This window comes from Neopsephotus bourkii, unplaced genomic scaffold (assembly GCF_033783945.1).
Source record: "Neopsephotus bourkii isolate Nb327-2 ecotype Australia unplaced genomic scaffold, CSIRO-AGI_Nbou_v1 NB_1204, whole genome shotgun sequence".
NCBI lineage: Eukaryota > Metazoa > Chordata > Aves > Psittaciformes > Psittacidae > Neopsephotus > Neopsephotus bourkii.
Window position 1 is genome coordinate 18,224 of NW_026901689.1, and position 142,397 is coordinate 160,620.

The following is a 142,397-nucleotide window of genomic DNA, read 5'->3' on the forward strand; positions in this document are numbered from 1 at the left end:
AACTCTGTCTGGGGACAGGTGAGCAGTCAACAGGGAGTTTGTGGGTTAGGGTTAAAGGGAAAACAGTGATGGAAGACATTACTGTAGGGATCTGTTATAAACCGCCTGGTCAAGAGGAATCTGCGGATGAATCACTCTATACACAGATAGGAAAAGCCTCACACTTGCAGTCCCTTGTTCTCATGGGGGACTTCAACCACCCTGACATCTGTTGGAATGACAGTACGACCCAACACAAGCAATGCAGGAGTTTCCTCGATTGTGTGGAAGACAACTTCCTTCTGCAAGTAATAGAGGAGCCGACAAGGAGAGGTGCCATGCTTGACCTTGTGCTCACCAACAGGGAAGGGCTGGTTGGAAATGTGGCGCTCCAGGGCAGCCTTGGATGCAGCGACCACGAGATGGTTGAATTTGAGATCCTCAGGACAGTGAGAAGAGCGTGCAGCAAGCTCACTGCCCTGGACTTCAAGAGAGCAGACTTTGGCCTCTTCAGGAACCTGCTTAGTAAGGTTCCATGGGATATAGCCCTAGAGGGCAGGGGGGCCCAAGACTCTTGGTTGATATTCAAGGATCACCTGCTACAAGCTCAGGAGTGTTGCATCCCAACTAGAAGGAAGTGCAGCAGGAGGGCCAGGAGACCTCCTTGGATGGATAAGGAGCTGCTGAGGAAAATTCAAATGAAAAAAGAGTCTTATAGAAAGTGGAAGCAAGGACAGGCGGCCTGGGAAGAGTACAGGGATGTTGTCCGGGAAGCTAGGGACCAGGTTAGGAAAGCTAAGGCCCAGTTAGAATTAAACTTGGCTAGGGATGTTAAGGATAACAGGAAGGGATTCTACAGGTACATAGCAAATAAAAAACAGATTAGGGAGAACGTAGGCCCCCTCAGGAAGCTCTCAGGTGAACTAGCTACACAGGATTTGGAGAAGGCTGAGGTTCTGAATGACTTCTTTGCCTCGGTCTTCTCTAGCAAAGGCTCTGACCGCACCACCCAAGTCTTGGAAGGCAGATGCAGGGACTGTGAGAATGAAGACCTTGGGCCCACTGTAGGAGAGGAACTGGTTCGAGACCATCTTAAAAATCTGAACGTGCACAAGTCCATGGGTCCTGATGAAATCCATCCGCGGGTCCTGAAGGAGCTGGCAAATGAAGTTGCTAAGCCGCTGGCCATCATATTTGAAAAATCATGGCAGTCAGGTGAAGTTCCCGACAACTGGAAAAAGGGAAATATAACCCCCATTTTCAAGAAGGGGAAAATGGATGACCCGGGGAATTACAGACCAGTCAGTCTCACCTCTGTGCCTGGCAAAATCTTGGAGCAGATTCTCCTGGAAGGCATGCTAAGGCACATGAAAAACAACAAGGTGCTTGGTGACAGCCAGCGTGGCTTCACTAAGGGGAAATCCTGCCTGAACAATTTGGTGGCCTTCTATGATGGGGCTATGGAACTGATGAACAGGGGTAGAGCAGTTGATGTCATCTACCTGGACTTGTGCAAAGCATTCGACACTGTCCCACACAACATCCTTGTCTCTAAAATGAAGAGGCATCAATTTGATAGGTGGACCACTCGGTGGATAAAGAACTGGCTGGATGGCCGCATACAAAGTGTTGTGGTCAATGGCTCAATGTCCGGCTGGAGACCAGTAACAAGTGGTGTCCCTCAGGGACTGGTGTTGGGACCGGTCTTGCTCAATGTCTTCACCACTGACATGGACACTGGGATTGAGACATTCAGAGCAGCCCTGCGGAGAAGGACTTCGGGGTGTTGGTCAATGAGAAAATGAACATGAGCCAGCAGTGTATGCTTGCAGCCCAGAAAGCCAACCGTATCCTGGGCTGCATCAAAAGGAGCGTGACCAGCAGGTCAAAGGAGGTGATCCTGCCCCTTTGCTCTCGTGAGACCTCACTTGGAGTATTGTGTGAAGTTCTGCAGTCCTCAACCTAAAAAGGACATGGAACTGTTGGAGCAAGTCCCGAGGAGGCCACGAGAATGATCAGGAACTGGAGCACCTCCTGTATGAAGACAGGCTGAGAAAGTTGGAGCTGTTCAGCCTGGAGAAGAGAAGGCTGTGTGGAGACCTCATTGCAGCCTTCCAGTATCTGAAGGGGGCCTATAGGGATGCTGGGGATGGACTCTTCATTAGGGACTGTAGTGATAGAACAAGGGGTAATGGGTTCAAACTTAAACAGGGGAAGTTTAGATGGGATATAAGGAAGAAGTTCTTTACTGTGGGGTGGTGAGGCACTGGAATGGGTTGCCCAGGGAATTTATGAATGCTCTATCCCTGGCAGTGTTCAAGGCCAGGTGGGACAGAGCCTTGGGTGAGATGCTTTAGTGTGAGGTGTCCCTGCCCATGGCACGGGGTTTGTAACTAGATGATCTTAAGGTCCTTTCCAACCCTAACTATTCTGTGATTTTATGATTCTATGAAATTTACATTATCAAGTACTAAAAGCTTTCAATTGAAACAGATCATACACCTGCTGTATATCTATGTATTTTCAGTTGAAGTACATTCTTATTATTTTGCACCCACTGTTATTATTTGGAAATGATATTATCATTACTTTAAAGAGGAAGTAATTTAATACAAAACCAGAAAATACAGTTGTAGCAAATATTATTCTTACAGATGCATAGGAATTTTAAACCATTTTTGCGTTTTGTTTGGTTTAACTAAGACTGTGCCATCTCTGATGTGCTACAGGTTTTAGACCTACTAGATCCCTAACTAGCTCTCATTTATCCCAACGTGGTGGATTTATTTTTTTACCTACTAGACATCAGTTATTAGTACTAGTTATTAATGCTGGGGAAGGGCCATGGAGTGGAGGTCTGGGCAACTCTGGGCACCATGCTGGAGGCATGGGGCAGTGACAGAAAGCTCCCAGGGAAGGGGTGCCTGGGATAGAGTAGGAGCTGAAGTGGGGTTGCTCACAGGTGTGCCACAGTGCACCTCTCCAGTGCACCACCTTCCCCTTTTCAGGGCCATCCCTCACCCCAGCGCAGCTCCCCCTGTCCCAGCATGCTGTCTGCTCCACTGTTTGTTTCACAGTGCCTACAACATTCCCAGTTGCAGGGACACAGAGTCCCAACTCACCTTCTCTGTGGTTGTGGTCACAGTTCTAATCTCAGGGCAATCCCTTCACTGTCCCAAATAAGGCCCAGCACAGCTATCACAAGCTGCACCTCCCCTGCTTAACTACACCATATTGGATGTAAAAGGACCATTGCCACCAACCCCACTAGCTGCACCAGGGGCTTTCTGTCCCCAGCCTCCCAACACACAGCAGTGGTCCAATGGTCAGGAACAGGAACATGGCAATGTTCATCCCATGGTCAGGAAAAAGAGCCATCACTACCAGCCCCTTCAGGGACAGTGGGCCCTGGCTCCTGAGAACAGCTTGCCAAAGAAAAACAGAGAAGCCCTGGGGTACACAAAAAGGAAAAAGGATTAGTTTTAAGAGGAAAAGAGCAAAATGAGAATTGTGGTTTATAATGAAAATGAAAACACTAGAGGATGATTACGGCAAACTGATGACTTTTTGAGGCACAACCAAAAGCAGAAAGCCCAGGGGTGTGCAGCATCCTTATCTCTCAGCGCCACCAACATAGGCCCCAGCCCTCTGCCCCCAACACACTAGAGGCATGTCAGGGTGCTGTAGGCAAAGTAGGGAGCAGCCTCATTTGGAGCTGGCAAGGCCTGGCTGCCCCTAGGATAATGAAAAATGCCACCAACAGCCCTGGGAGTCCATAAAGCCCCAGCAGCTCTGTGAACAGCGCTACTATAAACCATAAACTCTAGCTGAAAAACTGAAAATATCAGAACCCACATGGTTGTTGGGGCTTTACAACTTATGGATAAGATTAGATTTTAAAAAACCTCTGCCCTGAGTGGTAAATGTGTAAACTGAAAATCCTGACTGATAAATACTGAATCCCACAAAATTAAAAAGAAAATCACAACACCTGAGTGAAAAAAAACCCAGCAAGAAATTCTAAATAAAAAAACTGCAGAAGAAAACCTCCACACCCAGTTTTACACAGGAAAAATGAAATCATGTGCAAGCAGGAAAACCATTAAAGAGAAGCCAAGGTTTTACTGCCTTACAGCTTAAGACATTTCCCCTTCATTTCTGAGTGCAGCAGAACTGTAAGACATATCACAAACACTTTACAGTTGCTGTTTATAAGTTTGGTTTTAGCCACAATTCAAGAGTGACAATATGCAAGAAGCAATACATAGGACTGCGCTAAGCTGTCCTTCCACCGAGCTTGGCCGCCGCACCGTGAGCAGCTAACTGCTGTGCAGTTATGAGCAACCGTTATGCGTTACCCCGGCTATCCAGCAGGTGGTGCAGAGCGTCCAGAGTGAGGATAAAATACTGCGGATGGGGAAATATTTATGGTGTAAACTAGACACGTTTTTAGCCCATTAACCACATTTCTAGTCCAGAGCATTTTTCGTTCAAGCTATACCTAATCACCCTGCTGTCTTCAGCCTTTAGCAGATGGTGCTCCTCAGGAAAACTGCAGCACAGTTACAACACTGCAATGTTACAAACGGCACGAAGAACACCTAACATAGAAGGGGGCAACAAGCAGTCCTCCCACCTTGCCATTTTCTCATTCGACACAGGCAGGAGAAGGAAAGCTAAGGCTTCTCAGACTCCCAAGGCACAATCCACCACCACGCCCAAGAGCACTGCCTACCCAGCATGCTGCCACCAGGAGCATCCTGCTCACTGACCCGAGAGCAAGGAAGCCAGCCCACACTCCAGCCCTTGACTCCCACATCCCACCTATGCTTCTCCACTTAGCACTGCCCCAGCTCTTGTCCCACAGACCAGGCATACAACACCCACGACACCCAAATTTTTGGTCTCCAGGCCATTCAGAAAACAGCCTCTAAAATGCCAAGTACGAGAGAGACTAAACTAATGGGAAACAGACTGTAGCAGGATAACAAGAAAAGCCAGGTTTTGCTTCAATTCCATAGACTGCCTAATGCACACAAGTAGCTCAAATTGAACAGACCCTGCTAGAAGGCCCTCTGGTTCAACTGTGTGCCTGAAAGGCTGAGTCAGGTGCAAGCTACTGCTGCAGAGGTGCAAGAGGAGCAGAAAGAGGCTGATGCAAGGAAGACACCTCTTTACATAAACACATATCCAACAGGAAACTGGGCTATGTGCTGGCATCGCGTTCATGAGTCAAGCTGCGCCTCGTGTCAGCCCCATCTGGACACAGGCAAGCAAAAGGCATGACAGCCTATGCAGAGGACAGCCTGCACACTAATGTGGGGCAGATGGTAACAGCAACTCCCAGGCTAACCTACTGTGGGCACCTGCCCTAACACCCAAATACTAGGAGACTGATCTCTCTCTTCCTGACACCTCCCCCACAAGCCTCTTCACTATCAATCATACTGCCCACATAGCATCTTGGCTCAGTGGTGCTTTCCCAGAGCACATCCACAGCCCTGTGACCCAGCAACAAAAATCTCTGGAAAACTGTTACACATATCTGAACAAAGCAGATCATTCTTCCATTCACTGGTGATCAACATCACTGAGCACCCACCAGGCCCTGCTGAAGACCTGACAAAACAAAGGAGAGCCAAACCTTCAGATGAGAGAACGGGAATACAGAAAGGAGATAGGGAGGAGAAGAAAAGAGGGATAGGAAGACAGAGGAATTAAAAGAGACTTAACCTGTCTTTGAGGAGTGCTTGAGGTCAGGAGAAGCTTTCAGGAAGGGTTTGGCAGCGTTTGAGGGCTGCTGGCAGCTTTAAGGCACCACCTGATGGGTCTGGGACAGGCTTTAGGGATATCTGCAATCTCTAAGGCCATTGCAGATCCATTGCAAGTAGCAGCAAAAACAACAGTACAGTGTGAGGTCTGTCCCAGTCATCATCGGTATCCAGCAATGCTGATGGCTGCAGTCTCTGTTGTGGCATAGCTTCATCAGCCAGAGCTTTCAGGAGGAGGTACAGTAAAGTCCATCATGCCCACAGGACCTGTAACACTGACAGCCAGGCACAGCAGCAGAGGTACTGGCACCCATGTGCACAAAGCACACCAACAAGGGCAGCCCCTCACCAACTCTAGCCCCCTCTTCCCTGCTTCACTCCCCCCTGCAAGGCTTTTTAAGACACCCTCTCAAACTCTCCCTTCAAAATCCCCTAATCACTCAACCCTGCCCCAGTGTGAACACTGAGCCTTAAATGCCATGGTACTTGCAAAATTATCAGCTCCTCTTCTTCATGAGCACTGAGACTGGAGTAAAGCAGCAGGCACTCTGGATACCCTCGAGGCCTGGGGCAAGTTTCTCATGTCTGTGGTAGCTAGGGGCCCTGGCTGTGACAGTAGCAGCTCCAGAATCACAGAAGGGCTGAGGTGGCAGGTGACCTCTGGATGTCATCTGATCCAACCCCTGCCTGCTCAAGCAGTGCCACCTACAGCCAGCTGCCCAAGACCATATCCAGATGGCTCTGGAGTACCAACATGGTGGCACACTCTACAACTTTCCTGGCCAACCAACCCATGCCAGTGATCCATCATCCACACAGTGAAAAGTGTTTCCTGATGCTTCAGTTCATGCCCATCACCTTGTCCTGTCACTAGGCAGCACTGGAAAATGTCTGGCTCCATTTTCTTCACACCCTCCTTTGAAGTGTTTATAGACATTGATAAGATATTCTCCCTACCTTCTTCTCTCCAGGCTGAACAGTCCCAGCACTCTCAGGCCTTTATGCAAGAGATACTTAATCCCTTCAGCACTTTAGTGGCCCTTCACTGGACTCCCTCCAGTATGGTTGTGCCTGTCTTGCACTGGGAAGCCCAAAAGACCTCCTGCACTACCAACAAGAGCCCAGATACCCTTCCCAGCACAAAGCTCCAGATTCCCTGAAAGAGGATAAAAGCCCCAGATAACCTGACTTAGCAAATGGCCCCCAAAGAACTGAAGAATGCATCAGAGATGCCAATATAGTCTCATAGTCCTTGGAAAGGCCACCAAGACAAAAAAATATGGCTCTACAGATCCCAGTAGTGGCCCTGAAGTGCTTACCCTAAATGAGCTATAGTACTGTATTCATCAAGTAGCCCTAACAGGATTATCTTGTATTGATCAAACAGGTACTGTCCATCCTGTGATGTTTCTGACACCTGATTGTTCCAAGATCTGTAAATAAAAGCTGGCAAACCTGACTTCACTATTTTCATGGTAATTTGCAAATCATAGGTTTAAAACCTATAGCTGGAAACATTGGTGGTGTTTTTTTTCATAGAAAGAAACCAAGAAATGGCATAGGGTGAGAGAGAATACAGAGCTAAAAACACTGGGTGGAGTTCAGACTAAGTAATAAAGGGAAGGAGAGTCAGTTTGTAGTGGAAACAAATCCTGCAGGGAAATGCTGCAGGTATTCCCTGGTGTGACACTGGTAATTCTGTGCATCATCTGCAGCCTTCCACTTTTCTTAGGAAAAAAATACTCCAATTTTGATACAGACTGCACATGTCACACTAACCAACTGAGGCTATTGGTCCTTCTCCAGCACTTTTTCTCTTCTCCTGGTATTTATAAAGCTTTTATGAAAGCTTTAGAGATAATCTGTAACATTCTACAAATAAATATGAAGTGGTCCCTGAGAAGAGAGCAAAAGCCACAGGGTATCATCTAAAAATTATCAGAATTTTTTACTCTCCCAGGCAAATGGGTGACTGGGAAACACTGAATTTGTGACAGCTCTTACAACAGCCCAGGTCTACACTCTGTCCTGTTTCTGTTGGTGCACATGTGCAAAGAACCAGCACACCCCACAGAGCTACTGACAGTTTTGATATCAAATAACATCTTTGCTTATAATTCTCTTCATAAATAGCATCCTTTGCCTCACATAACCACAACAGTTCACTTACCCTTTCTTTTTTTTTTTTTTTTTTCCACACCTCCTTCTACTCCTTTCAAAATACAGTTAAAACACAGCTGTGTTTAAGGCAGGACCCACTGTACTGCCTTAGACCTGAGACACCATCTTGCTCCTCTGCATCAGCAGCATGTTTTCAAGAAAGGGGAGCAGTGTCTTCTCAAAGTCAGGGCAGCACTGCTTTTATTTAAAAGAGGTAACTCCTCAGGCCATTACCAGAGCAGTTACACATATCCATTCACCAGTTACAAGTCCCAGAACCATACACAGACATGTTTTTTAACTAACAAAAAGTTCTGGTCACCTTATCATTCCTGCTGCAGTCACTGACACCTTCACACTGAAGGTCACACTACCGCGCACACTACAATTTCCTCCATTAATCTCCCTTCATTTTGCTGTGACCTTAAGTGATGAAAGTACAAGCTTCAACAATCCACAAGCTCTCCTTTCAGGCTCCAACAGCCTATGCACCACATGAAGTTGAAAGCAGCATCAACAGGATAGAAGATCCCCTGTCATCAGTAGCAACTATATCAGGGCAGTCTCCTGCACCACCACAGCCTCTTTGACAACACCAAAATTCTAAACAAGCTCTTTCAATATGAAAAGCACCTGAGCACTTTGAAAGATTAACCCTTATCAGCCGTGTCTCCTAGCCCAGCTGTACTGCCTTTTTGCGCCCAAGGTGAGCTTGTTAGCATACAGGGGCTTGCTGAGCAAAACATGTTAGTTGACCTATAAAACAAATGCTCACCTTCATTCATCCCTTTAGACAAACAAAAACTGGATTTACAGCGCTTACAACATTCACCAGACCACGATTCTACATACCAGGTCAAATTATTTGTTGTCAATGGACAATTCCATGGAATTTCACAGTGGTTTGACCTATCTCTGTCTCAGGCTCACCTTCCTTAATTCTGTCATTCCTATGGTAACTAACTTCAACCCCGACTCACCTTCCTTACAGCCTGTGATGAAAATGTATTCTTTTGGTAAGGCAAAAATCTCCCCCAGTGTCCTGGTTTAATTAAATTAGTGAGCAAATGTGAAAGAGGGAGGATCAAGCATCCACTGCTGCTGAGAAGAGCCGTTACACCTGGTAAATACAAACCTCCTGGGCTGCAGAACAAACAGTACCTGATGCTTTACCTGCAGATGGGTTTTGACATCTAGCTCTGCACACTGCCTGTTGGACTGGAATTATAGAGAACTACGGAGAAGCCAGCAACACTTAATACTGAATTAAGAGCTCTCCGCTGTTTTCTATTAGTGTATTAGTCAGATGAGGTACAGTACCTTACAACCATTAAGAGAAGAGAAAAAAAATATCGAGTATACAGTTGTCTAACATAACATAACTGACAGCTTTGAACCAGGATGCTGAGGGAAAAGGCACAACCTAAACTTTACTGCCTATCCTGCCTCACTCCCCAGCCTATTTTTAGGCTGTTACCTTTTTTCATTCCACTAGGAACTATTCCCATAGCACGTAACTATTGCCAAACAACACTGATTTAAAACATTTTCAGAAGCTTTCAGGTGCTGACCAGTCTTCTAACAGCCACCATGTTCTGTAGGCAACTGAACAGCATGTTAAAAGATGTGGTACAGGCCTGATAATAGAAATTTCATCCTAGTGTATTAGTTAAGAAATTCAGCCTTATTTCTTTCAGCTGTCAGAATGAGCTCCTAGCCTCATGACAACCATGCGTATTTTTGACTGAGATACTAATCTTAACATATATAAAAAAAATAGAACATTAATAATAATATTCATATAATAGTTTCTGGGAAGTACAATGTTACCAGAAATGCCAAAGGACTTTGGCTTGACCTCATGAATTTTAAGTCAATAACCAAAGTTGAATATAAATGCTGAAGTCCTCATATGCATGTTAAAGGCAAAAGTTAAGACTTGAAAGACAAACCTTCAACCCTGACTGGTCCATGAGTCAGGGTTTCTCAGCTGAGCCTCATGGCTCCAGAGCCCGAGGCTTGCAACAAAACATTTAGGGATACACTTGTGGTGTATCTGAGTACAACTGCCAAGGCAGACCTCCGAATACCAGCTCCTTGGCCATCCTCTAGTGTGCACACAGTATCAGCCTTAAAATGGGCTACACTTACTAGCACTGTTATTCTGGGAGGGAAGGAAAAATAGGATTATGCACTTCTCATAAATGTTAAAATAATCCCATAAATTTGAATAAAATGATTTTGTGTGTGTGTGTGAAATTGTCTGCAACACTCTGCCATGCATATTCTTTCTCTAAAGGATTATTTCAAAATTATGGACTCAGAAATGTTCAGCTGGATAGTTCTTGGGTGGTTGAGGTGCTCACTGAAGAATTTAAATGATGTAATAGCTATTGAACACCCCATTATATGGCTGCCTAATTAATGTGAATGATAGTTATGTCTCACTCACGGAGGATTATTTTACACGGAGGAAAATCTACTCAGTGCCACAGTAGCCATTTCGATAGTTTTTATAGGAGCGGTTGCATTATGGCTTCATTGAGTAGAAGGTAAGTAGCCGTCCTAAATAATGAAGATTGAAGATTTAATAGTCCCAGTAAAGAATCCTGCAGGTTTTTTATTTCAAAAATTAGAGTTTGATTGCAAGCCTATGATAATGAGATGGAAAAGAGCGTTAGCACGTGGAATCCTTCTGCAGCCCAAGCTCCTTGGGAACTTCCATTTCTTCTGTAATATATATTTCTTTCTGAAATATAGAAGAATAAGGATAGGAAAAAGAAAGAATAAATAAGCTTTTCTTTACTTTCCATGACAGTGTGTCCAAGCCCAAGCCTCTCCCTGTGGCAACATTTCAGTGGATAAGGATATACTGCATTGTGCCTGTTACATTTAGAAAGCTGATACTGCTGGAACAACCTCATATCGTTGATCACATACAAATACCCTCAAATAATGTGAAGAGCCCAGCTTAGGCCCACTGATGATATGCAGACATAAGGCAGCCTTACAAACTTATCACAGAGTTGTAGCTTATTGCAGCAGCTCTCTTTTGGGAGGCAACAGTCAAAGGACTCAGCACTTCTGTTACAAGACCCTGTTTGCAAGGTTATATATCAGAGATTATAACAGCTATAAAAATTCAAATGAGATTTAAAACTTGGCATGAACACTCTCACTTGGGATCTAGTATTTTATAAGCTAATCTTTGTAGGAAAAGCCAGGAGTTTACTTGTTCCACTTGTTATTTTAGGTCTCTATTGCTACATAATTCTCAATCTAGATTCTTATGTGCTCCCCATCACAGTACCCAAGTAATCTCTTCCCACAGCTGCATTTTCAGAATGGCAGTTCAGAGCTAGGACAATTGATTTGACATTTGTTTCTCCAAACAGCAAACTTCCAAGAAGGGTTTTAAAAGAACTTCTGTTCCTAAGCAGGCACTTTTTTTTTTTTTAGCAATAAAGTACCACGTGTTTTAGCAAGTAAAAAGTGGCAACAACATTAACCTGAATTATGGTAACAATGACTACAAAACAGACTGGCTGGAAGCACATTTGATTTGCAAACAGAATCTCCAGATGTCTGTGCAAAAGATCTGATTTATCAAGCACAATCCAGGCAGGATTTGTTGTGGGTTGTACTTCCTTAAAGAGGTCTGTAGTGTTTATTTACTGTTAGAGTTGTCACCTTGTGACATCTTTCAGAAAGGTGAGTATATCCGTTTAGAATAATCCACAGGATACAGAGAAAGCCACAGACCCTAGAAATTAAAGCTTAAAATCACCAATGAAATGGAACAGGATGAAACCGAATGTTAAATGGGGGGGGGGGGGGGGGAAAGGTCATAGGAACACGGGACAGCCTCAAAAGGAAACTTCAGGTAGCACCAAGGGGAAGCCCAATGCACTCCACCTGCAGGGACAATTTAGAATGGATAAATGCAAGCCGTAGAGGATATAAACCTATTATATCAGCACAGCCTGTGGCCATTTAAAATGCTTCCCTCTGAGGGGGGCTTGAAAGTACCCCACTGAAGGAATAAAGGCTAGTTCTATCTTTAATTTCCACAGCATTGCTCTTATTAGGGGTGATTTCTGTGTTATGACTCCCTGCCATACAAGAGCTGGGCTGACATGAACCCACTCTTTCCAAGCAGGTCTCCACACAACCCTCACCATGAATAACTGATGCATGCAAATAACTCACCACTCATGTTAGTGGAAGAGTGGCACAAGTACAGGCAGAAGCAGTGGGACCATTAAATTTATGTTCCCACACCCTCATTCTCACAGGTCTGCCATACAGGAGTTTGGACTAAGAACTAATAATTCATACAGACAGTCCCTTATAACCTAGGCTCAATATCTAGGGTGACAAAAAGAAACCAAAAACCATACTTACATATGTCCACTGAAGTAAGTTAAATAAGTTACACACATGGTCCATGTTTTAAATTTCGCATTTACAGTGCAATATCTCCTCTTTGCAATGACTTGCAACCAACAGTTTCAACACAGCACAGCATCAAAGTAATCACCTTTGTTTCTGGTTTGTTGTGCTGTTTAAGAGGTTTTTCTTAAGCAACAAAGTTGGGGCAATTATTTAGGATTACTTAGAAAACCCAAGGCTTACCCAGAGAACAATAACATCTTCTAGTTTTGAACAATGACTTACTTCTGTTTAAAATGAGTTACTAATTTGAACAGATTGAGTAATCAAGCTCACTTAAGAACGTGCAGTATGCACTGTAACAACATTCACTGTTTGTTGAAGTAATTAACCAGCTTTATTTTCTTTTAACTTCTGGCAGTCTTCCTCATAGAACCGTTCATTCCTGCTTCTACCCAGATAGCATTTCCATGGTGTATCATGAATTTTAGCTACTTTGCCAAATACATTGTTGGGGAGGGGAAAAACAAAGAAAAACATCCTACAGCTACAAGCAGGAGGCAATATTAGCACCTACACAGGCACCAGGCTTTGCTGGTACAGTCCATGCTCTGATCAAACACTGGTTTTGTAAAGGAAGACAAGGCAATTTTTGGGCTACACACTTAAGAAAATGTTTCAAATTACAGTTTTCTTCCCATGTAGCTTCAGGAAAACTACATTAATAACTTGTGGCTTGGATCTGCGGCAATTATTATTATAATAATATTTTTTTATTATTGTTGTTGCTACTGTTTTTGTTGCAGCTAAAGTAAGAATACTATAGAAATCTCCTCACCTCCTTCTATGCCCAGGTCAATGCGTTTTGCTCTGGTACCAGAAGATGGAGCCACATGCTCACAGTTTTAAAGTGATTTCCGCACGGGGGGGGGGCCCCCCCCCCGTTGTCAGTGAAAAACCACCCATGGAGTAAACGGTGCCTAGAAACTGCTCCTTTACCTTACATGAACTTGCCTTTTCTACCGTGTCTATCTGTACTGCTAATCTGGTGCATGTCTTATCCTATGTCAGCTGCCTGTCTCAGATGTTTCCATAACAACTGTGTTTTCTTTACTGTAAATATATTTTCTAAATTGCCTACTGTGCCAAAATGAAATAAAAAAATCCAGAATCAAACTAAACCAGGCACTTCCAATTACTAAAATATCACACTTTCCATTTCCTTCATACATTTCATACATGTCCCAGAACCATCAACTTAAGATTCTCTACTCTCATCTTGTTAAAGGCCAGATAAATGCAGATATATGACACCTACTGTGTCCTGATGGCAAAAAAGTAAGTGCTCAGATGAGAGAATAGGCTAGATTTGTACTCTGTAAACCCTTCAATGTTGCTGCAGGCACGCAGCAAACTGCAGGTTTGATGCAGCTGAGGCATGCCTTCGCCTGCTCCAGCAGTCCACAGCTGTCCAGTGTGTCTGGGTGCCGCAAGGTAGGGCGTGATTGTTTCTTCTTGCTCTGTTCAAGGCTAATAAACCCCCTGTTCTGCTTCAAAACCCACTTGCAAAAAAAAACCTCTAAACACAAAGAACCCCAGACAAAATCAAACCAAACACTACCAGAGCTGCTCTGCCCAGGCCCTGCTCTGGGGCAGCTCTCATGCGCTGCCCTGCAAATGCATGCAGGCTGTATCAGTGCCAGTGGCGGCTGCTTTACAGGCAGGGCCGGTAAGGAGCATTGCTGAGCCTCCCGCAGCTCCACGCTGAGGGCCAGTCAAGTCTGACAGCGAGCCTGCTAAACCCTGCCCCTTAGCCAGCAGTGTGTGCTTGTCCTACCGCATACAGCCATCTGCGTGATGCATTAAGATGAAAAGAGCCTTTGTAAAATATCATATATCTAAGGGGGAAGAGAAACTCTTCGTTAAAGGTACTAAAGCCTAAGGTCTTTCCTTTGTTGGCTACTTGCTCTGTCAGCCATACACCCAGCCAGTCCCAGAGTGTTGGATCAAAGGAAGATAATGGCATTCCTAATAAAAGCAGCAGAGACCTTTCAGGTAAAAATGTTTATTGTTCAAGAACTCTGACAGGTCTTTTCATGTCCTTTCTTGCCAATGTCCTGCCAATGTACAGAACTGGTTAATTATTCTTTTTGCCATGCTTTCAGCCTGACCTCAGGCAGGTGACTAGATTTACTCTCATTCATTTCCTTAGTACAGTGTTGTAACTTCTTTGTACCAAACCACAACACTAAACGTCTCTCTAAAGGGACATTTAAAATGAAGACAGCAAAACATTCTGGCAAAGTGTTTCACCAAATAAACCATTTATTTTTTACAAAATCTAAATATGGGACAAAGCATGCTGCCTCTATGACCCTGAATGCTGCAATGTGCTACCAACAGTAGATATTCATACATGGCCTCAGCTCCCACCAGTCCTTGGACAACCATGATTTGATAGGGAAAACCAGAAGGCTGTATGTAACAGAGTGGAGGCCACAGTGGGTGAGATTGACACAAGTGTATCTTTTATGCAGAGCCTGTAGGCACCGCTGGAAGGCTTTGGCATGTGAAACAACTAGAGTAATAGTTACTACTAATTCTCATATTTAAAAACATGTACTTGCAGGCTTATCTCCATCAATTACTTAAAGGCACCCTGAGTGCCAAATCTGAAGAAAATGTCATGCCAACCATTTCCCCTTCCCCTCCGCATTTATTGCTGTGGCCAAAAGCCCAGGTACAGCTTTGGCTAGCAGCAATTTGAAGCATTGTCTCTAGCACTTCCTGTATGATTTTTGGACAACCACTTAAAACCTTGGATTTGCTTTCTTTGCTTGTAACATATCAACAGTGTTCAAAGTCCTCAGGGGAGCACTACATCTGGGGCTATGAAAGTACTCTGCAAAGGTCTAAGGGAGCTGTGGGTTGGGATGCTGACGCATGCCTCAGTATTAAAAAGGACATTCATACTCTCTCCGTCCACACTCTGGGTCCTCTGCAGAGCAGCCACAGCTGTAGCAGTGGTCCCAGTCAAACTGCAGGAGATGGAGACGTCTGAGCCATGCAACCAGTGCAGGCAGAAGTCAGCTGTACACCAATCATGCTTAATTTGAACCAGACTACAAAATCCACAAAGGACACCTGTACACCACTTGTAAGCTAGATGTATCCCAGATACATCACCTGCACTGCTCATGCTCTCTCTGCTCAGAGGAATTAAATTCCAGGCAGAAATACAGGATTCCTATTGTAGATCTGCACTGAAATGACAGCATACTAGGGAAACCTCCAGGAGGAAGCAGAAAAGGCCACACTGTTGATTGACTATTAGGTCTGCAAGATGGATGAGAATTTGAACTCCTTTGTAAGGAGACCAAACATATCACTTAATAAAAACAAGGCATCCTACGATGAACCTCTCTTTCCCATATTTATTCCTCTCTAAACACAGCAGTGCACAGATTATAGGAAATGGTTTTACATTTAACTTCAACCCCAAGTGGTAAAGAAACGGATTGTATCTCACAATGTAAATTTGCATGTACCATCATTTAATAGATGTTTTATACATGCTATGTACTACTGTGTTTTTATGGAAAGGCAAAAAAATTACTTGGGAATTTGTTTTTAATTAAGCAATAAGGCTCAATGGGGTACTGCTATCATGCAATAAAACCACTCCTGGGGTGTTGCGAGGCATTTGGTCCAGATGAGTGCTCCAAATCACCCCCAGATTGTGATTAGATGATTACTCCCTGGAGTTAATATTAGATGGTTCTCTCTAGAGTTGTCTTATTGCTATTATAAAAAGTCTTCAATACGGGGAAACTAAGTAGCTTTTGTGCTTGAAGAAGATGAAGTTTGCAGTTTCAACAGTTGAGTGGCTGGCTAAGCGGTGTGGGTCCCATAGATCACTTATTTAGCATGCGTGAAAGATCATCTCAGTGCATTTCTTTGACCCAAACAGTTTTACAATTAAGCAGCTTTCTTTTTTCTAGGAGATGGAAGGATATAAAGAGTAAACAGCTCCAAAATAAAGCAATCCCAAGACAAGGCACTGAGGAATTTGGTACTGAGATATGTATTACTGGCTTTATCTTTTTGTAGGGAATAATGAATTATTATGCTAATTGTACTAATGAAGGCTAATGCATGCAGTAATGGTAAGAGATTCTCCCAAGTTGGGTGCATGAGGAGGTACACAGCCTGAGGCATTCGTGAGGGCTCCCAAGCTAATGAATTCAAACAGCCCAACTGATACAGAGCCAAACTGCAGTGCTTTCCCCTGCCACCCCCCAGCTGCTCTTCAGGGTTGAGGTTGGAGATGAAATAGTTCATTCTGAGAAAACACAAAAAAGGAAAAATACAAAACAATCAGAAGACAAAACCCAAGGCTTTTTTGCCTATTTCAGTACACCTGCAAGAGAAACCTGAGGAAAACGTTAACTCTTGCAGGTCCCTTCCACTCCCCCCCAAAAAAATAGGACGGTAGGGCATGCACGTGGACAATTTTTGCTCAGCTTAAGCTGAAGTATAGAGCAAAATCATAGAATCATAGAACAGCTAGGGTTGGAATGGACCTTAAGATCATCCAGTTCCAACCCCCTGCCATGGGCAGGGACACCTCACACTAAACCACGTCACCCAAGGCTCTGTCCAACCTGGCCTTGAACACTGCCAGGGATGAAGCATTCACAGCTTCCTTCCTCAACTTCTCCTTCAGATGTCCCTCAACAGTCCTCCACACACCTCCTATTACATAAAATCTCTCCAGTTTTTCAAGCAGACAACAATTTTCACACTTCACAACTGAAGGTGTGATCCTTCACACATCCTCCACCCTAGCCTATGTCACATCTCACACCCTGGACAACCCAGGCAGCAATACACTCTCTAAAAGCCAATCAACCTTTTCCACCTGATAAGAAATACCCATGACTCCTTCTTCAGCTCAGCACCCCTCCATTTAAAGATCCAGCATGGCAATGGGTGAGGATCTCAGCCAAGCTGAGATCTGCTCTCTTGTTTCCAGGAGATCAGCAGAACACCTTGAAAAAACCACAGCACCTTTCTATTTCTCGTGTACTTGAAGAACACAAAAGGAAACAAGGATTTCCTTTTTTATTTTTTTTCCCCTTTCCCAGAGCTCTCTGCAATATGCACTTGATGCATAAAATTTCCCCAGGCAATCACAGCAGATGCCTTCCTGCACAAAAGGCATTGATGTGGGGTGAGGCGCGGGCCCCTTACAAAGAGATGATTTTTGCTTTCGGAGCAACACACACACGCTCAGCTTGGGTTCCAAAAGAAAAGAGACCAAAGCATGTTCTTCACATAAATAGAAGCTATATCCATGGGCAAAGCAGGACTTATGAATGAAATCCTTTCATGTGTCTTTGACTAATCAGTCAATCATAGGTGAACACATTTACATCTTTTCAAATTGACTAATGATTATCACACTCTTGTTCCTGGTGCTTTTCCCCCACTTTAATATTTGAAATGCCTAATCTACCTTAGTTTAGTGTTTGAAATAGCTAATTGCTCACCATGATTTATCTTGTGCAATAAAAGCACATTCTGAATATGAGATCACTGTTTAAACAGGATAGCAATAATAGGAAAAGAGTTCAGACGAAGAACATGCACAGAATGATGTTACTCTGGAAGGAAGGCTAAGCCCACAAGATGCAGTACTCTCTTCACATCATGCTGCAAAATGCTTTCAGCAGCTTTTCTTAGGCACACCTCTCTTTTCCACATTAATTTCACGTGTTTTTCCTTTAATATTATACTCCTCTCTGCACATAATACCTGCACCTTCTCACAGTTTTGGCATTTCATCTTTTTACTCCACATCTTTCTCTCTTTTCCCTTTCATATTTCGACTAGAATCTGCTCCCATTACTGGGAAACATTGCTCAGAAATAATGGATTGGCAGCATGCCAATCCTACTGTTTGTTTGTCAGTACCTATTCACCTCTCCTGCTCCTCTGAAGGAAACAAAATCCTGAGTTTTCTCTGCAGTATGTCCCTGTACTGGGCAGTCCTTGGGTGCTACCTGGAGACTCACGGAGACAGACCCACTTGATCAATCCATTCAGAAAATGAAGACAAAAACTGTTAAGGGTGAAAGAAAGCGTGAGTTAGTGACATAAGCTGAAAAAAACTGAGACTAAGTAACTTGGCACAGGGTGTGGTGCTCCAGAAGGCAGGAGAAAGGCTGCCAGTATAGGAAGTGGGGGATGTGGGGGGGTGTTCAGCACCACAAGGCAGTAGCATCTTCCCAGGCCTAGCACCAGAGGTCCAGCATGCCCTCCTGACACCCACCACATTCCAGCACACTCTCTGCTTGATGCCACAGCTGGTTTGCTCATGGTTTTAAGTTTCAAGTTTTAGCACATCTCCCACTGACAGTGTACTGCCACACAGAACAGAGAACACTGATGACATCATATGTAAAGAACATTTCAGTGATGAAATACCCTGAGTATTTTATAGTTAAGAAGGGGGATATAAATTGAACTACATATTACATGCTGATCCAAAACATAAATTAGAACTCATACTAAGCTTTGGATCAGATCTTCTAAACTGTCCTGTGATTACAGTTACAGACCACTACGAATAGAACAAGCTATCGAAAACCAAAATAGGCTTAGCAGGGAAACGCCTAACATTCCTCTTTCACCACTTTCACTGCTATTTTTTGAATTTTGAAACTTAAGGACAGCACTGAGATCCACAAACAGCTGCTTAACACAAACACCAGTATACAGCCTATAATAACATTGATTTCAAGCCCTTCTCATGGTGCAGATAACCACATCTTTTTTACTGGGGACAATATCTCTCCTTCTTTCTTTTTTTGTAGAAGCCAGCCTACAGCAAATACTTATTACATATGTATACACAGCATTTAAATTTAGCCTCTGTTGTTTACCTGCTTGGTTATTATTGGCTGTTCAAGACTTCAGTTCCAACTGTACCTGAAGTCCATGCACAGCACTGCACATATGTGACCTGCAGATCAGGGCTAAAGGTCTGGGCACAGAATGCAAGGCACAGCAGAGCAAAGGCTCTTATGAAACACACTTGTAACTTTAGAGTCTGCAAGTGTGAGTGGCTTTGTGCTCCTTGCACATGACAGCTTTTGTAATGAACACTGAGGATTCCAAGCTGGGGCATGACCCTGTGGTGGGGCACACAGGGACATGAGTCAGGAGCTCTGGGGGATGTTCCTCAGCCTTCCAAGTGATTCACTCTGCACAAGAGCCCGTTGCTGCAGAAAACAAGAGCGAATAACTCACTATTTCTATTTCAGTGATCAAGCTGCATGTGACCATATGTAACTCTCCAAGTTTCAGTTTTATTCTCTGTGAGAAGGGCAGAAACCCTAACACTGTTATTAGAATTCCTGCTGCACTTTGGGATCCTCAGAATAAAGTGCTGCACACATGCAAAGCACAACAATGCTGTTGTAAGTACAAAAGCACATCGACTGCATACTCCGTCCTTACACAAAAGGCAGAAGAAAAGTGGGCCTCAAGTTTGCTTCCACTAATAGTTTCATCACTCTGACAACCACGTTGAAGCCAGACTCCCAGGAACAGCTCAAGAAATGGGTAACTGCCTGTACATGGGCTGAGGACACAACTATCCTCTGAAATGGGCTTGCCTGGCAGCCATTCTAAGGCATGGGAATCAGTGCTATTTTGGAAGCTGACAGTCTGAAGTTGCAGTCTGTACTGAAAGAGCCAAGCAGGGCTCCGATTTCTGCACCATCAGATTTGGAAGCACCTAATTCCTAAAGCACGCAAATGATGCTGGTAGGGCTTCAGAGACACAAATCGATTGTGGCAATTCTTGTATTTCTAAAATAGGCTGATGAGCTGAAACCCCCAGAAGCCAGATCTGACAGACACTCATCCCTTCATGCACACTGTGCTCTCACAGCGCACAGGACAGAGGTTACTCCTCCTTACAAGTAACCCACATAATGAAACACGTTGACTTATTCGCTCATTAAGTAATGAGTATTCCAAGCTCAGTTCAATAAAATCTCTATAGCTAAAAGCTGTCTTGTCCACTGATGAAATGCCCCATGTAGTCAATTAGTTAAAACAGTTGTCTATCCTAAGATCACAGTAGGCACCTGACATCACAAACTGAATCTCAATATTGAGTTTTATTCAAAATAATTTTATCAAATGCCTGTTTGTTTTGCCTTTTTTTTTTTTTTAACATGCACTGAGCTCAGAATTTAACAGATGTTTTTGTAACTAGTATAAACTAATCTTTTCCTGCAGGCTATTGTAGTAACTTTGCCACTAGAAGATCATAAAAAGCCATTTTCTCCCCTGCAGAGCTTACCTTTGGCTGACTCAGATGAGCAGCTGCAGTTTCTTTTACTTGCTTTGAAATTATTGCATCCCAGTTGGGCAAGATGTTTCTGCTACTGAGAAACAAGTGGGTTTGGAGAAAATGCCAGAAGCAACAGATCAGATAAAGCCTCTTTACCTTGCTCTAGCTGGATTAAAAAGCTGATAATTTTGGCTGCAGCTTTTTCAAGTGATCCCCCAAATGTTTCACTTTTACAGTCAGGAAAAAAGAGCTCCTGACTGTACCTAATTGAATAGCTTTTAAGACTACTGGTTAAACTCTAAGACTGTATCTCAATAAGGCATTCAAACAAGGATGTGATGGCTTCCAAAACAGGCAAATAAAAGATCACAGAAAGTTAGGTCTCCAGTGCAACTGCTTAACACTGACCACATGCAGAGCATGTACCTTGAGACTTCCCTCACCTCATGCAACCACTGCCCGAACACACCTCTGCTTCTGACTGAAGAGGGAAAAAGTAGAAACAACCTTCAAATCCCAGGCTGTTTTGCTAGCCCAACGCTATGTTTGGCCAACATGTACTGATTAGTGACCAGGTGAGCATACTGAGAAACAACAACAAGAATAACTCAACTACACCTCAGTGGTAAAACTATGATTAGGATCACGGGAGAGCAAATGCACAATAATTTTAGCACATAGACAGAAAAAACAATTTAAAACTAATAATCTGTGGCTGGTTATATCAGAGTTATTCTGGCAGCTAAGACAAACTGTTTAGTTCAGTGCTTTGTATATTTACAGTTAGCTTTATGTATGTTGAGGATTCACTCCTAAGCTGGCCAGATGTCCCCAGAGCCAGAAGACTGCTTAGGAGGCTGCCAGGACGGGGACGGCTGGTGTCCAGGCTCAACACAAAACAGCTCCCAGTTGTGAGAGCTGGTCTGCAAAGGCTGCGCCCCCACTTCCCACACTAAAGCACTACCAATAACCTGGAACTCCCAGCTCCACCAGCAGCCTGCCCTCGGTGGTTTTACTGAGCTCTGCTGACAGCCCTCTCTGTAACCCTCACCATAAGCTGCCACAGGGCTACACACTGCAATTAGCTCAGTCCATGTCCTCGTTTACTTGCTCATCTGACACGAACATAAAGTATTAAGAAATAAGGTCTTGTGGAAGCTCTCATGACTGCCCAAGCACTTCAGCGCTGAAGCGCACCATGAGCTTCTCAGCCCACATTATTATTACCAAAGAAAATGAAAACTTGGAGAAAAAGACTCACACATATTAAACACCTTGACAAGTCCATCAGTTCCCATTAAAAATAGAAAACCCATTACAGAGAGCGTGCAAGCACCTGAATTATATACATCAGCACGGGCCCTGGGAACGGGAGGTGTTTAACAAAGCCAGGGGGCAGCCGCAGCGGGTGCCGAGGGACGCGGCCTCCGCTCACCTGCCCGGCTTCTCTCCGGACAGCAACGCACCGAAGGGGCGGTCGGCGGCCCGTGGCACACGCAGCCACCTCAAGAGATGCCCCTGGAGCGGCTCCGGGTGGGCGCCAGCCCAGGCGTCGACTAACAAGAGGCGGCCGGAAAGGGCCCACTGTAGGTGGGGAGCAGCAGCCACAGGCACCCGTAAGCAGGCACCAGGCAACGGCTCCCAACGCGAGAAGCCGCGGCTCTGCGTACGAACCCAAAGCCCAACCACCCCCACGCCACAGAGAAGAAATAGCTCTTGGGCGCTCCCCTCGCGGCACCCCAGCAGCCCCTCGCCGCCTAGTCCCGATCCGCCATTTGCACTGGCCGTGGGAAGGGGCGTGGCTCCCCGAGGCACGCCAAGCCTAGCGGCGCCCATTGGCTGTTGGGGGCAGAGGTGGGTGGGGCTGTGTAGCGGAGCGGCGGGAGCGGGGGTTGGGCTTCGCGGAGCGGAGTCGGTTGGGGCTGAACGGCCGGAGGTTGGTCGCCGGAGACCCCCAAGGCACTTCCACGGAGGTACGAGGACAGCGGCGGGGCTTGGGGTTCGGCTCGGCGCTCGGCTCGGCTCGGCACGGCGGCAGGGAGGGTAGCTGGTGCAGAGAAGGAGAGTTGTGGAGGAACTTAGGCTTTACGGCGCAGGGCTGGTGCGCCGGGAGGTGCCAGCCGGAGAGCAGCGAGCTGGCTCCTCTGCTCCGCCCGCTGTGGGGGACAGCGGTGGGGGAGGCCGTGTTCGCCGCCGGAGGGCCCGGCCCGCCTGCGTGTCTCTGTCTTGAGTGCGGTGCTCTGCTCGCGGGGCAGCCGCTCTGCGGCACCCCGATGTCTGTGCGTGGCCTGAGTGCCAGGTAGAGCGCGGATTTACTGGGCTTTTAGAAGGAACTCTTATAAGTTACCGAGTCTGACCACGTAGCAAAGCCGCAGGGGTGATCTCCTCTGTGAGAGGAATCCCCACCTTTGGCCACACATCCCTTCTGAAAGGCTCGTGGGCTCTCAGGTGCTGGGAGAGACAGAATTCATCTCTCCCTTCGGTGGCACTTACCAGCGAGCCTACGTATGTAATTTGTTAAGAGCCCGTGCCCAGCCTGAGGATGTAACGGGTGGCCTCGCTACATGCTCCTACGTGAGTCCCATCAGCTCCAGAGCTCCCAACGGATGTCTCTTCTTGTGGTCACTTTCTACGTTGATGCTGAGGAGCGGCAGTGTGGAGGAGGAAGTGCAGGTGGAGCAGCGCAGTGCTGCACTGTTTGAGAACTGGTGAATGGACAGAGAGCAGGGCAGAAGGAAGGGGTGAGGCTCTCCCCTGAGTTTCAGGTTTTCCTTCCTTTTGCACAAGGCTGATGGACACCTCCGAGTCTGCACAAGAGCCACAACAGAGCTCAGGCTGCTGGTTTGGGTAGCATCAGTCTGAGCTCCTCAAATGCCACCGCTCAGCTGTGCCCTCGCTGTGGCCCTATGTGACACAAGTTCTGGGTGTGCTGAGCAACAGTGGCAATAAGCCCAGTAGCTCTGTTTGTCCATATCCCCCTGGGACTGGTGGCATTTCTTAATCAAAGGCCTAATGTGACAGTCACAAAACATACATGTACTGAAATGTGTTCCTCATGAGCATGGCTGGAAGAGGGTTGCCAGAGCCTGCACCCAGCAGCCCTGCAATTACAGCATGCCAGGAAGGAGGGAGAGGCAAGCTGAAATCCCTTATGTCAGCAGAAGGACAGGAACTATGGTTTTGTTGCTCTAAATGCCTGCTGTTGTTATAAGGTGGCTTCATCCTGCTTACTCTGCTTGGTGAGGAAGAACTTATACCAACCTTAACTCTAGGGGAGAGTTCTCAGCTGGGCAAAGCAAAAGGAGGAAGTAAGGAAGAGCTGCAGAGAGCTGAGGTGCAGGGCATTTTCTGCTGGCAGACCTTGGCAGTCAGATCTCAGCACATGTCATTACGCCTGGACTGTCCCTTGATTATGGTATGCATTAGGTATGCAGTGGATACCAAGACTGTCAGTTCTGTGTGACAGCAAGCACAGAAGAATCAGGTAGAACAGCTCACTACATTGCTATGCCCAAGCCTTAGATACATACCGACCTGAAAACATACCCCAGACTCCCTGACCCAGGAGTTTCAGTTGAAATGCTTTGCCTGGCATGCATCAACATGGCTGCTTAGAATCACAGGTGAACAAGAGCTCATTGTTTTAAGACATGGCTTGCTTACTTCTGGTGGACTGCCAAATAGTATTCTTTTTCCTTTGAATATTAGTAGTATTCACAGAGTTATATATTCACTGCATAATACTTGATCACATTGCAGAACCAACAGATCTTGACGAGAAAAACAAACCCCAAACTTGCCATGCCAAAAACTCCTGTGAAAGGTAGCACATTTGTAAAGTACATCTTCACACCCTCATGTTAGCTCTGTACGCTTCTGCTGCATGTGACACATGTGCATATGTATTCCTTGGTAATAAGCACTGTGACCCTGCTTACCTGAGAGTGCAAACTTGAACAAACAGGAAAAGAAAAGAGATTAAAATTTGTATTCTTATTTTTACATCTTACCACTGCTGTTCCACTGCTAGCACTTCTCTTTGAAAATAAGCTCATGTTTCCTGGCTTTTTTGCAGGCACAATCTTTATATCTGACAAAAAGTTTTCAGATACAGGAGGATCCCTAGAAACAGTCATATCAAGCATTGTACATGCTTGAGGGGTTGGACCATGCTTCTAAAATATATAAAGTAAAAGAAGCAGGCTAAGAGCTGATGCTCCATAACCCAGAAATATGAGGAAGTGAGACTGGTGGGAACAGGATTAACTGCTTTGGTTTATCCCACTTGGTGTTGCTGCTGCCAGAAATTCTTGACAGTATTTTGTTGTATTCACAGTCTTTCCACACCAAACTTCCCAAGCTGTAATTTCAGTTTTTCTTTTTCCTTTATTATTTATGTGCTCATCTTGGTCTTTCGCTCAGCAGCTCTTCATCCATGGATTTGTTTATCAGAAACCTCCCAAAAACACATTCCAGGATAGATGTGACTCTGGGTATTCACAGTCAGAGAGTTTGGTGTTCAGTTGTAGAGCAGTTTGCCCTGCCTGTTTGTTCTTCAGCCTTATTTGTTCATTTAAGAGGGAGAGAAAAAAAAAACAAAACACATGGTGCATTGTTGTAATTCAGAATGGATTTGGATGGATGTCCTGCAGCAGAGCAGCTCCCTTCCATGCTCAGGTCCACTTGGGCTGACACATCAAGGAGAACAGAGCCTTTCTTCTAACAGCAGTGATAAATCCCTTTGCACAACTTCTGCATGTCCATACTGAGATCGCAGGTTGTTTGAGGCATTTCTTCAGCTGCTGCTGTTGAGCGTGTCAGGCACCCAGATTCCCTCCGTCCGAGCATTTCAGTTCATTGTACATTGCCCTTCACACTGAAGCATACCTATATGAGTGGATATGCCTAATGCTGTCCAACTCCATCAAGTCCATTTCTGGTACATCCTTTCCAGAAGGAAGCTGGAGGCCTTGGGGTCCTCCTGTTGCTTCAAGGGAGTCCCCAAAGAAGCCAGCTTTTCAGGAGCACTGGCCACTCTGTATTTCTCTAGGGTTTTCGATTTCTGCAGGGAAGGTCACTTCATTTAGGTCTCCCCAGGCTAAACCTGCATCTTAACTTTGTGCCTTTGTACCCTGGCCTGCTCTAGAGAAGGAAATTCTGGGAACTCAGAGGAATTAACAGGTCTGTCTGCCAGCTAGCTCAGGTGAGCGGTAAATGGCATGTGGCACCCTTGAGCAACAGCTCTGTGGTTTCCCTTCTAGCATACCAAAAGGATGATTTGGGGTGAAGGGCAAGGGAAGAATGCAAATCATCATTGTTCCAAACATACAGGGTCAGTTGTGTTGTTCTCCTCTCCTTCCCTTTCCCCTCCAACCCCCATGGCTTCAGGGACTCTGGACAAGGAGAACAGGGAAAACCGTGGGGAGCAGCTCTGCATCAGTGATTCAATGAACTGCTAACAGGAGCCAGGGCGACACACATCCCTGTGACCTCGGAGCTGCCTCGTGTTGGCTGAGCTACCTCGCTGGAGGAGGAAATGACTCAGGTTCCCGTGGCCAGCCGGCCTCAGGGCAGGAGGGACTAGGTGCAACAAAACCAGCAAGGAGCGCTTTCCTCACTGCAAACTACTGATAGCAAGCATCTGCTTTCACTGCAGAGGTACACCTATCTAGGGTTTTCTGTTAAAAAAGCCCCAGAAGACTACTGACACCTGAGACTGTATAAGAAGGAGGGTGCAGAGGTGTGGGACACATAAACATGCTTCAGCAGAGATCAGGCTATTTTAAGAATAACATGTCTTTCAAGTGGAAGCACCGGCAGCCCCCGATGTAACTGTGGGAAGGGAGGAAGGGCTTGGCTTGTGTGGGTTCATTCCCAGAGTGGGTGCTTCTTCCTTTTATTTTTTTTTTCCCTTTTTGTCATGCAGGGAGGACCAGAAGGAACAAGTGATCCTGCACTGGTTTGTTCCTGCCTCAGCTGTGGCCCCAAACAGCATTGTGGGGTTTGTGTGCTTTAACTAATCCTTGAGAAAGTGGGTGTGCAGTCAGAAATGGGAGGCTTGTTCCTAAGACCATGGATCTCCTCCCTGAGCCTGCATCCAGCACAGCATCAGTTAGCTCCCAGCACCAAGAGGGATAAAAGCAGGGGGTCCTGGTACCCTTCATCTTACATAGTACAGTAAGTACTTATGCCTGCATAAGAGCAGATTCAGACCAAACAACTTTCTTTATTTTTCTGTCTTTATTTTACTAGCACAGTTATGCTAGTAAAAAGCATAGCTGTGATGGAAAAGCTGGCTCTGCCTTTCAGGGGCTTCCACTGCTGCAAACTGAACTATCCCAGTATAGATCAGGCTGTTGCAAAGTGGTGCCATAAAGTCTGAAAATTTAACTTGTAAAGGTAACAAACTAGTGAGGATTGGTAAGGAGATTATCGTAACCTCAGGTTGCTTTAGAAGCGTCTCATCTACGAATGCATTCGCCTTAGCCTCACCGTGGTGCAAATGTTTGCAGGCTCACCGCTTCCCTCTTTACTTTCCTCTCCTCAGAGCAAGCTGGAGATGGTGGACCATCTTGCAAACACTGAGATCAACAGCCAGCGCATTGCTGCTGTGGAAAACTGCTTTGGGGCTTCTGGACAGCCTTTAGCTGTGCCAGGAAGGGTCCTTCTAGGAGAAGGGATTTTAACCAAAGAATGCCGCAAGAAACCAAAACCTCGGATATTCTTCCTCTTCAATGACATCCTTGTCTACGGCAGCATAGTCATCAACAAAAGGAAGTACAATTCCCAGCACATCATTCCCCTTGAAGATGTCACTTTGGAGACGCTGCCAGACACTCTACAGATGAAGAACCGCTGGATGATTAAAACCTCCAAGAAGTCCTTTGTGGTTTCTGCAGCCTCCCTGACGGAGAGGAAGGAGTGGATCAGCCATCTGGAGGAGTGCATCAGGCACCTGCTGACAAAGACGGGCCGGCAGCCCTCCACGGAGCATGCGGCTCCCTGGATTCCAGACAAGGCAACGGATATCTGCATGCGCTGCACACAGACCAAATTCTCCACGCTCACACGAAGGCACCACTGCCGCAAGTGTGGCTTTGTTGTCTGTGCAGACTGCTCCAGGCAGAGGTTCCTGATGCCCCGGCTGTCCCCCAAACCCCTGAGGGTTTGCAACCTGTGCTACAGGCAGCTGCTGGCAGAAAAGAAGAAGGAGGCGGAGGCAGACTGCAGGCAGCAGGAGCCAATCTGCTCTGCCGTCCCAGGCTATGAACCCTCCAGTGGTGATGACAGCGACAAGTCTGATGATGACAAAGCTGACCAGTGGCCAGCAGACACTGAGTTCTATACCTCAGACGTATCCTGGTCATCTTTCCATAGCTGACCTCCTAGGGTCACCTCCTAGGTGGCATTTAGGCATTGTGAAACCAACTTTTGGCCTCCAATGCACATCCTTCTTGATGTTTTCCCTGGAAGCTGTGCCTAGGATGGTGGATCTTAGCCCCTGTGTGGGGTGCCTGTATGGGGAGCAATAATGGGATTACCCCTCTGAGAATGTGTCTCATATGACACGAGTGAAGAGAGCAACAGCTCAGTGAAGAACACAGACTTGGGCAGAGACCTGCAGATCAGGCTTGGCCAAGTGAGCTCAACCTTTGGTGCCTTAGTCTTCCTGTCTCTAAATACAGAGCAATACTGACTTCTTTTCTTAAATGCTTTGAGATTGGCTCTTGGGAGAGAAAGGGGCAAGAAATCATAAACACTTGCCTGCTAGCAGTGTGTTGCTCTATCATGGCAAGGTGTGTTCCAACTCCTGTTCCACATGAGCATTGCATGTACATCAGAGATGCTCAGTGCAAGCCTGCCAGCCTGAGGGGATAGTTGCTCATCATGGTAAGGTTGCACAGGCTTCCACTTCTACAAGTGGGTCTCTCAACTTGGAAACACTAAGGGAATAGTGCTCCAAATGCAGGGAGCTCATGCAAGGCTCAGTGTGAGCCACCTTAGTAAAGCACTGGATCATTCAGCAATCTCACATGGAAGGAGGCCATTTTGATGGTACCAGGACAGGAGGCAGAAAGGAAAGGGGAAGGGGATGGGTAAAATTATGCAGAGGAGTGAGTTGAGGAGGGGAGAGACTTACTGCACTTTACTCAACTAAGTGCCCAGCCCTAGATCTCAAAAATGGGCTGTTAATCTACAATTACCAGCAACTTAATGAACTCAAGCCTATCAGGTAAAAGGGTAGCGCAGGGAAGACTTGTTTAATCTTGAAAAATCCAGGAAAATGCCCCAAGTTAAGATCCTGTGAAGTACTGCACTTCCACTTCTCTCCTGAGCAGGAGCCCAAGGCATTGCATGAGACTCACCTGTGGGCTCACCTAATGTCTCACAAACCCAGAGTTAAGATCCTTTATGTAGTTCCAGGATTGGAGCCCAAGACTTTACAGTTCACTTGAATTCAACTTTAAAGTTCAAATTAAGTTAGAAATAAACCATGTTTATTCAAGTATTTTATCATACTGTAGCATGGGAGTAAAAAAAAATCAGACAACAGCAATTGTTTTGCAGCAGATTTTCTACAAACTCATTATTACTTTGATTACATTTTTTGTATTGTGTATTTTATGCTCTGGAAAAGGAACATGGCTGGGAGTACATTGCCAGTGTAATAAACTGTTTCCTTACCATGACCTGTTCCAAACAGTGCGTCGCCTGCCAGATGGCCAGACTTAGGCTTTTTTAGATTTTGATTCAAAGTAATCACTTTTACTGTCTTTTGTAAACTGCCACTGTTTTGATGAACTTGTATGGGTAGACTGTGTGCAAATAAAGATACGGCCAACAGGAAGAAATCAGAACAAATATGACAATAAATGTGTTGTTATTTAATAAGAGCCTTAAAGAGGAGCTGGGATTCAGGCCTGGCTGGCTAGCCCTTAGCTGTGAGGTGAGTCCAGTAGGTTTCTATTTACTGCTCCTGAGGTAAGCATGAGTGAAAAAAAAGAAAGCCAAATCTGATGCTTCCTTTCTATTTATACCATGTTATCATTTAACCTACTTTTCCCAAGTCTTTTGCAATCCCCTGCAGTAGTCTGTGTTAACTAAAATGGTATTTTTCCGGTGGGGCCGCATCTTGGAGTGGGTCAACAAACCTTATGACCTAAGCAGATGTTTTTAGGTTTTAAAGCAGTAAGTACAGTGAGTTCTGTTTTTACCATCCCTCTCCAAGCTTAGTTTATAGCTCTGCACAGCAGTGATTGTTTTTATAATGCCTCCCACCCACCAGAAGGGTGTACATGCTATGCAAACAGAAAATGACCTTAAAATAAACAGCCATTAGAATGGTTCACAGGTCAAAAATAGCCCAGCTGCTGAATCCACATCCAAAGCCAGCATTCCAGTTCCCTGCTCCTGGGGTAAAACTCCCAATTCCTTCCTAGTAACTGGCTCCAGAAATATATTCCAGTTTTGAGCTACTTAGTTTTCTTACAGATCAGCTTTTCTTTATCTTACATGTCCAAAGATCTTACTATTATCAGCGCCAAAAGAGCTATAAACTGTTTTTATCTACTAATGAAGGCCAGGCACACCTCTAGCAAATGCTTTCTTGTTGAGTAAGAGCTTTTCTTAATCACAGCAGGGAAGAAAACCCCAAAAAAACCAACCGACAACCAAACTCTACCAAAACCAATCAGTTCTGAGTTTTTACTGTGCATGCTGTAGTAGATGGCCTTATGGGAAACACACACACACACACACACACACACACACACACACACACACATACATCCCTCTTCCAGCAAGTGGCACGTCCTCATTCCATGCAGGCAGTGATGAGGTATTGTACTGCAGCTGAGCAGGGAGACCCACAGAGGCTGCCGTGGGTCAGAGAAGACATCTTACTTGGGAACTCCAAGTAACAAAGTGCCTTTGAAACTGTTAATGCATATGGTAAAAGGAGCCTGCCCAGGAAAGCATGGGGAAATTTAAACAAAGCCTCCCCCCCACCAGCTTTAATAAACTTTGTAGTTTATTTGCCAAGCTGGATAGCTCAGCCCTGGGATCAGAGCCTGGGGCTCCTGGCTTCTGGCCTGCTGAACACATGGGTTTTGCATCACGGGCTCTGCTGTTAAAGCCCAGCCTGGAGTTTCCCAGCTTGATTCTATCTCCAGTGCATTAATGGGGCATTTCCTGATGGTTTGGGTTTTTTCTTTTTTGAGCTAAACGCCTTACCAGGGATTTGTTACAGTTTGCAAACCCATGTGGCTAGGAAGACCGATAGCTTGAATGCTTACTTCGGAAAAACATCTGCAGGCTAGGGATTTTGTAGGGTCGCATCCTCCTCCGGAAAGGCTCCCAAACATCGTGTGTGGGGATCAGCTGCCAGAAAGGGCTCCTTGCTCAGCCCCTGCTTGAAGGTGTCACAGCCTAAAGGGCACTGCACTGTGCAGCATCCCACCATGCACACCAGCCTTGGCACTGCCCAACCCTGGCAGTGAAAAATACTCCTGCTCCCTTGAGCCAAAATAGGAGCCCAGGCACTTCTAGAAAAGTAACTCCTTTTGAGCTGGGCACAGAGAGCCATGGGACAGTCACTGCAGCTGTCAGGAACAAGAAAGGCACTAGTGCACAGAACATGGAAAGCAAAACTTGAATGTTAGCATCAGATCTGCTGCAGCTGCTGGGGACTCTCCAGCAAAGAAAGAGGGAAATAGAGCTAGGGCTCATGCAATGAGGCAGTCCTCTTCTGCTTGCCAAAGTTGGTAGGAAGGTGAAGCAGACGATGGCAGTGTTGTAGCAGCCAGTCACAAGAGCCAAAGGAAAGGTAATGGGAGATTTGTTCTGTGAATGAACCATACAGAAAGGATCAAAGAGGTTCAATGGGACATGTGTGCTCCACCATCCCAAGGTGCAGCCAAGGCACACCATCTCTTTCAGAGCACGGCACTGACTCAGCACTTCACAGGCTTTTGGAGGCAGCCGGGTGAACTGAGCCAGCTTCTCAGTCAAGGTCTTGCTCCCAGTTACTCAAACACTCAGGTTCTATCCAAGCAGAAGTTCTGGCTCTGCCAAAGCCCATGGCCTCTCCTGACTCACTACTGCTGCAGGGTAGTTTCCCATTTTCCTCAGCCTGGAATTTTTGGTTAGCAGGAGGAACTGAGGACCACAGATGGTCCCATCTACTGCTGAGCTTTAAAGCGCTGCGTCTCCAACAGAAAATACAGGCTTCTGTTTCTGACTCTGCTCCAGGCCATGGATCTTTAAGAAAGATGTTTGCAGGAGTAAAATGTTGCACAACTGTCACTGTCAAGGTGGGCACAATTTAGGAAAACAGGTCTGAGGAACCCTTGCCCAAGACTCAAGTGCTGAAGATGCTCTGCAGACCTGCTGGGGAGGAGCGAGGTACTCCAGGGAAGCATAGGGGCAACACATGGCCAGGCCTGCTTTATGCTGCATATCCCAGGTAGGAGAATCCCCCCTGGTACCATGCACACAGATGGGAAGGAGCCTCTCCTGCACATGCAGTTCATAAAACCTCCAAACCGACACAGCAGCTGGTGCTGCAGTCCCAAGACAGCAGCTGGAGCAGATGGGGCAGGCAAGGAGGTGGTGTCAAGTGCTGGCAAACACTGCCATTTGACTTAAATTCCAGTATGGCCTGGACGTGCGAATAAACCATAAGCACGTTTTCAGTAAACCTCCTATGGAGCAGTTCATGGCCATAGCAAGTTACACAGCTGCCCGGCTAGCTGTCATAAGAAGAGCGGAGAAAAAGACAGAGGGAAGCCAGATAAGGTTTGCTTTAGCAGAGCACTCCTGTGCAGCACCCTCTCTTACCTGGTCAAACCACCCTAGGGCAGAGCTGCTGGCAGCAATCCTGCTGCCAGGATACTGCTGCCCCAGGCAATAAGAGAATGCTTCTCCCTGTGTGAGCTTTGTCTAGCCTCTCCTTTTTTGTCTTAAATAAGATCTGTTTTGGTGAGAAACTTAGCTTAAAAAAACAAACTAGATTTGAGAAGGAAAATCATTAACATAAGAAGCTGTGGCTGCCGCATCCCTGGCAGTGTTCAAGGCCAGGTTGGACGGGGCTTGGAGCAACCTGGTCTAGTGGAAGGTGTCTGTGCCCATGGCAGAGGGTTGGAACTGGATGATGTCCCTTCCAACACAAACCAGTTTGTTATTCTATGATTCTGTGAACTCAGGGCCACACAGGTCTCTTTTCCTCTAACAGAGGAGTAGTTAAAAAGTCGCACATTTTTATCAGAGGAGCTACACACAAGGTAATACCAAACCCTTGATGATTTCACAAACAAAGCATCTTCAAGAGACACCAAGTCTTCTCCGTGGATTTGCTCCCTTTCCTGTTGAAGCCCACAGGGGGAGCCGTGTCTCCTGATGCGCATCACATCCCCACGTAGTCATCAGCCTGTGATGACCACCTTACAGAGTACAGCCCTGCTGTGACAAGGCAGCCTGGACAAGTATGTGTGCTGAGGTCCCCCTTGGCAGCCCTCCTGAGCTGCATGTGCCCCACTGTGTGAACAGCAGCTCTCCACTGTGCCAGAGCTGCAGATCCAGCCCTGTGCCTGGGAGTGCAAGCAGGAGAGCAGCACTTGTGGGAACAACCCTTCCAGTTGTCCTCAAATAGCTTCAATGGCTCTGATACTATGGTGCGAGCCAGCTAACCAACCCACAAACCAGAGCCACCATCACCCAGGTCACAGACAACTAGTTTCTGTCAGAGTCTCTGGCTTGATGAGTGTTTGCAGCAAGTTTCAGGCAAACCAACCTCTAGCTCTTTCCAAAAAATGGTCTCGAGCACACTTGTGACCAGCCTGTGAGATCTGAGGTGAGGCATCTCCCCTGCATGAACCCAGGCAGCCCTGCAAAGCTTCACTGTGTGTGGCTTTTGTAGTCCAAAGGTCTTTCATACACTACCTTAAGACTCTGCATGCCCTTTGCAGCCCAGCCCTGCTCCCCAGCGCACCCTGAGAAAGCACCCAGGCCCAGCCCCTGTGGCTGGGGACAGAGGAACATGGGAACTGCCCCAGCATCTTCTTACCAGGGAGCCTGGCACCCCTCACAGGGGCATCTCCTCTGTGAGGAGAGGCTGTTTCTCACTGCCTTGGCAGGACCCAGCTGCTCTCCTGACACGCTCCTCACACAGCTGACTTTACTGAATCACCCCATCTAGCAGAGGGAGGAGGGATGCTGTGCATTAACCCTGAGAGAGCCTCTGCAGCAGAGCCTTCTGCTGCGGTTCATGCAAGGGAGATGCCTTACCCCCCAAACCTCAACAGAGACAGGCTAGTGTCAGTCACAATGTGGCTGGGGGGGGGCGGGAGGGGGAACGGGACGGGGACGACTTGTCTCACAGGGTTTCAGGCTGCAGCCACATCTATTCATTCTACTAGGGCCACTTTCAAGGCAGATCCAACACCCACAGCCAGCAGGCCGAGCAAAGCCCTGTGTCTGTGCTTTGTCCCAGCAGGCACTTGGGGCAGCACACTCTTCAGCCACCTGCTTGCAAGTAAATCGCCTTCACAATGAGATGTTCTACAGGATCAGTGATGAACTGCTATGGTGTTCATCTGGGGAGGAGGACAAGAGGTGACTGTCACACTTGGCTATTTCAGGACTTCAGCAGTACCACTGCTGTCACTATAATACAGCAGCTAGAGCTATGTTACTTTCATAGAAACAGGGTCTGCAATGCAGCTGGTGTAGCCCTCAAGCAAGGGCAGTCCCTCTTAGCATGTCCCAGAGCCCAAAGCACTGCGAACACCTTGGCAGTCACCAAGAAGGGACCATTCACAACAGCTGATGCTCTGTCTCCTCAGGGACATGCCATAGTGAAAGTGCAGAACATGGCTGTGTCATAGAAGGGACTAAAGAATGCATTTGTTGGTTTAGACCTTACAACTTAAGAGAGAGACTGATGAAAATAGGGTTACTCCTTCACATATGTTCCCTGTTTCAGCACCCTCACCACTCAGGAGAGCCATTTGGGCAGTGTATGGTGCTCGGGGTGGAGCCCCCAGCATTGCAGCTCCTCGGCCCTTTGGGAGATGGAGAAAGGCCCTATGTTGGAAGCGGGCTGAAGAGCTGATCCTCGCCCTAGCACCAGCAATGCAGCTCCCTAGACACAAGCTGCCATAGGCAGCTCCAGAACCAGACATGTGGGGAGCACAGGGGGCTGATCACCTCAACTACAGCTCTGCCTCCCACGCAGCACCAGCTGAACTTTCTCTTCCGTGCCTACCCTCCACCAGAATGGGTCTCTCATGTCTTGCAGGCTGAGTTTTCCTGGAGCCAGCCACACCAGTAGGGTGCAATGCTGAGACATCCCTCCAGGCTGAGGGAACCTTGCACCACAGTCATCTCTGCAGCTGCAGGCTTGCTGGCTGCAGGATTGGGAAGAACAGCAGGAGAGGGGAAGAGAAGAAGGTCTCTTCTTTTATTTATTTTTTTTTAATTAGTTCTGTGAGAACACTTAAAACATTCAAAAAGAAAACAGGAGGAACTTTTCAATCAGACCCACGTCATCTTTCTATGTAAAACAACTTACCATTCTGCAGAACAAAGCAATAGCATGACTACATCTTAATACAACTTCCACTGTATGTGGGTGTGAATAAAGGAGACTTCCTTCTTTAAAAATACTGCATAGTGATTTGGGTTCTGGTAGCATGGAGGCATTTTCTGATTGGCACAAGTAATAAAGACATTTGGTTTAGTTTTTAAGTTGATATTGCGGTTCTGAGGACATGAAGTAACTGATTGCAGCTGATGGACTGCGAGAGGTTTGGGTTTCTTACCTTTGCTTAATCAATTGCTTGTACATTGGAAAGCACCCAGAGAGGAAGGGTCCACTCCTGAGCAGGATGAAAGGCACTAAGGCAAACAGGCAGCTCTTCCTGTGTCACAGGAAAACCCTTCTGCACAACACAAAGCGTGCCGTGCTGTTCTCAGAATGCAATTCCTTTAGCAGCACATATGTCCTATTTTACTTGTGGTAGCACCCATGTTAGCACAACAGTGCAGAAACTTGTGTGCTGCACGTGTTTGGGGGAACATGAAAGCAGTCTTACAAACCAGAGCCAGAGGTCACCTACCCCAGAATCACAAGGGACTGCATGCAAGAGGCACTCACAGGGTACCCACTTCCACTGCTTTAGTCTGTGTCAGCCCATCGTGAGAAACTTCTCAAGGCCAGGCTTGACTCTGGACCAGTGTGTTTGATAGTGTTTGCTGCCATCAATCTAAGTAATCACTTTCTGAGCACACTTCTGGTTTGGTACTGAGGGCATCCTGTGTCGACAAGCTCCTCAATTCCCTGTTGCACCTTGTGAACAAGCACTTTCCTGAACCTCTGCCTGTTTCATTGGTGCACCCTGCCTTTGATACTATGGTACTGCTCCTCTATAAACCTCTGTGCTGTTCACAGCCACCAGCAGAGCTCTTCCTGTAAGTGCTTTTTCCAGGTTGAAGTTTTAAAGCAGCCCATCTCTCTTTACACAGATGCCTTCCCATACATTGTTATCCTTCTCTGTATTCTTCATAGCTTTATAACTTCTTTTCAGTTCCAAAAGGACTAATCAGAGGGGATGGAGCAGGCTGTACAGGCTATTCAATACGTGGCTATTCAATTCAGTGACCTAACAACGTTTAGTGCTGCCTTCTTGGTTTTCTTCCTCACCCGACCTAACCTTCTCACTGCCTTCTGAGCTGCTGCTGAGCACTGAACTTGTATTGCCAGAAATCTGTCCACAGTGACCTCTAGCTCTTCCCAGATAGGAAACAGGTCACACAGAGACCAGCACTGTGACCATCTGATCAGGGTTATCTTTCTTCTGGTGGCATTTACCTGACACCTACCCTTCTGCTGACCGCTGGCTCACATTGATGCTAGGAGCTGATGGCAGGCACTGCAGTGCTGCAGGCCAGGGCTTCACTGCCTAGAAGGGCTTTAAAACCTTGCAGTTAAACTAGAGCACCCACTTTGCTCCTTGACACATCAGCACCGCACAGTATTACCCTGTTCCCCTTTGCCACCAGTGCATATCAGTACGATACCGTAATCACAACACAGCACCAGCAGCACAGAAACTGGGGCTCTTCATTTAAGCACAGCAGTGCCTGGGTTTAACTCAGCTGTACTGGGACTGCATCCTCCAGGTAGGGTTAAGGGACGGTGAAGATCACATGCATGATGGAAACTGCACAAGAGCCATATCTGAGGTTCCCAAAGATGTGCCAAGGCTAACCAAAAGACATGGGGCAGCTTTGAAGCAGGCTCAGTTGTTGGGGTGTGAGCAGCCAGCAGCTGGTTGATTTCCTGATTGCTATCTGAAGACATCACCCAATTTTGGCTTATTGCATAACGAGACAGTACAGTTAAATTATGCACAGTAGAAACACATACCTTTGTCACAAGGCTACGGGTAGCCTTAATTAGTTAGTATCAGCAGAGCATTTGGAAGACATAAAGCACTACAAGAGTACTCCTTATGTACTCCTTATTATCCTTGTTGCTCCTTATTATTAGTGGCACAATGTGAAGGCTGATCTTCATGCTGTACTCACAGGGTTGTGCTGCCACTGTTGTCAGCGACTTTACTCCTATAGGGCTGGGCTGGGGATATGAAAGCCCAAAAGTAGGATTAGGCTCAGCACAGGCTCCCGCAGAGTTAAACTTCAGAGACAGCAGAAAGCCTCAACTATGCAGGCGGCTGCCAGGCAAAGGGAGGCTGTTCACTGTGGTTATGGAACAAATATTTTTATACACAGTTTCCTGGAGAGAATGGCTGGGAAAAAAAAGAAAGCAAGCCCCTTTTTATGGAAACCAACCAAATCAGAACCAAAAGCTTGCCTCGCCAGCACACTATTTAGCCTTTTATTACTGACTTTGTTCCTTCATAAGCAACTAATAAACTACAGTTTGTCAAAAGTCTGCTGCGTGAACTTCAGTTCACAGACAGGCACAGAGCAGGCTGCTGATTCCTGCTGATACTCCAGCAAGTCTTGCACTATACCACAGTATTTGCTGAACTGCTTTGTCTTGTCCCCTGCTTTCTTGAGGCACTTGCTCTTGCACTACTTCTCCCTCAAGCCCAAATATTACATTCAGCTATTATGTCTTTTGAATCCTTCACCGCACTAAAAGGGAGAAAGTCCTTAATTTAGGATTTTGAAAATCTGGTTATGTAGGGCTTAAAATTAACCTGGAAGGGCAAGAAGGAAAAGTCAGATGGCCCCTTCATTTTGGGCTGAAAACCCTAAGAGAACTTTGAGTAAATGCAGATGGCAATCAGAAGTCAGAGCTGCCTTGGCCTCCTTTCTGCTTGCAGAAGATTTCCATTAGTATCAATCAGAATTGCCTGCTGGGGAGAGGAAAGAAATCCACAGGAACTATCAACCGGCAGTTTGCTGAGTTAACCCAAAAACTCACATTCATACAAATATCAGGAGAAGGAGCTTACCTACAGCTCTGGACCACTTCAACCCCTGGCTCACCCACTTCAGCAGGAGACATGGATCCTCCCCAGCTGGGAGGGAATGCTGTTGCCTAGAAAGGAATAGCCAAGGCTAAACACACACTGGCCCCAGCTCCAGGATGTCTTTCACTGGGAGCCCTCCTCACTCCATAAGTGTTCAGGGGCTGATTCTGCCTCAGATGTGAGATTCTCCAGTTATTTTGTTGTAACATCTCAACACAAGTTGTCACTCAGGATGCTGCAGTGGGGCAAAGGGAAAACAAGACCTTTGAAGCTTTTGTTTTGTCAGATCAGTTTTGATCCCATATTACAAAGACTATTCATCACATCTTATTGACTGATACAGCAATAACAAACCCTTCCTGCTGTCTTCAGATTACATGTACTAGGGAATATCTGAGAGTACTCTACTCCAAAGCAACATGTCAGAGCACAGGAAAGATTTAATTTCACCCTAAATCACTCCTTCCCACTCAGCCTGAGTCTGAGCAGGAAATAAGGAATGCAAACTATTTGCATCCCTGTCAGATACTTCTATGTGAGGTCTAATTAGTTAAGGTCAAACACCAGTGTTGATCTTTCGTTCCCCTGCAGCAAAGCGAATAACTACATTCACAATTTAGCAGTTTCTTCAACCCAGTGCTGCTAACCTCGACTAACATTTACGACGTTCATCCTCCTTCAACGCTCATGTCCTGACTGCGGGGTCAGAGAGTGGTTAGCTGCTGTGTAACAGCGATAGCACACTTCTGTAACACACCATGTTCTACTGACAGATTACAAAGTGTTTAATGAAAAGTGCATCCAGGATGGAGATGGGACGTTACTGAAGTCACTCGGCAAACAAGTAGGTGATACCTCTTCTGAGGCCCACCATGCTGACAGCTGAAGGGTTGTCTTTGCTGAAAGATTAGCAGGGACACCAGATGAAACCAGACTGGTTTAGGGAATGGCAAAGGTACAGATGTCTTTACCAAACGTTGAAAGCTGTAATGTTCACGTTTCTCTAAATCCTTCCTGCTGAACACTCATCCAAAGAAATGAATGCCTTCATTTTTGCAGACTTCAGAATAATTTTATATATTTATCTCTTTGGCTCTTCTGAAATTCATAAATCACACTTAATGAGTCGTATTAGCACACACTTACTGCAATTACGTGATGAATGTTTGATTTTTGGCTTAAAGCCTGAAAAATACACAGATTTCTGTGATCTCTACAAAGGTAAAGATGAAACCTCATGTTTTAATTAGGGGCTAATAGCTTTAGTTCACTGCAATGCAAAGGCCTTTGGGTTTTTAAAAGCTTTCCAACCCAGCTGAAAGTCTGCTATTCAATTAGTCTGGAGTTATACATCAGCTGGTCAAGCAATGACAGCCTTTCTAAGAAGCTATTGCTTTCTCTATGAGAGCTTTTACTCTGGGGAAAAATGTATTGCTTTTACATCCTCTGGCTGCAGTGGTGCTGCTAAACTGCTGGTGGACTCAGCAGGTCCTACCACTGCAGCCAGGCAGGGTTAAACCCTTGAGTCTACCTGTATTTCACTAGTGAACACTACTGGAGCTGCTGCAAGGAAAACATGGGAAGAAATTAATTTCCACATGAATCTGCATAGATTGTAACAGAAATATTAAGATTGGGAAAAATGACATATGACTGGAATTATGTGTATGTGAAAGCACCAGAATAAGTAAAAGAGGCCTATATAGCAAAGGATGTTGTTTCATCAATGGATGAATGTGCTGCTGTGCTCAAGCCCCAGAGGCCCTACACTGGTGAGACCACAGGACGCAGCTCCTGGACAGAAGACCCTGCACCGATGGCGGGACAGTGGTGCAGGTTGCAGCAATCATATATGCCAATCCTCCTTCTTATAGCCATGGCAGGGGGGTTGGAACTAGGTGATCGTAAGGTCCTTTCCAACCCAAACCATTCTATGATTCTGTGATATCCTAAGGGATATAAAAGATTTGTCCAAAAAGTCAGTTCATCATTGACAACCAAGAATTGTTGGCTTGCCAATTTGACTGTGGTCCATCAGTCTTTGCAAACTGGCTGCTGATCAGCTCACAGAACCCACTTTTCCTTCAGTAATCATCACCCTTCCCATTCACTCCCCTATCCCGATGCAGGGGCAGCAAGCGATTGACTACTGGGGCTGGGCTGACAGCTGGGGGCAGCAGGAATGTGTACAAACTCCAGTCGTCTGTAGCTGGGCTGTTATTTATAATCTAATAAAAATTCATTGAAGACAGAAATTGAAAATAGTAAGAGCAAAGAAAGTAGTTCACCCTGCTTTTCATGGAAAAGGATAACTGTGTTTTATCTATAGCGAGGCAGCCTTTATAGGCTAAATTTGAGAAATTATCTACTTGCCACTAGATGGCACATCTCAATTGCTGATCTGTGGTTGAATTCAGGGTTGCTTTTTTTAATTAAGAAAAAAAAAAAGATACTCCCTCTCTTTGCTAACATCACACCGTATAATCGTGCTTGCTTTCTATCTTCAAATCAGACAGCTTAAAAAAAAACAACACAGAGGAAAAAAAAAAGGAATTTTAAACTAAAAATAAACCATCTGCCAGTGCAAACATAGCTTGATTCTGCCACATCTACAACCAAACTAGATTAATAACCAGCATCACAGATGGTTTCTCTATATAAATATGTACACCTCCCCATAGTGGCTCTTTCAGCAGCCTCCTGAAGCTGCTGGTGCCACAGTACCTGGGTTACTTGGTGATCACTGTGCCTTGCACACTCAGCTGGAGAGGTCTCAGAAGATGCCACCGCTGCCTGTGGCCTTTTCCAACACCAAGAAGGAATGCAGCAGTGGACAGCTGTGTCTGTACCAAAGAACATCAACAGACAGGTATTATTATATATTCTCATGCAGCCTGTCCAGGTATTATTACATTCTCATGCAGTCTGTCTTCTCCTCACATGACCAGATCTGCTGAAGGGTTCTTTCAACTTGCCCAAACACCCACAGAAGGCTACATACCAAATACCACAGTGACCTCCATATGGTAGCTCTGTAGTCAGAGCCACAGAGGTGGAATTTGATCTTTCTGCAACATTCAACAGTACAAACTGTCATAAATTACATGCAAACCACAAAACCATTGTGTGGTGCCATGCTCATTCTCCCTCAGTAGTTATGTATCAGAAGTGGTTATTTCCCAGTTCTTCTTATCCAGGCTCTCTTGAGCTGGATTCTGTTGTTCTTCTCTTACCAGCAGTGAAATGTGTTTCAGACCAAACCCAAACCTATTGCTACTACTTTGAAAATACATACCTGTCACCTTCCAGGAAGTTTCATGAGCATCAAACCTCTTAAATAATGATACAGAGAACAAACTTAATTCAATTCATTTCTTCCTGGTTCTACTCAGTCATCTGAAAGCCTGAAAATCTGAAAAGTTAAAATACTAATTACTAAGACCATGCTATCCTGTGGCATGGAGTATAAAGCTCCTTGGAAGCTCAGTAGCAGTGGGGTTTAAAAAGCTACACTGGTCCTTGCAGAACTCCAGACTACATAGACCTTGTTTCTGTAGGTATCTGTATGACACATACCCCATTTATGCAGTAGTGAAGGCTAAACATTGTAGTTCTAACTGATTTATCATTTCTAGCATTTTAAAGAATACCCTAAGAAATAAAGTAACACAGCAGAACACAGGACCAACTCACATAATCTAAACTCCCCTCATGTCTGTTACACTGATATGAATGATAAAAATCAACTTACTACGTACATTTGGGCTCAAATTTATGAATACCTGTAAAACGGGAGTCATGATACTAATGTTTGAAACTACTCTAAAACTTGTGACAATCTGTTTAATTACTGTATACTATCATAAATTAACTGAAACCAACATCTTTTCTATGGCCTGCTTTACATTAAGATGTCAACTTTTCATGTCTGGGTTTGAAGAGCAAATGAAGAGTTATGATGGCAGGCGACATGCTACTCTATCACTCAAATCATCTGCTGCTATTATTTTGGAATGAGAAATTTAATTTGTGAAATAACCAGAAGATTGCAAATGAAAGTAACTGCATTCATAAAAATAGTCGTTAAAAGTATACAAAGTGTGTAAAGTTTTAAAGAGCCAGTTGCAGTGTGTGTAATCTGTCAGTAAAACTGAAAAAACACAGATTTCAAGCCTGTCATTATGAAACTCTGACAGGGTAAGGAGTGCCCACTTACCATTCACTTTCATCAGTTTTTCACATCACTAAAAACATGTTTTCAAGTGACAAGAACAATAATCATTGCCCTGCACTCCAAGCAGAAAGTACACTAAATTTATTCATGCCAAATAGTATCTGCAGGAGTCAATTAATCAAATGCATGCAATAGCCATTTTCCAAGTTTAAAGCTTCACCATTTAAAAGTCAGCTTCTAGAAACTGCCACACACACAGAGACCCGTCTTTATTTTAGGGAAAAATGAAATTATCAGAGCAGTTTCACTTGGCTTCACATACAAAACCAGGGTATACCTGCAAATTTTTCTTACAAACTTGTCTTACAGTGAACAACAGGCTAGGACATTCAAGAACACTGCATTTGGAACTCACAATGTTAACTGCAGCCAGCACCTCACCCCACCACCACTGCTGCCAACTGATGCCTGTCCAGTACTAGGCTGGCTTCATGCTCAAATTTCAGTACTCAGTTCAGAAAGAGTTCCTTTAAAGGAAAACACAGGCCACTGTGATGCTTCTTAAGAATAATTTAATGAAAACAGAGGACCAGCTGTTCAGAGGCAGTCAAGAAACCAGGGCTGAAATGGCAACCCTAATCCTGGTATAGTATAAAAAATGCAGATTTAACTCCCCTATTTTAAACTCAGAGTAATCTTGCCATGCTTTCTCATTCTAGGACACCAGGAATTACTAATTGTGAACAGTTTACCTGTTGCCTTAAATCTTGTTTAGGCATCGGATTCACTTCTTACAGAAAGGAATAAATAACTCAAGAATTACCGCTTAAAAGCAACAAAGACTAAAGTGAGTACTTTGGAGATCTTTGAGTTCACAGTAATGTACTTTCTTGTACTCCTCTTTTGAAGGACTAAATCAGGTAAAAAAAAAAAACAAAACAAGGTAAAATTCTTCAAAGTGCCCTAGCTACTTTGGCAACACCTATATGGCATTCACAGAAGGCAGTTAAAGCACTTAAACATGATTATATCCCCTAAATAAAACAGTCACCTGGAAATTTTAACTAGTGATACATTAACGTAAGGGAAGCCTAATTCCCTGCAGTGATTTTGAATTCAGTCAAGTGCAGAATAATTCAACATTACATAGCAAGTCAGTGGCAGGATAGTGCATTAATCTCATCCTGACACACACACCCCTTCCCAGCAACACACAAACAAACAAAACAAAACCCCAGACATCAACCCCAAAACAATACTTAATTGGCCTATGTTCGCAATTAGTACAGATAACCAGTAATTGTTATGTTGAAGTATGCAACTGTCAAAGTAAAATTCATTACACTAAAAAGCCTGCTCTGGAAAGGTTTATTCTCCATACTGTATCTCTGCTCTTAGCTCTTTGGAGAGGTAATTTATCAGCACTCCTGTCAGCTTCTGCTGGAGACTAGCATTTCCCATTACAAGAGCAGTCAGCTGAGCAACGTCAGTCCAGTCTAAGCTCCTGAGAATAACAATGGCTTCATCGTAGAGTTTCTGCTGCTCAGCAGGAGGCAATTCCAGTAAAATCTGAGGGACTGGCCTGAACTGTCCACTCGTCATCCAGGCACCAAGTAAGCCACCAAATGCTCCTCCTAGAACAGAGGGAGAGAGGTGTTACTCCTTGCCAACTGATGTTAAAACCTGAACTTCTGTCCACAGCCTTCACCAACAGTGGTCCCATCTGTATTAGGAATCAATGTGGAGTTACGTATGTCTACTGAAACTCCATTCATACCCAGTGCTCAAAGCACCAAGGATTTTTAAAGCTTTTTACATCCACAGCAATCACAAACCAACTGTTTGCACAATCAAAGCTAATGGCTTCAAGCAAGAGAAATCAGAAACGAAACAACACTCCTTAGGGCTCTCGTCTCTTTATGGTAAGCCCTACCAGTAAACAAAACCATGCCCAAGGAAAACACTGGACATTTACTTTATCAGTGCCATTAGCCCATAGTCTCTTGCCAGAGATTCCCAGACTGACCCAAGCTTTCAGCTTCTCTACAGCCGCACACTGCAGCCTCCTGCTCCCATAAAGTCCACCTCTCAGGGACCAAACCATCAGCTTAGTGTGCTTAGACACATTCACACTTTCATCTGCCAAACCAACAGCCCACCCCAGCTGGCCAAGAAATGCTCTGCTAAGTAGACTGGTTCCAGCTCATCATAACAGCAGAGGGATCCCCTACAGCTGACCTGGCTATGGCTGTTTCTGAGAAAACAGCCCTGCAGTCCTTCACCAATGTTCTCTTTCAAAGAGCTACCAGCCTGACTTGCATCACAGTGCTCTCCAACAGCAGCTCACAGGACTGACACCACTCAGAGACACAGATATTCTGATGAAGAAAGGTGACAGAACCCACCCAGCCTCAAAAATTCCCACCCCCAGTAACTGCTCCTAAAAAGTCATTTATTCACTCACAAGGATGAAGTTTTTCATTAGACAAAAGCTCTGTAACTTGCAGCTTTTACTCAGTTGGCAATTTTTCCCATGATAGCACAGAAATACTTACCTACAGCGATTCCACGTGAACCTCCCATCAGACCCCCAATAAAAGCTGTTGCAGCCACCAGCAGTGCTCCTCGACCAGAGTGCTTGACAGCAGCTTTCATCTCCTTCTCCTGGGAGAGGTGGCAGAACAGCAGCATCACATCATCAACATTGATGGGCATCTTGGCTAGGTAAGATCCTGGAAAAGATACTTTAAATTGCCTCCAGATTGCTGCAGCAAGGACTAAACCTTGTTACTAAATTAATACTAAGAAAAAGCAGAGTTCAGAGTCTGTGAGGCTGAAAGTACAGAGGGACAGTAAAAAAAAAAAAAAAAACAAACATGAATTTATTTTCTCTTTCGTTTTTGGGAAAGCCAAGCCCACTTGCAAACAGCTAATGATTGATAGAAATGGAAAGAAAACCACACGGTATGCAGGAAAATCTGATTTTATGAGAAATTAGAAGACCGAACAAGGGGAAGCACCAGCAATGAGAGACAGGATTCAGTTGCTCCCATCAGTGAGGCAGAAAGTTATTGGTGTTTGTCCTGTGCCTCCTTACTATGACTTTGGACCAACCCAACCACCTGAGTGCTGACAAGCATTTGCTGCTTCTCTTTGGGCCAAATCCAGCCAACATCTCGTGCAAAGCTCCTCAGTACGAAGCCTCTGCAACAAGGGGGGGACAACAGAAGGTGGAGAGCTGACAACACAACACAACAGCTCTTGATGACAGTAACATCATGTGCTTTCCCCTAGTCAAGCTGACTGACTTCCACAGTTTCCTAAACCAATCTAATTGTAAGACACATGAAAGAGTATTTTGTGAGTAGAGACACCTGAAAGTCCCTGCAGCAAGCAGAAGCCAGCTGTCCACAGAAGGCAACCTGAATTGCTCCACCCACCACAACACTGGCAAGTTTCCTTTTGGTGACATGGCATCCTCAGCAGTGCAAAGGTATCAGCTGCCCTGGGGCTTCTCTGAATAAATGAAAGAATCTTTCCTTACCAGATTCAAAGTGCACTTGGCTTAACCGTGAAAGAAGCTCAGACTGTAATGAAAACAGGAATCACACTGCTATCTGCTGGCATACAAAGTGCAGTGAATGCACATGTTTGTAGTAATGTGTTAGCCTCAAGGCAAAGCAGAAGCATACTGGAACTCAAGCAACTCTGAGTATTTTTCCCATAGTAAATGATTTTACCACTTTACTCCCTTCACAGCTGCCCCAAAGGGAATTTCCACTTGCAAACTGAAACATATCTGGGGGTCTTTCTGGCTTGATTGAAGAAGGATCTCAACAAAGCAGAGATGTTCCCACTTAATTCCCAATGTGAGCATCACACTCAGGATTCTCAAAGACATTACAAGGAGGACTCACTTTCTTCCACTCTTGCAAGTATTTCTGTCACCTCTCGGCATATTCACTATATTTTAAGCCCTGCAGTGAATTTTAGTGAATACAATAGCTGATGCACAGCATGTACAAGTTGGTTTCTTTTTCAAACTGTACATAGACAGCTCTACGGGAGCTACTAAAACATAAACCATGTACTACAACACATACACATAAAGTAATTCCAGAGATTCCTACGTTCAGCCCAAAGCCCCAGATGAGTGGATCAACATTTAAAGGGAGCTGTAAGTTTTATGTGTCAGAGGCTGAACCTGACGAAGGCCAAAAATATTTATGAACTGATTGTGTAACTGAGAAGTAAACAGAACTGCAATTTGATTCTAGCAACAAAATATTTCCTACAGAATCCACCCAGACATTAAGAAACATGAGGAATGTAAAATACTGGATCTGCAGTAATGGAGGGATTGAAACATCAATACCATCCATAAAACTGGGCTGAGCTTTCAGAAATGTTGAGTCATAGAATCATAAAAGCATAGAATCATAAAATCATAGAATGGTTACGGTTGGAAAGGACCTTAAGATCGTCAAGTTCCAAACCCCCTGCCATCAGCAGGGACACCTCACACCAAACCATGTCACCCAAGGCTTTGCCCAACCTGGCCTTGAACACCGCCAGGGATGGAGCATTCACAACTTCCCTGGGAAACCCATTCCAGTGCCTCACCACCTCACAGTAAAGAACTTCTTCCTTATATCCCATCTAAACTTCCCCTGTTTAAGTTTTAACCCATTACCCCTTGTCCTACCACTACAGTCCCTAATGAAGAGTCCCTCCCCAGCATCCTTACAGGCCCCTTCAGATACTGGAAGGCTGCTCTGAGGTCTCCACGCAGCTTTCTCTTCTCCAGGCTGAACAGCCCCAACTTTCTCAGCCTGTCTTCATACAGGAGGTGCTGCAGTCCCCTGATCATCCTCGTGGCCCTCCTATGGACTTGTTCCAACAGTTCCAGGTCCTTTTTATGTTGAGGACACCAGAACTGCACACAGCACTCCAAGTGAGGTCTCACGAGAGCAGAGTAGAGGGGCAGGATCACCCCCTTTGGCCTGCTGGTCACACTCCTTTTGCTGCAGCCCAGGATACGGTTGGCTTTCTAGGCTGCAAGCGCACACTGAAGCTGGCTCATGTTCATTTTCTCATCGACCAGTACCCCCAAGTCCTTCTCTGCAGGGCTGCTCTGAATCTCTTCTCTGCCCAAACTGTAGCTGTGTCTGGGATTGCTCCCACCCAGGTGTAGGACCTTGCACTTGGCATGGTTAAACTTCATAAGGCTGGCATCAGTCCACCTCACAAGCGTGTCAAGGTCCCTCTGGATGGCATTCCTTCCCTCCAGCGTATCAATCGAACCACACAGCTTGGTGTCATCGGCAAACTTGCTGAGGGTACACTCAATCCCATTGTCCATGTCACCGACAAAGATGTTGAACAAGACCGGTCCCAACACCGATTCATGAGGGACACCACTCGTTACTGGTCTCCAGCCGGACATTGAGCCATTGACCGCAATTCTTTGCGTGCAGCCATCCAGCCAGTTCTTTATCCACTGAGTGGTCCATTCATCAACTTGATGTCTCTCCAATTTAGAGACATGAATGTCGTGTGGGACAGTGTTGAACGCTTTGCACAAGTCCACGTAAATGACATCAACTGCTCTACCGCTGTCCATCAGTTCTGTAGCCCCATCATAGAAGGCCACCAAATTGTTCAAGCAGGATTTCCCCTTAGTGAAGCCACGCTGGCTGTCACCAACCACCTTGATGTTTTTCATGTGCCTTAGCATGCCTTCCAGGAGAATCTGCTCCAAGATTTTGCCAGGCACAGAGGTGAGACTGACTGGTCTGTAATTCCCCAGGTCCTCCATTTTCCCCTTCTTGAAAATGGGGGTTATATTTCCCTTTTTCCAGTCATCGGGAACTTCACCTGACTGCCATGATTTTTCAAATATGATGGCCAGTGGCTTAGCAACTTCATTCGCCAGCTCCTTCAGGACCCGTAATGGATTTCATCAGGTCCCATGGACTTGTGTATGTTCAAGTTCTTAATATGGTCAGGAACCAGATCCTCTCCTACAATGGGCCTCAGATCTTCATTCTCACACTCCCTGCATCTGCCTTCTAAGACTTGGGTGGTGCGGTCAGAGCCTTTGCAAGTGAAGACTGAGGCAAAGAAATCATTCAGAACCTCAGCCTTCTCCAAATCCTGTGTAGCCAGTTCTCCCCATAGCTTCCGGAGAGGACCCATGTTGTCCCTAGTCTGTCTTTTATTTGCAATGAACCTGTAGAATCCCTTCCTGTTATCCTTAACATCCCTAGCCAAGTTTAATTCTAACTGCACCTTAGCTCTCCTAACTGGGTCCCCAGCTTCCTTTACAACATCTCTGTACTTTTCCCAGGCCGCCTGTCCTTGCTTCCACCTTTTAGAAGCCTCTTTTTTTCCTTCTAAGTTTCTTCAGCAGCTCCTTATCCATCCAAGGAGGTCTCCTGGCCCTCCTGCTGCACTTCCTTCTAGTTGGGATGCAACACTCCTGAGCTTGTAGCGGGTGATCCTTGAATATCAACCAAGTCTTGGGCCCCCTGCCCTCTAGGGCTCTATCCCATGGAACCTTACTAAGCAGGTTCCTGAAGTGGCCAGAGTCTGCTCCCTTGAAGTCCAGGGCAGTGAGCTTGCTGCACGCTCTTCTCACTGTCCTGAGGATCTCAAATTTGACCATCTCATGATCACTGCAACGAAGGCTGCCCTGGAGCATCACATTTCCAACCAGCCCTTCCCTGCTGGTGAGCACGAGGTCAAGCATGGCACCTCTCCTTGTCGGCTCCTCTATTACGTGCAGAAGGAAGTTGTCTTCCACACAATCGAGGAGCCTCCTGGATTGTTTGTGCTGGGCCGTACCGTCATTCCAACAGATGTCAGGGTGGTTGAAGTCCCCCATGAGAACAAGGGCCTGTGAGCGTGAGGCTTATCCTATCTGCCTATAGAGTGCTTTATCCGCAGATTCCTCTTGATCAGGTGGTTTATAACAGATCCCTACAGTAATGTCTCCCATCGCTGTTCTCCCTTTAACCCTGACCCAGAAACTTTCTGTTGACTGCTCACCTGTCCCCAGACAGAGTTCCATAGTGTTCAGCCTATCCCTAACGTAAATAGCAACTCCCCCTCCCTGCCGACCAGGCCTGTCTTTTCTAAAGAGTCTGTAACCTTCCATTCCAACACTCCAGTCATAGGAGCCATCCCACCATGTTTCTGTGGTGCCTATTATATCATACTCTTGTAAACGTGCACACATCTCTAATTCCTCTTGTTTGTTCCCCATGCTATGGGCATTTGTACAGAGGCATCTGAGCTGAGCTCCAAATGAAGCTGGCTCATTGGCTGAAGTGGCTGGAATATCTCTACATTGCTCTGGGCATTTATTATAGGTGCTGGCAACTGACTGGGTGTGTTGAGATGGAATGATGCCCCCCTCCCCCAACACATCTACTTTAAAGCCCTGTTGACCAGTCTGGCCAGCCTCCTACCAAAACCTTTCAGCTCCACCAGCGCCCAGTAGACCTGGCCTACAAACTTGGGTCCCCTGTTCAAGACACCCAAACCCCTGACTATGGCACCACTCTTTCAACCATTTATTAACCTGGCCAATCCTCCTGGCCTTTTTAAGGTTCTCCCCTTTATCCTGGAGAATTGACGAAAAGACTGCCTGAGCTCCAGAGCCCCTAACCACCTCTCCCAGGGCTCTGTAGTCCTTCTTTATGTTCCCTAGGCTACTGCTATCTATATCCCTAGCACCCACATGAATCACTGGAAGTGGGTTACTAGAGCAGTGGGACTTACTAGAGCAGACAGCCTCTTTGCCACATCCGTGATCCGTGCCCCTGGTAGGCAGCACACCTCCCTTGAGACCGGGTCAGGCCAACAGATGAGTGCCTCTGTGCTTTTCAAAGTAGAGTCTTCTACCGCTATGACCCACCACTTTTTCCTGGCAGCGCCAGTAGAGATCTTCTTTACCAGTGCACCAGGCGGTTGTTCACGGCATGAGTGTATTTCCTCATCAGCCCCCTGCAGGACAGCAAACCGGTTCTTCTGGGGACAACAGATTCAGGAGGAAGCTCCTTGTTTTTAACTGTCCTCTTCCTCTTTTTTCTGTTTTCTTTTTTTTTTTTTTTGTTGTTGTTGTTTTTGTTTGTTTGTTTGTGGTTTTGTTTTCAGTTTTGGTTTGTTTTGGTTTGTTTTGGGTTTTTTTGTTTTGGTTTGGGGTTTTTTTGTGTTACTATTTCCCAGCTCCCTGGGTTAACGGCCTCCTTTCCTTCATGACGTAGAAGGGAAGCTTGAGGCCCCTGCACAGTCTGGGGCTCGAGCAAGCATTCCTGCCTCCTCTCAGCTACCCTGACACCTTTCAGCTACTGACAGCGTCCCGCAGCTCAGCCCCTGCTGCAGGAGGACCTCCACCAGGGAGCCCTGGGTGCAGCCCTGCCCATTGCGCACCTTTCCCTCACAAGGCCAGCGCAGGCACTCTCTACACTCCAAGCTCTGCACTGCAGCCTCCCCTCTCATCGGCTCTGTCTGAGTGCCTACGCTGGCCACCGCCGGGGCAGCCAGAGCAGAGCTCCCAGACCGGGCCCTGGTCACAACACAAGTCCTCACCATCCCCGACCCGCCCTGGTCACCGCGCTCCCCAGGGGCAGGTTTTTACCCACTCAGGGCTGGCACCGCCCCTCCTGGCTCCGGCCCCTGTGAGTCCCTGCCCGCGTCAGCTGAGCTGCCGGCTCCGGGACAGGGCCTGTCGAGGACTTGAGGCTCCCCCAGTGGCTCTCGCCGCTCTGAGTTGAGGCTCCTGGACGCTGAGCTTCACCCCGCTCGGGTGTTGAAGGCGTCCTCTCTGGAGATACTCACCTCAACAATAAGATTGTTAGGCCTGGTAAAGACCTTAAGATCACCCAGTTCCAACCCCCCTGCCATGGGCAGAAACACCTCACACTAAACCATGCCACCCAAGGCTCTGTCCAACCTGGCCTTGAACACTGCCAGCTTCCTTGGGTGACCCATTCCAGTGCCTCACCACCTCACAGTAAAGAACTTCCTCTGTATATCTAACCTGAACTTCCCCCCTTTAAGTTTGAACCCATTACCCATTGACTTATCACTACAGTCCCTAATGAAGAGTCCCTCCCCAGCATCCCTATAGGCCTCCTTCAGATACTGGAAGGCTGCTCTGAGGTCTCCACGCAGCCTTCTCTTCTCCAGGCTGTACAGCCCCAACTTTCTCAGCCGATCTTCATATGGGAGGTGCTCCAGTTCCTGATCAACCTCATGGCCTCCTCGGGACTTGCTCCAACAGCAATTGCTACAGAATCCCCCCAGATGTTAGGAAATATTAAGAATGTAAAATACTGGATCTGCAGTAATGAAGGGATGGAAACATCAATGGCATCCATGAAACTGGATCTGGCTTTCAGAAATGCTGAGTCCCCACATGTCCTAGAGACTTCACATGGCACCGAGAATATCCAGCACTTCAACAATAAAAAAAAAAAAACAAATACCAAAACTTTTGGAAAACAAAGTTGCTTGGAAACCAAGCTTGGTTGTCCAACAGACCTTCCTTTTTGTTCTACTGCAATTCGGTGGCTGTGTTCCTCTCCTCTTTGTGGTGTTCCCAACTGCTCAGATGAGACGTTAAGACTCTGCACTTGTTTGACTAAATTAGATGATGCAGGGAGTGGGAAGCAAAGTGAGCAAGGCTCCTGTTCTGCCTACCCAGAGAGAACGATAACATCATATGCTTGTAGTTCATCTTTGAATATACAACCAATGGGTTTCACTAGGAAGTACATTCCTCTCAGAACTAACCTCTTAAGAAGAAAAACATCATGGAAAGAATTAAAACAACAAAATGATCACATCATACGCACCTCACTGAAAGCCTTGTTAATGCCAACAACCAAAAGGGGTCCCAGACTAATCCATGGTGTGAACCTCAGTTCAGCTCCTTCCTGTTTAACATTCCCATCTCATTACTCCACTCATCACAGGAGGATGACTTTCAACAGGCAGAAGCCCTTCCATTCCCCTCGCCTCACTGCCCTACCAATAGAACAAGGAACACTCTCCCAAATGTCCACATAGAAGATACTCTAAGCAGCACACAGCTGGCCTACTGCTGAGCTGTCCTCGCTGCTCCTCACAACCTCCTCCTGAGTTAACAGAGCAGACCCTTCAATAAACATCTCCACACTGTGCATGTACGTAGAACAAAAGACACCTACAGGATGAATTCCAAACCCACCAAGAAATGAAGACAGAGGTCTAAGCTGTCATACCAAGAGCTACCTTTACCTTGGCAGACACCACACTGTGGTAAGCAAGATTTGCTACATCTGTGGATATTCGTTGTAATAACTATGTTATACGTTGACTATACATTCAGCCCGACGTTCAAGTTCCAGTTGTTAGGAGATGGTAAGAAACTCATGTATTTGACAGACAATCCAAATGCAATGCTTAAAAGAGCATTTTAGTATTGTTTCGTAAGAACTGAAACCTTAAGAGCATTACTTACTTGTGTACTTCTCTAAGCATGTCAATTTATCAAAGCATTTAATTGGTTCGTTTAAAAAAGAGAAAACAAACTTACTCATGAACAAACTACGTTTAGGAACCTAAGAGCTGATTTTACAAGGCTCTTGGGTGCCTAAAAACTCAGGCAAAAACTGAGTGGGAATTTTCTCCTTCCATTGAGACTGAAGGAAAGTTGGCACCTAACCTGTCCCACACTGAGTGTAACTTTCTTACCTGGACTGCTGGATTATTAAGTGTCTGCGAAGGACTGGATGCAACTCCTTCAGCACTTAAACCTGTTTAACCTACTCAATGTCTTTAGAATTTATAAATTAAGGGCATTTTTTTTCTTTCATTTCCTAGCCGGTTTTTCCGATTTTGAAGGCAGCAATTGACAAAATTACAGGTCAATTCCATCAGCTAGCTCATACTGAAGCCAAAACAACCAGACTTCAAGAACAAGACTGTTCCCTATAGACATTTGGTATAGCAGACGTCAGTGGCATCTTTGAAATCAGAACTAAGCCTGAAAATTAAAGATGCTTTCCCTCACTCACTGCAAAAATATAAACTTCCACTCATCAAAATTAATCAACATGTTCTGAATGTTTTAAAATTTATTAAAAACTTAAAATAGGCGAAGCATAAAACGTAATTATAAACTGTCAAAGAGCCGACATTTCAGGTATTTTTATTTATTTGCCTACAACACGGATTTTGTGTTTACTACTGCTGAAAGGATGGCACGGCCACAATGGAACTCAGGGAAAAGAGAAATCATGGAAGCACAGAATGGTTTGGGTTGGAAGAGACCTTCCACTAGCGCAGGTTGCTCCAAGCCCTGTCCAACCTGGTCTTGAACACTGCAACAGATGGGGTAGCCACAGCTTTGGTGGGCAACCTCTGCCAGGGCCTCACCACCCTCACAGGGAAGAGCTGCTTCCTAGGAGCTCATCTCAATCTCCCCTCTTGTCAGTTTAAAGCCATTCCCCCTTGTTCAGTCACCAGAGGCCCTTGTCACAAGACCCTCTCCAGGTTTCTTCTCAGCCACTTTAGGCACAGGAATCTGCTCTAAGGTCTCCGTAGAGGCTTCTATTCTCCAGGATGAACAAGCCCAGCTCTCTCAGCCTGCCTCCATAGCAGAGGTGCTCCAGCCCTTGGGGCATCTTTGTGGCCTCCTCTGGGCTCCCTTAAGCAGAAAGACCAAATACAGACCGAACACCTAACTGCTGATGTAGCCCTAATAACCTGTGTTTATTTTTAATCATAGTATTGAAGTAATAATTCAGTTTGGGACAGACTGATAAAAATTCCCTCCTTTGATGCTGGCAGATTCATTGCTTTTAATTTTGCTCCTTGGAAAGCTGCTTGCAGCTGGAATGTGGGGGGGGGGTTACTTTTTAAAATGTACACGGCATTGTGGTTCTCTGCTCAGTTTAGGAGTTGCATTTGGTTTTTACATCCAAAACATAAACTCAAGAGCACCAGTAGACCTGGAGCATTCTCAGTTGTTACACACAGCTGTTTTATGTGATCACAAAAAGCATGGTGAGCTTCACAAGTCCCCAGTACAGCCACAGAAATTGTGTTATTCCTCTTCCTTGTCCTCCTTCTGCATTTACATTTTCTCAACAAGGACCTGAGGGGAGACGGTTTACCTTAAGTCAGAAGTGAAATCATAGTAAAGGCTTAGCTGACAAAACCAAACCCCGCCGTAAATAACCTGTTCTTGGCAAACGGCAGCATTTCTAGCATCAGGCAGTGACTTTCCAAGGACTGTACTGGTGTGCACCGGGATCAGTGTGGCATTTCAAGTCACGTATGTGACACAGGTGCTTAAAGCTGCTTCGGTGCAGAGCAGGTCCGGTTACATGTGCTGCTGCACCGTACCGGCAGGCTTCACTGTACCGATGATGGCTGCAGTGCACCTGGATGAAAAGATGCACAGGCTGTGCTCAGACGATGCTCCCGGCTTAGGGCGCGGGATGCCCTCAGGGCTTCAAGTGCAGGCGGTCCCTCTCTTGCTCCTTCCGCAGCAGCTCGGCCGCGAGCGGCAGCCGTTCTCGCAGCACCGCGTACCTGCAAGCACCGTGACATTCCGCAACGCCCTCCCCCCCAGCGGCCGTGTCTCCCGAAACGAGCTCCTGGGCACCGGGTGCACCGCGCCTGGCCTCCGGCCTGCGCCCGCCTCGGAACCAGGGCCGTGGCCGGGTTGGCTGCCGGTGCCGCTACGGGAGCAGGCGGGAGGGGCGACAGCGAACCCGCGTTCAGCGCCGAGCGCGCTGCGGCGACCGGCTGCAGCGGAGGGAGCCGGGCCCGCTGCTCGGGGCCTGCCGCCGCCCAGCTGCGCGAGCTCCCGGCTCGGAGGTGAGGGCTCGCTGCCACGGGCCCGACGCTCCCCCGCGGAGCACCCGCCAGCGCCGGAGAGGTCCGGGGCCGAGCCCGGCGGGACTTCGCTCCTCTTCCTCCACCGGCGACACCGCAGCCGTTTCCGGCCGGGCGCGGCTGCCGGCGGAGGTAGGCGGTGGGGAGGCGGGAGGAGCGGGAGGGACGGCCGCGGCGGGAGACGCCGGCTCAGCCCGAGGGGACCGGGAGCAGCGGCGCTGGGACCTCGCGAGCCCCTGCGCTGCCCGGGGAGCTTCCCCCTCATCCCGGCCCGCTGTCGCCGGGTTTGCGTTTGCGGCGGCCGGGAACGTTCCAGAAGAGGCCGCTGCGGCAGGCAGGCGCGGTGGGGAGCGGGGCCGGTGGGCCGCGGCTCACAGGCCGGCGGGTGGCGGGAGAGCAGCGGGGCCCTGGGGCGGGCGCGCCCCGGCCCCTGGTCCTAGCTCAGCTCTTCCCCTGCTCGTACCCCGCCGCTCCAGTCTTTGGGACCGCCCCGGGCTTTAGAGCGTCCTTGGGGTACGGCGAGAAAGGCACGAGAAACCTGAGTGGGTGAGCTCGCCTTTGTCTTTCTCATCCGTGGCTGCCCCGTATCTGGCAGTGTCCGAGGCCGGGTTGCACGGGGCTTCGACCAGCCTGCTCTAGTGAAAAGTCTCTCCCAACCCAAACCGTTCTGTGCTTCTATGGTTTCACTTTTCCATGATTTACATTGTGGCCGTGCCATCCTTTTAGCAGTAGTAAACATGAAATCGGTATTGTAGGCAAATAAATAAAAAAAATAATTTAAATGCCAGCATTTAATATGCCAGCTCTTTAAGTTTATAATTACATTTTGTGCTCAGCCTATTTTAGTCTTAATTTTTTTAATAAGTTTTAAGACATTCATAACATGTTGATTACTTTTGAAGTTTATATTTTTGCAGTGAGTGAGGGAAAGCATCTTTAATTTTCAGGCTTAGTTCTGATTTGAAAGATGCCACTGATGTCCGCTATAGCAAGTGTCTATAGGGAATGAACCCTGCCCTAGCAAAATTACTGAAGAGTGCAGATACAGAGCATGACTACAACTGGTTTATTTAAACCAAGTTCTACTGGCTGGGCATGCCAGTCATGATTCAAATCAGACCACCTATTTTGCAGATTTTAAAATCCTGGGTTGGACAATAAAGGTAGGATTTTGAGAAAATAATATAAGAGCACGAATGCTACTCAAATCAAGACCAGTGATGTAGCCTTCCTTTATGAGTGGGAATATCTTGATTCCAGCTATTATTCAAATAATGAACTTAAGGCCTGCTTAATCATCAGATCTTTGTGCATGCTATTGTTTGTGAAGTTTTAGTATGTTTCAGCTGCCAAGGACTTTTTGTTTAGTTTTGCTGTAGTGCTGATGTTCTAAGAAGTTGCAGTACAGGTAGAGCTGTTGCTGTACAGCTGAGACAGAAGACATTGTCATGGGTTTTATCCTGGGCATTGGTTCCTTCATAACTATTTCCTGGTGTGTTGGAGTTTCATTTTGAAGATCTACACAGGTCGCTTTCTAGTAGTTGTGTGTGGACCTTCTTACCCACATTCTTGCTTACCACAGTGTGGTGTCTGCCAAGGTAAAGGTAGCTCTTGGTACAACAGCTTAGACCTCTGTCTTCATTTCTTGGTGGGTTTGGAATTCATCCTGTAGGTGCTTTTTGTTCTACGTACATGCACAGTGTGGAGATGTTTATGGAAGGGTCTGCCCTGTTAACTCAGGAGGAGGTTGTGAGGAGCAGCGAGGACAGCTCAGCAGTAGGCCAGCAGTGTGCTGCTTAGAGTATCTTCTATGTGGACATTTGGGAGAGTGTTCCTTGTTCTATTGGTAGGGCAGTGAGGCGAGGGGAATGGAAGGGCTTTTGCCTGTTGAAAGTCATCCTCCTGTGATGAGTGGAGTAATGAGATGGGAATGTTAAACAGGAAGGAGCTGAACTGAGGTTCACATCATGGATTAGTCTGGGACCCCTTTTGTTTGCCAGTAATGTCAGCGTGGTGGATGGAGCAATGCAGGTCGCTTTCCTTGGACATCCTGATGCTTCACCTTCAGGTGTTTCTGCTCACAAAGCATCCCTTAATGTGTATTACAATTAGATTGGTTTAGGAAACTGTGGAAGTCAGTCAGCTTGAGCAGGGGAAAGCACATGATTACTGTTATCAAGAGCTGTTGTGTTGTGTTGTCAGCTCTCCACCTTCTGTTGTCCTGCCTGTGTTGCAGAGGCTTCATACTGAGGTGCTCTGCACGAGATGTTGGCTGGATTTGGCCCAAAGAGAAGCAGCAAATGCTTGTCAGCACTCAGGTGGTTGGGTTGGTCTGAGGTCATGCTAAGGAGGCACAGGACAAACACCAATAATTTTCTGTCTCACTGATGGGAGGAACTGAATCCTGTCTCTCATTGCTGGTGCTTCCCCTTGTTTGGTCTTCTAATTTCTCATAAAATCAGATTTTCCTGTATTCCACATGGTTTTCTTTCCATTTCTATCAGTCATTAGCTGTTTGCAAGTAGGCTTGGTTTTCACAAAAATAAAAAATGTTTTATTGTTTTCAATGTACTTTGAATGTTTTGAATGTTTCAATCTGTATTCTTAGTGTCTGTGCTTTTTCTTAGTATTAATTTAGTAACAAGGTTTAGTCCTTGCTGCAGCAATCTGGAGGTAATTTAAAGTATCTTTTCCAGGATCTTGCCTAGCCAAGATGCCCATCAATGTTGATGATGTGATGCAGCTGTTCTGCCACCTCTCCCAGGAGAAGGGGATGAAAGCTGCTGTCAAGCACTCTGGTCGAGGAGCACTGCTGGCAGGTGCAACAGCTTTTATTGGGGGTCTGATGGGAGGTCCACCTGGAATCGCTGTAGGTAAGTGTTTTGCTTTAGGAACAAGAATTGTGGTTAACTTCCTGCGTGGAGAAACGAAGAAGCTTGTGTGTAGGTATGGGTTGAAGAAAAGGCGCATGCAGTGTTTAGATTTCATGTAGATGGCTTTTAACAAGATGCCTTTTTGTTTGTCAGCTTTTTAGAAACAAGGTGTGCATCAGAAAGGCATGTGTGTTTCTTTCTAGCGTGGTAGTGACCTTGCTGACTTGGACTCCTGTGCAGCAAAATGGAGGCCATCCAGAGGTCTAAGGCTGAGACAGTGGCATCTTTGAAACCCTCTGAACCAGTCTGCATAGCAGAGCATTTCTTGGCCAGCTGGGGTGGGCTGTTGGTTTGGCAGATGAAAGTGTGAATGTGTCTAAGCACACAAAGCTGATGGTTTGGTCCCTGACAGGTGGACTTTATGGGAGCAGGAGGCTGCAGTGTGTGGCTGTAGAGAAGCTGAAAGCTTGGGTCAGTCTGGGAATCTCTGGCAAGAGACTATGGGCTAATGGCACTGATAAAGTAAATGTCCAGTGTTTTCCTTGGGCATGGTTTTGTTTACTGGTAGGGCTTACCATAAAGAGACGAGAGCCCTAAGGAGTGTTGTTTCGTTTCTGATTTCTCTTGCTTGAAGCCATTAGCTTTGATTGTGCAAACAGTTGGTTTGTGATTGCTGTGGATGTAAAAAGCTTTAAAAATCCTTGGTGCTTTGAGCACTGGGTATGAATGGAGTTTCAGTAGACATACGTAACTCCACATTGATTCCTAATACAGATGGGACCACTGCTGGTGAAGGCTGTGGACAGAAGTTCAGGTTTTAACATCAGTTGGCAAGGAGTAACACCTCTCTCCCTCTGTTCTAGGAGGAGCATTTGGTGGCTTACTTGGTGCCTGGATGACGAGTGGACAGTTCAGGCCAGTCCCTCAGATTTTACTGGAATTGCCTCCTGCTGAGCAGCAGAAACTCTACGATGAAGCCATTGTTATTCTCAGGAGCTTAGACTGGACTGACGTTGCTCAGCTGACTGCTCTTGTAATGGGAAATGCTAGTCTCCAGCAGAAGCTGACAGGAGTGCTGATAAATTACCTCTCCAAAGAGCTAAGAGCAGAGATACAGTATGGAGAATAAACCTTTCCAGAGCAGGCTTTTTAGTGTAATGAATTTTACTTTGACAGTTGCATACTTCAACATAACAATTACTGGTTATCTGTACTAATTGCGAACATAGGCCAATTAAGTATTGTTTTGGGGTTGATGTCTGGGGTTTTGTTTTGTTTGTTTGTGTGTTGCTGGGAAGGGGTGTGTGTGTCAGGATGAGATTAATGCACTATCCTGCCACTGACTTGCTATGTAATGTTGAATTATTCTGCACTTGACTGAATTCAGAATCACTGCAGGGAATTAGGCTTCCCTTACGTTAATGTATCACTAGTTAAAATTTCCAGGTGACTGTTTTATTTAGGGGATATAATCATGTTTAAGTGCTTTAACTGCCTTCTGTGAATGCCATATAGGTGTTGCCAAAGTAGCTAGGGCACTTTGAAGAATTTTACCTTGTTTTGTTTTTTTTTTACCTGATTTAGTCCTTCAAAAGAGGAGTACAAGAAAATACATTACTGTGAACTCAAAGATCTCCAAAGTACTCACTTTAGTCTTTGTTGCTTTTAAGCGGTAATTCTTGAGTTATTTATTCCTTTCTGTAAGAAGTGAATCCGATGCCTAAACAAGATTTAAGGGAACAGGTAAACTGTTCACAATTAGTAATTCCTGGTGCCCTAGAATGGGAAAGCATGGCAAGATTACTCTGAGTTTAAAAGAGGGGAGTTAAATCTGCATTTTTTATACTATACCAGGATTAGGGTTGCCATTTCAGCCCTGGTTTCTTGACTGCCTCTGAACAGCTGGTCCTCTGTTTTCATTAAATTATTCTTAAGAAGCATCATAGTAGCCTTTTTATTTAAAGGGATTTCCACCAGAATAAAATACAGAATCGCATACTGGTTTGGGTTGCAAGGGACCTTAAAGTTCACACAGTTCCAATCCCTGCCACCGTTAGAGCACTAGAGCAGGCTGGTCGAAGCCCCGTGCAACCCGGCCTCGGACACTGCCAGATACGGGGCAGCCACGGATGAGAAAGACAAAGGCGAGCTCACCCGCTCAGGTTTCTCGTGCCTTTCTCGCCGTACCCCAAGGACGCTCTAAAGCCCGGGACGGTCCCAAAGACTGGAGCGGCGGGGTACGAGCAGGGGAAGAGCTGAGCTAGGACCAGGGGCCGGGGCGCGCCCGCCCCAGGGCCCCGCTGCTCTCCCGCCACCCGCCGGCCTGTGAGCCGCGGCCCACCGGCCCCGCTCCCCACCGCGCCTGCCTGCCGCAGCGGCCTCTTCTGGAACGTTCCCGGCCGCCGCAAACGCAAACCCGGCGACAGCGGGCCGGGATGAGGGGGAAGCTCCCCGGGCAGCGCAGGGGCTCGCGAGGTCCCAGCGCCGCTGCTCTCGGTCCCCTCGGGCTGAGCCGGCGTCTCCCGCCGCGGCCGTCCCTCCCGCTCCTCCCGCCTCCCCACCGCCTACCTCCGCCGGCAGCCGCGCCCGGCCGGAAACGGCTGCGGTGTCGCCGGTGGAGGAAGAGGAGCGAAGTCCCGCCGGGCTCGGCCCCGGACCTCTCCGGCGCTGGCGGGTGCTCCGCGGGGGAGCGTCGGGCCCGTGGCAGCGAGCCCTCACCTCCGAGCCGGGAGCTCGCGCAGCTGGGCGGCGGCAGGCCCCGAGCAGCGGGCCCGGCTCCCTCCGCTGCAGCCGGTCGCCGCAGCGCGCTCGGCGCTGAACGCGGGTTCGCTGTCGCCCCTCCCGCCTGCTCCCGTAGCGGCACCGGCAGCCAACCCGGCCACGGCCCTGGTTCCGAGGCGGGCGCAGGCCGGAGGCCAGGCGCGGTGCACCCGGTGCCCAGGAGCTCGTTTCGGGAGACACGGCCGCTGGGGGGGAGGGCGTTGCGGAATGTCACGGTGCTTGCAGGTACGCGGTGCTGCGAGAACGGCTGCCGCTCGCGGCCGAGCTGCTGCGGAAGGAGCAAGAGAGGGACCGCCTGCACTTGAAGCCCTGAGGGCATCCCGCGCCCTAAGCCGGGAGCATCGTCTGAGCACAGCCTGTGCATCTTTTCATCCAGGTGCACTGCAGCCATCATCGGTACAGTGAAGCCTGCCGGTACGGTGCAGCAGCACATGTAACCGGACCTGCTCTGCACCGAAGCAGCTTTAAGCACCTGTGTCACATACGTGACTTGAAATGCCACACTGATCCCGGTGCACACCAGTACAGTCCTTGGAAAGTCACTGCCTGATGCTAGAAATGCTGCCGTTTGCCAAGAACAGGTTATTTACGGCGGGGTTTGGTTTTGTCAGCTAAGCCTTTACTATGATTTCACTTCTGACTTAAGGTAAACCGTCTCCCCTCAGGTCCTTGTTGAGAAAATGTAAATGCAGAAGGAGGACAAGGAAGAGGAATAACACAATTTCTGTGGCTGTACTGGGGACTTGTGAAGCTCACCATGCTTTTTGTGATCACATAAAACAGCTGTGTGTAACAACTGAGAATGCTCCAGGTCTACTGGTGCTCTTGAGTTTATGTTTTGGATGTAAAAACCAAATGCAACTCCTAAACTGAGCAGAGAACCACAATGCCGTGTACATTTTAAAAAGTAACCCCCCCCCCACATTCCAGCTGCAAGCAGCTTTCCAAGGAGCAAAATTAAAAGCAATGAATCTGCCAGCATCAAAGGAGGGAATTTTTATCAGTCTGTCCCAAACTGAATTATTACTTCAATACTATGATTAAAAATAAACACAGGTTATTAGGGCTACATCAGCAGTTAGGTGTTCGGTCTGTATTTGGTCTTTCTGCTTAAGGGAGCCCAGAGGAGGCCACAAAGATGCCCCAAGGGCTGGAGCACCTCTGCTATGGAGGCAGGCTGAGAGAGCTGGGCTTGTTCATCCTGGAGAATAGAAGCCTCTACGGAGACCTTAGAGCAGATTCCTGTGCCTAAAGTGGCTGAGAAGAAACCTGGAGAGGGTCTTGTGACAAGGGCCTCTGGTGACTGAACAAGGGGGAATGGCTTTAAACTGACAAGAGGGGAGATTGAGATGAGCTCCTAGGAAGCAGCTCTTCCCTGTGAGGGTGGTGAGGCCCTGGCAGAGGTTGCCCACCAAAGCTGTGGCTACCCCATCTGTTGCAGTGTTCAAGACCAGGTTGGACAGGGCTTGGAGCAACCTACGCTAGTGGAAGGTCTCTTCCAACCCAAACCATTCTGTGCTTCCATGATTTCTCTTTTCCCTGAGTTCCATTGTGGCCGTGCCATCCTTTCAGCAGTAGTAAACACAAAATCCGTGTTGTAGGCAAATAAATAAAAATACCTGAAATGTCGGCTCTTTGACAGTTTATAATTACGTTTTATGCTTCGCCTATTTTAAGTTTTTAATAAATTTTAAAACATTCAGAACATGTTGATTAATTTTGATGAGTGGAAGTTTATATTTTTGCAGTGAGTGAGGGAAAGCATCTTTAATTTTCAGGCTTAGTTCTGATTTCAAAGATGCCACTGACGTCTGCTATACCAAATGTCTATAGGGAACAGTCTTGTTCTTGAAGTCTGGTTGTTTTGGCTTCAGTATGAGCTAGCTGATGGAATTGACCTGTAATTTTGTCAATTGCTGCCTTCAAAATCGGAAAAACCGGCTAGGAAATGAAAGAAAAAAAATGCCCTTAATTTATAAATTCTAAAGACATTGAGTAGGTTAAACAGGTTTAAGTGCTGAAGGAGTTGCATCCAGTCCTTCGCAGACACTTAATAATCCAGCAGTCCAGGTAAGAAAGTTACACTCAGTGTGGGACAGGTTAGGTGCCAACTTTCCTTCAGTCTCAATGGAAGGAGAAAATTCCCACTCAGTTTTTGCCTGAGTTTTTAGGCACCCAAGAGCCTTGTAAAATCAGCTCTTAGGTTCCTAAACGTAGTTTGTTCATGAGTAAGTTTGTTTTCTCTTTTTTAAACGAACCAATTAAATGCTTTGATAAATTGACATGCTTAGAGAAGTACACAAGTAAGTAATGCTCTTAAGGTTTCAGTTCTTACGAAACAATACTAAAATGCTCTTTTAAGCATTGCATTTGGATTGTCTGTCAAATACATGAGTTTCTTACCATCTCCTAACAACTGGAACTTGAACGTCGGGCTGAATGTATAGTCAACGTATAACATAGTTATTACAACGAATATCCACAGATGTAGCAAATCTTGCTTACCACAGTGTGGTGTCTGCCAAGGTAAAGGTAGCTCTTGGTATGACAGCTTAGACCTCTGTCTTCATTTCTTGGTGGGTTTGGAATTCATCCTGTAGGTGTCTTTTGTTCTACGTACATGCACAGTGTGGAGATGTTTATTGAAGGGTCTGCTCTGTTAACTCAGGAGGAGGTTGTGAGGAGCAGCGAGGACAGCTCAGCAGTAGGCCAGCTGTGTGCTGCTTAGAGTATCTTCTATGTGGACATTTGGGAGAGTGTTCCTTGTTCTATTGGTAGGGCAGTGAGGCGAGGGGAATGGAAGGGCTTCTGCCTGTTGAAAGTCATCCTCCTGTGATGAGTGGAGTAATGAGATGGGAATGTTAAACAGGAAGGAGCTGAACTGAGGTTCACACCATGGATTAGTCTGGGACCCCTTTTGGTTGTTGGCATTAACAAGGCTTTCAGTGAGGTGCGTATGATGTGATCATTTTGTTGTTTTAATTCTTTCCATGATGTTTTTCTTCTTAAGAGGTTAGTTCTGAGAGGAATGTACTTCCTAGTGAAACCCATTGGTTGTATATTCAAAGATGAACTACAAGCATATGATGTTATCGTTCTCTCTGGGTAGGCAGAACAGGAGCCTTGCTCACTTTGCTTCCCACTCCCTGCATCATCTAATTTAGTCAAACAAGTGCAGAGTCTTAACGTCTCATCTGAGCAGTTGGGAACACCACAAAGAGGAGAGGAACACAGCCACTGAATTGCAGTAGAACAAAAAGGAAGGTCTGTTGGACAACCAAGCTTGGTTTCCAAGCAACTTTGTTTTCCAAAAGTTTTGGTATTTGTTTTTTTTTTTTTATTGTTGAAGTGCTGGATATTCTCGGTGCCATGTGAAGTCTCTAGGACATGTGGGGACTCAGCATTTCTGAAAGCCAGATCCAGTTTCATGGATGCCATTGATGTTTCCATCCCTTCATTACTGCAGATCCAGTATTTTACATTCTTAATATTTCCTAACATCTGGGGGGATTCTGTAGCAATTGCTGTTGGAGCAAGTCCCGAGGAGGCCATGAGGTTGATCAGGAACTGGAGCACCTCCCATATGAAGATCGGCTGAGAAAGTTGGGGCTGTACAGCCTGGAGAAGAGAAGGCTGCGTGGAGACCTCAGAGCAGCCTTCCAGTATCTGAAGGAGGCCTATAGGGATGCTGGGGAGGGACTCTTCATTAGGGACTGTAGTGATAAGTCAATGGGTAATGGGTTCAAACTTAAAGGGGGGAAGTTCAGGTTAGATATACAGAGGAAGTTCTTTACTGTGAGGTGGTGAGGCACTGGAATGGGTCACCCAAGGAAGCTGGCAGTGTTCAAGGCCAGGTTGGACAGAGCCTTGGGTGGCATGGTTTAGTGTGAGGTGTTTCTGCCCATGGCAGGGGGGTTGGAACTGGGTGATCTTAAGGTCTTTACCAGGCCTAACAATCTTATTGTTGAGGTGAGTATCTCCAGAGAGGACGCCTTCAACACCCGAGCGGGGTGAAGCTCAGCGTCCAGGAGCCTCAACTCAGAGCGGCGAGAGCCACTGGGGGAGCCTCAAGTCCTCGACAGGCCCTGTCCCGGAGCCGGCAGCTCAGCTGACGCGGGCAGGGACTCACAGGGGCCGGAGCCAGGAGGGGCGGTGCCAGCCCTGAGTGGGTAAAAACCTGCCCCTGGGGAGCGCGGTGACCAGGGCGGGTCGGGGATGGTGAGGACTTGTGTTGTGACCAGGGCCCGGTCTGGGAGCTCTGCTCTGGCTGCCCCGGCGGTGGCCAGCGTAGGCACTCAGACAGAGCCGATGAGAGGGGAGGCTGCAGTGCAGAGCTTGGAGTGTAGAGAGTGCCTGCGCTGGCCTTGTGAGGGAAAGGTGCGCAATGGGCAGGGCTGCACCCAGGGCTCCCTGGTGGAGGTCCTCCTGCAGCAGGGGCTGAGCTGCGGGACGCTGTCAGTAGCTGAAAGGTGTCAGGGTAGCTGAGAGGAGGCAGGAATGCTTGCTCGAGCCCCAGACTGTGCAGGGGCCTCAAGCGTCCCTTCTACGTCATGAAGGAAAGGAGGCCGTTAACCCAGGGAGCTGGGAAATAGTAACACAAAAAAACCCCAAACCAAAACAAAAAAACCCAAAACAAACCAAAACAAACCAAAACTGAAAACAAAACCACAAACAAACAAACAAAAACAACAACAACAAAAAAAGAAAACAGAAAAAAGAGGAAGAGGACAGTTAAAAACAAGGAGCTTCCTCCTGAATCTGTTGTCCCCACGCAGAACTGGTTTGCTGTCCTGCAGGGGGCTGGTGAGGAAACACTCTGTATGCAGTTACCAGCCAGCAATTCTCTTAAATATAATAATAAAAGAATAATTAAAAAAACTGTTTCACATCCCAAATCCTCAAGTCATCTGTCAGAAGCAGGCTTCAGAAATCAAGAACATCAACAGTGCACTGTTTGGAAAACCACCTAGCAGATTTCTGTCAAGTCCTTCCCTAACCTGCAGCGGGACTCAAAATAACCAAATACCAGTTCAGCATTTCCTCAGCACATGGGGCTTGCCACATGTTTCCACAGCTTTTGACATACTAAGAGAGAGGCCAAGAATTGTTTCTGATGGGGATGGGCTGTTGCTACCAACACCATGATTCATTCTGGCTTTCAGCTTGCTTCTTACAGAGTCTTGAGAAAATGCCCATCAGAAGCAGGCTTGGTCTGGAGGAACTGTCCAGAAGTAACTGATGTAATTCTCTGAAATTCCTATTACCTTCACAGGAAACCATGACAGATTTCTTTTTATCGTGAGGCACTTAATGTTGTTGAACACTAAAAAGTCGTTTCTCTAAATTTGCTTCTGTGCCAGAGATTCCCAGAGAAAACACGAAGATTAGGCAACTGTATGTGACAGGCTTAGCTTCATCCTTTCACCTAGTTGCACTTCTCTCTTAACGCCTCCCCCCCCCCCAACATCTTTAATTTTCTTACTCTCATAATGGCAGGGGAAAACTTTCAAAGGAAAGAAATGTTGTGTGTTCCCCAGAACAGTGGGAGTGGTGCACAGAGAGAAAAGGGATGGAAGATATAACAAAGCAGGCTTCTCATCATATCCAAGTTTAGGAGGTTAAGAGATTTCTATCTCTTTCCTTAGAAGTCTTGGAAACCCTATGCTGCCGTGAAGAAAAACAGCTTTGCTTATGCCTGTCTAATGTCTAGGGCTTTAGACTACTTCCATCTCTCCCCTAATGTTACACTACCCTGGTATGCTCTCCCAGGGTCACAGCAGCCATTGCTTCTATTCTGGAAGTCTGCCACTTCTGCTTCATATTATATTTCTAATTTGAAGCTTTCCTTCTTGACAACACTACAGTTTTATGTCTGCTGAGTTAGTTGCTCATTTTTTACTCTGGATTGCTGAGAAAACTGTGAGCTTCCCAAGATCAAACAAGGCAGAACATGTATCAGAAGGGAAAATTAATATAAAATATTGTAGCATTTTATATTAAACTGAGCCACTTAAGGGAATTTTGCAGCTGCAGAATGGCTGTTTAAAAGGAATGAAGAAAGGCAACATTTCTAAACCCAGGGACATAACTCCAATTTTCACCTATTAACTCGTCACCTCTGTGCAGGTGTAAATAATATAGTAAAAATGACCAAATCACTACAGGAAGGCACAATAGCAGGTTACAGAGATCCACCACAAGCAAAGTGTATGCTTGATGGCAAATCTTTTCCCCATTTCCTACATTAGGTATTCATCAGGCTCTGGCTTCTAATTGAACGCAAATAAAGAATATAACAGGGTTTTGCATATGAAGTGAAAATATAGAACATCTGTCTCTCACAGCCTTTCAGTGTGCCTTATGTGACATCAAGCAGAGAAGAGGTTTGCCTCATCAGCTTGTAGGAAACAGTGAGTTTGGAGAACAGTGTGACTAAACTAAATCACTCCACTGTTGTTGTAGAAGGTGCTTCTTTGATCTACTTGCACACTCCTAGGTGATAAAATGCCGAGTTGGTTAAGATCAGTTTCAATGCCAAAAAGATGGACTACTGGTGCAGAAGGTCACAAAACACTATGAATTGCCTTATATCATCTCAGTCTTGAAAGATGATACAGAATATAGGCTGCCACTTTGGAATAAAGCAGACATTGCTAGCTAGAATTATTCAAGCAAGCTGTTAAAGACATAACCTTAACTGCAAACTGTGTACGTGTCTTCTGCTCTTTTAGACTTTCATTACAGTAGTTCTTTATGCTGGTTTTTTTTTCATTTTCTCAGCAGCCTAATTCAGTATTGTGCTTAATGTTACAGAGTAGCCATTTTGTGACCTGTTCAGAAAAAAGCCACAGCAAATCTGACTGTCCTGAACTAGCGTATGTGTTTGTGTGTCATAGCATGTATGAACACCGAAGTGGAAGTAAAATCCTGGTTAAAAAACAGCTACACATCATACCTGCAAGGTTTACAGAGCAGCTAAAAACCAGAGACATCTCATACAGTCGCTTCCCCCACTCAGCACTCTTTTGCGGAACGCATCTAGGAAAAGTTGAGGGTCCTGGGCTGACTTCTGACCTTACATCAACTTCACAGGTGCTGAATGAGAGCCTAGCTATTGCAAAGCTGTTAGACTAAGTTTCCTGTTCTTCTGGGAACACAGTTATCTCTATCCCTCTTGGAGTGGAGTTCTGACACTGTGGCAGGCAAGAGGAGAGCTCCCAGTCAGCCAGGTAGTAAGGTGGAAGGGAAGAGACCACCTCATACAGTTTGCATGGACTGATTTTCTTCTCTCATGTGATAGCTTGGAGGCAAGAAGATGGAGAGGTGAATTTGAATCACTCTACAATGACAGACCACACTCAGAGCTTCCAGAAGTCACAGCAAATACTCAAATGTGTTACAATAGGATTTTCAGACTTAGGATAGCATGTTATATTTTAATACTGCCTCCTGGGCCACCTCTCTGATTCACATGCATTCACAAGGGTGTCACCATTTGGGAATAAACATGGCCTATATGGCTAACAACAGGCTACTCCAAGGAGCTATTGCTAAGCTAAATGTAGAGCAGGGCAGTGTTTAAACCATATTTATGTTTGTCCTAATGTGATCTAGACTTTGGAAACAAAAAGCCCGGAAACTGCAAACTACAAAGAAGCCCTTTGCTGGCTTTCTACAGACCGCAGTTTGGGAACCATTGCCTTAAAAATGCCATAAATGACTGTTTCTGGAGTAATACATAATAATAATACAGTAATACTGGCATAATTTATAAAGAACAGCTAATGTGAGAGGGCTTTACCTACAACAGCAGGCATCTAGACAACCACAAGAAGCAAGTGCCATTGATTCAGCAGTTATCTGAATGCTACAAAGGGAAAGAGCTGGGCAGGGCCTTCTCTATGATAAGTTCCAGGGGCTGTTTCATTCTGCTCTAAGTAGACAGGCACTAAGTTCTCAAAAGCCTGTTGAAGACTCACAGCAGGTTGTGCCAATCTGTACCACAGAAGAATAAAAGGCTAAGATTTTGCTAGAGTTAAAAACTGTCCTTAATTTCTGTCAAACAGTATGTGTCCCTTTGCTAGTATTTGAAACATGTAAAATGTTGTTAGGGTACACATCCACAGCCAGCATTATTACTCTTTTTTTTCAGCCTACATTCCCATCCTGCCTCATAGAAAAATCCAGGAGGGATGAAAGATAACACTGAGTCCAAACCTCGAGAACAGACCCCCATGACAAACTCTACTGAAGAGATTTTCTTCAGAAAGATCACAGGTCTCATGCTTTAGTCATGGCCTATTCCTTTGCCATCAGGTTCAGAGAAAGTGATCTGTGAGAGCAAAGTGATTTATTTCAAGTAAGCTGCTCACGACAGCTACAGAAACCTCCAGGATTACAGTACACAAACAATGGGAGAAAAGCTGCTTCGACTAATACGTCCAGACAATGGAGTTGCCATTATGGTAGCAATGTAAAATATGGACAGGGATTGAAATGAAACGGGTGATATCCATATGCTTTGGAGGGCTCACGTGTGCTGAATTTGGCAGCATGAATGTTCATATTGCTTGTTGCTCCACCCCTTGAACAATGAGGCTAAACTCCATATGTGCAGGAGTTGGTAGAGCACAAGCAGTTTTGCTAATCACACTGCATGCAAAAGCAAAAGGACAAAGGAAACTAGTAATGCTTAGGCTAGCATTGGGAAAATAATTAAGCATGAATTAAATATTGTATGTGGATTTGGAATGAATGTTCTTGGAGACAATTGTTCTGTTTCAGTTGTGCTGCTTCCCCCCTAAGTTTGACAAAGTAATTTGCATGTCATTTAAATAAATACCATAAATTATTACAGCTATTTTTTGTTTACATAAACCAAAATGCTCATTTCCATTACTGTTTGGATTGCCTGGTGAGTGAAACACAGAGGTCTGAGAGGAAACTTCTTTCCCCAAAATATTACAATATTACAGACTGAGCCAGAAGGCAGGTCCCCAAAAGGAAATCAAATGAATGAAACACAAAAATCTGGAAAAAGATAGTGCAAGATAGCCTAAGAAGATATGAAGTTGCGCACGCCTCTGCAGGATCATACAGGGCCCCTTGGCCGCTGCAAACTAAACACAGGTACTGTCACCAGAAAAGCCTAATGCCCTACCCATCTGCAGAAGGAGGAATTTAGTCTCTAGCATAAACTTTGATGTTCTGGCTGTAAGACACTAAATACCATTTTTGCTTCCAACCTGTGAAGACTAGTTGCAGGATTCTGCCACAAGGATGGTATTTACATCTGGTTGCTCTTCCCAGTCAAAAAGGGAACCCCACAAGTATCCCCTTCTCTCCTCTCACAACCCTGGGCTACTTTTACCTGTGGTCTGTTATTAAATGTGTCCAACATTACAGATTGCAAACCAGATGAACTCGTTAAATGGATGTCCTGTAGTTGCAATTTCTATGGCTGTTTGTTCTTTTATAAGACCTGCTCTCCATCTCAGACATGAAGGCATTTACTCTCCTGAGCATTGCTTAGTGGAGTCCTAAGTTTTTCTTCATCCCAAAGGAAGTAAAATTATCTGGGTCTAACTTCATGATTTCCAGATAATCACTAGGGTGTGCTGTAGATCATGGAATTGCACTAAAGCACAGTTAGCAGGGAAAAATCTAGCTGCTATACTAAGTATTTTAAATTAATTACAAACCTAGTAGCAACCCAACACTGACTCAGATTCCTTTTAGAACAACATAGACACTCAAGAGTAATGGAACACCTTAACAATTTAAAACATTTTTGTTACACACGCTTGGGTAAACAGAGTGTGGTACACAACAGAAAACTAACTGGCATCACGTTGGTAATCACATGCCTAGATGGCATATAGGTAACTAAAATTCAGGCATGTAGACTGCTGGGATTCGATAAAAATGAGACTAGAACCAGCCCCGAACAAAGCAGGAAACAAGCAATAAGGAATTATTTCTGGAAAACCTTCTTTGGAAAAAAAAAAATAAAATAGTTACAGGACTATGTAAAGTCCCTGCTGCTTACAAGGTTGAGGCCCGGGCATGCAGTCAGGGAATGAATAATAATTATTTATACCACTTAATGCATATAAACAATGGTGCTGAAAACCCCACTGAGGATAACTCAAGAACCAAACTAAATTCATCACAGGAGACTGCACCTGCAGTATCAACTCTTAGCACTTAGTGACAAGGAAAGTGGCAGCTCCCAGCTCTGGGCTTCCAGCCCCTGCAGGAGGTAGAAACCCTTGCAACACCTTACATACACCCAACTGCTGCTCAGCACTTGGAAGGAAGCATCTTCCCACTCCTGTACCTATAACCTTCAGCCTGGGTTAAAACCTACCCTGTACTCCAGTGCTCATCAACTCCCAGTATAGTCATGGAGTGATGGTAGGATAGTGAATGCAATATACTAAGCATGCTGAATCAAAAGAGATTTAAACACAAGCTTAACTTTAAGCATACATTTACACTAATAACCACAGACTCATAACCACAGACTCAAATGCAAATTTAAAAAGAAGCACCTATTTAAACACAAACAAAAGCTTAAATGGTTTACTGCCTGAGGCCCCAGCTGTCAAGGCATATCCTGTATGCCACAGTGGTAACAGCAAACAGAATTATCAAGTGATGCTTCAGCAGGCTGTAGGAACAGTTTGGTAATCTTACACCATGAACCACATATTCATTATAACAACAATTTGTATTACTATTTGTATCATCTAGGGAACCCCAATCAGGGCTCTATTGTGTTTCAGACTGCACAAGCACAGAAAAATAGGATGGCTTTTATAATGAGTACATCACAAGCCCCACTACCATAATTAACATTGATTAGAATCAATGCAAACAGCATGGGAAGACAAAGATTGAGCCGGTTTGGGAGCTGAGGTACTCTCTCACCCTTTAAGGTGGATCCTCTGGCTCCCAACTGCAGAACAGAGGAGAGGCTGTTGTGGTGGGGAAGGCTGCAGTTTTCAGTGCTACCAGTTAGCGGCTCCCATGAATATCCCGTCCTGTTCTGGGACACGGGATTCCAAGAGGCATCTTTGTCACTTACTAATCTACTCCCTATCACAAGCAACTACATCACACAACCCTGCCCTTAAAATTTTGAAGAACCATTAGTAATCAGTTAAGAGTGGTTTTCTTCCTACTCAGGGCATAAGTCTATGTAAATGTTACCTAGGTTGGCTAAACATTTGGACTATACTGTATGTCCTTCTGCTTCAAACTAAATTCAAACTAAATACGAAAGAAAAACTGCTATTTATTGTCACAAGTCAGTATTAGCCTGAAATGGAATGGCTAGGATTGACCTAAACCAAGAATCAGAGTCAGACTTTCAGAGTATTTAAATCCGCTGAAGTCAAAACACCAGCACCAGACCTGTTCCCTCATGCCTGAACTGAGTATTTCCCCTCCTTCCCCAAACCCCTCCTCCCAGCATTTGTTACTCTCCTTCAGTACCATTGTGAAGCTGAATGACCAATCAACATAAATTCTGATCAAAAAGGACTGTTGGCAACCTCTGATCTACTTAGTGTATTAGAAAAACACCCCCCAAAAGCCAGATCCACTTTAATGAAACATCAAAAGAGTGACCTTAATGGACATGAGATGTGGAGCTGCATGTAACAAACTTCCTCCAATATACATCCCTTGCTAGATCTGTGATTACCGTATGCATCACCTCGTTCCAGGCCCATGGCATTTTCCCAGGTTTGCCTTGGATACCAAGGCAGTTTTTTCCTTTCCAAGTGTAGGAAAGTGTGTTAAGAGCTTTGTAATGCCAGTAAAAAGATGACATTTTTGAATGGATAGTGTGAAATCCTAGGGTTGAGTATTTTGATCGTGTTAATGAAATTACCTTCATTAACCAAATGAGATTTGAGACTCCATACTTCCCTATGAACCGTCCTCTCCCCAAAATGTTTCTGCCGATTTTGATTGCATGACCTTACGAAATGCAGCGACCTTGAATTTCACTTTTATACTCAGTACCATGGGGAATACATCCACAGAAAATACATTCACACTAGACACTTTGTTCAGTTCTCCATGCCATCACTTGTGTTGTAACCTAACCTGCCATCTGGTCTATCTTCAGACTGGCTGCATGTCTCAATAATTCTCACATGCATGAAACTGAACATGCATGTAAATATTAACAGGATTATATTCTAGCCACAATTTCAGATGCAATGGGGATATGCTTGCATGTTCAGCTGTAGTTAGGTTCCAGTGTTTTGGTACTCTTTGCCATTCTGGTAAAGGATTCTTCCTACAATTTCACTCACAGAAAGATGAAAGGTAATTCTATAAAGCCTAAAAATAAACTTGGATCTGCTAAAAAATTCATCATTTCACTCCCAGGCTTTCACCAGCTGGGCTTGTCTGCTTTAGCTTTGCCACCCCTGAGAGCTACAAGCATGACTTACAAAGATGAGCAAGTTTACATGAGAATGATGAAGAGATCCATTTTTTTAATCTTTACTTTGCCAAAATACTGTCAGGGGCACCTATTACTGGAAGACATTCATTTTTGGCAATTTCTCACTTTTAATATTATGCTATTTGCAGATTTGGAGAGGTAATGTCCAAATACATATGCTTCTGTACATTTATTTCTTTCAGGTTTGCTCATTACTTCCATTAAACTATTTAATTCTCAAGGATCTACTGGGGATACAGTGAAGACCCCCTGAACACCAGTTAAGAATAAACCTGTAATGAGAATAAATTACACATGCCTATCAATTGCTACAAGTCCTGCAAGGAGGGAGACCTTTCTCCATAAACATCTGCTGCAGAATTAAATCTGAGACATTAATAAAAGCCTTCCCCACCCAAATCAAACAATGGAAGTATAACAGTTATCTGAACAGTTAAAAGAATAAACCTTTTAAATAAATAAATTTGCAGTTCACCAATTTATGTCACTGTGGTACTTAAGGCAAAACCTTTTAAAGGAATAGATTTACTGTGCATACAGATCTCCACTGGGTATGTGTAATTATGCAAAGGAAAGGCATTACTTTTAAACTGGATGAATGGCTGATACTTTTTGATTTACAGCTAGAAACAGAAAAATGGTAATGGCATGAAATAAGCATTCGCAAAACCGTTTTGGCAGATGGAAAATGTTTGATTTACCTAGGGCATCCATCAGGTTCTATATTTTAGATCAAAGTAGATAAATGGAAAGGCAAATGGATATTTGGGGATTAAAAAAAAAGAAATGACTGCTTTTCTGTCAGTCCTGCAAGTAAGTTAAATGTTTGGAGGGGAAAAAATGCCTAAGGCTTTTGGACGTAAGGAAGTCACGATTGATCACTGCTCTGGCAACTACAGCTTTTTATATTTACCTGGAAAGGTGAGGACTGCATGGAAATAGTTGTAACTTTCTTATTCTGGGCCTGATTTTGAGACATGATTTAAAGGAAGCTGGCAAACCCCAACACTTCCACCTGACACTGGAAATGGATAAGGCACACCATGGGGCATATTTTCCTCTCAGCTCCAAGCTGTTCACTCTGTTTCCGTCTCCTTTTCTGTCTTGAATACACATTGAAGAAAATACATTCCTCCTTCCTAGCAATTCTAACCTCACTGCCTTTTCAGATCCTTTTGAAACCTGTGTAATAGGAAAGCCCACTGAAGTATGGCTTATTGGACTGTTATCTGTGAGAAATGACACTGAAGAACCAAAAATCAGCTTCTTTGTAGGGCACTATTCTAGGGCATAATTTCTGAGCAGTCCACAATCTTGTTCTGAACTTCTCCTATGCTGAAATGCATCACTGGGAGCTGCATAGTGTATGCCTTGTGTCCAACCCTTAAAGCATCACTAGACCTGTGGTACATGTGTTGCACAGATGGTCTAAACGTGCACAGTTAATCAGAAATGGTGGTTGTGCTTGTGAAAATCCCACAAGAGCACATGCATAACAGCCTCACCAGATTCATTGTGAGTGTGCAAGTGTTGTGCAGTGGGCATTTCCAGCAAATGTCAGATTTGCTATATAGGCATGGTAGGAATTATTTCAGCTCACATGATGAGGAAAAAGCTGGGATTACAAGACATCCAGAAATCCTGACAAACATACACAATCCTTGCACATGGCCTCTCAGCAAAATGGCTGAGGAAGGACATGACTGGAAAAATTCAGCGTATGTCCTTCTGCCAGCTACATCAGGAAACAACACAGAGAAAGGTATGGCCTTCCCAGCTCTCTCCATGTCATTATGAATATGAGCAGCAAATTCATCAGCTACTTCTACATCTCTTTATCCTATGGAAGGGTTACCCAGCTCTTAATAGGCCAAAGACCAAACAAAACTCATATATTTTGCCCAAACACGTAAAAAAGCCAGCAGGATTTATAGTTGAACAATAACAGACCTGGCTGCTCTCTAGAATACTCATTTCATATATTTACCACTACAAAATTAGCAGGCATCTACTGCTGACTTACATGGCCTGTCTTTAAACTTGGTAGCTTATCCTTCACCACTGAAATACTGGAATTGGTTACCCACAGAGATTGTGGAAACTGCATCCTTGCACATATTCAGAACCTGTCTGGACAAGATCCTGAGGAAACTGTTCTATCTGACCATGTTTTGAGCTGGAGGGTTGGACTAGGTGATGCTCCTTCCAGCCTCCACTATTCTCCAATTCTGTGGTGAAGATCTTTCCCTCCAGTTTTGCAGATGCACTTGTCTTCCAAGAAGAAATTCATTGATCATGACCCTACCATAAGCTGTAGTTATTGCTGTACACAGAGTTCAAAGATGCTGCATTTGTGGAATGGTCCAAATCCTCTCCAGTTATCAATAGAAAATGAACAAAAAATATCAAGTGTTACCAACAAAAGAGATCAAGAAGGAGGATGCTAACCCTCTGCTGCTTTCCAATACCTGTGACTGGTAAACAGCACTTATACATAAGGCTTTTCATACACAGTTCTACAGGTGAGGTGAAAGCCAATGCATCTTCAGACAAGGCTCAGCAAGCAGCACTGGACCTTTTGTACCTATATGTCCTCCCCTCTCCCCCCCTCTTTAGTTATGCCTCTCTGAAACAGCAAAATTGCTAGAGACTTCCACACACATAAACTCTTAAAATCAAGACTCAAGTCTAACAACACCAAATGCTGGCATTTAAGTCAGTATACACGTGTGAGCTGAAGATTTGTGCACATCCAGGGATACCTGAAAGTTAAACGCTTTGCCTGTAGAAAAAAATCATTGCAAGCTTCCATGCAAGGAATAAAATAAGGGTTAAAATATTGAGCTAGAAGTAAGGCCAGACTGCATTTCTCCTCCTGTAATAAATCAGCACTGTATGTATATATTAAATCCAATCCCTTGAAGTGTCCAGTTTCAGTGATAAAAACTTAGTGAGCAGGGCAGAAGTTACTGGGCAGAGATCGATATGCTTGCTTGTTGTCCTTGATTGGCAATAATGCGACATTTTCTCCTTGACTGTAAGAGGCGCTTTTGTGATTTGGGAGCATAAAGAAATTCTGTACTTGACAGATTTATATAGTAGGAATACACTAATGTCCTTTGACCCGCTTAAGAATAAATACGACCTACCAAATTGTCATTTTTATGGGTATTTACAACTGAGGCACTTTGTAAACCTAAGAACTAATATTTCCCAAAGGAAATCTGTACTCTCAAATCTTGATAAATTACTGAAAAATACAAGTCACTACCAGCCCTACAAATTTTCTCTTCTATTTCTCCTATTTTTAGTTACATAGGAGTTGTCAAAGCAGATTGGACCACTGATCTATTTCATCAGGTGTGTTGCTGCAGTCATGGCTAGGGCTTCAAAAGTATCCTATATTTTTGGCCATTTGCTCAGGATGGTGTACAAAAAAAGTTCTTTCCTGAAACTTGAAGGTTTTCAGTAATAATTGAAATATTAGTAATATAATTCTTTAAACTCTCAAATTAGAAAAACATTACAAAATACAATTTCCACAGCCCAAATGCCAGCAGCTGCATTTGCTCTTGTGAGTGCTTCAGTTGATACTTCAAAGATAGAGTGCCAGGAGTAGAATAAACCACCCAGTTCACCCAAACTCCGGAGCTTGCCACCTCATTTTGATACACATACTTTGTACATTTCATAACTCCTTATTGACCAACTACGTCCCTAGTTTCTTAATTCCCCAGGCCAGGGAGCCTACACTTGATTGCTGTATCTCGGCTCCAGTTAATCTTATGTGCCCACACACTTGCCATATAAATTTTTCTATCACTTTTATGCTGTCTCTGCCCACAAAAGCTTTCAGTAGAGACAAGCTAACTATCCACAGAGGAGAGATGGAAGCTAATAAGACTACGACCTTTGCCCTTCAGAACCTTCCTCTGGAAGATGACAGCACACAACTGTACTATAGCTTGGTCTTAATATTGTCATCCCTAACAGAAGACTTGGAAGCTATTTCCTTTTATCGTTATTCTCCACCTGAAAGTTGACAAAAAGTCAACAATATTCAGGACTGTATCAAAGACATGAGACTTGCAGTGTTTTTCCAGCAGAAGCTTATTGTTTCTCCTCTTGGTTATATCCCTGTACAACAGTACGGATCTTCTCAAAGACTTCCAACACATCAGATTTTGACTAAAGCATCATGATGTGGCAGTCATCTCTACTTTTGCTCCATTTCTAAGGGCAGCTGCTTTTCTGTTTTTCTTTGCGCATCTGTGGACAACAAAATCGTTATCACAAGAATGTCTTCATTAAATCTGTTTTTGCCCTCAGCTTATTCTTAGTCTTCTGCATACTATAATCTATGTATATGCACAAGAAAGGCTTGAGAGGCAAACTGAAAAAGCAGGAAGCTGGAATAAACAATGAAACAGAAACTGCAATAAACTTGAGCATCTTTCCTTGCCCTTACTGTGCTGCCTTCCTTTTTATCCCTGCTTACTGCCAAATTTGAGATTCCTCCTATATTTGCATGAAACATGATTTCCAAGTTGTCTGTTCTGTGACCTCATTCTGATAGCAGTATGACATGGCACAGCTAAAAGACTGACTGTAGCACAAAGTCGAACAGTTCTGACTTTAACTACCATCTTGAACACTTAATTTTTGTATCAGATTTGGCAAATTTAGATATTACAATTTCTTGTACACTTGATGTTGTTCACTAAGTAATAAAGAGGTCCTAAATAGCTACTAATTCATCAGCTCCTACCCTCTACACTGAATATTCCATCTCCCTTTGCACAGGTAGTAGGATAGAAGTACATGTTGCATCTTATATACAAAACTTCCAGTAACCCAGTAACCCACACAAACAAATGGCATCTCTGTTCCATTCATTTCAAGAAGAGTGATGTGCCTTGGATAAAGAAATTATGAAACATTAACTTCTGTTGTCTGACAACTTACTTTGTGAAACAAGGAAAATTTGATAGTAACAGGGAAGAGGGAAGTTAAACATACAGTGTAGTAGCTTCACCCCAAATCAATAAAATCCCATTTTGACATCTTGAAAGACACCTACCTGTTAATAAGATCAACAGATTTTTAATCAAGTTAATTACCCTCACACATCTTTTCCTACCCTCAAGTGTTTAACAAGAAGCATCTTAGGTTCTCCTTACCTTTACTACTTCTAAAGCTTCAAACTGTAAGCAAAGAAACACTATGTTGTGAAGTGCAACTTATGCCTCATGTGAAAGGTTTTCCTATTTGCGTTGCAGAAAGTCTTTTCTCCCTAAAGTTATCTGTGCATTTAAAGATTGGGGTGACAAACATCTATTACTCTCAACATTTGACCAGAAACCATTTGGCCTTACTTTTAGCTCAGTTGTGCCAGGGACGTTTAGACTGGAGATTGAGAAAAACTTCTTCACCCAAAGGGCTGTCAAGCACTGGAACAGGCTGTCCAGGGAAGTGATGGAGTCATCATCCCTGGAGGTAACTAAAAGATTTGTAGATGTGGCGCTAGGGGACATGGTTTAGTGGTGGACTTGGCAGTGCTGTGTAAACCGTTGGACTTGATGATCTTAAAGGTCTTTCCAACCTGAGTGATCCAATGATTCTGTGTCATCTATTTGCTGCAGACCTACAGAGGCTGACAGGAAGGAGTGATGCTTCTTTGACCGTGAGCAAAGCACAGGGGAGAAAGTGACTCCTCTATGAATGCTGGAATATTTCTGTGCCCCAAAGGCATCAGTCTGAGATAGTGCATGGGCAAGTAGCAACTTTGTCAGATGAAGAATAATCCAAGGAAAGTGTCTAATTGGTCTGTCTAAACCTGAGTGAGGGTGTGACAAAGTCTTTTTGACAGACGAAATCAGGAATATGGATGCAGTCAGGAAACTATGCAAAATTTTCAACTTAATATTGACCAAGTATGGACTTTTCAACAGAAGAGTCCTAACCAATTGCTATATGAGAATAATGTGACTGAAGTTATTAGTCCTATCATAAGTACTTTAAAGACATCCTAAGGCAAATAGGCTTCTTATTGCTAAAGCAAGTGTTCAAGGGTTCAAATGATCTTTGTCACTAATATTCAAACAATGGTAAAGAGTAGGGAAAAAGATGGAGTAAAGTTTGATTATGCCTCAACATGAACAATTTCTTGCAAGCCTCAGCACAAGCACTGGTTCTTATAAAGGCAAGAAGCTAATGGGTAGTTTCCCTGACACCCTTATGGCAGGAATCCAGCTACGTCTCTCTCCAAAGGATTTTAAGTACTGACAGTATTTCTACAGTGCTGACTGTAGAGTGGAGGGGAGGGTCAAGTTCTATGACACAGCATGGCATTTTAGCACTTAATAAAATATCTCAGCCCAATTCTCCATCCTTTCTGAAATATATAATTTAGGTTGCATAAATAAGGACTGCAATTGTGCAAGAAAACAAAGCCATGGACGGTTCTGTTCCTATAGTCAACTTTCAAGTTCATTGGGACAGCAAACTCTGACTAGACGAATCTCTGAAAATTACCAATAAATCTTACAAGCTCACATATTTGCAGCACTGAAACAGGTTAAAAAAAACATTTGTCATATTAGGTCCAGATGAAAATACTTAAGTTTTATGAATGGAATTAATAAGGGTTTATTAGGAAAAAATAAGGGTTTATTAGGAAAATATAAGGGTTTATTAGGATTTATATATTGATTTGGACCACAAAGTCAGTTACTACCAGTGAGCTTTACTTATCTATAATTTCACCTGAGACCCCCATTTTACTAGGTATCTTTCCTGTGCTAAAGGTGATACTGAATCTTCATGAAGTGTCATTTTCTTACACAGATGAACACTTATATTTTCTCTGATGGTTCATAAGTTCCCAGCAACAACCACACATGAGGTTTGGATGGGCATGTGAGGGAACTGAGCTGTGGGTTATTACTGTTGTATTTTCACAAGCTATTTTTAATTCTTTTCTGTTCAGCACAGAATGGACACAAATATAGTAACTATGCAAGAGCAAAATCTAAGAGAAAGAAGAGATCCAATAAGAAAGAGAAGCCACTATCTGACATTTTAAAAGGGCAAATCGAAAGCAATCAACACCCAACAAAATGCTCAATGTAGGATGAGGTGATAGCTTAGGATATACTTAGGATACTGTAATGAGGCTAACAAGTGCTGTGTGTTTTAATGTAAATTAACACAAGATAATCTCTTCACATATTTAAGTGATGCACTTCAAATTAATTAATACATATTTAATAGAAGTCTTCTTGAACAGCTGTTATTTACTTCTGGAGTTTCTACACATTAGCACTGCCTGCTTTGTTCTCCTCTGAAGATGTTCATGCTCCAAAGTACTTTAAAAACTTGGTCTGTATAAAAATTGAACAGCCTTCCCAGAAGAGACAGCCTTTCTGATAACTTAATATTTTTACATTAAGTATTCAAACACTTTCTGAACAAAAGGTCAAATTCAACTTACAGCATCTGTGTGAAACAGGCAAGCAGAAGCTTAAAGCTGCTAGACAAATACTTTCAGCACAAAGAATGATAAAGAGTTGGCCATCAGTCACATTTCGAGGCTTTAGAATCTGCTTTCCTCTGCTTCTGTTCCCTAAATTCTGCACTTACCATTCACATGTAACAATACAGACCAAAAATACGTCCTCTTCCTTTCATAAGTGTTACACAGAGGTATGGTAAAAGAAATCCTGACAGTGGAAGTGCTGTCTACACTGTTAATTGCATGTAATGAGCGTTACACCAACTCATGAGGGTTTTTTGTCTTACTACATCTAACATTACTCCATTTAGACCTTGCATACAGCATTGAAGGAGTTCTCATCACCCCTTTTATGCAGATGAAAACCCATTTGAGTTCCATTCACTTCTGATTTTTTGGATGTGAATGAGTAAAAAACAATTCAAGAAAGATGCTGGCAACACATTATATTTTCACACAGTGATGAATGTGACTTTTGGCAACTGTAATCAGTTTCTTTAAAGATAATTATTGTCACAGAACAATCCTTAGCAGTGTACTGGTTGTAGTTTTCAGCTGACTATTTGAAGATTACTGCTGTTCTTTGGGTTCTTTTAAACTTCCATATAGCTAAAAGATCAAATTCAAGGGGAACCTCTCACAACACACATAGTAAGACTGTAATATTTTCCCTCTACATTTTACAGGAAAAAATAAAAATCTGTGTTTAGCTGTCAGCTTTGGTAGAAAGGTTTCCATCATAATTACACTTTGTGTACTGGAGGGAACCTGGCAGGTTTTAACATCACTAATACTAGTCTGGAGAGGTACAAGCTGTAGGAGCTTGTCGAAAAATAACAATAAACCTTTATTAAAATTTCCATTTTTTGTGAAAACCTTCTGACTAAATTCCAACTCTACTTAAAATGTAATTAAATATTTACATTTACTACCTAATAAGTATTGTAAGTAAATCAATTTCCCAATTATCCTAAATTTTTATATGGGATACAATTACTACATTTTTGTAATAAGTGCACAATTCTAATGAAAAAAAAACAACAAAAAGATCTTGAACTTTAAAAGAGCCCTTCATTTGAAGAGATGAAAGAGCTGTGCATTCGTTCATTTATTATGTCTTACAACCCCCATGTGACGCAGGTTCTATTATCATCATTTTACCGATGGGGAAACTGAAAGAGTAATTAACTTGTCCAATTTACAATACTCTTACCTGTAAACTAAGGGCATTCTATTGTACTCACAAGCAAAACAAAACTCAGCTCACCTGTGATGGGTATTTACTACAAATTCTTAAACTCCATAGCATTTTACTTATAGGAGAGAATACATTACACAAGCCTTCAGAGAGCTGGTTTTGTGTTAACGCTGGCTTTGAGTGCCACAGAAATGTGCTGCCTAGAAGCATATCTCAGAGCACAAGTTTATTGTAAGTGCCACCATGTTTCTCAGCTAGTTATGGAGATGATGATTGTTTTCATTTCAAGTTATTAGCCCTTCAACCACACATTTGTGCTTCAATTTTGTATGATGTATCATAATAGATTTATACACACACATACAGAAATACTGCTTACTGACAATTTCATTCTCTAAGTTTACGTATATGTTCCATAAATTTCTTTACTCGGTCAGCATCAACAGCATTTGCCCAATAGCCTTCTTTCTTGAAATACGAACCAATTATTAGAGCATTTGCATCCAAGTAAGTCATCACGTTCTCTAGAGTCACTCCAGACCCAACTAGCACAGGAATCTTCACAGTATCTTTAACCTCTGAAAAGAAGAAAACCAAAATTAGAGTTAAGTCCGTCTTTGGAACTCTACCAAGACTTTACACAGTTTTTCAACAATAAAGTTGAGGATCAAGAAAACAGTGATCACAGTATTTTGTACTACTTCTATAGAATGAAACAACTTCTCTAGAAAAAAAAAAACTCCTTTAGTTCTCACTATTTTGTAAGATACAAAAGTTGGGTCTTGATACCATAACTATACGCCTCTTTATTCTCAAGGAACAAGATTTAACCAAGATTAAGTTGAATTGGCTGGCAGAGAATGTACTGCATTTTACTATAGTCCCCTCACTAATTCATCTTTACTCCACATCCCTGGTAGGAAGACATGCCAGATGCAGGAAGTTTTTGCACAGCACTTTTACTTACTGTGATTGTTACTCTCATGCTTAGAGGCTCCATTGTGCTTGAGGTACTACACCTACACAGACAGGAGCTATTGTTTACTACCAGGTTGCAGTAGCACTCAGTATAGATTCCAGGCAAACCATATCTATTGCCTTGACAAAGTACGCACTGGAATATACTGGAATGACTGTGTGGGCTACTATGCTCCATGTGGAGTCTCAACATTGTTCTCCATTTCCCTTACCTTAAGACATGTCATCCCCTCCACAGTCTTCCCATGAAGTAATCAAAATACAGCTACAAGAACAGGATGCCATTCTTGTTTTGATTTGTCATATCAACTCAGATTCTTTCTTGCAAGTCTGGTGAGAACATTACAGTGGCAGAACTACTCAGCAGAGCTGTGCTTATTACAATCCTTCCGTCATCAGTTTAAATCACAGTAATGGTAATTGGACTGGTGTGTATTTCTGCCAGGTATCGTTACTGAATTTATGCTACGTTGACAAATAGTAGATCTTCAGTGAAGAGACAAGAGCAGCCTTATTCACAGGGAAAAGGAATGTGTCCTCTACTTCATGATAAATTTCAGGGACTCAAAAGTAGGAAAGCAAGCAGCAGTCATATAGACTACACTGATAGCTCCAGAAAGCAAAATATAATACTGATAAAGACTACTTTTCTCTCTGGCAATGGCAATAGAACAAAAAAGCCCTTGTTGTTTTCTGTATACAACATGTGTTACTTTATCATCTGTCCCTTTACCTGGCTCCAAAAGGAGAAATAAACAAAATATCAAACAGAACCCCTTCATCCCTCACACACACGGTGGATTCCAGTGCATGGTTCACTGTAAAATGCATACATTCCAGCAGAGCTGGATGTGAGGAAATGGATCTATGGCTCAGCTACCACAGTTCCCATTTTTTAGAACAAAACCAAAAGGAGATGGCTGCTTTAAGCATGGAAAAGTTCCCCATAGATAGAAGTTATTTAAGAGTATTTTCTGCAGAACTTGGGTCAGTACTAGCCCTGGAAAAAGAAATAAAAATTAAAAAAATATCCCAGTCCAAGAATTACTTAACATCCTTCTCATCCTCTCATTTCAAACTGACCATCCTCAGAGTTACTTCTGGGACTGGATGCTTCATCCCTTAGAGAAATGTGAGGCATTATTTCTGACCTTTAAACACATATGAATTACCTTAATGGGTGATAAACTGATATAAGATGGTCAGAGATTGAGGTAAGAACATATCCAACATGTAAGAGTCTGCTTCAAAACACTTTGTTTAAATGAAGTTTCATCAGCAGCCTTACTTATTAATTATGCTTCAGGGAAGACTAATTATTTATCACCTTCCTACTTAACTGAAGAAAGGGGATCAATTAAAATGCTCTTGAATCTCTTTTTAGGTCACATGACCTACCATTTTTCCATGTAGGAACAATAACTCCTTCTTACAAATATTTCAACACAAAAATAAAACCATTCTACGCAGTCCTTATTGAAAATTTTAAATAAATCAGATGGATCATGCATATATAATTAGAACTTCAGTTATTTTTATGCATATTTTTTATCCTTATAGTCATCCTGCTTACAGGAACAAAATAATTAAATTTTTGTTATTTACAGTATGATTACTGAAATCCTGTTCTAGAAAAATCACAATACCTATATAGTATCTATGTGCTCTTGGAAGCATCACATTTGCTTTACATAGCTGCCAATCCATAAGTAAGGTTCTACAACTGACCAAAGGTGTGTGCAGCAGTGCTTGTATACTGTCTTCCTAAGGGAATTGCATTCCAAGTCAACATTTGTTTTTAGGACAAGTGCATAAGGCACATTAGCAGTAGTCATTTGATAATTATTTCATATTGCCAGGAAAAATTAAGAGCCAAATAATTAAACAGACCATGATCACCTGGGTGTAAGACAGTTGTGTAGTCCTAGCGGAGAGGAAAACCCAGCAAAACCTGAGACTGTTGTGAAACCACAAAACCCCCAAAGCTTTCCAAAGCAGCAAGGTATCCAACTCCTGCTGTCATCCATACATGACACATGGAGTCCACACACACCTCCTGAGCTGCAGGTTTATTCAGAGTGATGATGTGAGGAACAGCAATGGGAGTGCTCAGTCTGCAATGAGACTGGGGTACCTAATTAAGTATGCTACAGATGGTACTTCTACGTCATTTCCAAGCACATCAAGGCCTGAAGTTGATTAGTACAAGGTGATTTGTCTGTTGGCTGGGTTAATACAAATTCTAACTTGTAAAAGAAAAGAAAGCAACAGCAGTTTGATATGCTTTTGTATGGCAGTGTTCAGTCACTGTCAAGATGTCTCTAAACACAGAGATTTAAATCTTTCAGCTTTCTTGCCTTTCTTTTCCTGAGTGTATATATATGTATATATATATATTATTTTTTTTTTTTACACAAAGAGAGAAGGAGACAATTTTTTGATGCTACAGTAACAAGATCCTAAAGTTTACAGAACTTGCATGTTTCTCTGTTTCAGTAAACTGTAACTAGAGGGCACTGCGCTCTTTCTTGTGACAATACATTAGCAGACACGTCTCTAATAAATTCAAATAAAGTAGTGCTGGGTTGCAAAGCACAATGAAAGAATTTAACTATGGTACGCACAAGTTACATGAAATAAAGGCCAAATGCTCCTAGCTTGAAAACAGTGGTGAAGAGCAGTGTAAAAATAAGCACCACTGTGCCAATAACTTGCTTGACTACTCCTCTTTTAACAGCTCTTTCATATGCAGTAATCACTGTACCGTACACAACACTATGTTTATGGTAATGCTCCACTGAAACACATTTTTTTTTAATTCAAATGACTGTTATTAAATGTGTGGCTTACAAAAAGCTCTGATCAGTCTCACATGTCTTGTTTATTTCAAGAGTACCACAAAGGCAGCAGCCTCTATTTTTACCTAAGTGCATCATCAGAAGGTGAGAGGGTGAATCAGCCTCGATAACCCTTTTATGAGCAATAACTAAGGAGGTGACAGTCACAGCCAGTTGCTGAATTTCTTACTGTACCCTGTTTGCCACTGGTTACTCAGTTGAGGCCATTTGCTTTGTTTAAAGAGACAACTAAGCAGTCGTTATGCAAAGATTTAGTCACTTAAAATACAGACTGGATGCAAAGCACGTATTTCTGCAGTTGGATCCAAAGAGAAAATGTGATAGATTACCACACTCCAACCAAAGAATGTTTCAAAAGGTAGAAACTGGAACAAACTTCTATAACCTCTTGAATGAAAATATGGTTTATTAATTAATTGTACCTAAAAAATGCTCAGCTATAATTCCTGCTCCTTAATAATGTGAAGTCCGATTTTTAGACCTTGTACTGCATCAACTACTAGTGCCCTGGTATGCCTTGGGCCCTGCCAGTCTCTGCATGGGGCAATACTGATGGTTGCCTATAAAAAGGCAGTGACACAAGCTACAAACAAAATCCTACTTAACACAGTTTGGTGGTTTGACAGGGAAACACTCATTTCCCCCACCCCATCACAAATCAGTCAATTCAACACAAAGACACAAAGGCAAAACCACTCTTATATTAATGCACAACAAAGCTGAAAAGAAGACATGACAAAAATCTCATCTGTCTCTTGGTTCTGCTTTCAAGAGATGCTTTGCAGTGTGATGAAAGGTGCCCAATTGTGTGTATCATCGTAACACAGCACTTCCAGAGCTGCATAAATTCGTGAAAAGCAAAATTTCACTCACATCAACACCAGCTTTGTAGACTGCAGATCTGATTCCTTTTAAGAATCTGCTGACATAGTTATGCCTAATTTGTCATTTCCTTATACCCCGGAATACTGATTTTTGAGTTCTTCTCTTAATTGTTTTGAGCCAACATCGTTCTCATGAGAGGGTCTGCTAACATCCAGAGTGCTGTGACCTAAGTTAAAATAAACCCATGATCTTCAGACTCTTGTTTTCATAGCACAAATCCAAACACAAAATTAATGTGTGTATTTCATTACAACTGCCAACTCTGATTCATTTTGTTCTTTGGACCCACAAAGAGAGCAGGACAGACTGACATGTTTATTCACATAGAAGAAAAGCAGAAGCCAGGGTGCTATTTGTTTGGCATCCTGTGATAAAAAAACTTTGGGCCTGGAGGTCAGGTTTTGCTCTTTGATGCAGGAAATGAATGGCTGTTGCACATGCATATGTGAAAGCAGAGTTTAACCTAGGATTTTGTCCTAAGAATTATACAATATATTTTAAAATTATTTAATCTGCATGGAGAGTGATGGGAGCATTAATTGCAGACAGTGGTGAAGCTTATGATCAAGGAAATTTTGCAGTCTCTAAAATAGGCCTAGCTTTTGGGTCACCTGTTTCACGTATCATTTCTAGTCTTCTATACCAAAAGACTCAACTAATTCAAGAGCTCAGTGTTCACACCAACCCATCATTTTAACATTGGTGACTGAAGCATAGCCATTTATAACGCATTATCTGGCAAAAAGTTTAATGTGTGAAATAAGAATCCATTTTGACAAGTTTAACATTCATTTTAAATGCTGTTAAGCACATATGATATAGACAAAAATCATGAAAACACTAAATAACTTCATGTTATTTCAGAAGATAATACCTGAGGCCCAGGTATCTGTGGCAAGTAAAGTATGTTTTTCACGCTGATCAGTGAACAAAAGTTGACTACAATACACTCTTCACTAGAACTTCAAAACATGACAAGTTAAAGCGTGTCAGCAAAAATAAACCCTAAAAAAAATTAATAAATTACACGTTCTATTTTATGTAGAGAGACCCTCGAATTCAAGAGATTAAATTAAAATTAGTGATGAAAATTAAATGCCACCATGACAGAACTTTAATTCCAGCATGGGAGCAATCCAATTTTATAACAGCTCAAACTTATGCCAATAGAAAAATGTGAAGAAACTTGTAACACTTTGGAAAGGGTAACAACTTGGGTCGAATGACCCTCCCTTGAGAAAAAGTCCACACCATTTAAAAAGTATTTTAATGTAATATCTGTGTATCTACCAGTGAACCTGTACTCTTTCTGAAATCTTTCAAGCAGTACTTCCCTTCGTATTACTGATCAGAATGTTGCCTTATCGAAATTCTCCTTTTCTTTCAGGACTTGAATTTCCATTGTGAAAGATAAAAATGCCTTATTCTTCAATGGAAAGATTTATAGTTAGGTAGTTTTCTAATAGGGCTATAATGAAGCTTTTTCTTGTATGAAGACTTGTTAGAAATGAAAAGTTGTGGGATTTTTTCACATGGTTTTGTGGACATTTTTAATATTTTCTTCCTATATAAGCCTCGGAATCATTCAGTGTTACAAAGGCTTGAAATAATCCTCATTTTCATCCCAACAAATTGTTGTTTAGAACCCCAAGACAGCCAATCTGAACAGCGCCTCAATTACATAATTTCTGCTGTATCAAATCAAACCCAACAGTGAGAGGTTTTTTTCTTGCCTCTTTTTTTTTTTTTTTTAATCCCTTAAGGAACAGCAGATATATAGATTTCTTTCTACATTAATCTAGATTTGCTGCCCATTGTTTTACCTTTGTCTGACAGCTCTCACCTTTCAGCTCCTGGGGATCTGCGGGCAGTCCAGTCGCTGTGCCAGTCAGTATAACCCCATCAGCCAGGAAGAGCTCAGCAGCCGAAGCGGTCTGGGCCACACTGACATCCGCCGTCAGAGCGTGAGCACTGTCAACAGCATGAACATACCCTGTGGTTACTGTTGGCACACGTTTGTTATCCACCTTGTTGAATGTTCAGTCTAACTGTATTTCTTTATCTTTCCTACTGTCAGAACAACCAAAGGCAAGCTTTGTGAGAGAGGGTAAGCATACTGTTTTAAACTAGGAAGTAACATCACAACATGAACAAGAAAAAACCCAACCTTTTCCATCAGGGAATCGTAATTGATCTGTCTATTGTTCTGGGTCTCCTGTCTCTAAAGAGTGATTGCTGAGTGTGAACTACCAAGTGTCAATTGAGACAGTTGCTTACATGTTGAGCACCTGTATTTCAGAAGTGTTGAGCACACACAGCTCTGACTTCAAGTGGGATTTATAGATGTGCAGTCGTTCATAAATCAGATTCTGTTGCTAGAACAGAATTAACACCCTCCATTTTACTAACTAACAGCAAGTATAGTTATTACCTACGATATAATCACAGGAATCATCTTACACACTAGTTGCAAACACCAATTACCTGCAACCTAGCTTTTCAACAGCAGTCTTCATTATATGGGTGATGCACTTTGTATGAAACCTATAGCAAAAGCAGCTTTTAATTTAAACAGTTCTAAACTTTGTAAGAAGTCCAGCCATTGCTGGTTCAACAGCTGACTTTGTTGTTTCAGTATCTACATTTAAGTAGAAAACAGCGGCCATGGCTGATATGCTGCACTGACTAGCGTGCTGGAGACAACCTCTTTCCTGGATCTGCCTGGATGGACAACACCTGGGGGGAGTCACGCTCCGGCCATATTCAAAGGCAGCATATATGTGCAGTGTGCTGGATGGGAAAGGAAGTACACTAACTCCCTTTCTGCAGCTGGAGAAAGGCAGGCTTAAGTAACAAATACATACAATGAGATTGAAATGAGGCTTAAGGCACCCTAAGACTAGCACATGGAGGGTAGATGTAACACGTTTCTACATTGGAAAGCTCAACCAACATGTACTTTAACATTCCATTTTCAGCTTATGAATCTGCCTGAAACAAAAACATATTTTCCTTTGTTCAAAAGCAAACCCTTTGAACAATAGAAGTATAATCCAAATATCAATTCATCAATTGTCAAGACAAAGTCATATGATGGTATCAGGGTTTTTTTTTAGAAAAAATTCTAATGCAGTGTATTTTTATTCATATATACATATATCTTTATATATATAAATCATTAGAAACCACTCTGAAAGGACTGTAAGAGCTTAATTTGGCCACTCTGCATTGTTTCCATTCTACTTTGAAATTTATTACCTGTATATAAGGCTTTTAAGATCTTCCAGACTTGGTTATTCTCATGATTACACACATACTACACACAAACATTTTAATTAGGTTATTTAGCATGTATAATACATAACACTTGAGCAGTTCTTCTGAGAGAAAAAAAAAACAACACAAAGAGTGACATCTAAATAGCTGAAAGTACCAGGTGACAGTTATGATAAAGTATCAGCAGAAAAGAAACTGGATTCATCTGTCATAAGTTCTTTCTGTTTGATAATCACAGAATATAATCCATACATAGACAGCGCTGATTTAAGTAGAAGAAACCAGTATTATTGGCAGGAAGGAGAAAAAGGAGAACGGCTCTTTTAAAATGCCATAATATTATGATTCGGATGCTTTTATATGGCAACTGCTTGCATAACTAAAAACAACCTTGTATGCCTAGCCTGCAGAAAGAGTATTTGTTTAAACGTAACAGCCAAGTATACAAAATCTCAGCTAATACCAGATGCAGAACTTTTTTCAGTCTGCATTTATAAATCTTGAAGGTTAAACAATGGCAAACTTCACAGATGCAGCAAATGGAGCTAACAGGTGCACATTAATTTTTAAACAAAATAGCACATAATGACCCTAATAGCATTGCAAGACCTTGCTTGATCAATAAAGTTCTCCCTATATCATTAACTTTCCTGACACTAAATAAGCATAAAAAAGAGCAAAAATTTAGAAAAATAAAATCATTATTACATTAATATTTACATAAAATATTGCTTGGTTTTACCTGTGTTTCTTTTTAATATCAGCAAAAATCTGAATGTTCTCTGCTCCAACTTGTTTTCTGTATCGTAGCAGGTTACCTGCACAGGCATTTATAATCCCTTCATCAGCAACATGAGAAAACACAAACCCTTCAGCACGGATAAAATCAAGACCTGAAAAACACACGATTAGCAGTATCTTAGCTAAAACTGAAGCCTGAAAAACAAAAATTCTAAACCCAAACAAAACCCAACCTGACTGCCCTTCTTATCTAATCCTAATGCAAGTTGTTCCATAAGCTCTAGGACAAATCAACCTTGCTTTTCCACATATTTAAATTTTACAGTTTTTATTTTCGCCTATATTATCTCCAACTTCTTTCCATCTTACTGCCTTCAACTCTCACCCTCCTGCACAGAGACCACCTACCCCCCTCATTTCCCTTCTCTTTCCCTGCCCTTATCAGTTTGTCTCTGAGAAGAGCTAGCTGCACACCCTGTCATAGAATAATAGAACAGTTAGGGTTGGATAGGACCTGCTTCTTGCTGTGTGGGCATGTGCCAACAAAGAAGCAGGTAGGTCAAAACACAGCTCTTCAATCTCAGTGATGCGTCTTCTCTCCAAAAGAGTCATTAACTTGGGTCTCTCTTTCCAGATACTCTTTCACTGTATTATTTCCTTCCCAACATCTATTTCACTAAATACACCTCAAGTTGCTCACCAGGTCAAAAAGCATCAAGGATATGGGCAGAGAGGAATAGCAGTGTCTTCTTTCTTTAGGAAAATAGGCAAGAAACACAGCCTATATTATTATATACATTATATGCAATCTCCATCTGAATGTATCTTGTTTTATCTACACAGCACCACATCAACAAATTACTAGAGCTCTGCCAAAGGTACAAAAAGATAAGGTTTGGCAAGACTGAAACATTTTCCGCTCTACTCCAACCATCAACTCTACCATGTCTATGGTTTTCACCATATTAAACTAATTTTTTGCGCCAGGAAGGTTTTGTGGAATGGTTACCAAAAAGGAAGATTACGAATAGCAATGACTTCACAGGCCATTCATCTATGCTCAGGGACACAGCCTTGAAATATTGCTGTGTTGAAATCCTGAAGCCTTGGGCCAGTGTAGCAAGCCCACAGCTGTGAGGCACCACGACTGAATTCTGACTCCCTTCTTGTATTCCCCTCTTTTCTCCAGTCTTTCATAGCCTTGAGTTTATTTCACCTATCACTTAGCACATGAGTAAAAGCTCTGCATTCATCTTGTCTTTTGCTGTTCTTCCAGTATGCTTTAGAGGTTTCTTCCAAGCCCTTCTGAAGCTCTGCTGCTTCTCCAGCTTTGGAGTCAGCTGCACATTTAATTAGAGCTGACATCATCCCAAGGAAATGAATGCATGTGAAAGCAGCCATCAAGAATGCAATCCCACCCACCAGAGAACTGCTTCGGCAACAGAGGCCTCACTTTAGCACATTTCGAATACAAACATAAACGATCTTTAAAATGTATTTACCAAATGATAAGGTGCCTGTTTATTTTATAATTTCAGTTTCATTCCAAAAGCCCTGAAGTTGCAGAAACAGAAGCCTATGCCTTATAGAGAAGAGCCTGTATTGCTTAGCAACACAGAGAAGAAACATCAAGCTAACAAGAAACATCACAGATGGATGCCAAATCAAATGCAAGCTGTCCTGTGCCTTGAGACTAGTGAGTGAAAGGCATGGATAACTATCAGGATCCAAAGACAAGAGTGTACCACAAGTATAGTTACAAGTGCTAGTAGATGTTGGGTAATAAACACACTGCAAATAGCTAGACTGAGATTTCTGCATCTAGGAAAGCAAGCTATAGGTTCTATTTCTATAGATACTGCACTGTGCAGCACAGTTCAGAGCTATATAAAATGACTTCTCTAATCATAAGACTGTTGACGACTCTAGAGATATGTTACATTTTCACAGCAATCGACGTCTAACTCAGAACGGGCTATTCACAGAGTAACTTCATTTACTGAAGTCACTGCTTACATGTTGTTTGGTGATGTTTGGTTTGTTTTCCCTTAACTTGGAAATTTAATACTTTCTGCTAAACATTAGGATTGTTTACATAGTTTAACAAGGCTGTACTCTTTATCTGGGTTTTTGGAGGCTATGAGAATACAAACTTTAACCAAATGTAATAGGTACAGGTACCAAATTATTATCCTGTGAAGCCATAATCAAATCCCATTAATGAATTCATTTTTATGCTTATAAAATTGTGAGAATGATACTATTGTTTACTTTCACATTTGGCAAGTTGAAAAGTAACAGCCATTGAATAGTTAACAGACAGTCCTATTTCTGACTTATGTGGGAACAAAGCAATTTTTTCATCTCACTGGAAAACAAAAACAGGAAATTTCCAATGAAACCTAATAAACAGAACTTCAAGACTGTATTAAGAACATGTAAATCAAATAACTAGCTGCTGCAGGGCCTGCTCAAAGAACTAAAGTTTGTCTCTCTTTCACAAGTTAGTGTTAGTCCACTTAATTTAGTCATATTTAAACACCTTTACCTAAACAGCTGTGAAGGTCTACCTGTAGAGAAAAGCTTTATTTCTTCTTTTTTATTTTCCTTCCTATGATAATTTATGATTTAAAGGGAAAAAAAAAAAAAAAGATGAAACACTTCTCTTGCAAAAAAGATAGACTGAAACACTTCTCTTGCTGGGTAAGAAAATACTGCAAGATGGAGCTGATGGAAGAAACATCCACCTTAAGTGCTGCAAATGTGTATGTTACTGCATTTTAACAGCCCAGGACAGTGAATTGGATGCAGCCACTGAGAAGCACTTTCTCAGGTATGTTTCTTCTCTTCAGCTGTAAAGTCAAAAGGAGCTGAGACCAAGGATGTACTATTTCACAAAGATGGAATCCAGCCTCTGCTCCTGGTTGCTGTTGAAATTTGGACTTCAGGCAAACATATTTGCCTTTACACAAAGGCAAGATGCTGCAGGTTAACTTTACTGGTGGTATCTTGTTTTATAGGTGCAGTAAATCTTGGCTCCCAGCTCTTCTTACCTTCCTAATGCAAAAAGAATTGGAAAGACTAATTCTATGCTGAAAATGGAAACTCAGAGGAGTATCAACTTTGGCTGCTATTGATGCTAAAGGCACACAGTCTCCATGCCATGAAGACCCTTTGCTACTCAGGACATAGTCTTGCAGCAGCTCCTTTCATGCTCAGCATTGCGCCATGGCACCCACAGATGCTCCCAGGAATGCACATGAATGCTGAAGTTCTCAATTTTGCTGCCTCCGTGCCACCACAGCATTACTAATCATAGAACAGTTAGGACTGGAAAGGATCTTAAGATCATCAAGTTCCAACCCCTCCTGCCATGGGCAGGGACACCTCACCTAGACCATCTCACCCAAGGCTCTGTCCAATCTGGCCTTAAACACTGCCAGTTCTTTTGGCAACCTGTACCAGTGCCTCACCACCCTCACAGCAAAGAACTTCTCCCTTATATCTAGCCTGGACTTTCCCTGATTAAGTTTAAACCCATTTCCCCTTGTTCTATTGCTACAGTCCCTGACTAAGAGTCCCTCTCTGGCATCCTCATAGGCCCTCTGCAGATACTGGAAGGCTGCTATGAGGTCTCCATGCAGCTTCTCTTCTCCAGGCTGAAGAGTCCCAACTTTCTCAGGCTGTCTTCATGCAGGAGGTGCTCCAGCCTGCTTATCTGACATGGACAAATATTTTTGAGTTGTGACAATGATGGAAAGAATTAACCAGCAGTGGTAGTTAAAAAGAAAAACAAAAAAAAAGCAGTATACAATTCTGTCCAATTCTATTCCACTTTAAACAGTATCATGAGCTGCAGCACATGAATTCCCATGCAGGATATCTGCTGGTGGGTGAGGGAAAGCAACAGTCTCAGACAGCAAAACTCTATTTATAAAAGTCATGGAGATACCTGGGTACCTGGGATATCTTCTGATATAAGTCTCACTAATCAGCTATCAACTGTGTCATTATCATTGATGAAGACTAATTCAGAACTGGTATTTCAGTAACACGATTCTTAAAGGAGAAAAGGGCAGTTTCACAGACAGATGGAGATCCAGTTGAACTAGATGATTAAGTCCCTTTGTACTGAGCTATTCTAGATTTATAAGATCAGAGAAGATAAAACTTACAAACTGAGCCCTGACTCATGCAAAGTATAACACAGGCTCACCCAGGTGTAAGGAAGCTGCACCCTACAGCAGACCCTAAAGTCCTTGCTCCCAAGACCCAGACTGAAGCTCTGAATCTCCACAGTCAAGTAGGGAGGGGTAATGGAATATGAGTGTTCATGTGCATCACTACGGAAATACAGTCCAGGGGACTGTTTTATGCCTGGAAGATCAGCAGATGGCCAGGCCAATATTCTGCAATGGCAATTTTTCTTCAAATCCTTCTTCTCACCATTAACTTTGTCTTTATTAGATTAATGATGGGGCAGTTATCTATTTCTTCTTAATCACTGCTACATGTTGGTAATGGAGAGCATGCAGAATGTGCAAAATAATAAAGGGAGTATCACCAGCATATACTCCCTGTACTAGAAAGGCTTGGCACCTCGTTCACAAAGGCCTACATCGGTAGTTTAGAGCCAAGAAAACATTTCACTAATGCAAAAGAAAACACAGATATCAGCTTGAAGGTTCGTGGGCAGTTGCTTTAGACACAACAATCCGCTCTAATATGAAGCAAACAAAAGGAGCCCAGGTAAACAACACAATGGTTAATTGCAAGAAACAAGACACACTGATAAATAAGAAAGAAAAACCAAACACTGTGCCTAAATCTGACCCAGACTCAGTGAATATATTGTGGCCATTTCTGAGCACTGAGAACTGATAAGTAATATCCACCAAACAAAAATAAATAAGGGAGCATTTCTACTTTTATCTCCTCTACAAACGCTCACAGAACCTGCTTATATACATCATTCTGTTTCAAGCAGATGTAGTTAATTAAATCAGAAACTACAAACAGGAAATTATACACCTCTAAAAACCACATGGAACACCTGTTAATAATGAACCAATTGAAAAGTAACTGTACAAACAAATTCTGACTTGCTTCTCCACAAAGAGCATTTTAGGAAATAAGGAAGATAATACAGGCTTTGGAGGATGTCATTAAAATAAAGTATTAAGTAGTGTTGTTTTTTTTCTGAGAATAAGTATTTGAGATTAAGGGGGGTTCCAGTAAAAAATATCAATACAAAACTGTACTATTCTGTGTTGTCTCCATGTTTTGTGGTCTATGGCTCCATAGTGACAGCGTATTTTAAATTAAAATGTTTACATTAGAAGAGTGAAAAGTTGAGTGGCAGAGGACTTTAATATTAAGGAAGGTGTGGCATGGCTCTCCCCCACTATTTGTAAATATAATGACACTAAATTTTGGGTGGCCTAATGTTGCCATACTTACCCTTATGAACAGACAGCTTCCAACATAGCCTCTTGAAGTCAGAAGGGAAAACAACACAACAGACACAACAACGCCCTGCAGTGAGGTCCAGGCCTGGAGGAACCATGGCCCAGCAGATTGATTCCCTTGGGCAACTGCATCCTTGACCCCCTGTGCTGGAGTTGATGTGCTGAACTCCAGTGTGCTGGACTCCAGTGTGTGTAGCACTGGAGTCTGAAACAACCTTCTGTAGTAGAAAGGTTGTCGGCAACAAATGTTTTGGCTGGACAGTTGTTATTTGATTACATGAGAAATTTCTTGCTCCTTAGAAGAGTAGAGACACAGCAGTCTTCTTTTTCTCAAGATCTCCCTCTATTTTCCTGTCATTGCCCCATACCTCTGAAGAACCCAGCAGAAACATGTTTTTGCTGGCATTCCTTCCTTTAGGTGCTAGTTGAATAAATAAATGCCTCCTAAAGAACCAAAATAAATAAATAAAATCTCTCAGCCTTCTCAGTTGCCTCATCTCCTGATGTATTACTGTTATTTTCACATTTATGCAGTACCTTGTCAATATGCTAGGAAAATTCAGTAATTTCATCTATTACTATTTGGCTATCCTCAACAGGTTTATTAGCTTAACCACATGTTGCTGATGTTGAGCTTCTTCTAGTAATGCTGTATCTTTCCCCTTTACAAAATAATATCATTACCTTCACATAGGTTTTTTTTAGCTAAACCACCTTCAAGCATTTTTTCTAGTGAAAGCATGCAGGGCTTACTTTACTTTAGGGCACAGATACAGGTTGGGCAGAGAAGAGATTCAGAGCATCCCTGCGGAGAAGGACTTGGGGGTGTCAGTTGATGAAAAAATTAACATGAGCCGGCTTCAGTGTGCGCTTGCAGCCCAGAAAGCCAACCGTATCCTGGGCTGCATCAAAAGGAGCGTGACCAGCAGGTCGAAGGAGGTGATCTTGCCCCTCTACTCTGCTCTCGTGAGACCTCACTTGGAGTATTGTGTACAGTTCTGGTGTCCTCAACATAAAGAGGACATGGATCTGTTGGAACAAGTCCAGAGGAGGGCCATGAGAATGATCAGGGAACTGGAGCACCTCCTGTATGAAGACAGGCTGAGAAAGTTGGGGCTGTTCAGCCTGGAGAAGAGAAGGCTGCATGAAGACCTCATAGCAGCCTTCCAGTATCTGAAGGGGGCCTATAGGGATGCTGGGGAGGGACTCTTCATTAGGAACTGTAGTGACAGGACAAGGAAGGGGTAATGGGTTCAAACTTAAACAGGGGAGGTTTAGATGATATAAGGAAGAAATTCTTTACTGTTAGGGTGGTGAGGCACTGGCATGGGTTGCCCAGGGAAGTTGTGAATGCTCCATCCCTGGTGGTGTTCAAGGCCAGGTTGGACAGAGCCTTGGGTGACATGGTGTCCCTGCCCATGGCAGGGGGGCTGGAACTTGGTGATCTTAAGGTCCTTTCCAACCCTAACTGTTCTACGATTCTATGATTAATAGCCACCTATTATAACTGTGTTGACATTAAAGTCACTACTAAGCTGCTACAGAACAACTAGTCAAAGATTTGCTACCTACAAAGCAGCACTCAGTTTAATACCATTTTGCTTAAAGTGATTTTCTTTTCTTTTTTGCTTTCCTGCTCAGTGAACTCGAGACAGTCGTTTTTAGAGAAGTGCAATGCATTCAACACAGGCCTTTCCTAGTGGTGTTCTGCAGTTACAGAGCAAATAGCGCAGAACAGCAGCAGAGCTGAGCAAACCTCAAGCTTTCCAGGCATTCTCTCCTTCATTAATAATTGCTGAGAAGTAAGAAAAATACATTGTTCCCACACTATTTACCTTATTTAGTGATCAGTTTTGCTCCTAAAAGGAAACAAAGCTCACTAATGGTTAGACTATTGCTTTTAAAAATGTGTAAATATTTTTGCAAATGCCTCTGTACCTCAAATATTCTACATGCATACAATTCCTAAAAATTAAAACTGGATTTGTTAGCATTTTTGCTTTAGGTTTTTATGTAGGTTTTACTGCAGCAATAAATACTTGGTTTTGTCAGTTTCTCAACTGGCTGAATACCTTGAAAGCAGCAACTTACATAGTACAAAGCCTTCCATATTAAAACAGACTCCATATCTTTAAATCATGGAATGTTACAAATAACTAAAACTGCTTCAGCAAGCAGCAGGAGCACAAAGATTAGCAAGTCTAGGATTCATGCAATAAACATAGATTAATTTATATTTAATGTTCCCAAACGTAATTTAATTTTAAGTAGTTTGGCTAGCTATACACTCAATTCTTTGTTATTACATAAAAGCTTAATTCCATCCATTCATTTAAAAAAAAGGCAATGAAAACTTAGTTTTAATGGATAACAGTAGTAACAACAATATATAATCAGATGCTGATACAGGATGCTTATCCACAGTGGGTTAAATTGATCCTTAAATATAACTTCACTGAAGTAAACAGAGTTACATCAAAGGTGGCTTTTAGACATGAGTGGGTTTAAACTAATCATTATATTTAGACAGGTTTCACCTAGTAAGCTGTAGCAGTGGCCTTGGGATTTTTAGCTGCCTCCAACTGAAGAAGTGCCCAAGTACCATCGATTATAATCAAGCAGGCATTTTTCTCAAAACCTAATTTCTGCTTTTTCAGGGTACAGTGAGCTTTTCATGTCTCATTTTTCATGGTATCTATGTTAGTACAATACACAATTTGCACAGAGTAAATGCCATAGCAAACAACAGTAATAACTGACGAGTCATTTCTATTACCTGCAGCAAGAGCAACTGCTATCGCCTGTTGATTTGCAGCACACAGGATCTGGGCACCCAGTGCTAGATGGGGGCAGGCTCGTCTCACTGCAGCACTAATGACTGTCATCGCTGCAGTTACTTCAGGCCCAGGACGCACCGTGTAAGGAAGATCATGCATGTTTTCTACTATCAAGCCATCCTGGAGAGATTATTATAAAGAAATATGATTAAACTGGAAAAAAGGACCTTAAAAAACATGGCTAGTTTACCATTATGCTGTTCTGTATTAAAAGACACAGGAATTTAAAGGTTTTCCTTCAAAGGAAGGATTATCTACAGTAAATTGTATTGATGCATATTACCACTCTTAAAAGTACTTTCATCAACAGCATGGTATTTGCAGGGAAATCATGAAAACAAATAAATGTGATTTTAATTATACATTCATCAATTTGGTTTCTTTTGATCCATCCTAAAATGTGAACTATAGGCGAATGAGTTAAACCTTATACCTCATTAAAAATAGTGTAAAGCCAAACTTCAATTATCTGAATGGAATATAGGATATTGAATATGTTTGGACAATGGAGGATGCAGAGATAATCAAGGCAATTTCCAATTAAATTAATGTCAAAAAATGTGTTATTTTTGGTAAATAAAGGATTTTTTTGTTTGACTATTACTGAATCTATTTGCAGTGTTCCTAATACTATGGTTTTAACTATAGACATTTCTCTCATTCCAGATTAGGAATTACGTGAAGCTACTGCTACTTATTATCTACTACACAGCTCACTCCACACAAACATACTCTTAGCAAACAATGGAGTGATTAAAAAATACTCTACAGATATAATTTATGTGATTTATTTAATATCCTGTACTTTTCCAATCATTGTATAGTATATACCAGAAAGTTTTCAACAACTGCAAGTCATATATAATTTTGTCAAGGACTAATAACAAAAGTAAAGCCTTAAAATATATTTCAAGTCTGATGTTCTGCATTTGCAGAGAGGATGTTAAAAGAAGCTAGACATTTCTCACCAGCTTCAATCTAAATATAAAAAAAATCTAATAGATTAACTGTACATATAGAAAACAAATTTCATGCTCTCTGGAGTTCTATCACATATCTTAATCCTTTAAAATGAGAGCTTTACATTTCAAAGATATTGTAACTGAGCCAAAATAGAAAGAACAATGTTTTAGAAAAAAACCCAAAAAAACCCCAAAGCAAACCAACTAGAGATTAGAGAAAGAAGTCTGGTTAACAATAACATAGAGAATCAGGAAGGGGGAGTGGGGGAAGATTTCTATTTTAAAAAACTTTCATATGTAACACTTCTTTAATCTTTGTTGCAGTGTAGAAGCTCTTTGGCAGTAAAAGATAAGACAGTATATAAAATGCAGTCAGCATTTAATGGCTGAATTACCAAGTGAGCTACAGACATGATAAATAAACACCTAACATGGAGGATGAGAACAGCAGAGTGGAAGTCATTGGTGGAACAGCACTGCCAGACCGAGCACACGACCCACATGCATTCAGTGCAAGCATTCAGCCACCTTTAACAAATGGCTTACAGCTGAGTATTTAAACACCCAAATGCATGCTACCTTAAAAACAAAAGGACCCAATCGATAATGAAAAAACCAATCTGAGCACCCAACGTTAGACTTATGCACTATTTGTTACTCTTCATCAGCATATTGTATTACAGAATTCCAGTCCCAGAAAACCTCAACTAGGCAAAGGAAAACGAGATATGATATCTAATCAAAACATCTGATTTTGTTTGTATGTCCAATTCAATGTATAGTCTAACATCCACACTTCTCTACCTGTGATGGAAGGTAGCCAATACAACAAAGATGACAACCAGTCCTCAGAAAACTCACAGCATTTTCAGAAGTTGGAAAAAAAAAAAGGAAAAAAAAAAAAATCACAACCTTTTAGTTTGTTCCTGTGGAATGAGGTTACAACTGTTCCAACAAACCTGAACTGACCAAGTGTTGTTGAAACTCAAGTGCAGTTACCAAATCCTTTGTGGTACCAACAGAAAGAGAAACCCCTTGGCCTTTTGTCCTCTGTACAAAAATTAATTAGGTCAGTCTAAGCAAGAATGCAAAGTTGGTCAGTAGCACTATTTGGCAAAAAGATTGATCTAAACCTATCATATTTTAGCAAAACAAAACAAAAAAAATGTAATAATTCCTCAAACCCAGGTATTTTTCTTGAGACCACAGGATCTAGAAGCCCTTGGTGCTTGGCTTAAGTATGCTTTGCTAGGCAGACTTAACCAAAACATGGATATCTATGAAACTCCAAGCTTATCAAAAGGGCAAGGAGATAGGGTCTGCAAACCAGCTGCTTTCAGGCAGTCAAGAATCAACCTCAATAGGACACACAAGAAGAAAGACACCTGGGAATGGGGCTTCAGACGCTCAGCTCCTGAAGAGCCATGCTAGTAGCAGGAAAAGCAGAACAAGCTCACAGAATTCCACAGAAATTCCACAGTGAAACTGAGCTTTCTGTGGCTTGCTACTACTTCAACAGGATTTGCATAAGGCAAATTATTCCATTAGATTAATGAATTAATTCATTCTAAAATTAATTTAAAACCTAAGCCATGCTACTGTGCATATGAATTCTTGCTCAAAATGCAGGCATATGGGAGGATTCCAACATTCCTCTCTTTTGCCTTGAACTTGCTATATTCACTTTTCAGCAGTTGTCGCTTCCCATGGCCTCAAGGCCCATGGTTACAGTGAATATTTTTGGTATTACTTTAATAAAATCTTATTCTTTTGGTACCATCCAATAGACTCTGTTCTTTTGCATATTATGTTTTATTTAACTAAAAAAAGAACAACATACGTTCTGCAATAGTGAGAGCTGAACTACAGATGCATTAACTCAGAATTTTCTTTCATATTTTATATTAAAAATAACACCACAGATTTCTGTGTTTACTGAATTGATATGTATATAAAACAGACTTCATTACTATCAGGCAGCTAATTAAAATGGTGGAAAGAAAACAACTATGCTGAATTCAAGTTCCTGGCACTTAATCTTACAGTTTAGAAGTTCGTAGGAACAGCTACTGTATAACACACTCCAAAGAAGAATTTACTTGGATAATAAAAGATAAACTCTAGCAAATACCTTTTGTGTTCCTTTTCCACTGAATATTACGATTACTTAAGTGTTGCTTGTATATAATGGCCTCATTATAAACATTTCTCAAACAATATATTCTCTTTTTACTTTGAATGACTTCTGAAGTGCTACATATGTGTGCAAAGTGCCTCTTGTATCAGAGCTATCTACTAGAAAATAGGTCATTTAAACAGCTCTCTGATTTTATAGAAAAATAATTTCCATAGCTTTATTCCCCTTATAGAAATAACCTCTTAAAGCACTTCAGCCTCATACACATCACAGCAGAAAAAACTCAAATGTAGTCACAACACTATAAAGCACAAGTATAACAATCTTACAAGCTTCAACTCAGTACCTACCTAATGTAACTTTTATCTAGGACAAATTTAATCTTGGTGTTTCCCTTGACAGAAAGGTCTTACTTATAAACACATGCATACTAATACAAACATTTACAAACTTAAAACAATTACTCTTTCCTCCAGGAAGAAAAGGGGACTATACCTTGCACTATACCCATCATTATATAGGTTCAGATGTACACTGAGATAATCACAGCCTTTCCCACCACCACAGTCATGTGCTCCTTATGAAGGAAATCGGGTGCCTTTGCAAAGTATTTATGATCTGTGTCACACCACAGCTTTGTAGCTATTCCTTTGAAAATTCTATCTCTAGAACAAGAGGTTACTGCTTTAATAGACATAATTAGATATATTACTAAGCAATTCTCCTGCATATTATCCAATGGCTGAAGCACCTCTCTTATGAAGACAGAGCTCCTACAAGCAAGCTGGGCTTGTTCAGCCTAAAGAGAAGGCTCTGGAGACACCTTATAGCAGTTTTCCAGTACCTAGAGGGGCCCACAAGAAAGCTAGAGAGGGACTTTTACAAGGGCAGGTAGTGGCAGGACAAGAGGGAATGGTTTTAAATTGACAGAAGGGAGATTTAGATTAGACATTAGAAAGAAATTCTTCCCTCTGAGGGTGGTGAGACACCGGAACAGGTTGCCCAGAGAAGCTGTGGCTGCCCCATTCCTGGCAGTGTTCAAGGCCAGGTTGGACAGGGCTTGGAGCAGCCTGGTCTAGTGGAAGGTGTCCCTGCCTGTGGCAGAGGGTTGGAACTGGGTGAGTTCCAATGTAAACCAGTCTGTGATTCCATGATATACCATAGGAAGTATTTGTCTATTTTATTCTACTGTAATACAGCTAAGATTTGAAATGTTAATCTCTCTAATCCAAGTTACAACTACCTACATGTTTCTATGCAGAAATAGTACTTTATTATGTTATTAAACAGAATATTATGTTATTATTATCTCAACTGTTATTAAACTCTAATTTGAATCCCAACTATCATTATAGTTAAGAGTAATAGAATTGAAACTTTTTTTTTCTTAATCAATGTAAAACATGTACTAGCAAATCCCATTCCAGTTACAAAGACAAATGAAGCATCAGGAGGATGAGCACTGGTAAAAAAAAGCAAACCAAAATTTTGTGTGGTAAGAAGCATCATAATATTTGCAATTCAATATAACTTTATGATTTGGGGATTTTTTTTTTTAATAGAAATAGTTTTACTTGTGTATCTCTAACTGTCTTTAATGTCAGCTACTCAAGTAGCTACAGCTAGATTACAGCAACTAGTAGTAATCTATTTCAATGAAATTAGAGGGAACTTGTGCTCTATTTTCTCGCTACAGAGAAGCATCAGAGACTGAACAGAATGAATAAAAGTTTACTTGAATATACATTTTGCATTTGTTTTAAGCAAAAGCAGATACAAATTGGAGGAATCATAATGCCTCATAGCTTGCTTCTTATAAAATCTTGCCTAGGGAATTTCATTGTTTAGCAACACATGAGTACAAAGCATATACATTTTGAGCACAGATGGCTTCCTAACTGAGCACTCACTTGTTTTCATTACTGTGCTGTAATATCACAAATCTTTCATATTTGTTATGTTAAGATGCTAATGTGCCAGACAAGTCACCTTTTCCTGAAAATACTAGGATTTATCCAAGTGCAATGCATGTTGACTGAGCAAGACCATATACTTTATTTGTAAATGTTAGCACAAATTCAAGCAACTTGAGAAAATATGTAAACATCTAGTTGTGGCAAGATGGTTACTTATCCTCTAAAAGATTTGGAAATACTGTCATTAGAAACATCTGTGGAAAAAACCTGTAAGTTTCTAGCTGTTCTTTCACTAGAAAAAACAGACAGCTTAGCAGATCACTTGAGATACTGAGGGGCAAACCCAAATATATTTCCATTACATATGCTGAATAGTTACTCTGGAATAGTGGTGGTCTCTATTTAAAAGCCAGGAATTCCTAAAAGTATCTATAACAAAAACTTACTTTTATCTTAAAATACCATGAAAAAATAAACAAATAAATTGCAGAATGTGTTAGGCAGCTATACTGATATTTATGGATGCTCTCCTGATTATTTCTGACCTTTATGGCACTAATAAGGATTTGTTTGTCATACTGCTGTTACAACTGTTAGAACAAAGATTGATGTGGAATGTACACTGATGTTCTTGTGACTTCTACAGCAAATCAACTAAACATAACTTCAAGCCTTGAATTTGTCCAAATGTGCAGAAAAATGACTACAATCACCTTATCTGTCCTACACAAGAGTTACGCTTAAAAAGATATTCAAGTTCGGAGACTGCAATGCAGGAAGAAAAAATGTAAACCAGTTAGACCTGGAATAGCAAAATTTATTTCAGCTCTTGAAAAGACAATAAAGTATAAACCCCAAATTAAAATTCTGTGTTAGAATGGATTTTAAAGCTTGTTTTAAAACTGTTCCAGCTTTGTGCATGTCAGCAGTGAAAGTAGCTGCTTCTGTACCCTCCCTTACCTTTAGGTATACTTAGTGTTTTCTATTTGCTGATAAAAGTTCTGATGTGCAATTAGTACGTAAAGAAATGGGTAAACAAGCACTGAAACTTAAGGCAATGGCTTTATAAATTACAGATCACTTGTATAACCACTTCCTCTAACACAGGAAGACAAAGACTAGTACTTGCCACTTCTGATGTAAATCAAATCATGTTATACCTCATATCATCATGATACTGTAACTGTAAAGTCAAAATATAAAGTCTCGGTACAGAATACAGAGCTGTTGCACACCTGCTCCGTCAACAGGCACAAAAAGGAAGAAAATTTACTCATCCTGTACAATTTGTAGTATGAGATTATTCTAACTGGGCGGCCATCTTGTACTTGCCCATCTGATTCACAAGCCCAACTATGTAAACACCATTCTTTCACACTGATGTTTATCCTTTAAACAATTCCCAGGATTCTTCCTAATTTGCTAGCTCTCTCTGCCCATAATCTACTTCATGTGACTTGTCTTGCGTTGTGACCTTGGTCTGCTATAATCTAGACTAAGTTCTTACATTCAATTTTGTTCAGTCTCTAAAGTCTCATGGTAACTTACACCATTAAAAATGTTTCAACCAGGTTGTTAAAGTTTTGCAGGGAACAACAGCCCAGAGCAGTGGCTACTTGTTCATTTAAGATATTTTTCAAACATTGGACGTTAGGACATCACTTTACCATGCCAGAAAATGTACATAATACTGTACACTCAAAGACTGGTGCAATGAAATGTTTAAAACATATCTGAGCTTCCAAAAGTACATGTTAAAATCTGTTGACCAATGAAGATTACTATTCCACTTTATGTACAGTGGCAATTCAGTCAGTAATATTTGCTTTGACTTGCCTCTCACTGAGACTGGCTTTTTGGGCCTTCTCTTCCAGATGTGCAAAGCTGGCATACTTCCAGTCAAGGGGCTTGAATAGAAAGGTTAATGGGCAGCAGAAAAGCTCCTAAGCTTACCTCTTAGTTTGGATTCCCTGAATAATCTGTGGTGTTTTGGTACAAACACAAGTGTGGAGCAATCCTGCAGCCTGCAAGTGACTGAGATATGCAATGCCTCGGCTGTGTATGCAGCGTGCCTCCATGACTTCATGAAACCAGAGTACTGCACAGAGCTAAAAATACAGTGGCTTGTCAGACTGGATAATGAAGGATTCTACAGCCAGATACCTAGAAGGTCATCAACTATCCATGTTGCAGTCAACGTTCCTTTTTTTCTTTCTCCCTTAAATTGACTTGATTCTTAGAAACTGATGGTAATCCAACTGAGGCAATTCAAATTACACAGTTTGAGTATAAGCTTTTTCAATTGTTTTGGGTGCATGTGATGCTTATTTTAGGTTTTGTAATCAATGCCTACTTACGATATTGAAATGAAAGATGTGGATTTAAGCATCTTCCTAAACTATGTTCTTTAAGACTCTTTGAATTATAGACTCAATTTAAAAAATATCACCTATGAAGAAGCAGCTTTGTGTAAATGCTGCCACAGGAAGTAGGAACCCAAAACTTACAACTCCAGCATTCTTGTAAACTTCTGCCTCTTGACAAGCTTGATCAATGATCTGGGTCAACGGAAGAGAACTTCTTGGTGTCCCTGCAAGAGTAATGCTGCTTACTCAAGGCATGCACAAACCAAAACCACATACAGCAACAACTTTCAGGTTAACTATGGAGATTGGCACACTGAAATAGAGAGAAATAGAATAAACTTGCTGCAAGGTTGCTTATGCCGTGCCTTAGTGGCTACTCTTTCGTTAGCTGAACTTGTCAGGTTTGCTGTAACTGTTCAGCACCTAAATGTGATTGACAAACTTGATAAATACCTGCTGTAATCTCTTATTGTACCCGATCTGCTCTTGGCTTGTTATTCCTGTACTTATTATATATAGGCTACCCTGCATTAGTGATGTTCCGTGCAATATAGCCTACGGCAAGACCAATCTCTAGGTCTGTGGAATACCTGTGCTAAACACAAGTCAATTTAAAATTATGCAAAGCTATCTTTAACTCTATTCTGCAAGGTTGATTGTATCTGAACTTTGGTGTGTTTCATAGCAGAAATGAACACACATGGATTTTGCAGATTTCAGTGAGTTTCACTTAAGAACAGCTCCAAAGCCTTTTCTGATGCTTGGGCTCCTAAAGCTGGGCACTCGGAGTCTGAAATGTGGGCTGTGAAGAGCTCTCTGGCAGCTTGGTTACATGGTCTGGTTTCATGGAAGGCTGGCCATACTGCCCAGAGCCTGCTTCTGGGAAAATGTGGAGCTTGGTGAGCTCTGGGCACCAGCCTGTCAAGGGGATCTGCGAGAGCTCTACCTGTCCCAACACCCCCTTTGTATGATTTTATAACCATTGCCTCCTCAAACACGGCTCACCAAAACCACCCCGTGCTGCCTGTGCTCCTCACGCAGGAGTGCCTCCTGCCTCTGCTACTGGAAAAGGGGAATGCTGGAAAGGGGAATGCGCAAACCTATGGTACTTCATCAGGGGCCTGGGGCGGAGGCCTAATACTCCCGGGGGAGCAGGCCCTTTCCCGGGCCGCAGCCAGGCTGACAGGTGCCGCTGCCGAGGGCGCCGCCGCTCACCTGGCAGCGCTCCCAAGTGCACCACCCCGACGACCGCTGCCTTCAGCCGTCCGAAGAGGCTGGGTAGCAGCATCCCTGCGGGGAGGGAAGGAGAGAAGAGATCAGGGCCGGCGGGGGGGGGGGGGGGGGGGGGGGGGGGGGCCCCGGAGGCGGCCCGCCTCTCGCCGTGGACAGGCCGGGCCCGTTCCCGCTCACGGACGGGGCTGCCCGGCCTGCTGCCACAGCTCCGTCCCTTCCGCTCCCCGCACCTCGGGTCACCTCACCCCGCCACCGGTATCCACCTGCGGCAGCCCTAAGCGCTCCTGCCGCTTCCGCGTCGGTGCCGCCGGCCCCGCCCCCGGCCCCGCCCCACCCCGCCAGTCCTGTCGCGGGGTCCCGCGGCGCCCTGTGCAGCTCCCCGGGTCTCGCCGCCGCGCCCCCCGCAGACCCCGCCCCGGCCGCTCTTCAGAGCAGAGCGCGGGGCCACGTGTGCGGGCGGGCGGGCGGGGAGGCGGCCCCGCGCCGCTCGTTTAAATGTCCCGCTCGGCGAGGGTTGCGCTGTGCGTAGGGACGGGAGCGGCCGCGCCGTGAGGCAGGAGGCGCCCAGCGGAGCCCGCCCGCGCCGCGCTCCCGCCCTGCCCCCGCGCCCCGCCAGCGCTGCCCTGGGTACCCAGATACCCTCCGCTCTGGTCCGGAGCGGAGGCGAGCGACCGAGTGCGGGTGCTGCTGGGCAGCGGGTGGTGGGTGCCCCTGTCGCCTCCTGGGGTGACCGACTGCGGGGTTGGGGGAGCCGGCGGCGCCGGCCCGGGGCTGCGGCCGCCCTTTTCCGCGCTGTGCGCCCGCGTCTCTGCGGCTCTTTGTGGGGGCTGAGGCTTGGGCCTGCTCGGCTGATCCCCACACAGCGTTCCGCTCGCCCCGACCAGTTCCAGGCGGGCACCATGCGCCGGGAGAGGTAAGTCTGCTTGCTGGTCCCGCCGTGCGCGGGGCCCTCTAGGCCGAGGTCTCCGCAGGCACCCCTGAGGAGGCTCCTCGCTGCCGCAGCTCCCTTAGCTTCTCCTCTCTTGGCAGTGACTGCTCGGAGGAGAAGGCGCCCGCCAGTGGGGACGGGTCAGCTGAGAGCTCCATGCGAGCCCGCAAGAGGAAAGCTGATGTGGCTACGGTGAGTGTGGGCCCGCCCGGCCCAGCCGCCCACCCTGATGCCCGCAGGCCGGCGCCTGCTCTGCTGCCGGGCTTGGCCTCCGAGCCCTCGCCTCCTTTTGTTGGGTGTCTGGAGGCCATGTGGTGGTCGGGTGTGGGGTGGCTGGGGGGTCTGCTGCGGGACTGTGGTCCTGAGGGACCAAGCACACGGATGCTCGTCCTGTGGTTTGTGCTTCAGAAACTACATGTTACTTTTGGTAGTTCTTGCAGGATCCTGATGAAGAAGTTGCAAATATGGAGCTGACAAGAAAAAAACAGTGTGAAAACCAGGTAACTCATTTGTCTTTAGATTGGACAGCTGTAATCTTGTTTAACCTTATTACTACTTTGCAGTACCCTATTCTTGCAAACGTGGTAAAAACAGGTATATATAGGTGCCCATGCTGTATAGCAGTGGGCGAGGGGGACTATCAACGCTGGCTGATGAAACATGCAAAACACTTCAGTCTGTACCAGTTGCTCTTGAGTCTTTACAAGAGATGGGGCCCCTGTTGGTCTAAAGTATTGTTAATACTTCACTATAACCAATTATCCTGGGATTGCAAGGGTGCACCTTACAAAAGCCTTCATTTGCCTTTAGTTCTATGTGGAGGGGTTCTGCACTGACCTCTTTAGAGAGCTGCAGGAGTACAGTAAGTGCTTACGTGCTGTACTTTGCAGGCCAAAGCACAAGACCCTTAAGCATACAAGCAGAATCATCTTTTGAGGTGGCTCTCTTCATAGTCATGTCTTTACTTGTATCATATGGGAGAGAAGGATCCCCAGGACACTTTCTACTGTCTGCTCCATTCACATTGACAAGGGCCATTATTAGACTGACAAAAAGTAAGGGCTTCCTGATCAGAACTTTACAAAGTTTTTAGTAGATGCTAATGGGAAAATAAAATAGGTTTCCTTTCCCTGTGAAACAAAGGGATAATTTCTATCAAGTCACTTACCTGTGGAAATCAGGCCTGCAGTGGAGGTTGGTGGTGACCGTTGCCAGCTTTCTCCATAAGTCATCCTGAAAGATCTGAGTTAGTTAAAACTAACTTTAGTAGTATCCTCTTTCCCCCCACTCCTCTCCTCCCCCTGCCCCTGATGCCCTTTCCATATTCTTCAAAACTGAGGTGCTGTTGGTACCTATATCAGATGTTGTGTTGGTACACAGTATTGAAAGCATGATGCTTTTGTATATCAACATGCCCACTCTAAATAAAGCAGAATAGCCTGGTTTCTGAAACAGGTTTAACTCCTGCTCTTCCTTCCCCTCCTCTCCGCCCCCTCCCCCATTTTTTTTCCTGCATGTATACACACACACACACTTGCTTAGTCAGTGGCACTAAAACTTCAGGCTGTTAATGCACATGCAGGGTGATACTTAAGCTGTAAAAGTCATGATCAGGGAGCACAGACCATGCTCATTTGGTACGCAAGGCTATGCATAATGTGGCACATGTAACCAGAAGTGGCAGCTGGAAGTTCTAAGACTTAAGTGCTACCATAACAGATGGGCATCATTGTTTGGAATGGCCTCTGCTTGTTGCAACTGCGTATACTAGTTATCAGTCAACATATTAAGCAGGGCTCAAATGGTGAGCATTTAATGAGGGGATCTCTCCTTCCCTTCTGTCTTTCTCTTCTGTGGTATATTAAACTAATTTCTCACTTCTGACAAGGAAGAGCTGCCTGTCCTTCACCACTGCTTTCTCCTTCACCAAAAGATTCATTCCGCTTGATCTAAGCTAAGTTTGATCTACCTCTTCTTATGCATGTTTATTGCATAATAATAAGGTATTGTTAAAAACCTCACAGGAGCCCAATTCCACCTTCTTTCATAAAGACAGTGAAAGAAACTTGAAGTGTTTTCTATACATTTGCCTTCAACTTTGAAAGTAGATAAAGGCTTTCATTTCTGTGTTCCCAGCCTGGTAGCCATTCAGAGTTAGTTTGGGAATGATAGGTAAATTAAAATGTAGATAATTTAGGCATCCATAAAGTAGGCATCCAAAATATTTGTGATTTTTTTTTTTTAGAAGTTAATTTTATAATACTGGTGTGATTTGCCCTTTGATTTTGTAACCCATAAATAAAATGTGTACCTGTGTATCAATCCCTATGCACAGGGTTTAGTTTTTTTTTTTTTATTGTGACAAAGTAGCCAGATTGTTACAGATCTGGTTTAAAAAAAAAAAAAAAAATAACATTTGGCTGCACAGCAGCAGCTCTTGAGTCTGTGGTGTGACACAAGCTATTCTGATATAAATTGCCATGGGCCACTAATGAGAATATGTTTATGGTTCCAGCAGCAGTATAGCAGGCTTGTATGATAGCCAGTGAGACAGCTATTTTGTTGAGGCATAAACAATTCTAAAATGCAAGTAGCTATAAATCCACTGCAGCCTATACCACATGATATCTACATTAAAATAAATTGTTTACTGACACTAGTTTATACACAAAGCAAAATATCATAGTCGCATCCCACTTTACGGCATCTTCATAGTCAATTCATTAGTTTGTTTCTGTTGCACATAAGGCCTGAGTTCTTAATTAGGATGCTGTTACCATTTATGTGATGAAAGAGTGGCTATATCATAAGGTTTGTGACAGCAGAATATTGCCTAAATTCTATGTTTGATTTTAGAGGACTGGCACTGCTGTAATTCTGCTAGTAATTCTCCTTCTAATTCTGGCTGCTTTCTGTGGATGGATACACTTCCAAGGGTCCGTGTAAAACAAAATTAATCTAGCTAGATTAGAGTCATCCATGCAATCGTGATATAAATTATATGGCCACCTCCATATAGAGTGGAGAATTGACTATAGAGGCTTGTTTTTTTAATATGAAACGAACTAATTTTTTCAGGTGAAAAGAAGATGAAGTAAACTCTCAGGAAATAGGTTTGATTTCTCATGAGACACTTTTCCAGGATCTGGTCTTACTGTTGTCAGGATGTTCCACCTAACAGGTTTGAAAATATTCTCCAAAAAGTTTCTTTAACCATCCTAAGTTACCTTTGAAAAATCCAATTTAAACAAACAAAACAACCTCCCTCAAAAGCGGCTTACAAATCTTCAGGCAAACAGATGTGAAAAGAATGTAAACTATATCCAGATTGAGGTCTTGACTTGGCCCTAATCTGGGGTAGGACAATATTCAGACTCTTTAGAAAATTAAATGTAGTAGAAGCACCACTGCTATTTAGAAAGAACTGAAACAACTTAATAATGTGAGTTGTTCTTCTCTCTCCTATTTATTAATTCTGGAATCTTTCTGATGGCAAAGAAAAACCCTATACTTCAAACTAATGTATCCTATGAAAGAAAAATATCTAGAATTATAGGTCTTCTTATTTCTGACAGACAAACTAAGGCTGCAGTCTAGTAACTGGTATCGATGTCACTGTTACAAGGCGCTGTTTTTTAGCTTGGGGCAAACAGGCCTGTCCCCTTCCTGTTCCTTTCCCTTCAATTTCCATGCTGGAAATCCTTGCTGTTTCAATGGAGTTGAAGGCACCCTTTTCCTCTGCTTTCCTGCTGCCCTCTTTGCCCTGACTCAGAGCTTGTACTGGTGGGTTCCAGCTCACGTTGAGGTGCAGGAGTATCAAAGCAGCTTGTATTCTTAAGTGTGGCTTCTTCACTGAAGCCTTTGCCTGGCCTGTAACCTATATCCCTAGTGTTTACTGCCTCCTCCATGTTTTTGTCTGGCCTCTATGCTTGAAGGATGTCCAAAAGATCTGTTTAAATGAACATTTGACATATCAGTGAGTGACAGCATGCTGCAAAAAACTGAGGAATAGGAATATCTGAGCTTTTAAGAAAGCACCCCTGAACTCCTGTCTTTTCTTTGTTTGGAGCTGTATGTGCTTGGCTGCTCTTGTCACCTTCCAATCTAGTTCTCAGGATGGAGAACTTTACCTCTGGACAACCATTCCTATTTCTGTGTCGAATACTACTGTAGGTATCCCCAACCTTTCTTGCTGGGCTCCATATAGATTTGTAGAGGCAGGTTTCCCCACTGATTTTTGGCTTGCATCCCACTTCAGCCCCTTGCCTAAGAAGTAAGCTGAGGACTGTAGGATTTCCTCTACAAGGCAGCACAGATTCTCTGTAACATCTGTTGCTTTTTGGCAGCTCTCTGCTGTCAGGTTGGCACTGTGCAAGCCCAAAGGAAGCTCTTTGTGGTTTCCTCATGCCCTCCCCACCTTAAACTGTTTCTTTTTGCAGGGGTGGCTCCTGCTTCTTTACAGTTACAATGTGATGTAATGCAGTTTCTTGATACTATTTCTTAATTTTGGTCGAATATCTTGCTAGATAGACTCTTTTAAAGAGTCAAGAGTCTGATTTACAGTGATGGTGCTCCTTCACCAATGCTAATTCAGACTCCTGTCTCCTTTCCCAATAGCTGCCCTCTTTTGAGGCCCCTGCATGTTTCCTTCTTGTCCTTTGCTAAGCCAAATGCTTTTTTCGGTTGCTTGCATCTCTTTCCCAGTTGTTGTGGTGAGCAACATTATCTAATCAAAAACTTCATTTTCATTTCTTAAAATACCTAAGAGGCTCCTGACCCTTTATTTCTATTTTCTTATTGAAGATTTTGGGGGGGGGGGGGAGGGGAGGGGATCTCTTAAGTCAGTCCTGCTGCCATGTAGCATGTGAGACACCTACTTTGGTTGAACTCAGGACAAAGCAGCTCCCTTCCTCTTCAGAAGATGCTGGTGTAGTAGGCACCTGCTGTTCTATTGGTTTGATGATTAGCTGTTAAGACAGCACTTCTCCAAAGGCTGTTGGTAGCTGGGCTTGCCATGCAGTTTGAAGAATAACATGTGACTGAATTCTAGTTTTGAGAGAGGACAAAAATTAACTTCTAACAATGCTGATGTGACACTTAAACTTTCAGTTTGTAGGGACTCTGTAATTTTTAAGGTAAAGATAGTATTCCCTCTTTTTGCCTTACCCCACCCAAATTAAATTGTGGCATGGCTGGCTATGTAGCTATGCTAGATTTGCATGTAGAACTCCAAGGAGAAAAGCTATCCGTGTTTCTGTAACTAAAAAGTACAAAGAAGTCTTAGTTGCAAGTGAACTGTGAAATGTGTTGGGTTTTTTTGTTTCATTAAGTCAGTAGTTTCTGTTTCTAAAGCTGGTGCTAGCAAGTAGCCATTTTGCTGGGAAGTGATGTCATTTGTAGCAAGGATGGCAAAAATCAGGTGTGGAAGCTTCCTTGCTAGAGGCGAAACTTCATGTAAAGCTTTTTACTTGTTAGCACTTGATGATTGTTCTTATTATTTATTTTTCTTAAAGCCCATCAGAAATCTTGTTAGGGAGTTCTGTCCTTTTAGTGGTGCAGAACAGATCAGCTTGCAGCAACATGGCTGGCTTCACTGTTAGGCAGAAAAGCCAAAATTTTGATTTGCTTAGGTATGATGACATGGGGCTGGTTTTGTTTTCTACTGACAATTAGAATAGTAATATTTTTCCTGGGTAGCTGCATGAAGTGTACACCAAGGTCTTTGTTAAACAGAGTTAGGCAGGAGAAAGGTGAACATCAATTTTAGTTCTGGTTCAAATAAAAGTAAAAGGATACTGTGGGTGAAGTGTCAGATGTCTGATGCTGGCAGACCTGGCCATGTATATTAATGTACATGAAAAGGTCAACTTGATGCTTTAATGAGAACTTATTAATATGTACTTGCTTTATTCTGAAAACATTTGTGTCATATGTGCTTTGTTTTTCCATCACTGCTGGATGAATGGGTAAATGATTATTTTGTTGTCTTCATTGTCAGGGTTGCTTTACATGGAACCATGGCTTCCAGTGTTTCACCTACATATCCCTTACCAGAAATCCTGAGGTTTTTTTGGGTTTTAAGGTTCCATCTGCTTATTCTTTATCTGTAGGCAAGCATATTTCTGGTAAAAACTAAGTGCTACATTACAATAGGAGACTCTGATTTGGATATTCTTCCTTGAAATAGTTGTGGTCCTTCAAAAGGAGGACAGGGTAAGTGTTTCTCAGCTTTAGTTGCAAACTCATCACTGGTGAGGCCACACCTGGAGTGTTGTGTCCAGTTCTGGGCTCCTCAGTGCAGGGGAGTCCAGCAAAGGTCCACTAAGATGATTAAGGGACCACAGTGTGTTTGTTATAAGGAAAGGCTGAGGGAGCTGGAACTGCTTAGCCACGAGAAAAGAAGGCTTGGGGAGATTTTTGCCAGTTGCATATAAATACCAGAAGGGAGGATGTAAAAAAGATGGAGCTAGGATCTTTTCCTTGGTGCCCAATGGCAAGAGCCATCTGGATGTAGTCCTAGGCCACTGGCTCAAGGTGGCCCTGCTTGAGCAGGGATGTTGGACAGTATGTCACACAGGTCCCTTCCTGTCTCAACAATTCTGTGATTCTGTGTGGTTTAAAGAGGTAATCACAGATCTTGTCATAGTTTTTTTTGGCCAATGTCTTCTATTTACAGCTAAAATGATTATTTTAAAAGGCACACTGTAAAATCTTGTGTTTCATTTAACAGCCATCCTGGAATACTGATCCCAAAAATGCCCATATGCTGATTCCTACTCCAGATAAAGATGATGATCCAGTTGGTGTTGATTATTCTCAGTTTCCACACCTAAGTCTTGTTCGAACTAGAGTTTCACCATTACCAGTTCTTGGGTAAGTGCTGTTTTGCTGCTGCTAGTTTGCCTTCCTTTTTTGTGATTTGAGACTAAACATTGATCTATCTTAGCTGGGCAAACAGAGATGATGTATGGAAAAACATGATGAAAAAAGAGGAGACGTATGTGAGGGATAAATTTTATATGCAAAGGCACCCTCTCCTGCAACCTAAAATGAGAGCAATCCTTCTAGACTGGCTAATGGAGGTAAGCTTTTCCGTGCTTGTATTTCAAGTGTGCTTTTGTTGAAGTGTACTAACAACTGTCATGAGTTCACATAATGATATTTGCATAACCCATTTAATATTAGGCACTCATCTTCATCTTGAAGTTTGTCAATGAATGGCACCAAACTTTTAAAAAGTATATATAACGGATTGTGTTGATGGTGTACAAACTGACAGTATTTGCTGTTGCTCATTGATAGATTGATAGTGAATAACAATAAACTTGTCCCCAGAGTGATATGAGCTTTTTAAGGTCACACAGTAGATAAAAGCTGCAGGAGTGATTACGATAGTTCTTGTGAGAAGGAAGATGTGTGGTGGTTTGGAGATCAGATGCATCTTGCAACCTCTCTATCTGTTATTTGCCACATAGAATGTAATACAACTCTACTGTCTGTATGTGAGTCTTTTTTTGCTGTTCAGATGAATTGGCAGCATAGTCTGTTCTTAATTCTGAAGGATTTGTGAGAATTTTCTCTTCTGAGGTGTTGGAATGATACAGCTTTGCAAAAATGAGGAACTGATGTTCTGACATTGTTAGGACATGTGCTTGCATTTCCTAAAAGGATATTCACTCTGATCTCTTTTTTTTTTTTTTTTTTGGGTGGGGGCAGTTACTGTAGTGACAGTCACCTTGTGTCAAAGGAAACTGTTTAACTCATGCTCCTAGTTAACATATTCCTTCACAATAGCAGTGAATCAGAAAGCCAATATGGATGTTATGTTTAGCTTTTGATTTTGTTCTTTAATACATCTGTAGCATCTGGTTTTGACTCTGCAATACTGTTCTTGACCTTTGTAATCTCTGATGTCTCTCCAGGTTTGTGAAGTCTACAAGCTTCATAGAGAAACTTTTTATTTAGCACAAGATTTCTTTGATCGGTTTATGGCAACACAACATGATGTTGTAAAAACACTATTGCAGCTTATTGGTATCTCTTCTTTATTCATAGCAGCAAAGCTTGAGGTAAGTATCTCCAGCTTTACTTAACCATAAAAATGTGAATGGGCAGAAAGCACACTTAGTGTACACTAGATGGGTTTTGGCAGGCTTTAGGGAGTTTGTTGTGACACTTCAGTTGGAAGACAAAGATACTTTTTTTTTTTTTCAGTTTCTCCTGGTTTTTTAAGAAGTGTCTACAACCAGCTATCATCACAGTATATCTGTAATTTTAAAAGGATAATCTTTTCAGTGTTAAAACAAATCTGAACTTTTTAATTGCAGTTGGTGGGTTTTTGGCTGGCTGCTGTATACAGAGACTACCTGTTGCAATTCTGTTGTCAGTGGAGTACCTACTGGATAAGAGTCTGAGCTATTCTTTATTTACTCGAACAAATTCAACTGTTAAAATACATAGTGCTTTTTAAGTTCTTAATGTTTGTCTTTTAAGAGAGCTGTTATTCTTCAATCTGTTATTCTCCAGCAAGAGTTAAGTGGCCTTAGGCTATATAAAAAAATCTTGATGTCAATTATGATGCCATCTCAGTGATGCTGTAGTCAAACCTAAAGCATGTTGTACTGGTGCATCAAAAGTGAAAGGTGAAGTCTATGGGCGGGAAGGTTGAACAAGAAATCTGGACATTAAAGGCAGAGGAGTACACCATGAGTTAGGATGGAGAGCTTGGTTCTTTTTTGATTTTTCCTCTGTTTTCAAATGCTGAGGTGGTGGTGCATTATTTTTCTTTTTCTCCCCCTCCCCCCCTTGTGTTTTTTTTTTTTTGAAAGCACTTAGAGGTTAGTTACTATGTATTATACAAACTAAATACTTGATTTCTTATCTTTCAGGAAATTTATCCACCAAAGTTGCACCAGTTTGCCTATGTCACAGATGGTGCTTGTACAGAAGATGAAATCCTCACTATGGAATTGCTCATTATGAAGGTATTATGTCAAAGTGGAATTAGTTCTACTTGAGTTTTTAAAAATGTATAGCATAATCAGACTAAAAGCAGAGAGCCTCAGTTTGTCTTATGTGCTGCTAAGATGCGCAATTTCTCTTACTAATTAGAAAATATTCTCTAGGTAACAAGTAATTTAAAGCATCCACCAATATGTGTGTGTTAACAATATTAATTGTTCCCCACCCTATCAGCAGGAAGAGGTATAGGAGAGGACTAGATTTGTGTGTTTCAAAGATGCCTTGACAATTGGAATTACAGCTTCTGGTCTAGAGTAAATATAGTTGTGTGGTTTAAGTTGGGACCTCTTTATTAATACTGAAGTCTTGTGAATGGTTACTCTTTCAGGCTCTCAACTGGAACTTAAGTCCACTAACAGTTGTATCATGGCTGAACATTTACCTGCAAATTGCATATTTAAACAAGCTTTATGAGGTATTGCTGCCACAATATCCACAGCAAATATTTGTACAAATAGCAGAGGTAAGGCTGATTTATTATTTTTTTTCCTTCAAATGCTATTTCACCTGGAAATAAAGTGTTCTTGTCATAGATTTATTAAGCATCTGTTGTCTTGTAGCTCTTGGATCTCTGTCTGCTGGATATTGGCTGCTTGGAATATACATATGGAGTACTTGCAGCTTCTGCTTTGTATCACTTCTCCTCATCTGAGTTGATGCAGAAAGTTACAGGTATTGGCATTTGTAAGCTGAGTCTAGTGTGTTTACAAACATTAAGTCTTCATTCAGACAGATAACCATATGCCTTTGTCTTCCAGGTTATGAATGGTGTGAGGTAGAGGAATGTGTAAAATGGATGGTTCCGTTTGCGATGGCAATAAGGGAAGTTGGAAGCTCCAGACTCAAACACTTTAGAGGTGTAGCTCCTGAAGACATGCACAATATACAGACACACATAAATGGCTTGGATTTGCTGGTATGTATGTGCATAATGAAGAAAAAAATCTATCTGTGGAATCTTCAAGTATTGTTTCTTCTTTGGTTAGAACATACAGTAAACTTAAGTGAAGCATTACTAGATAGGTACTGAGTGTATTCAGGTAATAAAAGGCACAAGGTTGTACTCCAGTTCCAAAATTCTTCGGACAGTCTTGTCTTGGGACTGACTTGTTCTGTGTTTTCATAAAAAGGCGATTGTGACTTAAGTCTCTCATCTCAAACAGCAAATAATTACCCTAGAGATCAGAAGTTTATTTCTACCCTTTGGAATACCTCAAATACTGTGCTGTACCTTTCTCTCTAGAAAATGCAGGTCATGTAAATGTGTCTGATGAAAAAGAAAATACTGACACTTGAAGAGTGATCTTATGAGACTGTTTCATGACAGTGACAGCTGACAAGAAGTTGAGCAAGAGTAGTTTTTAGCATGAGAAACTTGCAGAGGATCAAAATCTTGTCCAGCAAATTGTAGTTAATGTTATCTTTTTTTAATTTAGATTATTTATAAGTTATTTAATAGAAGTTAAAGTTCTTCCTGTTCAGTTGGTTCTGAATTTTGCCTTCTTTAAGATATATGTACCATAATGCTGATCATAAGGTTTGAAAAGTTAACGCTCATCTCCTGAAGTTTGTATTCACTAGCTAATATGTACCACATGATTTATTAGTTGCTGCTAGTGGGGTTAGATACAGAGATGAATTACATTGTTCTGTTGCACAGATATACCAAAGTAAAGATATACTGTTATCTCCTTTTCTTATGCTTTCAGGACAAAGCTCAAGCAAATAAAGCCATGTTGTCTGAGCAGAATAGAACTTCACCTTTCCCCACTGGTGTCCTTACACCACCACAGAGTAGTAAGAAACAGTCTTCTGGACCAAAGCCAATATGACTTTAGAAACAACAGTATTGCTGAAGTGCCTATTCTGCTGGTTCTAACTCCTGCTCCATTATGGACATGCTGTCAGTGAAGTTCGTTAAGTCTTTTTAGAATCTGAAAAAGAAACATTACTTTTTTTCATGACAGAAGAAATCTTCTATTTTAAATATTTTTATTGAACATCAGAATCTTCTAAAGAAGTGAGTCAAGTATACCAGCCGCTTAAAAGAACACCGAAGAGTGCTCCAAATGCTGCTACAGAGGGTGATGCTTGATGTGACCAACTGTTCAGGAAAAGGTTTGAAGTTTAGATTAGTTACTGTGCCTGTTAGTCCGTTGGATAATCTGCAGTCAGACTGTCCCCTGTTGACAAACAGGCAAAAAGTGCTGTGGAAGACAATGTTTCAAAGCCTCTTTCAAATGGTTGGCTTGCAACTTGATGCCTTTTAAAAACTCTTTATTGTAAATGCTGCTATGTCTCTACCCATTTAGAATAAAAATGCTGTCTAAGACAGCTAGTTTTATGTATATTCCTATTTTTCTTTTAATTATGGTCAGCTAAGGATTTTCAGATTGTGACCACTAGTAGTGTGGGAGTTGGGGATCAATAATGTAGTAACTGTCTCTTTATTTATTTACCACTACTGCTTATCAATTAAAACTTCCTTTTTGGATACTAAGATAAAATGGTCATGTTAGGCTACTTGGATTTCCCTTAGCCAGATGCAGGTGGCTAGGGAGGGGGATAAAAGACATGACAAGTATATGGGGAATGCTTCCATAGCACACTTCCTGATCAGTGTACTGGGAAATTCTTGAATCGGACTGTCTGTATTGTTATGCCTAATAGCAAGAAGTGATCAGTAGCAAAAGCTTACCTTTCCTTAAAACACAATCATTCAAACATTGGGATTTTGGCATAGTTGTTGACAATTATAGCCTTCTGTGCAAAGCTGAGTTGTGGAATGGTGTGTGCCTTTTGACAGGAGGAGTTGTCCTTCTTGACTTTTGCAAAATCTGAGAAATTAGAGTAAGATATTTTCTGAAAGACACAGTTCTGGAGAGAAGAACAGAGAAATAGAAAATTGGTTTTCTCAGGATGTTCACTTTGAAGGCCTGTTCAACAACACTGAAAACTTCTGTGAGAATACCAGGATTCATCATGTTGTTCTGAAGATAACTTAAGTGCTTCAACACTTTCAGGAAGCTCCTCTTGGTCATTTTTATAAACATAGTTCCCAGCAAGGCTGCTTTTTATTATTGTTAAGTTATTCTCCCTTTTTCTCTTCCCTGTCCCACTATTCTGTCAAATGTTAAAGCTTTAAGGTAATAAAAATGCCTATGGTAACTAATAGTAGGCAAATCATTTGTCTTTTTTTTTTTTTTCCTTTCCTTGCAGTAACTGATTGTATGTCCTGTGCTAACAAAATAAGTATAAATGTTAGCTGGACAAGTTTGGTGCTGCCAGTTCAGGGATGTTTTAGTTTTTTGGAGAGCTCTATGTCCTAAACACGGAATGTTATATTTGCCTGTTATAGAAAAAAATTGTAGCAGTGAAGGAACTTGTCAAGAGACATTTTAGCACTTTGTTTCAAATTTGAGTACACAAAAGCAGGGGCGAGGGAGGTGGCGATACACAATAAACCTCCAGAAATGTAGTTTCTAGGTTTAATTCCTATATCACCAGGTAATTTTGCTCATTTTTATAACTTCCCCTGAAAGGTCAACCTACTTCATTTTGATGGGAATCTGTTGTCTGGCCCCAGAGCATGGACATCACTGCTTTTGCAGCTTCCCAGGGGTGTGATACTTCCCAGCAGCAGTGACTTGTATGAAAAACCATTTTCTTACGTTCTGGTCTTTACCTTGTGCTTTAAGAATCTTTGTTTCTGGTTGTCTTGCATCATGTGTGGATGCTTACGTCTGTCTTGAGTGAAAAAACTATGTACTGGTTGCCACAGGCTGAAAACTATTTTAGGGAGGAACGGGGGAGCTAATTTTGAGAGAGAGTTGCCAATATGCGTGTTGGGGTGAGAACAAAACCAACCACAACCAAGCAAAACAAGTACAACAGGCAGTTCTGTCCATGTATTTATTATCTGAGGATCCCATTCTCTTAAGATCTTTCTGGTCACAGACAAGTCTGGAGGCAGACTCATGGCAGGTGGGGAAGAAGCAAGTGGGCAGCTCTGCCTGGCTGGAGAAGAGACAAAGGTTTAGTAGCTTTACAGGTGGGCTGAAGTTTGTGCCACTAGGATTAGCTATTATCAAAAGGTATGTTCTTGCAAGCAGCTGGGCCCATTGCATGAGGCTGCTTCTCCTGCACAGGAGTAGGGGGGACTCTGTGGAATGGGAGAACCCCAGGAAAGCAATGTAGCTGTGTGCTGCTCAACTGGAAACTGCTTCTCCCTCTAATAGCTACAGACCAGCATAAAGCATGCTGCAAAATAAATTGAATTCTGCAGTAACCCAGGTGGCATATAATTATCTTCCTCCTCCTGAAAGGTTTGTCATCACTATGTATCAAAACCTCACCTTGGTCTGAAAGCTGGGAGCATTGGAGAAACTGAATGAGAGAAATGATTCCCATTTTAATTTTGGTCAAAATCTTGCAGAATGAAGAATGCACTGAGGAAATGTTAGCTGATACTGCATGGTTTTATTAGTATTCTGGGCTTCAGTCAGGAGATTAATAATGGCCACAGACAGCGTCTCTTCATATTAAAGTGTCTTCACATGAGTAGTTTGGGTGAGTGCAAATGGACTGCAAGGCACAAGCAGGCTGTCTTGTCTGGCCCCAACTGACAATGAGTCAACACTTTAATATAAAGAAGAGACAGTTGGTAACAGTCATTAACATAACAAAGTGCCCTGTGGATCACTCTGAATTCATCTGACTGTTTTTAAAGCAAATGTTTTCCTCTGAGAAGTGGCCACAGAACAGTATCAGTGTTTTGCTGCCGGGCCTACACTCTTCTGCTGGGGGTAGGTGTTCCTATGGGATGGCCAGTCCTGAAGCCTCCTGGTTGAGAATGGTGTTTCCTTGAGGTGACAATGTGCTAGCTTTTTTTTATATTTTATCCTGATCTTGTATCAAAACTGGATGTGGGTTGATGGGTTTAAACTGAAACAAGGGGAAGAAGTCCTTCACTGAGATGTGGTGAGGGCCTGGCAGAGGGTGCCCAGAGAAGCTGTGGCTGCTCCATCACTGGCAGTGTTCACGGCCAGGTTGGAATGGGCTTGGAGCAGCCTGCTCTAGTGGAAGGTGTGCCTGCCCATGGCAGGGGCTGGAACTGGATGAGCTTTAAGGTGCCTTCCAACACAAACCAGTCTGTGATTCCATGACTCATAAGGTTATTTCTGGCCCACCCCATCCCTGTCGGCTTCCTCCACTGGACAGCTGTGAAGAAATCTGACTTCTGCTGGTACAGGTAAGAAGAAAAAGGAGTCAGACAAGCCGCTGGTTCTCTGTGTGAGGGAGAGGCACAGGCTCTGCTACAGTGCTCAGTGCTTGGCCTGGCCCCTGGAAGGAGGGGGCTCTGTGATGTACATCTGACATAGAAGGGGGATGAGTAGAGGCTGAGAGTAGCTCCAAGGAGAGAAGAAATGATATGAGAAGTACAGAATCACAGACTGGTTTGGGTTGGAAAGGACCTTAAAGCTCATCTAGTTCTAGTTCTAACCCCCTGCCATGGGCAGGCACACCTTCCACTAGAGCAGGTTGCTCCAAGCCCCACACAACTGCCAGTGATGCGGCACCCACATCTGTATGGAAATGGCAGGTCTGTTAGTTGGGTGCCCAGGGAGAAATTTGCTTGACTTCTTTACCGTTGTACCATTGTGCTGGAGCAATGTGAGAAATGTACTGGTTAAATGTACTGAGAAGCCATTGTGTGTCTGCCCAGAACAACCTGGTTTTGTCACTGCTGTAACTTGCCTGTGCTCTTGAACTATGGAAAGACTGCATGTTTCTCCTGCGGCTTCCAATCTGGCAGCTGCAGTGAGTTTGGATCCTCCTGCTGCCAAGTGGACCTTGCTCCCCAGCAGCCTGCCTGAACAGGAACCCTGCTTCCTGAGACTGATGTAACGGGAATGCTCAATGGTGGGGAAGGTAAACTGTGAGTCTGGGTCACGTTGTTGACTGGCAGCTGAGTGACACCAAGGGTGGAGATACCAAAGCAGCCTCTGGGGTGTAGTTTTCAGAGGCATCACTTCACCGCTTATAATCACATACCTGACTTCAGTGTTTGCAGAGGGGTCATCACCTGGAGGGCAGCTACAGGCACGTGGGGCACTGGGTTTGGAATGGCTGAGTGTGTTCTGGGACCTGTTGCTCATGAGCATGGGAGAAACCCCTGACTGTCCCCCAGCTGTTGGAGTCAAGGGAGCAGGAGGGACCTCTTCCACCCCTTCCTGCTGCAGCCACACATCCTAGACACACAGTCATCTTCCAGGGTGCAGAGGGGGAGCATGAATGCATCTCTTTGTGCAGGGCTGTTCTGGGGCTGGGTGCTCCTTCAGGGACGTGGAGAGCGGGCTGGGAGGCTCCCGGGTGGGACCTGGCTGGGAGAGGAGCCGTGGAGGTGGCGGGAGCCGCTCAGTCTTCACGCTCATTGACTTAATTGGGGCTGCGCTGCAGGGCTGAAGGAACGCGAGATGGACGGGATTCTCACGGCGACGGCCGGGACCCGGCCAGATCATTAACGTCAATTAAGTACCGAATGTGTAGATTACTGACATGTTATTGTTAGGGCCCTAAAGGAAATATAATTAATAAAGCTCCCCCACCCACACCAAGAGGCAGCTCTTTGTGTTCCCTGTGCTTTCCCCTGCCGGCAACGTCTATCTCCTCCCGCAGCCCCACGCTCCTTTTCAGCAGCCTTGGACAGCATTAACATTTGAATTAACATAAAATCACTTTCTGAAATCTGTTAACATTTATAATGCTGCTGTACTTTGCCTGATCATCGCGTTTTTTTCTGTCAGTTTGAGCTTGGTGAGGGTTGGGTTTTTTTCAAGTGATACCAAACATAGACCTATTATGCTGCAAAAAAATGCATATTTGTTTAATGATTTCCCATTGGTATCTTTGTTGCTATGAACCAAAGCATTAAATAGAAGATGGGATGTTAATGCTCTGTTGTTCTACATAATAAATTTGAATATCCCCTGATGAATGTTTTTAGCAGGGATTTTCTGAATAAAATGCATATGTGCCAGGGTATTAGCAATTACTTAAAATCAGTTTCTGACATTTAATGTTGACGTCTAAAATATTTCCTTTAATTTTTGGTTGCCTCTGCAAACAGAAATGATGGCATTTGTCCTAGGGAGGGCTGGGTGGACAAATAACACTTTTACTCAAAATGAAAAGCAATGAAGAAAATGTGCTAAATGTCAACAGTAAAGCATATCTTCTCTTCACATATTATGAGGAGAGTATACCCCAAAATAGACATACACACACACACAAAACCTTTTAAGTGACTTAATACATTTGAATGTTAATGGTTTGAACGTTAACCCATTGCAATTGTTCAAATTTTTGAAAATTGGCTATTTAAATACATTATTACCTCAATAAATTCTCTATGGCCACTATGGTAGCCATAGTATGAGAAGTAATCATCATAAATCTGAATTTACAAAATATCTCCAAAATTGCCCAGTTTTGCTGAGGGAAACAAAAGATGAAGTATATGTTATTTAACTCGATATATTTTGTCCTTGCAGTAGTTGCTTGTCTGAAAAAGAAGCAGTTCAAGGACTCGAGGCTCTGGCAGTAGCTGAAGAGCTGTGGCACTTGGGGAGTTACATGATAGTAATACTGATTTTAACTAAAGGAGGGAAGACAGCTCCATTGCTGACTTTTTCCATTCCCAAGACATCTACCACCTTCAGCTCATGCCCCCTCATGGCACCTCCCATCCATGACTGAAGATCCTTGTGTAGGTATCTGGGGATGTTTCCTGCTTTTGCATTTCTTTGGCTATGTTGTCACTCAGCTAATAGCACTCAACAAAAGCAGACCTCAGTGAGGCCAAATTCGAGAAGTCTGATCAAACACTGACCCCTGTAAATCAATGAGAACTGCTGCCATTATCCCCTTCTCTTCCACTCGAACTCTTAACAGCCAGTGTAACCTATGCATACTGTCTTAGGTAGATGACAGAGAGGGTGACTGGGCATTGGAACAGGCTGCCCAGGGCAGTGGTGGAATCACCGTCCCTGGCAGTGTTCAAAAACCATGTAGATGAGGCCCTCAGTGACATGGGTTAGTGGTGGCCTTGGCAGTGCTGGGGTAATGCTTGGACTTGACGATCTTAAAGGTGTTTTCCAACCTAGTTGGTTCTATGATTCTGTGTATCCAGGCTGCTCAACCACACATGTGCAAGGATGAGGAAAGAAACCAAATGACTCTTGAGTCCTCCCATTTCCAAGAGCAGGGAAATGACAGCAGGATGCAAAGGAGAGAGCCCAGGTAGCAGACATCCCCTTTCCTAGGGTGCAGAGTCCTGACCTGCTTACGTAGGGACCAGTCCTGGGGTGCCCTTGCCCAACCCAGAGTCAGGCATCTCTGTGGGTTTAGGAAAATAGCAGTGGGATTAACTTCACTGGTAAACCCGCTAAAAGCTGAGCATCCTAACTATGAATTAGAGCCTTTCCTTTCATATCTGCAGCTGAGTTTGACACGTGTAGCTGCAGCTGGCCCTACCTCTACAGTTTTATTTGATAAATCTGATTGATGAGGGTTTTTTAATTCCTCTCAATCTTTTTAAATTAAAAAAAAAAAAAAAAGAAAGCCAAGTTGAAAAGAGCTGTAATTGCAGTGAGCACTATAGAAACCTACAGCCAGCAGGCATGCTTCAAAGGAAACAGGGCCAGCCTGAACCCTTTAGTTACTGGCTAGTGACAGCTTCACATGTGCCTGTGTTTTCATTTTGATCTATACCAAAGGAGCTTAATTGGAAGATTCTAGAGGTTTTGGTACCCATGGCTCCTTCAATTTGATGTGTGGGGCTGCTGACAGAGCAAGCACCAGGGGTGGTGTGTGGTTTCTTCCCCAGTGCAGGCAGGTGCAGCCCTGCCTCCCCTCCTGCTGCAGAGCTTTGTTTGGGGCTTAGCCAGTAGTAAGGAAAGGTTTCCTCCTCCTCGAGAAGCAAGAGACCCTGTTGGTGTGTTTGAACCCCGATGCTGCAGAGCAGTCTGGCTGTGCTGGGAGCCCACCTCTCCAGTCATGCAGTCCGCATGAGTAACTTCTCTATGCCCTTGTGTCCATGCACACAGTGATGCAGCCACACAGTCACACACAGCCAGCTGCCTGCACACCCTCCTGCATCACCCCCAGCCTGTCCCATCCGTGCAGCCTCAAAGAATGAGACACAGAGAGCACCAGTCTTCCTCTGTCTCTCACCACCTTCCTGGCATGCTCCTCTATGTGGCTGGGGAATTAAGCTACTCACTTTCATGTGTCAGTGCCCCTTGCACCTTTCTAAACTGGCAATTAATGTTATGGATTCTGATCAGCAAAGGTACTAAATTCCAGTTGGGACAGAAAAAGCAGGTACTAAGCTTATAGAGACAATCTGTTTAACGCAGCTGCAGATTAAAGCAACTGATTTATCATCTTAGTACCTTTACAAACACCAATCTTCAGGACGTGGGTCTGGATCAACACCTGAGTGTTTAAAGTCAGGTTTTGAGCTGCAGTGCTCTAACGGTTGCCTTTAATTGCTAACTCCTCAAAAAGAGGTTGATTTTTTGGTTGCTTTTATTAATTCTACAGGATGATTAATTATTGTGTGAAGACATTTTTGTGATTATTGGTTTGGGACATGAGAATTTATTTCTTTATTTCCTGATCCTGCAAACACAGGCAATAGCAAAGTGTTATTGTGGATTCTCAGGTGGCTTTTCTCAGTCTGCTCACTGAATTTCAAGCTTAGCTTGGGGTGTCTCCATAAGGTGTTATCAGTCCATATATCCATGCTCTGGAGAAGGCATTGAGCATGTTTCTGTTCTGATTTCATCTGAGTGAAAGTTGCATCCAAACAGTCATTGATTGTTAGAATAACTTGTCCTGGAACATACAAAAAACATCCTTCATGAATCATGATCTGAGTTGATTCAAGAGGCATGAATGTCAGCATTCCTCTGCAGCAGGAGTGATCTGTGTCTGCTTGATGCATAGCAGTAGTTTAAAAAGCTAATAGTATATTTGAACTAGAAATGAGGAGAATATGAAAGAATATTATAATTGTGCATTACAGAAATTTCTATAATTAAAAATGGAATTCTCTGGCATTGGAGCAGAAATAGCAATTTTCTACCCAGTGAAGCTCCAAATTATTTTAGAGGGAATTAGATGTTTTCTCCTGGACTGTGATCACTCCAAAAGATTTTTTTTCTTTGATGCTAAGCTATCTGAATATCAGAAAGAGCAAGCTGTGTTGTCCTCTCACCTGCTGCCAACTTGAGAGTGGAAACATCAGAGACAAAAGTGCTGTGGCTTTTGGATTTGTTTCACAGTTACATTCTCTCTTCATGTGATGGTAACATGGGAAATATTTTCTCTAACCACGGTGTATTCTCATGCACACGTTTATTCATCGTGTTTGAGCCAGGATGGCTATTGGCTTTATATGCAGTTCCATCCTGAGAAACTACTGCTATGGGTTGGTAGTTGAAAGGTGCAGGAGGTTACTAGCAAAGGACAGTCAGCTCTGTGCAGAGACCTGTGGAGTGGTTGAGCATTCCTGATGTGAGACACTGGGTGGCCTGGTTATTCGCAGATGTGCCGATTCACAGTCCCTCAAATGCAGCTGCAAAACTGAAGAACCCTCTTCTTATTTCTTCTTTTCCCTTATTTGTTCAAAATCAGCTTGCGCTGTAATAAACCGTTGCAGCATAACTCCCAGCAGGTTTCTGGCTTTCATGATCTTCCCGCACACCAGAAGGCTGCCTAGATGAGCTCTGGAGATAACGGAGATGAAATATTCGGGATGTATGCGCCAGGACCGGCACTAGGTTGCCCTCTAGTTTGTTTCCACTGCAGTTCATTCAAGGCTGCTGCCATCCAGCCTGATCTGTCTGGTTTGTCCGAGCAGTGCTCCCCTGTGCTTTCCAGGCTGAGCACCTTGTGTGGTCTTGCCTAAAGTATCAGAGAGGGTAAATTATGTTTGTGTGATTCATTTTACTGAATGGGGGGGAAATTCAAGTGACCGCTTGCTCTCATGATAAAACACCCCAAGAGTCTGACTCTAGCCCAGTCCCACCAGTACAGCGTGCTCATGTTGCTCTCCTGGGCATCCTTCAGAAAGGAGGTGGAGGGATCAGCTACAGCTGAGCTTGGCTTATGGAGTGTTCAGTGTGAATCATACGAAGAGACCGGTGTTAGCCTCCATTAGCTCCAATATAAATATTGCTGCCTTGCCCTCGCTTTTGACAGCTAGTGTTTCTCTGCTCAGCAGCACAGGGCCAAGCACTGTCAAGCTGTTCCAGTACAAGGGCTGCCTGACCCAGCTTCTGACCAAGTGCTGTGCAGCAGAGGGTTGAATTTGTGTTTAATGTACTGGGAAGACACCGGGGGAGGCTCTGAAATTCCCAGTTCTGCTACAAACTCCTCCTGTGATCTGGGATAAATCACTTAATCTCTCTTTCTGCAGCACCAACCCTTTTGGGCAGAGAAGTGGGAGCAGCAATAACTGTCTCCTTTCATCTTACATGCTTTAGGGCTATATTTTTAGTAATGTGAGGCACCAGATATCTTCCATTTAAAAGGCTGCCTTCTCCAGACAGGTTTGGTTTTACTTGGCACTTGAGAATTAGGCCCACACCTGACAAGGGGTATCAGGGAATCTAAGCTGGAGTATCAGGGCTTCACTGTGATAAACAGCATTGCTGCAAGAACCCACCAGTGCTTCTGGTTTCTCTGACCCTCCCCTTGCTGGCTGTGCCCTGCTCTTCCCTAGGAAACTCTCCATCTGTCCCTTGAAGTCTTTGTTAAAGGAAGAGGTCAAATGCTGGCCTACCCGGCAGCACGGGGAGGTCAGGCAAGGGAAAGGGAACAGATTTTACTCGCAGAGCTGAGATAACTGTGTAAAGCAAACAGACAGCTCAACATTTTTACTAACTTACAAAATCTGGCATCTCGGGAGAACATGTCTGGACTGAGCAAGGCCATTTTCACCGGCAAAGCATTGTCACTAATCTGCGTGTTTGGCATTGCTGCTGAAGAGCCTCTTTTTTGTTTTGTATGAGAAGTGTATTTCTGTATTGCCTGAGAGCCGCCTGGTTTTGTTTTCATGCTGTCCATGTGGTTTGAATGGGGTGGGATCTCTGTGTGCAGGCACTTCACTCTCCCACCTGCATGTGAACAAAAGCTCTGGTCACTGCTGCGGGATCATCAAGCAGAGAGTGAGCTGTGATTGTATGGAGGCCACTGTCATCAAATCACCTGCCAGTCTGGGGAAAATAGGGCCTAAATAAGATGATGAGTGAATGATGTGGTCAGAATTAAAAGGATAAACAGCATCTTTCTCTTAATGAGCTCTGTTTAGCATGTGAGAAACCCGCACATGCTTTATCTGTATTCTGACCAGCGAGGAGTCTTACCCAGACTTCATACAACAATTCATCACGGCTGATTTGCGCAAGGCATATTTGAGATGTAAGATGTGTGACTCAACCTCTTTTATTCCCTCATTAATTTTCTATTCTGCCTGAAACGGGTTCTTGCAGCACTCATCACCAGTGTATGAGTGCTGGTGGAAATGGGGTGTCAGGATTTCTGCCCTGATTTTTGTCACTCTGGTTGTATGAAGGGGCAGATATACAACCACCCAGGCTAGCCAGGCTGCGGCTGTCCTGTGCACCAGCACCTACTGCTCTTGTGCACATGCAAATCCCATAATAAGAGCTGATTACTGCTGTGACACTGACAACATTTCTAAGAAATCTGGTGAATGAACAATTGGAGTTTGAAGGTTTAAGTTCATGTTAACCCATTCAAAGATCTCACCTGAAAGTGCTTAAAGATCTGGTTTATTTGGTCTGCTTGCATGCATATCTGCTGGACTGTGTACACAGTTCAGCAGAGCTTTTCTGCTCTAGTTCTTCTCTCCCCTTCAAGGCTTCCATAGGTATTTCTTGCTGTGTCTTTGTATTGCCTGCTTTATATAGCTTTCTGCTGTGATATGTATTAACAAGTCAGACTCCCAAGGGCCTCAGAAGATGAATGACTTTATCTTTGAGATTCCAGCAATAATCCATTTGTGTCTGAGATGTGCTCTTCAGTATTAGCACATAGCAGAGGGATGGCATTATCTGATAGCTGCAGAGGAGCCTGTGGGCAGCAACTGTGTTCTTAGCTGCACTTTGGGCTCTCCCAGCAACTCCTGACAAGTCACATTCTCTGCAGGTCAGCGTATCCAAAGGCAGACATTGCTCAGTTTGCTTGGTGTGTGGGGTGCTCTGTGACCCCTTCAGCTGCAGAAGCACCCCTGCCTTTTGGGGAACTGCAACCGGTAAATACTTACACACCAAGCAGCGAACCCAGGCACATTGCCAGGGGATGCAGCACTGGTGGTGGTGGTGGTGTGAGTAAGAGGGCTTGGTGCCACCAAGCATGCTGTGTGTCAGTGTTAGAGAAGTCCCCCATCCTCACACACTCTCTTTCAACTCCCCATCTCTGATGGAATTGGGCTCTTCTAGCCGTTTCAGGTGATGGCTGTAGCAGCTTGCTCCAGCATGCAGTGGTATTCTCAAATTATTGTCCACTGGCTTCTGATTCTATGTCAGATTACCTTAGTCCTGGCAAAAAGGGCAGTCTGTGCCAACCAAGGAGTATAGAGCACATAGTATGTACAGCTCAAAAGCTGTATCTATCAGTAGCGATCAATTAACATGGAGGTCAGTTAGCGGCTTGGAAATGAGTCAGATAAAAGAAGGGCAGAAGGCAGATTTGAATGGAAAGGAAATTCTTGATTCATATTTGATGTTTAAAGTCATAACTCTGTAACAGTGAGGGCAGAGGGTACTGTTAAGTAGTCCTGCTGTCACAGTGACTCAACCAGCATGTAAATCATGGTGGAGAGGATGCTGTAGCTTTTTCCTAATACAGAAGCATCATATTGCAACACAGAAAGGACTGAAAGAGGCAAGAAGTCCTCCTTGCCCTCCATCCCCACCCCAAAAGTCCCTGGCCAGCTTGACCTCTCTGGCATGGCACAGCACCACAGTGCCAGTGGCTGCTCTCAGTGTCACCAGAAGCTTAAAGTTCTGGTCCTTGGCTTGCGCCCAACAAACATGGGTCAGTGAAAGGCGGTACAGGACAGAGACATGCGGCCTCTGCAGTCTCCTGAGCATCATTTGGGCAGAGGTATCACTCAAGATAATGTCAATGTTTTGAGGGGAGAATAAAAGATGACTTGTAACCAATTAATTAACTTGCACAGATGACCCAAGCGTGTCACGTTAAACAGTGACCATCCCTTACCAGCATGTATGTGTACACTGAGGTAAATAAAGAGGGGTTAGAAAACATTGCTAGGAGTTACATGTGCACACCCTGGGTAATGTGGGCCTGAATGTGAGCGTGTGCTGCAGTCTGGTTTCCACTGTGAGCTGTTACGGTTCAGGCAGAGATGACAGTGCATATCATTGTGCTGGGCAGCATCACAGTGCACTGCTTAAATGCTTTTTACCCTGATAGGTGCCCTAAGTGTGCTCAAAATGGTTTTGTCTTCACCTGAATCTCCCTCTGTGAAAGCAGCCAGCAAGTGGCTGAACAGACAGGTTAACATGGGTAAGAAAAAGGGTGTTTTGGTGTAATACCCCATTTGAAGGAGAGCTGATGCAAGGACATGGTTGGAGGGACAGCGTGTGGTTCTCCTTGAGTGCAGTGATGGCTGCAGGGAGAACAGCACCCACAGCTGCCCCAGGCCTAGAGCCTCCTCCCCAGGCCAGGTAAGATGGAGCTTCCTCAGAAGATACACCAAAGCTGTCTCCAGCATGAGAACTGATGTCTGAGGTGGATTCTCTGAAATAAAACAGACAAACTGTGGAGCCTGCCACAAATTTCAGATGGCACCTTTCCTATGAAGGCTCATGGGAGACCTTAGAGCAGCTTCCAGTGCCTAAAGGGGCTGACAAGAAATCTGGAGAGGGGCTTTTTACTAGAGCATGTGGTGGTAGGACAAGGGGGAATGGCTTTAAAATGACAGAGGGTGGATTTAGATTAGAATTTAGGAAGAAATTATTTCCTGTGAGGGTGCTGAGACCCTGGCACATGTTTCCCAGAGAAGCTGTGGGTGCCCCATCCCTGGCAGTGTTCAGCACCAGGTTGGATGGGGCTTGGACCAATCTGGTCTAGTGGAAGGTGTCCTAGTTCGTGGCATGGGGCTGAAACTGGATGAGCTTTAAGGTCCCTTCCAACCCAAACTATTCTGTGATACAGTCCTTGTTTTTCTCAAGTTTATGTATCCCAGGTTTTCACTGCAGCTGTGGGGCAGGTTGGTGGATGGGTGAAAATAAGCCTGTCACTTTTTAGTGTATGGAGTTTATTTCTCCTTATTTCTCCCATGCAGACATTTGCATGCACACTGAGGCTTAACAGAACACTTCACCTCTTTCCATGTTAGGTATGTGAAAGAATACATGTGCACTGTGCTCCTGAAATACCATATGTTCTGACCTAAATCATCCTGGTGCAGTGAGGTTTTAAAGAATGAGAGCACCACACAGAGAGTTTCTTTTCTAGTATCTGGAGGCTAATTAATCCCCTTAAAATAGAGAGATAGTAGTGAAATAGGTGCTCTTAGTACCAAGCAACTGCACTGCCTGCTGAAGATGATGAAACGTAAGTACAAAAGAGAATAGGTAGGGGTAGGTTAAACCCGGTGTTCCTGCCTCTGACAGTTTACTTTGATGAATGCACTCATTCACTCAGCTTCACCATTTGGATCCTGCATAATCAGAGATAACAGGCGGATGGTTTGCATGAATAACCAAGTTTGTCATGTTTAATTTTCTTTAAAAAAAAGAAACAGCAGTTGCTTTACCCTCATCCTTCAGGCCCAATACATATTTATAAATTGTCAGGAAATGAAAAGCCTTTTAACAGCATGCAACAAGCATGCAAAGCTACCAGGAGGAGTACCAGGAGGAGCACAGGGAGTGGAGCAGCCCGCCTGCAGCTTGGGTGGGCTTTACCTAGGAGGGTGCTGCAGGCAGGGGGTGCTGAGCAGTTTGTCTGATTTATTAGGATGTGTGGCACCGATACTGGTTTTGTGTTCTGCAGGCAGTGTCTTCTGACAACCTGACATTGTGCAGCAAGAAGCGTTAAAACTGGAACATAAACCTGTGTTTGGCAGTTAGCTGGTAGTTCAGTGACTGACTGTGCTGCTTAATATTTGATAGGTTCTTGCTTTATACCGCCTACCCCATCAATGACAACCTCTTAAAACATACAGAAGGTGCAGCCGGAGTCTGCATGGATCAAAATGGTGGAGGTGTATCTTCTGCAGAGCACTCCATGTGAAGGTGAAGGGACTGACTAGCTCCTCAGATGGCTTTGATCCAGGACCAGCCCTTCCCAACCTGTGCCAGGAGTAGGTGTGGGCATCCTGTCTGCTATCGAACACTGCTAATGTTACAATTAAAAAAGATCCAGTCTCTTTATTGAGCAAATGATTTCTGCAGAGAATAGTGTGATATATGAAAATGTCTTTGTGGAAAGCTCCCAAGGGAGAAATTCAGAAGAAGAAAGATTGGATCACTAAAACTGAGAGAGAAGCCAGGAGTCGCTAATGTGAGGCTGAAGGAAGAAGACCAAATCTAGTTAGAGGCTCTTCTAACCAGCATGGCTTTATTCATAATCATCCTATCAAGATGATCTTTGCAATAGGCAACCTCTGACTTCAATACCAATATATATGTCAGCAGACAAAAATCCCTCAAGAGCTAACTCAATGATATTTCAAGTAAAAACTACTAGGCAGAAGTGCAATCTGATTATCAGTGTGTGTGCAGCCTGGGAGGCATGGAAGATCTATGAACACCAAAGCCTGAGAGAGGGGTGGGAGAACACTGAGCCCATGCAGCTGTCCTGCTGCCTGGCCACTGCTGCCTCTCCAGAAGCCCCACTGACAGCGTGTGGCATTTCACACCAGACACCCAAAGAAAAAGGACCTTGAATTGATTAGGGATCCGCTTGCTGGGTTCTAATTTGAATTCAGCATCACTTAAAACAGTCTCAGAGTTGCTGTAAATTGCAGTCAGCTGCTCACCCCCTGTAAAGCCTCTGGTGTCTGCCAGGGCTGGTGCCAGGATCACCTGCCCTCCCCCAGGGAGCCTGGGTGCTTTGGGTACTGCCTGCGTGAGCTGTGAGACCACTGCTGAACAATGTGGTGCTGAACTGATCTGTGAGCATCTATGTGGGTGTGGAATTTGGGTTTAGTGGGAAAAATGATAAATCTGACCAAAAATATCACTCAGATAAAAAAAAATTACAAAGTGTTTGAAACTAGTAGTTGTCTAGGAAGTACAGAATAATGAATTAGCAAATTCAAAACCACAAGGGCCTGTAAAATGTTGTTTCCCTGCTAAAAATATCTCTCAGAAAAATCTTTAGAGCACCAGACTCACTTGTGTTTTTTTTTTTTTATAGACCTTGCTTCATCCAAGTGCTGATGCATGTGCATAGTTCCAACGTGTGAGCCGTTCTGCGTATGCTGTAGGATGAGCACGGGTTTAAAGCGCTGGCATGTGGTAATGTTTGGCTGGGTCAGCCTGTGGCAAATGCTTGTGGGAATCTGGCAGCGGGTGGATGTGCAAAGCCTGATTTTCATTTAGGCCGAGGCGGCTGTACACAGCTCCCTGGGTGAGTGGGGCTCTTGCAGCAAGCATAAGTGTGCACAAGCACTAAATTGTGTAATTAATTTCAAATCCCCTGAAGTTAACCCAAAATAGTACCATGCAGACATAGTGGGGCTGGCAGACTGCAGGCATCCGTGGGCCATGCCCCTGTCCTTCCCTGTGGAGGTGTGGGCAGGCAACCCATGGCAGTAGTGGGGCTCTCCCCAGTCACTGCTTTTTTTCTCTCCTTGCCCTCTTCATCCCTGGAGGAGCCACATCCCACCCCTCTGCTCCAAGCATCTCATCTGCTGTCTGGACTGGAGAGCTTAGTCTCAAACAGAGACATTAACATTTCTGTTAATAGGGATATCTCTGTTGCTACATAGTCTGAATTGGCCTCTATTACTTATTAATGAAGATCCAAAAGTGCATGTACTTAAGACCTTGCTTAGCTAAGGGGAGTCTTCTAGGGGCAATTTGAGTCCTATTTAATGACTAATGGCTATTGAGACATAATGTCCACTAAGCAGATATCACATCCTATTTAGTATTTAATGTTTAAATATTTAATTAATTAAACACTGCCAAATATTTAATTAATCGTCATAAGAGCCATCCTGACACTTCCACTATGCATAATGCAAAGGGAATCAGGGCTTTCCTTACTAGCCCCACAAGTCAAGCAGACTGTGCCTTACCCAGAGATAGCTGGGGTTTGTGTAGCCAAAATACCTGCAGTCTGACACAACAGAGAAGACGAGTTTCTAAAAACCCTTTTTATTTTGTGTGTGTTTTTCTGCAAAATGAGCTGAGCTAAACGTTTGATTAGTAAATCAGGCTCTGAAAGTGACACGTAGGCAGAGCGGTGGTACCATACACCACACAGCAACAAGAATGCTATGCTTGTATATTGACTTTTAATTATTTAAAAGTAAATGACTGCTACTTAGCATGGCATACCTGCCAACAGTTTACACTAGTTTTGCTTAAATATTTACTCTGCTATTCAATAAAGAATGAGTCTACTGAAGCAAAAAATGAGAACCTTCCCTATCACGAGGTCCCCCTTCTACCTGTGGCATGCCAACTTCACATAGTTTTATTCACAAAGAGATGGTAGATCTTGATGGTTTTCCTGGGCTAAGTCAAAATATGGTTTTAAATTATCCAGTTAGACTACCAACCACAAACTGGGTCATAATTATCAGCTTCTGACATTCAGCTTCAAATTCACTTATGGAAACTTGGCACTTAGAAACACAAAGATCTTTAAACCCCAGTTTCAAAATCTGGACACCCAGCAGATACCGAAACATTTAGGGCTGAATTGCTTATCTGAATATTTTATGACCAAGCTCCATCCTCTGATGCGTTCTGAAGCTGCTGGGTCATGTTTCATCGCTCCCAGTCTGTGTGGGGATGTCTTATTTTAATGTTCCCACATGGGATCTCTCGCTAACAAGGAATGTGGCTACCAGTTGGAGAAACCATTAAAGTAGCATAGTTTTTATGCTTGGATTCAAGCCATTTATTAATGAAACGAGGATACATATGGGGGCTTACTTTAGAGAATCTTGCGTGATCTTGTTGGCTGCTCCAGCCAAATGACCTTTCACTGTGAAGAGCTGATGCTCCCGTTGCTCAAATTGGTTTTACTTTTATAAAAATTAAAAAAGAAGGACTCAGAGGGTAAAAAGCCTCTATTGTCAGGACCTTCATCTTTCAGGTTCAGTGATGCTTTGCTTTGTCCCTTTGCATTTTCTGAACAATCAGTTGTCTCAACTGCCAGGAGTTTGCCTACATCTATGGGCTGCTGGGAAGTTTTGAATTTTCATGTGCTCCTGCCCACCCAAGCAATAACTTCAAGCTATACTAATTCCTTTCACTTCTCTGCTCCTTACAGTCTTTTCAACAAAGGTGTATTGCCACCCGAAGTGGGAGTAAAATGTCATCGTGCCCATGCTTTGCCCAAAAATAAATGCTAAAACTGAGCAGGATGGGGGACTCATCCACCTCTTTTAATGTAACTGACACTTGATGGTCTTGCTTGACGTCATGTCTTTTAACTAGCATGCACTTTATTCTCACATGTATACATAAAGCCCCCCATAACTCATTTAGGGTGGACAGCAGTCTATGTTTTGGAGATGCAAAGACGTCAGGAACTGGCAGCTGTGAGCAGAGAGGTGAAGGAGAGGGACAGTGGGATGCTTGGGTCCTGAGGCTTGGTCCTCCCCACCAGCGCTGCAGGGTAGAAGGCACCGGCTATGATGAGAAAGCCGGGCTCTATGAACGGGAGCTGCCCTGGCAGAGCCCGGGGCTGGAGCGCTCTGCCGGCGCTGCGCTCGTAGCATTACCCGGGGATTCGGTCCCAGCCGCCGCCCAGGCCTTTCTGCGCTCATTTATTATTCAGCACGTCTTGGCTGCTTAATTGAGGAGGCGCACAGCAGTCTCTGCTAGCGCCCGAGCTCTCTGCGGGGGAAATCAGCGCGGGCAGCAATTCAGTTTATATAGAAAACCACCTTCAGCCATCTGCCATCACCCCGCAGGTCCCCAGGTATGGTCACCAGCTGCTGTATTCTGATCGTGCTCTGCCTCGCTTTGCGCTGGTGATTTTTGCCTTGTAGGTAAACCAGCCCTACTTGCGCCACCCCGCCGCAGGGGCCTCCTGCCCGCCTGGGACGTGGCACCACGCAGCCCCAACACACCCGTGTGCGGCTCTTGGAGCATCCCCGTGGCCTCCTCTGGAATCGCTCATCTTTCCTGAGGGATCAGTTCCAAGGAAGGTATTTAACCTACGATCTTCTCCTGCGGCTACGTTTAAAACAACGTGAAATTCCGTATCGAAGCAGCAGCAGGCCAGCGAGCTCTGCTGAACGTGGCAGAAAACCCGGAGCGCTACCCGGTGGATGGCTGAGGTGTGCTGGCAGCGGGGCAGCGCTCTCCCGGTGAGTGAGGGAACGCGGCAGCACTCCCCTGCCGCTCCTGTCACACCACGAGAGGTCTCCGGGCAGCGCTGTCCCTCTGCAGGCCGCTCACCCCGGGCAGCCCCTCAGCCCTCCCGCCCAGCGCGGGGCCCTCCTGTCCCGTCACAGCCCCCGCCCGCCGCAGGCCAGCGCTGCATTACAAAGGGTCTGCTGCCACCTCGTGGGCTGGGCTGCGCCGAGTCCCGAGCGAACCCCTCCGAGCCCTCACCGAGCCCTCACCGAGCCCCCTCCGAGCCCCGCCGAGCCCTCACCGAGCTCCGCCGAACCCCCACCGAACGCTGCCGAACGTCACCGAACCCCCGCCGAGCTCTGCCGCTGGGCCACCTCCCCAGCCTCTTCCCGCCGCTCCCGCGCAGCATCCTCCCGCCATCGGCATCCCCGCACCGCACCCTCAGCCCCATGCCTGTACCCCACCACCCCACTGTACCCTTGCGGGAAGTTCCTCGGTGAGCAGCCTCACCCCGGAGAGCCTCACTCACCTGCCGCTGGCCCAGCCGTGCTCCTCGGCACGGACACCATGCTCTCTGACGGGATTTTCTTCTCCATATATATAGGTTTTGGGTTTCGATCCCCTTGGAGTGGGAACGATGCAGAGGGGCACAACCAATGTGTCCTGTGAAACAGCTGGTGCAGCTATGGATTGGGATTCTCTGCATGACAGAGGCCGAACTGAACTAGCTCACTGTGTTTGCCATAAAAATACAAAGCTTAAAAGGACTTCACTCCTTTGGGGTTCATATTACCCCCTCCCCTCCCGATATTGGAAATGATTCTGGAAACACAGTGGTTTTGGCCATATAGCTTATGGGCAGTGATTTTGTGCTTACATAAGGACTTGAGTCAATGTGTAGGTGTAAAAAGCCATTCTTCTCTCCACAGTTTCAAAATGTATAGATTGCATTTCATGGTCTCCCATAAGATTTTATCAGGCATGTTGTTTTCACTGCACATCCGGACTTAATGCAATGTGGCCTACAAAAATTAGTCATAACACAGTACATTAGCCAGGAAGAGACAAACATTTCCATAAACTACATGTTCCACCAGTGTGCTGGTGCAACCTATGGGCAGATGGTTTTGTCCAAATTCAGAGGAATCATGTTTTTTCCATGTGGCTCCATGCTCATAAATAATGTATTCCCACACAACTCCGACCCAGACATGGGTCAAACTTTGTCTTGAAGTGAAGGTATATTAGTCACAAATGTGCCTCTCTTCCTCCCTGCCCCATTTCTGGGTGAGCACACTATGAACCATTGGAGAGAAATGTCCTTAATCCTAAAAATAGGCTCTGGTGTAACAGAATATCTGCTGGGATTTAGTCTGATTTGTTGGTTAACAGTTCCTTGACTGATGAGTGACCAGGAAGGACATGTGCTGGGTGGCCCCATGAGCTCCATGAACAAGGTGAACATTTGGTGGGACCTTGGCCAATGTCCTGGCTCTGTGAAGCCCGGCCAGGCACAAGCTGCTCTTTGCACAGGACACTGCTTTCCATGCACTGTGCTCATCTCCTGGCAGGTATCTCCCGGTGCTGACCCACTGTCCTACTTTGTCCCCCCATTTTACACAGGCAAAACCCCCTGAACCGGTGAGCTGCTCTGGTCCTCTCTTGGCACTGTGCACCCTGTATCCTAAGGGACCTGGGCTGGTGCCCCAGCAGGGCTAGCAGGATGTCCAGGCCATGCTGCAGGGCGCATGGGGTGAGCAGCTCTGTGCCCCTGTGCCTGGACCCCCTGTGCTGTGTTCTGCAGGTTAGCCCTGCTCCTCACTGCAGAAATGATTGTCAGTTGATCCTTCACTACTTCAGCGATGCTGATCAGCTTTTGAACTGCTGTAAATGAGGCCAATCAGCATTACTTTCATGTCATTACTTCAAGAGCTTACTCGTAAATTTCCTCTTATCCTGCTTCCCCTTTGGTCTGGAATTAGCCACAGCACTTGCTATGAGCTGCTGTACCCAGTTCTCCTCCACTGGAGCAGTCTGATCATTCTTAGGTTTAGTAATCAACTGGCAAACACACCTTATCATGTTTGACTTAAACCAATACACCTTCTTGCCCTTTCTCTGTGTTGCCTGCACGGTGCTGCTGGGGAAGCAGGGGATGTGCTGCAGCACTTCATTGACCTCAGTATAACACGGGAGAGAATGAATTGGCAATGAGTCCATAAAATAATTAACAACATCTTTCATTTAGCTGTGTGAATTTTATTACTTGGATGTTAAAAAATGAGGAGGATGGATTTCATTGCAAATGAAAGGGTGGTTCCCCCCGTTACTACCAAGCAGCCTACAGCTCAGTGTGCAGTGGGGATGGGTTTGACAGCAACACTCGTCTGGGGTGAAAAAACAGCATGTTCCCGAAAAAGTACAACTGGAACATCAAGTACTTCCTTTTCTGCATGGTTTCACTGGTGTTGGGGTACACTGAAGTGAGGTGAGGAATGGCTTCATCCATGCTCCTGCCTGAAGTGCCCCTGACTTGGATGGTTGGTCCAGGGAGCTGCAGCAGCTCTTCCAAATAGCAGTTAATTAAAACCAGGGCGGGTGCAAACCAGTTGTAACAAATACAAAGCCCTTCAAATGTGCTTCCCTGTCAGGAGAAAAGGGTAATTTTCAGAATTTGCCTTGACTTTCCTGATATGTAACGTAACTCAACCTGCTTTCAACAGAAGCTGAGCAGAAAGCAACTTTCTTCTTAATGATTAATTTTCATAAAATGCAACTTAAAAAATTATTTGCGTTCTTGATGTTAGAATCTCTGTTAAAGGACTGATGAATAAAGTGAGCATTGAAATTGCTGAGACATATAAGAGGCAGCTTCTTTGTGCTGGTGCCTGTGCAGTTGGTGGCTGGTGCTCCCTGGCTGCTGTGGACACCGCTGATGCCAGAGCCCTTGGGAGGCATCATATCTCTCCAGCTCCATCCACCGGCCGTTTTGGGATAGGCCATTTCCTAGTTGAGCATCAGTGGCTCCAGCCACCATAAATTACAGATTTTTCTGCGGATGCTTAAATTCATTGTACCTGGAGGAAACCCAAGCTGCCCATAAAGAAGTCCTGTGCTCTTATGAGCCCTTTTGGGGGCCGAGGCCTTGCCCCGTGCCTCTTTGTTTTGCAGTCCCTGCCTTGGAGGAGACCCAAGGCAAACAGTTATTGCTCAGTGCTTGCTGTGCTAATGGCTGGAGGGGTAAGGTGTGATCTCATCTTCCCTCTGTGTGGCTCTGCAAGGTTCCTCTGGGCCAGGAGAGCAGCAAGAGGGAGCCTGGTGCTTGCTGCATGTAAGGGCTGGCTCTGGTGGGATGTTACCATGTCTGGGATGTTTCCCACCCTCGTGCTGTTGTAGCGTGACAGTCTTTTCCCCCCAAAACCTTCTTTTTCAGAGTGATGTGATGTGTGGTGCTAGAGTGCAGGTTGAGGGCTCTGTCCAGCCGAGGTTTGCTCCAGCCGTGCTGCTAACGATGCGCTTGAGGGAAGCAGTGTTCTGGTGGCTCCTCTTTATCATGTGTAAAATGGGGATGATAATAACAACCTATGTCACAGGGGTGTTGCAAGACTTAATTAATTAGTATTTGCAAAAAGCTTTCAGATAATTGGATTAGAGTTGCTATATTAACACAAACTGTTATTGTTATTATTTATTTATTATGTACTTGCGGAGTTGGTCTATGCAGGATGTTTTTGCTGACTCTAGCTTGCAGATGTAAACAGAGGAAATTGCACAAGAGTTGAAGAGAGCAGAAGAAGTAAATCCTATTCTGGCTCTTGCTTGTGACCTCCCTGAGGCTAATGCACCTCCAGAGCCTGAGGAACACTTACATGGAAGTTATGAGTGGTGCCTCCTTGCTGAAGCTGGGACAATATCTGTGTTTCTGGAAAATGCCCAGAAAATGGGTGGGGAAAGGTCCCACAGTTTGGGAGCCTGGTGTATGACATGGCCCTTGTGCCCTTCAGGCACAGGAAGATGTGGAAAGAGATTGGATCCCAAGAATCGTGTGCCTGATCCTGGGTGAGACTTTCAGCCCAGCAGCAGTAAGGCAT

At 43.8% G+C, this 142,397-nt stretch overlaps 6 protein-coding genes and 2 long non-coding RNA genes across 24 annotated transcripts; 4 read left to right on the forward strand and 4 right to left on the reverse strand.

Annotated features, from left to right (window-relative positions):
* Nucleotides 1–10,477: 10,477 nt before the first annotated feature.
* Nucleotides 10,478–22,266, reverse strand: LOC133218160 (uncharacterized). 6 transcript variants are annotated; one of them, XR_009727069.1, is made up of 6 exons: nt 22,106–22,260; nt 20,680–20,764; nt 19,291–19,588; nt 18,287–18,426; nt 13,302–13,439; nt 10,478–10,659 (listed from the first exon to the last, which is right to left on the reverse strand). It is a non-coding gene; the product is annotated as an uncharacterized LOC133218160 (long non-coding RNA). The 6 variants fall into 6 exon arrangements; XR_009727068.1 differs by lacking the exon at nt 22,106–22,260 and adding an exon at nt 22,020–22,092; XR_009727070.1 differs by lacking the exon at nt 20,680–20,764 and having other exon boundaries at nt 22,137–22,266.
* Nucleotides 19,453–21,023, forward strand: LOC133218161 (uncharacterized). Its single transcript, XR_009727072.1, has 2 exons — nt 19,453–19,584; nt 20,673–21,023. It is a non-coding gene; the product is annotated as an uncharacterized LOC133218161 (long non-coding RNA).
* Nucleotides 22,267–25,709: 3,443 nt separating the features above from the next.
* On the forward strand, nt 25,710–30,284 carry PLEKHF1 (pleckstrin homology and FYVE domain containing 1). 3 transcript variants are annotated; one of them, XM_061364306.1, is made up of 3 exons: nt 25,710–25,873; nt 26,597–26,701; nt 27,218–30,284. In XM_061364306.1, exon 3 carries the CDS (start codon nt 27,230–27,232, stop codon nt 28,049–28,051), a length of 822 nt encoding a protein of 273 aa, XP_061220290.1. In that variant the 5' UTR covers nt 25,710–25,873; nt 26,597–26,701; nt 27,218–27,229; the 3' UTR covers nt 28,052–30,284. The 3 variants fall into 3 exon arrangements, with proteins under 3 accessions (XP_061220290.1, XP_061220291.1, XP_061220292.1); XM_061364307.1 differs by having other exon boundaries at nt 26,597–26,671; XM_061364308.1 differs by lacking the exon at nt 26,597–26,701.
* On the reverse strand, nt 29,071–61,284 carry LOC133218149 (uncharacterized). Its single transcript, XM_061364289.1, has 2 exons — nt 60,681–61,284; nt 29,071–29,078 (listed from the first exon to the last, which is right to left on the reverse strand). Exons 1-2 carry the CDS (start codon nt 61,282–61,284, stop codon nt 29,071–29,073), a joined length of 612 nt encoding a protein of 203 aa, XP_061220273.1.
* Nucleotides 42,901–44,827, reverse strand: LOC133218159 (protein C19orf12-like). Of its 2 annotated transcripts, none has more exons than XM_061364311.1 (2): nt 44,810–44,827; nt 42,901–43,979 (listed from the first exon to the last, which is right to left on the reverse strand). In XM_061364311.1, the coding sequence occupies exon 2, from the start codon at nt 43,945–43,947 to the stop codon at nt 43,714–43,716; it is 234 nt and encodes a 77-aa protein (XP_061220295.1). In that variant the 5' UTR covers nt 43,948–43,979; nt 44,810–44,827; the 3' UTR covers nt 42,901–43,713. The 2 variants fall into 2 exon arrangements, with proteins under 2 accessions (XP_061220295.1, XP_061220294.1); XM_061364310.1 differs by lacking the exon at nt 44,810–44,827 and adding an exon at nt 44,505–44,716.
* On the forward strand, nt 55,004–60,052 carry CUNH19orf12 (chromosome unknown C19orf12 homolog). Of its 3 annotated transcripts, none has more exons than XM_061364293.1 (3): nt 55,004–55,371; nt 57,936–58,112; nt 58,976–60,052. In XM_061364293.1, the coding sequence occupies exons 2-3, from the start codon at nt 57,953–57,955 to the stop codon at nt 59,239–59,241; spliced, it is 426 nt and encodes a 141-aa protein (XP_061220277.1). In that variant the 5' UTR covers nt 55,004–55,371; nt 57,936–57,952; the 3' UTR covers nt 59,242–60,052. The 3 variants fall into 3 exon arrangements, with proteins under 3 accessions (XP_061220277.1, XP_061220278.1, XP_061220276.1); XM_061364294.1 differs by having other exon boundaries at nt 58,004–58,112; XM_061364292.1 differs by having other exon boundaries at nt 55,204–55,221.
* Nucleotides 61,285–81,228: 19,944 nt separating the features above from the next.
* On the reverse strand, nt 81,229–108,083 carry LOC133218154 (uncharacterized protein F13E9.13, mitochondrial-like). 4 transcript variants are annotated; one of them, XM_061364295.1, is made up of 7 exons: nt 108,009–108,083; nt 107,728–107,802; nt 106,654–106,736; nt 99,071–99,251; nt 90,828–90,978; nt 88,653–88,780; nt 81,229–82,666 (listed from the first exon to the last, which is right to left on the reverse strand). In XM_061364295.1, exons 2-7 carry the CDS (start codon nt 107,798–107,800, stop codon nt 82,476–82,478), a joined length of 807 nt encoding a protein of 268 aa, XP_061220279.1. In that variant the 5' UTR covers nt 107,801–107,802; nt 108,009–108,083; the 3' UTR covers nt 81,229–82,475. The 4 variants fall into 4 exon arrangements, with proteins under 4 accessions (XP_061220279.1, XP_061220280.1, XP_061220282.1 ...); XM_061364296.1 differs by having other exon boundaries at nt 107,991–108,013; XM_061364298.1 differs by lacking the exon at nt 108,009–108,083 and adding an exon at nt 107,976–108,000.
* A 280-nt stretch (nt 108,084–108,363) lies between these two features.
* Nucleotides 108,364–120,258, forward strand: CCNE1 (cyclin E1). Of its 4 annotated transcripts, none has more exons than XM_061364300.1 (11): nt 108,364–108,658; nt 108,775–108,865; nt 109,105–109,173; nt 115,404–115,546; nt 115,620–115,755; nt 116,596–116,742; nt 117,562–117,657; nt 118,023–118,157; nt 118,255–118,366; nt 118,453–118,610; nt 119,404–120,258. In XM_061364300.1, the coding sequence occupies exons 1-11, from the start codon at nt 108,645–108,647 to the stop codon at nt 119,524–119,526; spliced, it is 1,224 nt and encodes a 407-aa protein (XP_061220284.1). In that variant the 5' UTR covers nt 108,364–108,644; the 3' UTR covers nt 119,527–120,258. The 4 variants fall into 4 exon arrangements, with proteins under 4 accessions (XP_061220284.1, XP_061220285.1, XP_061220286.1 ...); XM_061364301.1 differs by having other exon boundaries at nt 109,114–109,173; XM_061364302.1 differs by lacking the exon at nt 109,105–109,173 and having other exon boundaries at nt 108,365–108,658.
* The last annotated feature ends 22,139 nt before the right edge of the window (nt 120,259–142,397 follow it).

Coding starts and splice junctions, on each gene's coding strand:
- CCNE1 (XM_061364300.1), top strand. Junction 108,866..109,104: donor GGAAAGCTGATGTGGCTACG/GTGAGTGTGGGC, acceptor TACTTTTGGTAG/TTCTTGCAGGATCCTGATGA. Junction 118,611..119,403: donor TAAATGGCTTGGATTTGCTG/GTATGTATGTGC, acceptor TTATGCTTTCAG/GACAAAGCTCAAGCAAATAA.
- LOC133218159 (XM_061364311.1), bottom strand. CDS start 43,947: ATGACGAGTGGACAGTTCAGGCCAGTCCCTCAGATTTTACTGGAATTG.
- PLEKHF1 (XM_061364306.1), top strand. CDS start 27,230: ATGGTGGACCATCTTGCAAACACTGAGATCAACAGCCAGCGCATTGCT.
- LOC133218154 (XM_061364295.1), bottom strand. CDS start 107,800: ATGCTGCTACCCAGCCTCTTCGGACGGCTGAAGGCAGCGGTCGTCGGG. Junction 106,737..107,727: donor GCACTTGGGAGCGCTGCCAG/GTGAGCGGCGGC, acceptor TTACTCTTGCAG/GGACACCAAGAAGTTCTCTT. Junction 99,252..106,653: donor TTTACAAGAATGCTGGAGTT/GTAAGTTTTGGG, acceptor TAATCTCTCCAG/GATGGCTTGATAGTAGAAAA.
- CUNH19orf12 (XM_061364293.1), top strand. CDS start 57,953: ATGCCCATCAATGTTGATGATGTGATGCAGCTGTTCTGCCACCTCTCC. Junction 58,113..58,975: donor TCCACCTGGAATCGCTGTAG/GTAAGTGTTTTG, acceptor CCTCTGTTCTAG/GAGGAGCATTTGGTGGCTTA.
- LOC133218149 (XM_061364289.1), bottom strand. CDS start 61,284: ATGGCTGCAGTGCACCTGGATGAAAAGATGCACAGGCTGTGCTCAGAC.